The sequence below is a fragment of the Falco cherrug genome, chromosome 4 (genome assembly GCF_023634085.1).
Source record: "Falco cherrug isolate bFalChe1 chromosome 4, bFalChe1.pri, whole genome shotgun sequence".
In the NCBI taxonomy this organism is placed as follows: Eukaryota; Metazoa; Chordata; class Aves; order Falconiformes; family Falconidae; genus Falco; species Falco cherrug.
This window is the reverse complement of record NC_073700.1, coordinates 42,033,994-42,178,172: the sequence shown is the minus strand read 5'-3', so window position 1 is coordinate 42,178,172 and position 144,179 is coordinate 42,033,994. Positions and strand designations below refer to the sequence as shown.

The following is a 144,179-nucleotide window of genomic DNA, read 5'->3' as shown; positions in this document are numbered from 1 at the left end:
TAATACTGAACAGAAAAGCCTATTTTCCAATTACAGGACATCTTTCTCTAATTTAGGTCAGCACTGGTGCAGTCTGCACTGTGTATGTTTACCACGAGGATAATACCAATAAGTACATATATTTTCTCAAACTGATTTAAAAGCCTATGAAGTTAATTGGGGAAAACTTTAATATTGCTACTTCAGAGCACTAAAACACACAAAGTGAATCCAATAAAGATCCTTGTATTGATTCAATATTAAGTATTAATTGCATGACCATCATAGCACCTCTTTACATTATCACACAATCACCAGAATTATCAACTGCTTTTAAAACTAAAAAGGGTACAGTCCAATATTTATAACTTGCACACTGTTACTATATAGAAACTAGGTGCATGGTACAGTGCTGCAAAAATGGAAGCCTGCAGTTTTGACAAAGATGCCAAGTCATGTTGTAGACAATTTCAGTCAAACTGGCAATACTGTTTAAGCAAATACTCAACACAGCAGGAAATAAAGGACAAAAAAAAGCATTCTATAACCAAATAAACATCTGAAATTTCCTTTCCCTTTAAGAATACAAGTAAGGTCACTTTTAGCCTTGGAACGGATACATGTTTGCTTATGATGATCTTGCTAACTACTACACAATATCTGATGTCCTCTGCTAAGAATATAGTTTAAGAAAGCCGCAGTTACAAGAGGCATCTAATGTAATACCTAAAATTTCCTTTATGGCATTTACTGAACTCATTTGTCTTAAACAGTGAATATGGAAAGATGGCCTCATGTTTCCTTTTCAATAGTACTCTGAGGATCAAGTGGCTTTCAAGCAGCATGGTGGGTTTGAAATTTTTGCAGTTTAGATCATTCTGTTGCGTTTATGAGTTGGTGAGTCTGTAATGACATCGCCACACTGGGCTGAGGTACGCTTTCTAGTTCCACCATTGTCCAAGTGGAGTGCCATTTCTTCTGATATGAAAGTGTTCAAATCAACATCATGGAGTCCATTTCTCCTTCGACTAGCATTGGAGCCACTGCTCACGTGAGTGGGCGAGCCTGGGGTACTTGAGCGAACACTTATACTAGCCATTGCACCACTAAGACCTAGGGGGGGAAAAAAAAAGAAAAAGTATTTAGGTCAAACAGTAAAGAAAGTTAGTTTCCCTATGTGTGGCAGAAGGGATTACGCTTATCTGACCTCTAGCAAGATAAAGACACTTCATCCTACTATTTGTACCACACGTATTTGAAGCCCGGACCACACCTTCCCAGCTTTTAGTCCGTGTAAGAATCCAGCTATTACTAGAACTGCTTTTTATGGCATTAAAATGAGTTTGTGAGGTTTGAACAGCACACTACAGCAAATGCTAGCCTCACAAGCATGACACGCTGTTCAGAAGTATGTGTGCATATGCAATTCAGTATGAAGGCTTCACATTAGACCAATAGTTACACAGATGGAAAGTCCCCTACCCAAGGGCTTTCCAGGTTGACCTGACACTGTCTTGCTTCAAATGCCATTGCCACCCTGCTCCCTTTCACCCCCTCAGTCACTGCTGTTCTAAAAAACTGCAGTACAACAGTAGATTTCAGACAGGTGTATACCAAAGCTTTTCCTTTAAAAACTAGCTGTATTTCACAGCTGATGCTCTTAGGCAATGCATTAGTACCAGCAGAATTCAGAACAGCACTTAAAACAACAAGTGAAGCAAGACAACATGTCAATCCCCCCAAAATGTGCTACTGACAGATCTGATCCAAAACACTGTCCCAGCTTACACCAGGTTTGTGTTCAGATTTTTTTATGTGTTCAGATTATTAAGAAAATGTTTAAATAAAACAAGCTTTTCTTGTAGAAATAAGGCCACAAACAAGAAAACCATGAACTTCGTAATAAATTGAACTTTTTGTCTTCAGTAATGTTACTATTACAACTTTGCAAAAGCAGAACATTCCAAAACATAAGTTTAGTAAAGGGTGGTTGGTACATCAAAGCCTAACAATTCTTCTCAATTTGGAATTCAGGTATATTTGTAGATAAACAGGAGCTCAGAGAAAAGACAAACATCTTTGAATTTTCTTAATAATAGTCAGATTTGAAGCAGTTATGATAGCAAAAACATCTGTTGGCCCTAGAAATAAGCTACCCAAGCAAGAGTCATGCAGGAAGATGAGCAGCATAACAAGGTCTACATCTGTGTATTTTTCTAGTAATAAGAACAAGGCAAGGAAGCTGTCCACAAAGATTTCTCAGTAACCTTCAAAATCTTGAATTCTCAGAGGTTCTCCAGCCTCAAGTACTCTGTGCCTCTGTCAAGCCATTGTACATCTTGTATATTAAATGGCTTTACACACAGACATCTTCATATATGGTCAAGTAGGTAGCCAGATGCCACATGCTGACAAGTAAAGCCCAACAGAACCCCAGCTATTAGCTGCTGACAGGCCAAATAAGCAACTTCGGAGGCTCTGTGAGCCGACTGCTAGAGCTACTAGGTCAGTTGACAAACCTCAACTAGAAGATAAATTCTAAAGCCATGTGCAGCAATGACAGGTTGGCACACAAGTCAGGATAGAACAGGCTAACCAATTTCACACTAATGTGCATCACTGTTGAGTGAACCACTTAATGCTTCGATCTTATAACAGCAGAGGATACACTTTCGCACAGTTAGAGCATTACACAGCAACCAGTAGAAGTAGCCACTAATCCTGATGCTTTCTTCGAGCTTTTGCTTACAGCTCATTCAACCATGACTCAGAAGCATGGTCTGAAGTCTGACAGAGACCATGCAGGTTTCATTAATGTTAAAGTAATTTTTCATTCATAATGGCAGAAAGGATTTAAACATCAGAACCTGGCTTAGCGAAGAGATAATTCAGAAACCAGGTTTGTTCCAGTACTCCCAACCATTATAAAGGAGAGGTTCTGATACATCTACCAAAGAAAGTAAAGCAGCTCACTGGCAACAGACAAACGAGCAGAAAGCCAATTCAGACATCATTAACTTGGATTAACCACCAATGTGCAAAATTTGGGCAGGTAACAAATCACTTCACAATTCAAAGACAACAGCAACTGGCATGACATACATTAGAAAGTATTAATTGATCCTGTACATTTGAACCGGAAAAAATCTGACAGTGCACAGAAGGTGATGTTGTTTCAAATCCAAATTGGCATTGCAGACATTGCCCCCACACCACTATTCCTGGCAAAATTGCTCTGAACATAAGTTCAGTGTTATTACTTCCACCAAGCATCAACAATTTACACCACTTGTCATTTACATTATACAACCCATAACCAAATGGCTAGTATACTATTTCAGTTTTATCATGACATCTTCTCATTATGTCTAGTGCCCAACTAAGGAGAGAAAATTTAGTCTAAATAAACCCCAAAACTGGCCTGTGATGAGTGATGCCAAAAAATGTGTCCTCACAAGAACTGTGTTTTTAAGCAGAGCCTTTTCAAGTAACAAGCATTTTTTTAAATTAGCAGATACATAAGTCAGAATTAAAAGATGCATCTGTAATACGCTGCAGCATATTCTAAAACAGACTGCCAAGGTTTGCAAGCAGTGCCTCAAGCAGGCATTGACTTTCCAATATTTAGGTAACACTGAATCACTGCACATTTAAATACACAGACAACCTTCAGTAGATGATTAAGAAGTTAAAATCTTCACTCGATCCCAGTGTCAGAGGCAGGAGACTAGTTCTGAATTAATTTCTACAAATACAGAGGTACAAGGATATTGCATCACAACACGAACTTCTAGTTGCAGTTTCATCTTGCATCTCATACAGGTATTTAGTACTGAACTAGTCAGTAACAGTCATTACTGAGTATGCTAACAGACTGAGCAAGAGTGACAATTTGCTATCAGTTACTGACAGTTAACCGTATTACACAGCACTACACATCAATCCGAGAGAGCAGAACTGGCAAATGAAACATTGAGATCACAGTCTCGGATCAGGTAAGCAAGCTAACGTGGAAGAGTCAGAAAATGTAAGGCATGCACTGAAATATCAAGTTGCCATTTCATGACAGCAACATCTTTGAAGACAATCAGCAATGCAACTGAAAAGATCTATTTTTTTTGTTGTCACAGAAAGCATGTTTCAGAAGCCATGATGCAGTTTATTTTTTCTTGAAAGGTTGTTGTAATGTAAAGAGGAAATCTCAGAAAAGGCATTTTTGAGAGTTATTCTGACTAAGTAAGTGTTCAGTGGGCCCCGACACCTCTTCCCAAAGCATTTAACTATTTAAATCAATAAAGCAAGCAGTAATAGACACTAGGAAGTAGTAAAATGACATTGTTACCAATGCCATTTCACAACCTCAAATTTCAATACTGTGATTAACATGACCTAGTCACAGGTACATCAGCTATGTATAGACAAGACAGATGCCAACACACTACGGTGTCTTTACTTCTTTAATGATCCAATGACCACTTCTGAAGTCTCCTACAGCCTTCTACAGGAGACATTTCCTTTTTTACTACAGGCCTTTAAAAAAAAGAACACAGCTCCCTCCTCCTTTTTTAAAGGTGAAAAGATTAAAGTGGAGGGCATATCTGAAATATTTCACAGTACTTATTACATTCTCATTCCTGCCATATCTTTCAGTCATCAGCAACATAGCTTCAAATGGCATTTCATACCAGTAACCTCACCAGAAAAGCTATATGCTAAAGCATTTATTATAGTACTACTAAAAGATGCTGCAGTATAGAAGAAACTGACTGGTACTAGCTAGTTTATAAGTAAATACTCTCCAAAACTATCAGGTGATTAGAATGCCCAGCTTATAGTATGTTTTATAGAGTATGAAATACTTAAGGTAAATGAACTTGCTAATTGAGTTGACAGTTCTATCAATACTGGCCTAAAACTGTAGATGCCATTTTATCAGCACTGTACTCATTATAGACATGGATACAAGTTATGCCGTGGTAATGACCTGAAAAAGATACTGGGTAACTACTGTTCAGTTTAGTAACAGTATTAACTATTGTTTTTCAAAAGTTTTTATCAGGAAGTACGAAAAAGAACATTCATGCTTAAGTGTGACTAGAGCAGGAATTAATTAATAACCCCAGATAAATACAAAATGGCATGCAGACAGATCCTTGTCGTCACTCCTGTCATACTCACCCTTTCACAGCACTGCTCAAAGAGCAAATTTTAATAGTACATACTAATATACAACTCTTTATAGCTGTATCTACACAACCTTTAAATTAAACTTTCAAACTGTATCTGAACTATGCTCTCCTACCCTCCGCTTCTACCAACTGCTGCTTCTCCACTCCACCAACAACTGCTGATGTTTTATACAGCAGTTTAGCATTTGGAGAAGAGAATAAGGAAGCCTAATGGGAATCCAGGCTCTTTTTTTAAAAGGGGCCAAGCCCCACACTTCTACATGCTAGAGCAAGGGTTCCCTCACTCTGCCCCAAAGAGACCAAATCACATTAGTGATACACATCAACATCAAAGCAAAGGAAAAGAAAAACCAACAGTCCCTCACTGTGCTGTTGCCTGTTCACATCTCTTTTAGTTACGAAATCTCAAGTCTAACACATTTCAGCATTGCCTTCCTAAGCTTGCTTCTTCCACCTCCTCAAGTCATAGCATTTTCTCCCATTATGCTGGCAGAATAGCTTATAAAGCATGGAGCACATCCCACAGTAAGAGACCAAAGCATCATTTCAAACACGGACTGTGCACCAGCACAAGCACTGCAAGATTTGGTATGCCAACTACAGCCAGGCAGAAAATGACCTCACACATGTCAGCTTTTGGGAATCTTATGACTATTTAGCTCAGTTTGATGTAATTCTGTCATTTGAAACTCTTGTCTTCCAGAGCTGGATGTGGCAATATGTGTCCAGAAAGTAGCATAGGTATGGATGCATCTTCACTTATCAGCAATGACATTTTAGGGACTGCTAGAAGTTAAAAATTCAATGCTATCTTCAAAATGCTGAACAATAAAAGTATTATCACCTACTATCACATCTTAAAATGTTAAGCACCAATAAGACACACAGTTCTTGAAGTTTCAGAAAAAGCCACCTGAACTTCAGAGTAAAACAGTATTAACTTGAGCTAGCTAATCAGCTTTTCTTGAAGGCTTAACTTCTCAGGTATTCACAGTTCAAGTTACCAGCCATGTTGTATTTCAAAGGTTACCCATCAGCACACAAATAATTGAGAGCTCATGTTATGGAAAAGGATTTTTATTATTATTTACCAGTTTACTCCCTTAAGACCTTACTTGATTTCCAGAACTCCTTCTCAAGTACCCTTAAATCACATACAGATTTCAGTAACAGTTGCACAGCATACAAGCCACAGAGTTAAAAGAGGTAGATCACATACACCTTGATCATTGTGTCACTGTACTTTTTGTCATGACCCTTCTGTCACGATCATTTACTTTTAGCTACTGTAACAAGTCTTGGAAGAACAACAGTAGAGAAGTTCCCTTATAGCACAAGGACTATTGACAACTAAATCCACAAGACTGAATTTTGGGTTCAGAATCCCTAGCTTTTGTCAAGAAAACTGTCAACTACCTTGCGGAGCTATCACATAGGTAAGGTATTAGCAAGGTTTGAGACTGAAGAAGTAAGGCTAGAATGCCAGTTTTAACAGATTTCGGATACAACATACAGTTTTAAAATTGTACTGATACCTAAAGATGCTCTTCTCTAATGTTGTAGTCAAGGGCATACACCCAGAATTGTGTTTGATGTTTCAGGAAATAATTAGCTGTTTTGTTACCACATCTTCTGTTGAAGTTTTCAGATGTGATTATGAAGCTTTTAAGAGCTTACATGATCAAAATGCAGCTATTTCCCTCATCACAGAGCCAGATCAGCAAGTTTAGCACCATGGTCTTTAGACATATATTACTACCTATTTCTGAGAAGTCAATAAACCAACACTGCCTCCACAGAGCTTTATTTGGTGTTGCAGATTCATATCTATCCCTGCTTCACTAAGAGCAGAAAATTCTAGCATTGTCCCTCAAATCTAATTCAGCCTATCCATATTTCCAATACATAAATACTCTTATTTCCACAGAAAGCCTAACAGCACAAAGCCAGATTCCTTTACAAGCCAGTCAAAAGCTCCTCTCAAAGCCCTAGTCCTCTACACTTGCTGAGACCACTACTCACTATTGTCAGGCTTTCTCACATTTCCTCACAATACCTAGAGGCAAAGCACTTAAAACAGCCTGCCAAAAATAAAGACAAGCATAAAACTACAGAGGACATTAATTTGCACATACCTGAAGACCCTACAAAGTTTCAAAATCAAAACAGATCCGAGAAGCCCTATAATAAACAGGAGAACAGTTTGGAAGATTGTTTAATCACAGCTTCCTTAAAGAAAATGAGGGGAGAAGCTGGAGGAATGCAGGCATATGCAGGCAATAGCCTAAAAACAGTTATGAGGCTGAATACAAGCCTAGTCACTAAAGGATTAGCACAAAAGCATTTGTGTCAAAGACCAGACTGAAACTGATATCAGGAGAACCTAATCCAGAAGGTGACTGACATGCAACCTTGTCAACCAGCTGATGAAGAGTGCATTTCTAGCCCCTGCAGTGCCAGTACAGAGCAGGAAACTTCCTAGTCTTCATGACCTTATATTAGATTATGAAATATTAAAGAATACCTCATGGTTCAGACTCCCATGCTATAGAGAAGCAACTTCCATAAGTCATGTCTATACAAAGCTGATTTTAAGAAATACAAGGAGCTGAAAGTGCCCACGTTTACTCCGCTTGAGAGCTCACTGTGCTGAAGTGAGTCCAGCAAGCTTACTCTCAGCTGAGAGTAAGCCTTTGTAGTTAGAGCTAACTGCACACTGGATTCAACTACAGTTTCAGAAAAAAAAATTTAAAGAGTTTTATCACATCCTATCAGGTGAAAGTCAGCTTCTGCAGTTGCTCTACTCATGAAATTAGCTTTACCTACTGAATAAGCCATACTGATCCACAGAATTCTCTAGCCAGCTTCCAATATGAGACAGACAACTGCCAAAAACTACAACTCAGTAGAAGCTTGATTTAAATGGCAACAGAGCAGCAAACAATACCAGAATCAGGCTGTCACCTAGACAGTAACAGCATCTGGCTATGTACCTTGAAAAACCACTACAGCACTGCAGAAGCAAGGCTGCATTTTCACAAATACACTCATCTCGTTAACTCATGAATTCCACCCCACACTGGGAATACTGTGACAATAAGAATTTCATTTAAGTTTCACAGGCTGTACTTCTAGGTAGCTTGATTTTTATTTTTAGAATGGTCAACTATTCATAACTCAAGGTATCTGCTACACTTCAGGATTTTACAAGGTATAAAACCCACAGATGAACCGATTTATTTCACCTCAGGAGCTTTTAAAACACATTTTTATCACTTGCTAGGTAACAGTCCAATACAGAATAAGCTAGAGAATACAGATATCTGGGAAGATAAAGACACACCACCAACGGGGGCAGGGGGGGGGCAGGCAGGGAGGAAGGAAATTCAGTATGACATTGGAAGACAATTTAAGTCTGAAAGCAAACTAAGTTCCAAACTGGACAAATACACAATGATGAGCAACTAAAGTACACTTTGCAGAGTATTTTAGAGTAGAATGCTAAACCATATTAACCAGTGCACAGTAACAAGGGTACTACAGTGAGATGAGGTACCCCAGACAGAACCTTCAGGCATTACATTTCCTCCTTAACCCCACAAGTATTTGCTATTAGCCAAATCTTAGTATTTAACTAGTTGCTAACATAGTATTATCATTTTCCAAGATTTCTGTTTACTTCAGCATTGGTATGAATGCCAAGTCTCTTCATGCTTCAAAGACACTACCAAGAGTTGATACTTAACTGTTGAGTTCACAGCTGCGGAGTATTACACACCCAAACATCATTTTTATACAGTACCTTTTCCTCATTCAAAATATTTGACTATGCAGCTTTCTACTAGCTAACATGCCTTACACATGCAAAAACTCCCTTAGAGATCAGATACGCCTTCATCTGAAACAGCAGCTACATGACATAATATGACACGAGCAAGAACAAGACATGCCTTACAACCCCCCACCCAATTTTAACCAAGTAGGATTGAAAAAGTTACTGTTACCATGCAGAGCTATGGCTTCACGGAAGGGTTGCAAATCAGTCTCTACAGATGAGCTAGTTTCTGTTGAAGTAGCTCGGTTAGGGGATACTACAGTCAGTCTTGGGGGAGCTCTAGAATTTCTTGGAGGAGGAACTTTCCCACATAGGAAGCTGATCAAGTCTTCTCTACGAATAGTTCTTCTGCGTTTTTTAACCCAAGCTAACACATCCTTATTCCGACGCTGATAGCCAATCTGAATTCCTACATCAAAGCTTCGCTGATGGGCATCCACACTTTCTGTAAGAAGACAGAAAAAAGTTTTAGTGTTACAGATAGAGCAATGTATAGTATTGGCACATCACTGATGCAGCTTTCTGTCAACCACGAAGCCAACCACGGGAAAGAAGTCCATCTTCTACAGGTTACTGTAATGCAGTACCAAGTTAGCTGTAACAAATGAGCTAGCATTGAAGATTAGTTCAATTAAACCTAAAAAGAGTATTAACTAAAAATTCCACACACTCTTTAGAAATCAGAAAGTCAACTCAAGCACCACCTGAACAGCATTTACTGTTATTTCAGGTCACCAGTGCAGCACTGCTTATGAAACCATATTGTATTAACATTAAAATCATACTTTGAGCTTGTCAGTCTCAGGAAGGTACTTAAAATCAACAGACAATGCACTTTAAGAGACACACTCTGCATCAGTACAGTCAGGAAACCCCACACAAAGAGTAACTGCTTTTCTTGACTCTAACAAGTAAGGAATTTTCAGAACTCAGATGTGTTTAGAGTTGCCCTAGTTTCATCAAATTTCAATTGCAGAGGCAATTTGCAGGAGGCCATAGTTTTGAAAACTAGTTAAGGCAAGTGTCCCCAATGCCTTTCAAGTCTAAGAAAATTTCCTTCCCCATTTAAGATCTCATTGCAACTTTAATATACAAGACCTTTGAACATGTATTATTTGCAATTAATCCTACCACAAAATGCAATTTCTTCCTCCATTGAAATAACTGGTCACCTGTGCACATCAGTTACAACTGCACTTCCAAGCAGCACTTAAGCACCTTGTATTACATTGCTTTCCAGCTTTGGTAAGTACATTTCTGGTTACTAGTTTAAGTACAAGTAAGTTTCAGACAGCAGTAACAGGTGGGACAAACTCTATTCTCTACACAACCGCACTCATCTTGTCATAGATTTGTTATCAGAGCTTTGCCAATAAGTACTTCGGTTTTATGAGAATCACTGCAATGTTAATCTTGCTCCATTAAAATGGACAAGAAAAGACATCAACATATCAGTCCGATTTCATTTACTTGATTTCTATAGACTTCTTTAAATCTGGTAGAGCCAATTAAAACAGCTTTTTATATTGCTTTACTAATGAAGTCCAGATAAGAGCTATTTGCTCAGAACACTATTAAGAGACTTAAGAACAGCTGTCCAAGATGTCGGTTTACAGGTAAACCAAGTGGCATATACATCTAATCTAGTTTTCTCACACTCAAAAAAATTTATCCCTATTAAATGCTATTCTTAGGCTTACATTCTAAGGCAGCACTGCATGGTCCACAAGACAGCACTAAAAATCTACACTATCAAAGAGCAGCACCAGAAACTTAACACAACCCACCAAAAGCAAAAACACCTTAAACTGATCATAGTTAAATCTTGGGGCTTTCAGAATATAAGCTACACTGGCATTTACACCAAGTATACTTAACATGGGAGTTACTTTTATGCACTCTAGGAGTATTTTGCTTATGCTGCTTTCTAATCAAAAGGCTAGATTTGCAAATGTGAATTCCTGTGAAAGCAATGGCAACTTGACAGATTATTCCTCCAGCCATTTTATACTCCACCGCAGCTTAGACTCCAATGCACTCACAGTAAGAGCTACTCAAACACTTCAGAGCCAATTTGAAAACTGACAATATTCCTTTAATCACTTCCTGCAATACCATGAGAAAGTCCTTCTGAGAGATGAAAAGGCTACCTTTATGTCAATAAACCATTTTCCTCACCTACAAAAATGCTTTACAAAAGGACAAACACGAACTAGTTATGAGGTCAAATGCAATGACTGCTGATGTAACCTGGACAAGTTTTAGGCATCATTACACCCTGGGAAAGATTAGATTTATGGAAAAGCTACAACTACTTTAAGAAGTTGAACTGGCCAAATACAAGCAGTCATATTTCACATATTCTGAAATTACCAATTCAAAACTAACATCAGTACGCTCTGCTCATTAGGCTCAGAAGTCTTATTCTAACGTATGCCTAAGACTTTCTACAGTGCCCTTAAGTTTTCAATCCTACATTGCAAGCCACGCCTACACCTCTTCAGCACAATCTGGAAGATAATCAAATGTCTTTAAATGCAGCTGCTATCACCAGCACCAATTCCTGATCTAAGACATTCAGTGTGGTATAGTACTAAACTTCCATTTTCAGAAAAAATGCTGACATTCAAGGCATCACGGCATTCTCCCTACACACTCTTCCTCATGTAGCTCTTGTTAAAAAGAATTGTGATGCTTCAAAAATCCAAACATTTAGCAGATCAGAAACCAGCTGACAGGGCAAGAGGCAGTTTGTCATGTTCAGTTTATCACACGAAATACTTCTCCAGTGTTTTGACAGGGTCCTCCAAAATACAGACATTAATGAGTACGTGAGAAATGGATTTTTGAAGAGCCATGTTCATCACAAGGGAAGGCAAATTCATATTAAGAGATTGCAACTTGCCTAGTGTGCCAGTGTCTAGCTGGTTCTACCCATGTTCTCAACAAAGTTCTACCCAGTTGGAAGTTAGTTTAGAATTGAAAGATGGCAGTTCTGAAAAACTGAAGTACTTCAACACTTGAAGATCCATTTGAAGGAAAGACTTGTTTTGGGTGCTGTTTTTTCAACTATTACAGTACACCTAACTGAAGACAGCTTCCTACTTAAATTCTAGTTTCCCTGATCACCACATATATACTCTCCTGTTAACCACGGTATTACACAAAAATAGTGCTCATTTTGCCTATATCACAAGTAATCAAGTGATTTACTTAAAAATAAAACAGCCTAAGTCTTTGTAGCAAATACATTAAGGGAGAGCAATACGATTTATAAAAAAGGTCTGTAATTATTTATTAACATCACCTGCTGCTACTCCTGCACCATGATCAAGTGACTAGTGTCCCAGACCACGTTCTAGTGACCCACTCCCTCAGGCCAACACCTACATGATGTTCTGCCCCTTTAGATGACCCATGACATAAACAACATTTAAATGCATTTTCTGCAAGAGTCAAGTCTCTGGCAGTGAGGCTTATGCATCTACATTTCCTCCTTGCTCCATCCACATCTGTCAAACCTGATCAGCCATCACAAACATGTTCCTAAGTTCAACTGCTTAAAGCAAATTAAAACAGGAAAACCGGAGACAATTGAAAGAATATGCAGGTAGAACTACCAATAATGCTGTACAGACCAAGAAAAAATATACCCCTCCCAACTAAAAAAAAAAAATATCAAACTACAAGCCAGAAAAACAACTCTGAACTTCAGGTTTTTCCTTCTGAGGAATGGAAGACAGTTAACAATGGGAATCACATTGTGCCAGTTTAAGCCTCCACTGATAGGGATACCATTTTTGTACAACCTTTTAAACAAACCAGAAACCTCTGAATGGTATGAATAATTCTTCTACAGACAAGAATTCTTGTGACAATCCAAAGAACAGCAGAGTGCAGAAACAAATCCTGACAGGTGTAGACACACACTAAAACAGCACAAGAGCCTAGCCACATGCAGAGTGGATTCTTATCGAAGTTCTGGCTAACACCACTTTCTTTACAGCCACCCTGGACACAGTCGCAATGACATTCAGTGGTTAAAATAAACTGGGAGGCTTACTTCAGACGCCTCACTCAGATGAAAATATAGCTCTGTCACGTAACATCTATGCAGAATTTTACAAACACTAAACCCAACCTATACTCCACTGCAAATGACATGTATTATACTGATATCCCAACATTTAACATGCCATGAAATATACAAAACACAGGAAATGTAAGCACTGCTTAATAAGCTACTGCACTCTTCCCTTGAATGCATGAGAGTGAGCCACACAAAAAAAAAATCCCTTTTTCAAGGGTCTCCAAGTGAAACAGCTTTTAAGCTATTAGTCACTGACATGAGGCAACAGAAAAAATTCAGCTACCGTCAGCTAAAGTGGCCCAGAGAAAACTTGCAAGATTCAGGAAGCAGTCTCGGGTTAGATTTTATCAGGGTGAATAAGAGACATTAACAGGCCCTGCTTATGAGTAAGCGGGGCAGGAGGCAGAGCGGCCCGGCTCGGCGGGGAGGGCCGCGGGGGCAGCGGGGGCAGCCCCTTACCTTTGTAGAGGTTGGTGACCGCAGTGGCGGCGTTCTGGAAGGGGACCCAGAGGGAGAGCCCCGGCTGCTGGCACACCCGGTCTGCAGGGAGGGAAGGACACACGCTGTTTATTTTGGAGTCACCAACTCCGAACGGCCATGTTAGGTTTCGCCATTTTGTTCCACCTTCTGAAGGCAACTCGGGATCAGGGCCGAGAAGGGCGGGCGGGCAGCGGCCCGGCCCCGGGCAGCGGGCACGGCGGTGCCCCCAGCCCGCCGGGAAGGCGCCCGGCGCGGCCCCCGCCCGCAGCCCCCGCCGCACAATGGGGCCGGCCCCTCACTTCGCCATTTTGTCGGAACCTCTTCCCCGGGCCGAGCGTCGGGAGCCGCCGCCGGCAGGGCCGGGCCTCCCGGGCAGCCCCCACCCTCCCCGCCCCCGCCGCTCCCGGGCACCCGAAGGGCTCGCCCCCCGCCGGAGCGCCCTGCCTCCCCGGGGCCGCCCGGGCCCCGCCGGCCGCCCGCCCGGGCCGAGCTCGCCGCCAGCCGCCAGCCCCGGGGCGGGGGCGGCCGGGCCGGGCCGACGCCAGAGCCGGCCCAGGCCGCCGCGCCGGAGCCCGCGGAGGGCGACGTCCGGGCCGCGGCCGCGGTTCGCCCTCACGCCATTTTGTTTTCCCGTCTGCCTCTATGGACGGGCGCGGAGCCCCCGGGCCGGAAGCCCGCTCCTCCCCCTGCCCAGGCCGCTCTCGCCGCCACATCCCCTTTGTGAAGCCGCGGCCCTGTTGCCACCCCACCGCCGGCGCCCCGCGGCCACATCCGCGGGCCCGGCCCCGGGCCCCCCCGCCCAGCCCCAGCGGAGCCCCCCGGCCCGGCCCGCCCCAGGCCCCGCCGGCCCCCGCCCCGCTCACCCTTGTAGAGCTGCGCCACGGCGGTGGCCGAGTTCTGGAAGAGGTGCCAAAGCTTCTGCTGCTTGTGCTCAGGCTGCGCCGCCGCCTCGTCCTGCAGCTCCGGGGCCAGCGCCTCCTCCTGCTCGGCCTCGGCCAGGCACTGCCGCTCCCACTTGCTGAACCAGTGCTCGGGCCCGTGCTCCTGGATCTCCGCCTCGCCCTCCTCCTTCTTGTCCTCCATCCTCCGGCCGGCTCCGCGTTCCGCCTCGCAGGCCCGGCCCCGCCAGACAGCTGCGCTCGCCTCCCCTCCGCAGCCAGGCCGGCCCTACCTCACCCCCATGCTCCCAGGCCCGGCCCGTCAGCCCACCCGCCCGCCGGCTCCAAACACACTGAGCACCGGCGCCGCCCCAAGCACAGTAAAAGCTCGTCGGAGACGCCTTGAAACGTGCTGCCGCCTAGAGCCCGCCCCCTCCCGCCATTGGCCTCTGCTGCCCCGGCACCGACGGTTTGAACGGCACCTCAGGCTCTCACTGGTCTGTCCGCACATCCATCATGACGTCCTCTCGGGGGCGGGCCCTCTCGCAAGATTGGTTACCCCGCCACACACCCGTGCGCAGTGTCGTTGGCCGCGGGGCGCAAGCGCAGTGGCCTCCCCCGGCGCGGCCGGGCCCTCCCCCTGGCGTGATGCGCTGGGTCCTGAGGCGGCTCCGCCCGCCCGCGCCCCTCGCCCCCCGCCGGGCCCGGATGCAGGCGGCGGGCCCGGGTGGCCGCTCGGGGGCTGGGGCCCCGCCGCCACGGGCAGGTGGGGCTCTGCAGTCGGGGTGCCCGCGGGGGCAGGGCAGGGCAGGGCGGCTGTGCCATCTTGGCGCCGGGGCCTTCCCCAAGCGGCGTGAGGCGTTGCCCCGCCTCGGGCCTCCCACCAGCCGCTGCCGGCGGGGCCGAAGGCCGGGGGGTGACAGGCGGCCGCGGCGCCGCCAACCTGGGGGCAGGGCCTCGCCCGGGGGCGGTTTCCTCCGCCCGGCCTGCGGCCAGCGCCGCGCCCGGGCCCGGGGGAAAATGGCCGCCGCGCAGGGCCCGAGGGCCGGTGCTGAGCCCGGGTGCTGGGCCGGGCAAGGCTGCAGCGCCGGAGAGGGCTGGGTGCCGGCCGGGAGCTTTGCGCTGGGCGTTCGAAACCCTCGCAATCCCTTTTCTACCGGTTTTGTGCTTCTGTTAAGCACCTTTTTTGGTAGCGTATTTGCGCTGTACCAGGCAGAATTCCAATACGGTGAGATGGAAATCCCAGCTGCTTCGCACGAGTTTAAAGCACTCGTTTACCTCATTGTATCTCTTCAGAACGCTGCCGTGAGAGTCACCTTCCAAACTACTCCAGCCACACTACTTTCAATCAAAGCAAATGTCCCCAAGCCAGCACGTGAGCTGAGCCACGAGCTGGTGGAGAAATAATGGATCAGCCAGCAAGCGCCTTGAATTTCGTTCCTCTGTAAAACGCTCCCGGTCTCTTTGTTCCTCTGCTGCAAAGGCTGGAGGTGCCAGCAGCTGGTTTGACATCCGTCCCAAGGCTGCATCGCCGCTGCTGCATGAGTGCGGCTGGGTGCCAGATCAGCTCTTCAGTATTATTATACTGGTATTACACACAAACTGGTAGTCTGGTGTACCCATCCCACTCAGACCCACTGGTGTGTTAGAACCACGCACAAGCTTTATGGACCGTTTCCTCCTCTGATAGCCTATTTTATTCTTGTTCCCATTTTGAACCTGGATCTCCATACAGCTTCCTAAAATGTACAGGAATTCAAGCCTAAGTCATATGTAGAGAGGAAAGAGATGGTTATGAGGAAGTCATGAGAACTGTTGGGATTGTTTTTTTTCTCTAAGCACAACTGCAAACTAAATCTGCAAGGCTACTGCATTTCCTAGACCACCAAGACTAACTACTAGGGACCTCTTCCTTGTGGGTTACGCTATGGTACTCCATGCAAGTAGGAAGGATGAAGGTATCCATCCGTACCACTGTGCACGTGTTCTAAACTGCAGTTGTGGAATTGACTTTGGCTTTTTAAAATATATTTCATAACGCTAATGCATGTATACAGAGGCATGGATATTGTGTTCCTTTCTAGGTAAATCTCTGTCCAATCCTTGTTTAAGGCTTAGGAACTTAAGCAGGTTTAGGAGTAGTCCTAAGTATAAGCTCTTGGACTTTCATGAATGTACAAAGATAGCATAGAAAAGAAAGGAATAAATAAAAAAAAATGTTAAATGTTGACAATAAATGGAAATTCGTTTTGTAAGTCAGTTATATGTTGGTTAGTAGACCAGTAAGTACATATTGTGGTGGAACATGGATTTTCTCCTGTGCAACTGTTTTAAGGCAAACAAAGCACAGAAGAGGAAACTCTTCTCTATTGAATAGGATTTCTTATAAACTACCCACAACTTGGAAATGTTCATTCCATATACTTTTTAAATTGTTTAACCATTGAAAGGCATCAAACAGGAATGTGTGGCAGGACTGTGCTCAACTACTTCTGCAATAAATAGGGTACTTAAATCCATCTCCCTCATCAAAAGGTGAGCAGAAATTCTCCTGTCAACTTCAATTGGCTTTGCTGATGCCCCCTGTAAGATCTGAGACCAGAAGTTACTGCATGGAGCTCGATGTAGGAGGGGACACAGCTAGCCTGGGGTTTGTGTACCACACATCTGTTTTTCTGAATATTTCCAAAGAGTTGCATAATGCGGGCAACTGTGAAATAAACATTTGGTTACCGCAATACAATGTAGTGTTATTTATCAAGCTACAGTCCTGAAATTTGGCAATGACTGATGACCATTCAGTATAAATCAAGCATGGAGTTGTAACGCATCACTAGGTGATGCTGGGTAAAAGCGTAGCACCCAAATTTCCTGGTTTAATTTAGAGAAACCTGGCTACACACAGTTCTCAGAAATGCCTACAGCTGATAGAAACTGCTAAGATTTTAAGAGGGCTGTTTTCCTTTCTACACGCATTACACCAAGTGGGGTGGGTAATGCTGGAGTAGTTGTATCAATTCTTTTTCAGTTTTCTGAAGTGGCCATTGGTGATTTCTGGGATAGTAGTGTGGAGAGGCTTAGCACAGCTGAGAACTGGGATACTGAATTTTAAAGTTAGAAAACCTACACCATTTTTTAATAGACTGGATTGAAGAACTTTAACTTGGTCTACAGACTTCTTTATGCCACCTGAAGATAAAAAGGGTGTTAGTGTCCCATTTAAACCACAACAGTTAGGGACCTGGGAAAGGAGTCAAGCATTTTCTGGGTCTAGAAGAATAATACACCAAAAGAGTCCTGCAGGTAAAGAAGTACCATTAAATGGAGAATGAAGACAATATTGGTGGACTTTTCCTGGGTAAAATGTGGAGGAGGCAGCAAAAAGGAGAAGAAAAAGAAACAAAAGCACCACACGCAAAAGACCCTCAGCACCCCCAAACACTCTTCTCCCTGATGCCTCCTAAGAAGCTTAGTGCCTGTATCCTGTAAGCAATAATGATTCACCGAAGAATTTTTCCTCCCTATAAAAAAGAGTAAGTTTCATGCTAATCCATTTTGACCTGCTGTTGGTGGCCTGGAACAAACACAGCTGTGCTGGTTTTGGTTGCTGGTAAGCCATTTGTTGGCTAGAGCCAAATGCAAAAAGACCAGGAAATCAATGGTGTATGCACGGAGAATATGGCATCTGAGTAATCTTGGTATTTTGCCTCTTAATTTCCCCCATGGGAATGCTGTAGTGATGAGAGCAGTGTGGCATCCCAACTGAAGTCTCAGGGGATATAATTACTGGAGCATGATGCGGGTATGCTAATTGTAGAAGGCTCTGAAGACTTGTTTTTATTCCCTTATGCAGACTCTTACTGTGAGTTGAATTTAATGATAAATAAAGGAAAACATTTTTTAAATATGAAAATATGAAATTGAGGGAAGATAAGGGTTTGTTGATAATACAATGTATTCAAAGTGAACACTAACATTTTAAAACATCTGAATGTGTAGGTGGCTGAATATAGGCATGGAAATGTTTTCGCAGTGCTGTGGCCAAATGTGTGGATACTTGTCCGAGAGAACTTTCTTGACAGTTTAAGATATTTGAGGAACAGAAAGGAGCAGGTACTCATTTCACCAAAGGGGAAAAAACAGGTCTGAGTGACAACATCTTCATTTCTCTTCACCGTTTTGTCCTTTGGGATCAGACTCTGGGTATGCTGTCCTCCAAAAAAACAGGTCAGCGGAGAAGGAAATTGCTCAGCTGGAAATTGTAATGCTTCTCAGGCAAAAGTTTTCAGACCAAGCAAATCTGAAGTAGTATGCCTGAGCTAGCAAGCAGCAGGTATCTATAAGAAGTCTGATTTACAGAGAACAGCAGTGCACTGACTGTTGCATATGACGTAATCAAGACAGTTTAACCTGTTGTTGATGCGGTCAGTTGGCCTTTTATGTATATTGGCTTGTTACTGCCACTCACTGAAAAACCTGGGGATAGAGCAGCCTTCTGGAAACACTTACCAGTTCGAACAGAAACTGCCTGACAGAGGTCAATAGCATCAGTTTCTGAGGGTTCGTTAAGGTTGCAAGAGCCTCATATTCTCCTGTTTGGAGTCATGGGAAGTAGAAAAGAAAGGAAACGGGGAAAAAAGGATTTCTTTTCCAGTATGTGCTTCCAGGTAATGGTATGTTCCGAAAACCAAAACTAGATAAGCACTGCAAAAAGGCTATCTGAATGGTGTTTTGAATCTTAAAATGCTGATGACCTTAAATAAAAAATGAATATTGTGACAGTGTCTGCATCCTTCCTGCAATTTCCTGGGAGCACTTTAGTAGCAGCACTTCCAAGACCATGACCAAAAGGCTGTCACATAAAAGCAACTTGAAACTACGTGATTAAAGCTTGGTCAATTTATTTTTGCCTAAAATAGGGATCCAGCAACTTTTTGCCCCAAAATCCATGCTCAATATGAGAAGAAAAGCAATTTGACTCTGTGGGAACAAGATTCTCAAAACCTAATGTCAGGGCTCTGATATCAAAATCATTAAAGAAGCCAGACAAGGAGCAAGACTCCCCTTCTGATAGAAAGAAAGCATGACTCTACTGAGATGCAGATCATTTACATGTGAATTCAAACTACCGAAAAAAGTAGCAGACACAGTTTTACGTTTTACTGGGTAGTTCCTTACTACATATTTGATACCACTCAAATAAATGGTATTTCTTGCGTAACAGGATAAAGCACATGGCGAATATGCAGTTGTCCTCCTGCTCAGTACTTCAGAGCAGCCTAATCTTTCCTCATGCCTTAAGAACCGCTCTGAAAGGAGAACTCTGCTTATCTATACTACTTCTTTAAACAGCTTTTTTTTTTTCCCTCTAGACTCAAATCTCCAGTGCATCATCAAAAATAAAAAACATCTCTACATAGCACGTTAATTGAGATTCACAAACAAGATCCTATTGCCGTGGGCTGTATACAAATGAAAGAGAAGGTCTTTGCTCTGAAGGACTAGCAATTAAAACACAAAGGCAGAAAAAAGCGCGCATCATATTTTCATGATCTATGATGAATGAGCAGATGACTATTCCTTCTAATAACACAGCTAATGTTTGTGCATATGCTGGTATTTCTGTTGCCGGTCGTAAGATGGACGGATATCAAAGCTGAATTCAGTTTGGGAGCTTGTGCTGTGGTTACTACAACTGTTGGCCCAATATGGAAGTTTTTACCCAAAATTCAATCCCAAAGCCATGTCTAAGGCTGCAGGAGAAACAATATCCAATAATCTCCAACCACTGCAGGTCAAAGTCTAACTGTAAATCATCTTAACCACTTACTGCAGATACATGGCTGGCCTATAAAACAAAAAAGGCTACAGAGTAGATGAAAGACCAGGAAAAAAATCATTGTGGGGGTAATCTAAGTGGAGTTTCCTTTGTTTGCAGAGGAGATTACTTGACCCAGTGCCTTCATAAGACAGGAAGCCAAGGCTTTTGAAAATCCTTAACAGGGTATAAATGAAAGTAGAAGTTCTCCGTGTGTGTGTGGTGTTGGGATATTTGGCACTATGCAAATTGCTCTTAGGTGCTTCACCACTTACTGTCATTTATAAGTTGAAGGAGCAGCAGGATGCCAAAGGTCTGCAGGAGATTGCCTGCATGCTCCCCGAGGCAGTTATGAATCACTTCGAATCACTTCAGCATTTAGCTCCCCTCTTTTTTCAGACCATCACAGTCTATAAAAGAGAAAGTAGCTTGCTGCATCACTCTTTGCAGATTATTTTGAATCCCAGATTGCAAGAGTGTTTCGTAAGTTAGCCCTGTGCTCAGAGATTGGGGGTGGTGGTGGTGTGTGCTTCTAGGCAGAAAGACCCGTTCCAATTGTTTTATTTTTGAGTTGTCAGCTTACCTCCGTACAGCTGGTCACATCACATAACCTATCGCTTCCGAAGTCAAGTCACAGGGTCACAGGTAGGACGTTAGTTTACACCATACCCTTGTTGGGTACAGTCATGAGAATGCTCATTTTACGCTGCTGGAGTTAGCTTTGAGGAGCAGGGAACCCATAATCTTTTTATACCTGATACCATTGCAAATGAGAATATATGTCCTCCATTTACCTAGCAGCACACGTCAGTCCTACAGCTGAGCCTACCTCAGCCTCACAGGCAGTGCCCACGGCTGGGCTGGGTGCAGTGAACAGGGGTGCAGGAGGCGCTGAGGCGGTTGTGCTGACAGAGCTCTGTAGGAAACATTTCTGGCAGGATTAGCTGGCTGAAGAAGCCATGAAAAGCAAGCTCCCCGACCAAACCTTCGAGGCTCAGCAGAACCCCCGCTGAAGCTACTGAATGTTTTTGCTTGCTCAAGGACAGCCGAATTTCAACTTTTTCTTTAAAAGAACAAGTGGGCATATTGTGCACCGCTGTTGTACAGGTAAGCAGTAATATGAACAGAGGATAGACAACGGATCTCAGATTCCAGCTGCAATACCAATGTCCTTTCAGTTCTTGACCAAATTATTTATTTCAAAAAGTACATCTCTTCCCACACTCTTCTGATCAGTTGAGTGGAGGAAAAAAAAACACCAGGCCACCTACTCCCGTGTTTTAACAACTGACTGTTCAAGTTTAAAGCATTTCAAGTGCTAAATATAATATTTGCAGTTCTGCAGCTCAGCTATTGGAGGGTTCAGTGGCGGTTTGAAGCCCAGTAATCTCATGGGACCCTGGCCAGGGAAGACTTCATTTAGCTTGTGTGGGAGTAGGATGCACAGCACTCCCCAAAATGGGTCTTCTAGCTTCTCTGCTTAATTCTCCATGTATATGAAGGAGATAATACACTGCTATTCCATTAGAAGTATAGAATTAATACCTGTCCTTCAGGGATGCCCGTAGCGTCAGTTCTTTAAAATCTTATTTGTCCTGAGCAAACAGGACATGCAGCAAACTGGGGATGGTAACAGAGTCATTCGGTCTCAGTGGATAATGTATGCAGTTGCTCTTCTGGAATGCCTGGGTTTCTAGTTCAAGGAAGATAAGGGTGATGTCCTATTGACTCCAAAAGTGCTTAATGAAATACCTTCTTTCACCAGGAGGATTGCACAAGAATTTTTGCCACGCATAAGATTTTTGTCATAAAGTGTTAATGAAATATTTAAAATGAAACATGATGAAAATACTAGAGAAGACGAGGTTTAACGGACAAGTTCTGGATTAGCAGGTGTAACCCGACATTACCACCCCTAGCTGCCTGGTGGGCACAGGCCAGGACCCCCAGCCATGGCAGAGGGGGCAGCAGGGCTGCGTGTGAGCCCCAGCGGCAGCGCCCACGGCGCAGCCCCTGGCTGGGTCTGCAAGCCCTTTCGGCAGGGCACAGGCTGTGCTCCAAGCCCCCGTCCTCACGGTCGGGCTAGTCGTACAGTGGGGGAGAACACTAGGTCTCAGATCACTGGATCTCTCCGGTACATGCCATAAAGAGCAAGCGCTGATGCGCATTGACGGAATTGGGAAGGCTTTCCCAGCTCTGCCCAATTTCTCAATAACTGCAGCAGAAGAGAGATGCTGCTGGTGGGTCGTGTTGCTGCTCTTCGATGGAGTGCAGGAGACTAAGTGGCACTGGAGCCGGGACTCAGGCCTTGAGTGCTACTTCAGGACCTGAATAAATTGATTCCCTTTGAGCAGCAAGGACGGGGAGCGAGTGCTGTTGCAAAGCAGAGACTACTCTGATGGGGAAGTTTTCTGGGTTGCTGTGGCGAGAGTATGTCCTGCTGGGCTCTGCTGTAACAGCCCCAGAAATACAATGGCTAGAGCCTGTTCCAGTGCAGATTTATGAGGATGCTGGAGCACTTAAGTACTCCAGAACATATTTTTCTCCCCACATCACTATAGTCAGTCATTGTCAATAAATGTTCTGTAACTCTTCCTGTATTTTACTCCTGGGAATAGAACAGAAAAAGACCCTTAAGTCCAATAAACATGGAAATGGGATAAGCTTCCCTTGCTTTACAAAATATTTTTTTCTGTATTTTCTTTGCCTTTTACTCTGGATCTGAAGTTCTGGTCCTGACCTTGCAGCTCGAGGCAGTTTGGGACGTCTCTGCCTGCTTCTGCTGCTCCAGCTCAGCCCATTCCGTTTGCTGGGCAATGAGGGCAGTGCCACCCACACCCAGGGTCAGGCGAAGTGCGGGCACTCACCAACAGTTCCTCCCAGCCAGATTTCCCCCTCCATGTCTTTTATGTCAGCCTTCACAATTGTGTACCACATACCAAACACCAGATCAGATCGAAAACAAATTGTTTTACCTTACTGCCTTTGGAAAAGTGCTAGTTTTCAGTCAAATCCCTTCCCAGAGCGGGCTCATTGGCCTCACGTGATGTGGAGATGGTGAGACACATTCTGGGGACAGAGCAGGCTTGAATCAATATAAAGTCTTCAAGCAACAACAGCTAAATATTGTGTTTTAAGTAATTCTCTTCTGTAGGTGAAATATTAGCTAACTTCTTCACCTTTAAATTGTCTTTTTGGGAGGAAACAGAAGGGAAAAAGAAAAGGGAAGGAGGGATTTTTAGACATCAGCCTTCCCTAAGGAGAAACTATCTACCCCAGATGATGAGGAAAAGTCATAAATAATTCCAGTACAACCTGTAGAACAAGCAAGGCATGCTAAAAACTCAGTTCAAATTTATTTTTATATTCCCTGTGCTCCCGCTAAGTGCACAGCTTTAGCAGGCTGTGTCAGCACGCGGGCTGCGAGCCCCGTGGGTGATTGCCGTTGCCAGCCAGGCAGTTACTTATCTTTATTACTATACCCCTGTGCAAAGCAGAAAGTGGGGTGCCTGCTCCGCAGGTGGGTGCTGGACACCTGCCGGGCCCGGAGGGCTGCTCGTCCGGGGGCTGCTGGGCTTTACCACAGCTCGGGCAGCTGGCTGGGCTTCCTTGCTGGCTTAGCTCTGTCGGAGGTTTGAAGAGACCGTACGTGATGACTCCTAGCAGGACAAGTTTGGTAGCTTAGTGTTACAATGAGTAAAACCTGGCTAGAACGTACCTGTGATGTCTTCTCAGGGGCACCAGTTTGGTCTTGTTAGATATTTTGCAAACTACTTTTAGATTTTGGCTTTTCCTATACCCTTTATCCCTATTGTCACGGGCAGGCAGCGATGTGATCTGCTATTCGATACGTTTCCCTGCTTCTTATGAATTCTTAATATTCTTTTTCTGAAGTAATTTTTACTGCTGCCACCTCTTTTTTTTGCAAAAAAAACCCTCAATTGCTGTTGTCCATGTGGCACGTCATGTTTTCTACATAATGTTTTCTTCATTTTGGTGAGAATTATCATCATATATCTCTTTAAAAAGGTTTGTTTGTGTTTATTTCTATCATGTAAAGATCATTGTGCCAGGTCTTTACCTGTGAATCAGTGGACACAGGTTGTAAAAATACACATAGGCTAAGAAATGCCTGAATTTTCTTGTATGGAGCAGGCTTAGTGTCTTGGCTCATGATGTGCCATGGCTGGCAGCTCTGGGGATGTCAGGAGTGAGGATGGTGGGGGAGAAGATATGTCTCACTATACAGATATTGAAATATTTGGGGAAAAAAGATAGCTAATCTGTCCTAAATAGCAATACATTTCTCTAAATAGCCTAGAAGCATCACATTGAGTTAGAGTCAGGAAGGAAGAGATATACTGCTGGTTTTCATTTTGAGAGCTTAATATGGTTTTTTATAGCTAATTTTGTCTGAATTTTGAGGGCTTAATATGTTTTTTATAGCTAATTTTGTCTGAATTCATGACAGTTAGGTTATCCCTTGGCTTTATATTAGTGTATAATATTTTTAATATTTAGAGATCCAGAGCTCAGCAACTGTAATCAAATAGTTACAGATGCCTTTAGCTGAGTTATTGCACAGATCTGGGTGTATTTCAGTGGACAGTAATTTAATAAAACTAGCCCTTAACTTCTAGAGTCCTCTTCTCTGTACAGAAATGAAAACGAAATTAAAAGTGCTACTCTTCCTTCCATAAGAAACTCTGGCCTTGCTTAACAGGATCTGAAGATCCAAACACTTAGAACTGGTTTTCCTAAATTTCTACCGCCAGTGGCACTAATGGGAGGACACCAAACTGGAAAACAGAACAGAAACTCTATGTTTACACAGACTATGCAGAAGGGGAGATGGGAGCAGCGATGCCTCCTCTGGCTGCGCTCCTGGAGCAGAGAACATGCTGAGCAGCTACCTTCACCAGACCTTTGGATGCCGGCACGGCTGTGCAAGGGGAAAGGTCTCGGTCTGCCAGCAGTTCCTTTCCACCCTGAAAGCTTGTCTGCGAGAGAGGTTGTTCGTCAGAAGGGTCAGGAAGGTGGTAGATCAAAACCGCTGGGAAACAGCAACAAAGGGAAAGAGGGAAATGGGTGCCAGGGTGCCTGTCAGTGTTCGCCTCCGGTGCCTTGGACACGGGCTCAGGCTCGAGGCTAGACATGACGATGGCTACCCCTCGCCGCGACCTTTGGGCTTTAAAATTCAGTGTCTTCGTTTTACAAGGCATAAGTCATACGGTTTACAGTAAATGACTCCTTAACGTGTAGCCACTGGGGGCAGGGATTTGTGCTGCACTGCATTTGAACCAGCTTTCATCTCATATAATATTTCTCAAATAGGTTTGGGAACAGCGGTATAAACCCGATGCAAGCCGCGCAGCTGCAGAGCCGTTGGATCCCTTCAGGTGTTCCCGCCAGCAGCGGCTGAGGCAGCCCAAGATGCTGTCACTCACTCACCCCATCCCCCCATTCTCTGAGCATCTATATCCCCCACCCATATACACCATAAAAAGGCAGGGTGATCAATTTATGTGGCGTCTACGGGGGACAGGAGCTGGGACAGTGAACCCGGTGCTGGAGCAGGTCAGGAGCATCCACTCCATCCGTTCCTGCGACGCCGCTGTGAGGCTGCCGTCCTCTGCTGGAGCCTGCTGCAGCCTTTGGGCAGTGAGGGTCTGCCCATGCAGAAAAACCCGCCGGAGCGTTCAGAGGAGCCTGAAACAGCAAGGAATCTCATTGATGGTATGAGAGAACCTAAATAAAAGGACTGAAGAAACTAATGGATTCATTACTAGCGTTACAGTGGTCTGGATGCTTCTGCCTCAGGAGCTCCCTGCGTTCCCCCCGAAGGCCCGAGGAGCAGGGCGAGGAGGCTGGCAGCCCGACAAGCCGCGAGGCGAGCACGGAGCAGCTCTCCCCTGGCTCACCGACTTTCGGAGTCCAAGGTCTCCTCCATTTCCAATAATAACTGCCTGCTAATTAATACTGCTGATCTGTCCCTTTATAAATCAAAACAAAGCTGTAGGGAAATTGCATACTATGGGATGTCTTTCAGCAAACTAGGGCGTAAGTAGCTGGTTTCCTCCTGTGCGGCCCAGGAGCGAGCGACACTTGTACTGAGGTGTGAGCGTGGGGACTCTGCCCTTCGGGGCAGGGGCCAGTCCCTGCTATAAAACTTTGCAGCTAAATTTCTCTGCTCTGTGATAAGCAGAAAATCAGGTGGATTTTCATAATAGTGTTTCAGGTAAGCAGGGAAAAATAAATTGGCATTCTAGATCAAGCTTTTTGTTGAAGCACCACCCTATTTCTGGTTTAAATCCCTTCTCATCCGTGGCCCCATCCTTGGGTGTTGTTCCTCACTTGCTATGCTGTGCATTGCTGTGGGCTACTGAGGGAATGTTATGTTCCACTTCAGAGACAGTGAAGTGAAAATCATATAAATACTCAGGGAAGAGCTCTTTGAGATGCTTCAGAACTTCAAGGGCTATGAATCTGCAAGCTTTACTAGCATGATCTCCTTTTATGGCATATATTTGTGTCGAAATACGGTATTTTCACACTCAGGTTTGACGCATGGATTCCTTCCAACAGGAATGGAAACATGGCATCAGTCATCTGTATTTAAAATCCGAACAGAGGATGTTGCATACAGGAACCGGCACTAGGTAATGAGAGGGAAGATGCTGATGATTCCTATTGATCCTCAAAGTGTGACCCTGAGTGAGTCCCTGAATCTTTCGGTGCCTCAGCCTGTGATGCTGAGACATTATTAGCATGTGTACTTTATCAGCAAGGATGTTGTGCAAGTTATTTAATGAATGCTTGCAAAATTATTTGCGGCATCTGAATGAAAGAGGCTGTGTAACTGCAAAGCACTGCTGTACTGTATAATTGCATACGTTGCAGGAAAGCGTATGGCAAGCCACTTGCTTGCTCCCTGCTGAATAGCCCATGAACAAATGATCTTTTTAGTGCTGGAAGGACAATCCCATTACACTGAAGCCTAAGCGTGGATCTTCTGCATTTCTGGGCACTCACTTTATGCTTCCTTGTGTGGAACTCGGGGGTAGAAGTTTGCTGCTGTGGGCTAAGCAGATTTTCATAATGGTGTCTTCTGACTTGAAATTATTCTTTAAGCAGAGAAAAACCTGTCAAAGTCAGTAACTTGTATCTCAACAGCATGGAGAAAATATCATACCTCAAGTGTGTTTCCACCAGGGTTGAGACCTTGCCACTGGAGGCATCTGTCCCAGAGGAGCAGTGCAGTCCTTGCATGTGTATCTTTAGTTGTCTGTGCTCCTCACATGTCCGGCTGGAAGGTCAGGTCCGCAGATGTCTCTTATCTATCACACAGCACTGAGCTCTTCTGAACAAACACGTATGACAGCGAGGGACCTGGTGGCTGGATCTCACTGGAGAGCCAGCACCCTGTATTGCTTGTCTCCCTCTGCCACCTCTGACTTCAGTGCTCATGTCATCCCCGATTTCCTGATGCCCGAAGCCCACCCTACACAGCTCCAGCCAGGGCTTTGTCCTTCAGCCTGCATAGATAAAACAGCAGGTTTGTGGATGTTTGCTCTAGAATTCACAAATGGCCGCAGTGCAGAGGAACCAGATCAGCTGTCACTTTTGCCACCACTTTTTCTCCTGAGCAGGTGCCTTTATGCAGAGGGCTTCTGGTTTAAAACTTGACTGCATCATCAGGCAGCTTCAACGTGTAATTAAAAGCACAGAAGTATTTACAGTTGAAGAAAGTCTGTAGGACCTTGGCCTTTTCCCCAGTAACGTACCAGTTTTATTAAAACTTTGTGCTTGTCTTTTGAACCTTGCTTTTACACTGGCAGAGAAGGGGCTGTGTGTGCCTCGCCCCATGCGCGCTTGGCAGGCGCAGGAGTGCCGGCCACAGCGGTGTCCCCTGTGGTGGCAGTGCTGGGAGCCCACATCAGGTTCACTGCCAAACTTTGCTCCTCCGGTGAGTTGGAAATCCTCCATGGGGTCTTTATGAAGCTGCTTTTCCCTTGAAAAAGTGCTGCGGGATCCATGCGTGTGTGTCATCTGTTTATATTGGACGACTACAGCGGTCATTTCACATGTGTGCCAGTCAGGCTGGAAGAAGGGGTTGGGGCTGGCAGGGACAGAAAGGAGCTGGAGCATGTGCAGAATAGGTGCAGGTGCTCCTGCGTGATGGGATCCTGCACAGGCTACATTTGTGGGTGCACTCTGGGTGAATATGGGGAGAGGGCAAGCACTTAAAAACCCTAGAGCATGATTACATTTTCTATGGATATACAAGTTAATCTGCTCTAAAACGCATTTTGAACTGTCTTTTAATTACTAGAAAAAAATATTTCATAAGAACGGCCCCTGGTTCCGGCAGCAGCTCCTGCCCTGGGCTCAGTGCAGCAGGCAGGAGGTGGTGGCAGGGCAGGGGGTACAGGGGGACAAGCGTGCCGGTACCCCCAGCCCGCAGGGCAGCGCTGGCAGGAGCCACCGCTCCATGGCACCGGAGCACTTGTACCCTGGATGCTGGGTCAGCGCCCATGGCCAGAGCCCTGACACGCCACATAGCGCTTACGTATTTCAGCTGTGCTTCTCTTTAGAAACCGCAGAGAAGGTTCCTGGCAGTGCCCGGCCCAGAGCTGCTTGCGGTGCTGGAATACCCCCCACCACCCGACAGGCTCGTCATAGGAAAATACAGATTTAAGGAGCTGGATCCCAAGGCATTTCTGTGTTCATACTGATGCGCTGGAGTGTGGGTGCCTGTTTCTTTAGTTTCTTGATATTTTACCTCCCTCTCATGCTGTAGTGGTGCTGAATTCTGCCCTTTCAGGACAGTGACCACCATACAAACACCCCTCAACCTGCAGTTTAAAAACACTTTTTAAAAACTAACGTGCCATTCATTTTGTTCCACATGAACATATATGCCCATTAATTTTGAATGTGAATATAAAGTCCATGGATGCAACATAACCTGCCCCATTCCACAGTGGGGATTTCACTAGGGTGGAAGGAATAAAACTGCTGCCCACCCCTGGACAGAAGCTGATTTTGGAGAGAATTTGCTAACGTTTAAGCTTTAAGACAGCACAAATACAAGAAGTTTGAATTGCTGTAGCCATCTCAAATTTAATTTCAGTCTGTTTTCTTTAAGGAAGTACTCATGAGCTTAATTTTATAAACAGTCTTTGATAATAAGCCCAGATGTGCTTATGATTGTAGGTGATCTGTTTCTGTAATGTATGTTGAATTATTCTACATGATTTGGGAAAAAGATCCTGAAAGAGATTTTTAAACAATTAAGCCAGCTCCTTAGGACATGCCAATGTAGGTGATAATCTTTAAAGAACTATTCTTTGTGCCACCGCAGTTTAAAACAGCCATGGCTGCAGCGTGACAGGTTGAGCTATGCTTTAGACAGTGTGTTGGCAAAAATCAAGTCTTTGATTTCTTCGGTGAGTAAACATGCGCCTCGGGCAGCTTGCAATCCGCCTGGTAGGCTCAGTGACAGCCCAGCAAAAGCCCGATGTTCTAATCCTCGGGTGAATTTGATGGGCTTTGCAGCTGACAGAGCTGAGACTTGGAGGAAAACCTGGCAGACACGAAGACTCTGGACTACACAAGGCCGTGGGCTGACCTGAGCCCTGACTCTTCCAGGAGTGAGAGTGGTGGTTCCCTGCTTGTGCTAGATCCAGCACCAGGGTTCAAACACATCCTCTGAAACGGCCCAGCTGGAAGCTGCTCTGGTGCCACAAGGCATGGCCAGGGCTCTGTGGGACCAGGCTCCCGGGCAGTTTGTGCACATGTGTTTGTGATCAAGAAGCCCTGGACTGAGGTACGGCAGCCCCAGGGATGGGGCTCACTGAGCATCCCCAGTTGCAGGTCCTCCATGTCACCATGTGGTACCATGTGAGGCAAAGCCACAGCTGCTGAAGGCCAGAAAGCTTATTACCTGGGGGAAATCATGCACTGAGATGAGCAAAGCTCTTCATATTTTCCAAGAAGGAAGAAACCTGGGAAAGCATTGCAGATTTCTTCTTTATGAATGCAGATCTAATTTTTTAGGCCAACAGAACAAAACGTCTGTCTAGAAAGCTCCAGAAAGAAGAACAAAGTAAACTATAAATATTCAGCTCTTGATTTCAGGTTTTAATAAATGATGAGCTCTGGGAAAAGCAGAGCATTTTTTTCTTTCAAATATCAAATGACTTGATTCATTGTATGATTTGGTTATATAGTGCTTGTCACCTTCTGTCTGGATACAGTACAGCAGTCTCTAGAAATGCTTTAAGATGACACATCCCAAATGAAATTGTGTCCAAGGGGTCTAATGAGGAAAAACCACTCCCCCACAAAAGCTGAAGTCTGTATCCCTGTATCTGTGCCTATATCTATAAATAAAATCTTCTGCACAGGAAGGTCTGATGTGAGACACTATGTTCAAAGATTACTTGACCTATATAAAAGTCACTGAGCCCCCCCCCCCCCCCCCAGTGACAGCCCCAGGGCGGGGTGATGGGTAGAGGCTCACTGCTGCTGTTTGCCTGCAGACTGGCACACAGGCTCTGCTGGCAGCGCTTGGGACTTGCCGCACAGCTCTGCCAGCCACCCTTGCACTGGTAGAAATCGGCCGGCCACGCTTCACAAGCACAGCTGGCACACCTGGATGCTTGTACAAAGCCAGGCTTCTTGAAGATGAACATTCCCAGCGGGCCACCGGGAATCACTAGCTTGAATTAAAAAAAATCTCGAGATACAGACACCTTCTGCTCTACAGGAGGTTGTTGTGAAGCCAGAGCAGGCTTAGCCCCAGGTACATCGTTAATGTCATGTTTGACTGATGCTTACCAAGAAACACATGTGGCTACAGGGTGTAGTGTATTGGCACCACCTGAGCATGCCCAATTGGATTAGCAACAGTATAGCTATGACATGTTGCTGGCTCAGACCATGCTCCTGAGCACACTGATAGAATAAACAGTAAAGAATTATTCCAACAACTTAAAAATTGCCGATTGCTCTTCAGTCTTCAGAGGCAGTTTTCTGGATGGATAAAAGCATGCAAGAGCTGAGCTCTCTCCAGGTCCCGGAGCACTCCGGCTGCTTCATGGGAACAGAGGTGTGGAAACGATGCAAATAGTGTTGCACACACAACTGATGTAAAGAAAACAATTCTGCTGATCACATGCATGCTTGTGCTGTAAAGCTGAATTACAGGGGACTGTGAGCAGGCAATGCAATGTATATTCCCTGTGGCTGTTACTGAGCTGGGTGTTACCTGCTGCAAGGAGCAGGAGGCCCCAGCTCTTACAGCAGCAGTGCGTTTGGATTGCTGGGCTCGCAGTGTGCCGGCTCACAGCCCTGGTGGCTCTGGACTGCTCTGTGGGGTGTTAAGTCCAGTATAAACTCTGCCTTTCCTGGTATGGCCATAAAAAGTGTGATTTGCCAGGCTAGGTGTGAAACATGCTGTGCTTGGGCAAAACCCCTGGATACCAGCACACAGTTGTTATTTTAAGTGTTCTGAAACAGAAGAGCTGTGCTCAGTGATTTGCACCCAGAGAAAAACACCGTTCAGCAAAGTGACTATTCAAATGACTGCTGAAGTGCCTGAATTAAAATAGATGTGCAATATAAGGTACCAAAATGTCCCTCCAGCTCGCTAGCTGGGATCTGCAGGAGCAGGGCAGCTGGGGCTGCTCTGGCTCAATGAACTGTGGTTTGCCTGTGCGTGCTCGGTGGGTGCTGTCTCCTTGCCAGGTCCCCAAAGTATGGAGCAAGTGGTTCCCCTGGGAAGGAGCATCAGGAATCACACAGTTTAGGTTGTGGTTTGGAGTGGTTTTTTGCTAAAATAGATCATTGATACATTCTTCCCTTTGGATTAAGATCTTACCTGGTGTTTGATAGGAACATCGCAAGCTTGTTGGTCATGTGAAGAGAGGGCTGCCTGCCAGGTCCGCCTTGCAGATGCTCCCTTTCAGTGGATGGGGCACCCCAGCCGCTTCCATGGGAGGAATAGCCCACCCAGCCAGCCTCACCAACCCGGGCTTAGGCACCAGCAGGGCTGGTTTGCTTTGGGCTGCAAGTTGTGACAGCTACTCTGCTAAAACCAGTGTTGCCTCAGAGATCTAATAACAGATAAATCATTGCTGCCTCAAATTGGTTTTGGCACAAGTAATTTGAATTAAATTGCCCATTTGTAGAATTTAAGAAGTCAAAGATTTTCTTAAGTAACTATACTGTCACAGCACTATCAAAACTATCAAACTGCAACAAGGCTTTTACCATCCCAGGTTAACTTCAGTTAAGTAGCTCCTGTGCCTTGCCCCGGCACAGCCACCAATCCCCCACAAGGTTTCAACAGTTCACCTACTGTTCATGCTGTTTCTTCATACTCCTCAGGCCAGCCCACCCTGCTTCTTGCCTCCACTGCATCCTTCTCCTTGTCTCTCCTACCTCCAGGGCACTCTCTCACCTCCCTCTACTACCTCCAGGCCTCTCTTCCTTACCCCTTACAGCTATGTAACTGCTTTGCAGGAACCAGCCACAGCTGCACCTTATCCACATCAGCCAGCCCACTGCCGCTGCAGCTAAAGCCAGCCCAGAGCTGTATATTACCAATTTAATTAACTTGCCTTCATTCCACTATAATTACTCTACAGTATACCTTAAATCCCTTTTCAGACTTTCAGATACAATACCAGGACAATACCATTGTCTTCTATTGGAAGATCTCAAAGCATATTTCCAGTCCATTTCAGAGATATTGAGAGCAGCACGGACAGTTCACACGAGCTTCCCCCACTCACACAGCCAGTGTGGTCCTAGAAAGAGGCACAGTGTTCAGCCTCCTCTACACCAGCACCACGCTGGGTACCACTTCTGAAGTGGCGGTGTTACACTATGAAGCAATGTTTTCACACAATAACCTTGGTTTAATAATGGAGAACTGAGTCCAGCCTTAAACCAAACTGTCTCCCAAGTAATTTCCTGGGAAGAGCAGATCCTTTGGGGAAAAAATCCACATATTAAAATAAGCAGATAGCATGTCACAACACGAGAGATGTTTCATGGGGGAGATGAAATACCGGTGGGGTGACAGATGGAGCCATAGCTGCTACGCTTCCTCCAGCGCCACATTCACAGCTGACAGTCCCACAGCCTCCACCAAGCCTCTTCTTTGCAAAAACTGTTTCAATTCACTCTTTTCCAGAACATTCACAATCCCAAGCTGGGAATATTTACCAGCACCAGGCACAAAGCTTTATAACCAAGTTATTTTTCCGGTTTGCTCTGAAGGCGGGCGGTGGGCACATGTGTAAGCAATCAGGCTGCGTGCCCACCATTCTTCACCAGCCTGCCAGTAGGAGAGGGCAGCAGCTGAACTGGTCCTGCACCGCTCACACGCAGCTCTCATTGCCTTTTCTCCTCCAGACAGCCATGCTAGCAGAAGACTTGACCGAGCCAATACAGGAGATGAACTTTATCTTGTACTTTTGTCAGCAAATCTTCATCACCAGAGCAGAGACACTTTCTGCTCACACAGGCACAGATGTGCTGCTGCCTTGAGGACTCGATGTTTCACCAGCTGCTGTAGCTGTGACACAGGAGTTTGCTCGGTGTATCCCAAAGCAATGCAATCTCTACCTATGCTCTGAGGAATTTTGTTTGGTAGCTGTGGAAAAGTCATCCCCAAGTATAATGACCTGGCCTGAGCAGGTTCTGTGCTGCTGGTTCCTGATTTCAAGAAATTGGCTTAATCTGTGCTCTGACATTCTTCATGGACAGGGGAAATCTTGCTTCCAAGGCTGCTGTTTTCTTTGCATGTAATGCACAAAGCACCTTCCTAATTCATGCACTTCATAATGCATACATTTTCCTATTTTCCCCAAGAATTGTCTTTAGAAAAGAGTTGAAATGTTGCATCTCTTGAAAGTGTTGTATGTTATTAAGATTTTTAACTGCAAGACTTGAAATTTGATACTGAAAAAAAACCCCAGGTTGATAAACAGCATTTTCATAGCTTGCACATCTGTAACGCTTTTGTTAAACCCCCTGGACATGGGATTGAATATAAAATCTATGTTGCAATAGTTTACAGGGCTTTCCCTTTGCGGCTGAATCAAAATCACACTGGAAACTTCATGAAGACCTGGAGAGACATGTGGCCACAGCCATGGGTAAGAAGGTGATTCCTAGAACCCAGACTTAGCTTAAGCTCAGGTATTGCAGACCTACAGATGGGCTCTATTTGCTGGTGGTGGTGGTGGCAGCTGCAGTCTCTGAACTGCATCTGGGGTTTAAGAAGCCTTTGGATGAGCCCCTTGGGGTCTGCAGGAGACCTAGAACTAACAATACTCCAAGGAAAAAAATCTGGAGTATCTAAGCTTCAGAAGAAAGTTTAGATCTGCTTGTTGTGCTTGTGGTTACTAGCAGAGCTAGACTCTAGGAAGAGATGCATGTAGGCTTTAGGCCAGCCACGTATGTCCCATAACACAGCCGGTATTCAGCTCTCGGGGTCCCATGGTGCAAGTGTTTTTAAGCACATGTACATGGTGAAGAGTTCTGCAAGGCTGCCTTTAATGCTTTTTCATCCAGCCAGTGCTGCTTTGCGAAGTCAAGGGAAACAGCGTCTCGTCAGGGCACCGGGGAGCAGGCAGCGGCACCGGCCCATGCTGCCGGGACACAGCGGAGGGGCACCGCGGGCTCCCCCCTGCCCTGCCCTGCCCTGGCCCTGCCTGCAGCAGCCAAGCCAGCGGCTTTCAGAGAGTATTTTGTTTATCCTTTACAAATGTAGATGCCTACCCTTCCTTGACTTTTCTCTCTTTATGTCACTTGCAATTTAGTGGGAAAATTCCCAGCTGGGATTCCTTACGCCCGCACTGGGGATGCTCAGTGCCACCACTGGTCCTTGCCCTCATGCGTTGCACCAGCCCCCACATGCTCCCTGCTGCCATGGAATCCTCTGGAAGCATTTCCAGAGCACCTCTGTTCCGCCTGGCCCAGGAGAAGCTGCACCCAGATTGCACCCAGGCCTGCAGGCTGGGGGCAGGTGGGCAGCACCCACAGGGGCCTGAGCTCCCCCACACAGGCTGGAGCCCGCAGCTGCCTGCGGCTGCCCCGGTGCACTCCCCTACCCCTGCTGCACTCCCCTGCCCCTGCTGCCCTCCCCTGCTGCCCTCCCCTGCTGCCCTCTCCTGCCCTCCCCTGCCCCTCCTGCCCCTCCTGCTCTCCCCTGCCACCCTCCCCTGCCCCTCCTGCCCTCCCCTGCCCCTGCCGCCCTCCCCTGCTACCCTCCCCTGCCGCTCTCTCCTGCCCCTCCTGCCCTCCCCTGCTGCCCTCTCCTGCCCCTCCTGCCCTCCCCTGCTGCCCTCCCCTGCCCCTCCTGCCCTCCCCTGCCGCCCTCCCCTGCCCCTCCTGCCCTCACCTCCTGCCCTCCCCTGCCCCTGCCACCCTCCCCTGCTGCCCTCCCCTGCCCCTCCTGCCCCTCCTGCCCTCCCCTGCCCCTGCCGCCCTCCCCTGCTGCCCTCCCCTGCCGCTCTCTCCTGCCCCTCCTGCCCTCCCCTGCTGCCCTCTCCTGCCCCTCCTGCCCTCCCCTGCTGCCCTCCCCTGCCCCTCCTGCCCTCCCCTGCCGCCCTCCCCTGCCCCTCCTGCCCTCACCTCCTGCCCTCCCCTGCCCCTGCCACCCTCCCCTGCTGCCCTCCCCTGCCCCTCCTGCCCCTCCTGCCCTCCCCTGCCGCCCTCCCCTGCCCCTCCTGCCCTCCCCTGCCGCTCTCTCCTGCCCCTCCTGCCCTCCCCTGCCGCTCTCTCCTGCCCCTCCTGCCCTCCCCTCCTGCCCTCCCCTGCCCCTGCCGCCCTCCCCTGCTGCCCTCCCCTGCCGCTCTCTCCTGCCCCTCCTGCCCTCCCCTGCCGCCCTCCCCTGCCCCGGCTGCCCTCCCCTGCTGCCCTCCCCTGCTGCCCTCCCCTGCCCCTCCTGCCCTCCCCTACCCCTCCTGCCCTCCCCTGCCCCTCCTGCCCTCCCCTGCCGCTCTCTCCTGCCCCTCCTGCCCTCCCCTGCCGCCCTCCCCTGCCCCGGCTGCCCTCCCCTGCTGCCCACGGCTGCTGCCTGCTCCCGCTCGCTGCTGCCCTCCCCCGTCCCCGCTGCTGCCCACGGCTGCCCGCCACCGCACCCCGCTGCCGCCACCTGCTGCCCGCTCTGCCCGCTGCTGCTGTCCCCGGCTGCCCTCCCCTGCCCTCCCCTGCCCCTGCTGCCCTCCCCTGCCCCTGCTGCCTTCCCCTGCCCCTGCTGCCCTCCCCTGCCCTGCCCTGCCCTCCCCTGCCCCTGCTGCCCTGCCCTGCCCGCTGTGGGGCTCCCCGGGTACCAGGCCGGCGCACAGGTGGCTGCATCCCTGGAGCCAAGCGCCACGTGTGCAAAGAGTATTTCTCTGGTGATTTTGAAATGATTTCTTGTAACTTGAGGCTAAGGCAGGCTTCCTCATTTCTTTAGCTTAATACTCACCATAGGGAAGGAGAAGAGTGGTCGTGCTTCCCTTCAGGCTTCCATGTACTGACCTGCTGGTTTTTTATTATTTTTAAGTTGTCTCAAAATGTATTTAGAAATTCCAACAAATAACTCTTCCTCAAAAACAAATTCTGCCTAGTGCTGTGTGGGTTATTACACCATCGCCCCAGGCACTTCAAAGTAAGAAAATTAATAATTAACCATAAATGTGACTTGAGCACTAACTACACTGTACACACCGGCAAAATTTCATAAGGGACACTTTCCTCTAGCAGAAATCATCAATTTAAATTCTACCTGCTGTTTTAAGTGGGAAATTTCAATTTACCCTAAGAGATTTTAAAACACTAACGTAACCCTAACTTCGGCAATCTGTTTAAGAGTGTTTGAGTGTTTGTTTCCATGACAGAAAAGGCTTTTGGAGCTAAAAATCACACGAGTTCTGTAAGGAGTGAATTAGAGGAATACCAAAGAGAGAAATCCTGAAATATCGATCAGTTTGTGCACTGCTGCTCCAGGTCACTTGAAGGGCCATCCCGCCCCTACTTATCGCTGTTAATGAGGGGTCAAGGGCTTTTGTGTGGGACACGGGATGCGATGGGCTGCATGCTAGTGCCGGATTAGCATCACTAGGGCTTGTGTCCGGTGAGGCAGAGGGAAATGTCCCTTCCTGATGTGGCAGTTACCACAGAGGGACAAAGCTCGCCTACTGCCTGGCACTTGCAGCTGCCAACAAATCCTTAGCACAGGTTGTAGCCCGCATTTATTTTGCATCTTGTTTCAAACTGCAGCTTCTGCTTCTCGATTTCTAACACTCCACTCATCGGGACACTGGCTCATTCAGATGTGATGGCAGTGCCCTTTCTGTGAGATGGTGCCAAAGGACAACAGTTTTCCCAAATACCCAAATACCTCTTACCATCACACTCATTCTCAACGTGATGAAATGGACTGGCCTCCCACTGCCAACCTTTCGGGAGAGGTTTGCTTGGGAGGGCTCTGCCTGGCCCAGGAGCCCCGGGCAGGTCCCTGCAGGCAGGTCCCTGCAGAGGAGTTTGCCCAGACCCTGGCACACAGCACCAGATTCCCAACCTCCTTCCAGCCGAGCCGTGGCAGCGGTGGGGCTGCTGAGGGCCACAGTGTGCGGGGTGGCGAGCCCACGCCACTGGCACCAGGGGTGGCAGGCCCACATCTGCCCAGGAACGCCTCCAGGGAGAGGGAATACAAAACCCCAAAGAAACAGTGAGAGGTTTGTTGCTGGACCAGACTCTATGGTTGGCTGCTGTTGTGCGAAGTGGCTGCTGCGTTTGAAACGAGAGGTGTGCAGTGTACGGAAGCTTCTGGATGGGCAGATCTATCCCTGAAGTTCCCCTGGGATGCCTGTGCACATGGATGCTGGCTCCGCGCAGCTGGAGCGGTCCTTCCCCAGCTCAGCCTCCCCAGCACACCGCTTTGCAAGGGGAGCAGCAGATTCATTTTCCTGCTTTCAAACATGGTGCTGTGCTGTGTATGTCCGCTTCATCTATCCCTCAGCTTCCCTGGGCTGGTGGGCTCACCCCGAGAGCAGCTCCCCAGCTGAGCCCACCATGAGCAGGGCTTTGGCTGCAGTGCTGCCTCAAGTCACCTTCCCCTCCTCTGGGAGAGCAAGCTGCGGGTGAGAAAAACAACGATGCGAAATCTGGCCTGAAATTCTCACATATTGACAAAATTTCAGCATGTGGTGCTTAAAATAAGTAATAAAAAAATCAACACATGCACACACACACACCCCCAAGCACACAAAATATCGTGACAGGCCTCCCAGGGTAATTAAGGATTGGCTGCACTGCGGGAGCTTGTGCACCTGAAGGGCGCCAGCCCCCTCAGGTACAAATGGCTGGTTGTTACTGCCATTGAGATGGGGAGATAAGGGGGAGCTGGCTGAGCCCAGGAATGCGGGCTGTTAAACAGACATCTCCTGCCCATCCCTGCTCCCGGGCTGCCCACTCCCCCCGGCTACCTCCCCCATCAGGGGCACCACAGAGTCACCTTTTCATTACAGGAGCTCCCCTTCCGACATAAGGCTTATTTACTGCTTCAGCTCTGCAGATCCCAACATGCACTACTTTTAGCTTCTGCAAAGACGGACCATGGTTCACTTTGCCCCTGAGGTTGATGTCCTTGTGCCTGGCCGCAGAGTGCAGCGTCCTGCCACCTCCTGCTCCCACTGGCAACATTCACTCACTTGACATAAAGCGACCTTTTTTTGGCTGGAATTCTTGTGTAGCAAAAGGGACTCGCTGGTACGGGCTTCTTGCCCTGCTATATAATATACAATACCTGGTACAGGCTCCTTGCAGGCTGACTTTTTTAATTGCCAGCAATTCTTGTTAAGACAAGACTGCAAAGGTTTCAACACAATCTTCTGTCCTTCTCAGTTCCTGCTGAGCACTCAGATGTGTTTAAATTGCTCTTGGTGATTCTTGAAGTATGAGTGTGCTAAGATGCACAGTATTTGTCATTGTGCACACTAGACGTTTGTATTGGTGCCATCGCCTGTGGCCAAAACAATGAAACTTTCTTCTCTCCAGAAGTGGGAGCAGAGATGGCCCTTACAAAGCCTGGCTCTGTTTAACATCAAAGCGGGTTTGGCAAATTTAAGATGAATTCAGCAGCTCTGAGGATGTCCCCCTTCCTGCATCACTGGTCTCACCTTGGGAAAACCTTGTGCAGAGTTAAAGGCTTTCAGATAGCAATTCAGCTAGGGGGGATCTGAGGAGCGTGGCCATGGCAGCCAGCACTAGCATCACTTTGGAGGGCAGGAGGGAGCTGGTCCTCTCCCAGACCTGTCAAATGAAGGGGAAGAGAGCAGCAGACTGGCATTGGGGACCAAACCATGTTAAGGTGGCTGTATCCCGTATGCCGTGTGCTTTGTGGGAGCAGGGGAGTGCAGAGGCTATCCATCATCATACCACTATGCTGTTGCCCAGCATTAATTAAGAGCAGGTTTAAGGTAACAGAGTTATTGTGATGTTTTGATGAAAACTGTTTCCTCATGGTCACAGCACCCCAGAAAATCCCTTTGCACCAGTGATGTTGGGTGTCAACGAGGTACATGAGTGGCAGACCATGGCGGGCAGTGGAGAACCAGGTCTGTCCCAGGGACAGCTGCTGCAGTGGGCTGCACGGCTCCTCCGCCAGCTGCACCGGGAGCTGCAGCAGGAGCTGCAGCAGGAGCTGCACAGGCAGCCTGGGCGAGGCCAAGCACAGGGCTGGGTGGTTACAACAGACAATATCCCTTGTCCTTTAAAGAAATCTGAAAGGTCTCCACAATGGGCACTTCCTCACCAGAAATGTTTCTCTCCAGTTTGTGAGCCTTTAGGTGATGTGCAATCCTTGGCTCAGGATCTTAGTGCCTCATCCTGACACAGCGTATCTAGAGCTATAGTCAAAAGCCAAGTGAAGCAGCTTATGTTCTTAAATTGGGATCGATCGTTTTTAATTAATTTATTTTACTTCGTTTACAACTATATCTTTCTAATGAAATAAGAAAACCAAGCTGTGATCCGGAATGACTAATGCCACCGAAAAGGCTTCTGAAGCAGATGTTCCTGGGATAACCAGTGGATGAGTTATGCTTTCTGGGAAGAAATAATTTTCACAGACCTTAATGCTGATCTTTCGTATAAAACCGTACTCTACTTGGAGGGAGCAGAATCTCTTTCAATTACACGCAATTTTTTCCCATTACATCCATTTCAATTACACTTAACCCGCTGATCTCCCGTACCCTTAGGCTGAAACGAATTACAGAGTCTTGTCACACGGTAAAACTCCGCGTTTCATCCGTGAACAGCGGTTCCGGCACCGCGCGGCGCCGCTGCGGGCAGAGACCACCCCCAGCCCCCCGAGGCGGGGGCTGCCCTCCGCTGCGCCCCTCCACCGGGCACCGGGCACCGGGCACCGGGGCTGAGCCGGGCTGTCTGCTGCTCCTTGCAGTGCCCCAGCCCGGCCTCCCCCCCGAACACAGCCTGCCCTCCCGCACCGCTGCAGGGACCGTGCCATCAGTAGCCGGGGGAACGAATGTAAAGCGCAGCGTGTGTGGTTAAGGCAGAAAAGAGGCTGAAAAGGTATGCACAGAACGCTGAGTGCCGGGGCGATCAGGGCCATTAAGTCAGATTATCATTGAACTGCCGCCGGGAGCACAGCGCGGGGGTCACAGATGGACTCGGAAGACACCCGAGCCGCGCCGGGCTCCCCTCCCCCGAACGGTCCGACCCCCGCCCGAGGCCGGGCTGCCGAGCTCCCCCTGCCCAGCAGAGGCTCCCCCCGGCCAGGACCGCGCTCCCCGGGCTCCCCCGGGGCCGCAGCACACCCACCCAGCGCCCCGCTCAGCTGCCCGTTCAGGTGCTGAGCCTTCACCAACGGAGTAAGGGAACACCCCTGGGTCACCGGGAGCGGAGACACGAGACGTGACGTGGAGCAGCTCGCAATGGACATGGATCTTTTGTTGGCATTTATAGAAAATTACAGCCGCCACGGGAGAGTAGCATCTCTCATCAATTTCCTAATTCGTGGAAGTCAGCGCCGCGCTGAACGGCCGGGCTGGCCAGGTGAGAAGCCAACTTACACGGAACGGCACCGCCGTCCTGCGCGTCACCCCGTCACAAGGCTTAAAATACAACACAAAAATACCACTAAACCAACACGAGTCACTTATACCCACTACATCTCAGGGACCTCCAGGGGTCCTGTACCCTTCCTTTTCAGGTATTTCACATGCTGCATCAGATGCCCCTAACCTTTTGCAGAAGCCCACCACCTAGGTGGGGTGGGGGCACGAGGGCATTGGGTGCCTCCCCTCGGGTAGCTGGGGGGGGTGAGCACCCCATCTGTAAGCTTCCCCCTGGGATGAACTCCTAAGCTGTTGCAGAAGACTACCACCCAGGTGGGGTGGGGGCACGGGGGCGTGGGGTGCCTCCCCTTGGGTGGCTGAGGGGGGGTGAGCACCCCATCTGTAAGCTTCCCCCTTGGATGAATACTTGGGAAGAGCAGAGGGGGCTCCCCCGGGAGCACTGTGGCAGACCCCAGAGGGGGCGGGGGGCTGCTGGGGAGGCAACAGAAGTCCCTGGGTGGTGGGCTGTGGGCAGGCAGCAGCAGGGGCCCAGCTGGGCACTTAGGGGCACAGTTGGCCATCCCGGAGCGCGTGCCTTGCCCAGTACCAGCCACGGACGGCCTTCCGGAGATGTGGGGTGAGGTGACCCGGCCGGGCACCCTGGCGAACCTCAGGAGTTACCCAGTGCCCAAGCACTGCCTGGGAGCTGCAGCGCGTGGACTGTCTCATTCTGGCTTTTGAGAAGTCAGTTCTCCAGAGTCCAGAATGACTACCCTCCATGGGAAGGGAAACAGCGAAAGAAATTAATCATCCCAGAGGCAAGCAAATGTTCCAATCATATTCGTCATTTAGTCAAATAACTGCCATGGAAGCGATACTTGCTGAACCTCGGGAGGTGTTTTGCTTGAAGCACAGACCTGACTGACAATTAGGAGACCTGTGACTGATGTAATGGAGACCCCAAGGGGTAACAGAGTCCCCAAGGAATTCAGGTTCATGACAGAAATAACAGTGATACCACCAGGACCAGGATCCCCATGAAACCGAGATGATTTTATCAGGCATCAGTAGTTTTCTGCAGTAATTCCATTGCGGTCCTGCTACATTAACACTATCAGTTTTGGAAGTGAGAATGACTCAGTAGCTCCAGCCAAAGTGCATGAGAATTTTTTTCTGTTGGATAAGATATCAGAAATTGTCAGTGTTCCCTTGTTGATTCTTAATATCGAGATGTTTTTGCACTGAATCTTGAGTGTTGACCACTGGGGACCAGCGGGTCTTTGCACTTCCCAGTTCACATCTGATTTATACAGGAAAGGCGACTGAGGGCAAGGATGGCGTGTGCCTCCTACCTTGTGTCAAAGCTCTATATGCTGGTACAGGCAGCAGAAAAACATTTAACTTCATGCTATAGCTATCGGAGACACAAGTAGCTTCACTTAAGAAAATTGGAAAAGTGCCTCCTTGGGAACAGGGTTGTGTTAGCAGGGTATTTTGGCTGACTAAGTGAATTTGCATGCAGATTTTCCTGCCTCAACCAAGCAAAAGAAAAGATTTTTCATCCTTTCTGGCTGTTAATTTTTCCAGAATTTGCCTGCCAGGGTAATTGTCTCGGATGGCGAGCGATAGAGATCTGTTTTGCAAACAGAAGTATAATGAGGTTTTAATATCTGGCATTTCCACAGCAATACCCTAGAATCCCCATAAGATAAAATACACAGTCAGGAAGAACAACAGACATCTCCTGGGTTGTCACCAAGGAGTCTCTGGCTTCAGTGCCTTTGTGTGGTTTTTTAAAAAAATATGCATTGAGATGTAAGATTATAATTATCCATGATGGCAACACAATGCTCATAATGAGAAAACAATGCTCTTTGGACTTCAACCCAGGGCAGCACCCGCCTCTTCCTCTCTCCGTCCTTCTGACTAGCTAAATTAAAAATAAAATATGACCTGGTGGAGCCGGCAGGATGCCCATCGGCAGAGGGAGTGCTCCCAGCCCCCTGTGCCGCCCCCCGGCCTGGCTCTGGCCAGAGCCCCCCACGCTGTCACAAAGTGCGTTTTGGGGCCATGCCAGCCCCTGTGCGGGAGGAGGTTGGATTATTTTTTGACAACAGGAAGCCTGAGACAAGACGTTTCCCATTCTTGTTCCAGCATTATATGAATGGCCTTTAAAAGTGTTGTGGAGAAGTAAACACAAAGGAATGTCCCGCGAAGGAATGGTTTCTAACAATGGCCTGGTTTTCTCTGCGATCAGCTGCACAGCTGAGCACACTCCCTTGCAAATTAGTGCGGTTCTGCTCACATCACGGCGTGATGAACCTCTTCCTCGGTCCCCTCTTCTTGATGTCACTAGCCATGAGGCCACTTGCACTCTGAAAACGGCTCTTCATCCGGGGCTCTAAGACTAATGATTCCACTCGGGGGCACATTTCCAACAGTATGTGGGGGTGTAGTCCCAGCCCTGTTTTTCCAGGTGCTGCCCAGCTCAAATGTTTAACACTTGCTTCAGTCATGGAGGGAGCATCCCAGCCATGCTCAGGTCTCACTGCTGGGGTCCCACCACCTCTTAGGCATGGCTGAACAGGTTTCCACCATCCTTGATGTCTAGGGAGAGCCTCTCCCAACTCTGATCCTGCTGTCTGACCCTTCCTGGCACCTTTCCCCATCCACAATCCCTCTTTGCCTCACCTTACCCTCTTTTGCAAACCCCTTTTCTTCCCATATCTCTCTCCCCACCTTAACCCCTTCCACTGTGCCTCTAAAATAAGATCGTGTTCAGTACCACAATTTACAGCATAGCTTAGACTCATCCCAATTGTGTCAATTGCTGGACCTGCAAGAGTATAATTGATGCCTTCACCATGGCCCATTCCCTCCTCTTCCTCACCCATCAGCTACTGAGCAGGAGAGATGTTGCCTCTGCATCTCAAGAAAGGACAATGTGTTCAGAGACCGACCCAAGGAGGGAGGACAGGGTTTGCATGGGCAAGCCCTGGACGGGCTTATGGATAGAAGTCTGCCCTTGAAGCAGCTGCTGAGGCTGTTTTCAGCTGGAGTCCTCTCATGAGCAGGTCTGAGGTCTCCCAAGTCCTGTCCTGAGCAGACAGGTTGAAAGTCCCATCTTTCCAAATATTCTTAAAATAAGAACAAAATCCCTGCCAAAAACAGTAAGTGGTAACTTCTTTGGGGTTTTGTTTGTTGTTTTGTTTGTGATTTCTTTTTTTATTTAATGATGTCTAATGATAAATCTCAAAGTTTTCAGCTAATTCTTGATTACAGTCCTGATTATGGCTTGTGGTGTATGTTAGACACCCCTGTTCACACTTGTCACTACAAATCTGTTGCTGACCATGTGTTAGAGAGAATTCAAAGTGGTGGATTTTGAGGTGGAAAACAAGCTCCCTTTCCTACAGATACTAAGCCTCCAAGTTGCACTGCTCTCAGCTCAGCAGCCATTGCCACTGTCTGGGAGGTGTATCTCCAAAATGTCATGTTGAAGGCTGGTGCAGGGAAATGGCAAGCACTGGGATGACTGGTGGACCTGCTGGATGGCCTGCTGATAGTTTGCTTCTTTTTATTATTTTGATTATTGTTCATGATGTTTCTGCACTTTTACAGTGTAAAAATAGTAGACATGCCTCCTGGATGCCTCTGTACATGGTCCATTAATCAATGCTTAGCTAATTCATAAATGAGCCCTTTAAACTCTTACTGTAAGTCTTCCAACCTTTGGGCTACTCTGTAAACTTTGTTACAGTCCATTTTGGAAAAAGCCTTTAAATGACTCAAATATTGCCCTAATTTTTCATGGGCAGAGAGGTGCAGAGAGGTGAGATTCATCTGAACAATTATCTTTAGTTTGCACCACATGGGAAACAGGACAAAGCAAAGTTAAACTCTCCTGAGGGTGATGCAGCTGTCTAGCTAGCAAAGTAGGTTCTTGACCCTAGTCCCAGATCCAGCCTCAAACCATGTGGCAGGTAGATATCTATCTCTTTAGAAGGATTGTCATACTGATCTCATCACTGGCATCTCACTCGGCCTCTTTTTTATCTCTAATTATGTACTGGCATAATTATCCTTCATTACATGGAGAGCATGCTGTGCACATAGAGACGGGAAAATAAACTCTGGTGCAGCTGGGGCATGCTGTATTCTGGCCAGAGGTAAAATTTACCCACCATCATCAGTATTTAACTAGAGTGTAACAGAAACCAGTTAGGGGGGTGGCTTTTCTTCTTCAGGACAGAACTGCCCTGGTGTCATGGTTTACAGTTCATCCATAAAGATACAAATTGTTTTCATTTCTTCTCGTTTCTGTTCTACCATTTTCTCCAATATGAAAGCATCTTCTGGGATAGATATGATAAAACCACTATCGCTAAAGCTTTCTGCTTGGTTCAGGGTGCTTTCTCGTGTCATCTACCTGTATTTATTTCTCCTTTGCAAGGATATAAATAGACAAAATATACTGCCTGAGGCAAACTGAGTGTAGTAACTAAACTGCAATGTCCAATGCCAGTGGTCTTTCATTGCCACATGGCACCTTCAGATAACGAAACTGTTGATGACAGGGGTTTATTTGTCCAAATCAGTCATAGGTCAGTGCTATAAATATTAACTTCTTTAATATCTTGGTTCCTCCTTAATGTTTTGCCCTTTCGTCTTCCCTATTGGAGTCACTCTAAGAAAGCTGTAGTATAATTTTCCATTTTAACAGCTGAGGATGTGAACCTGTATGCCTGATACCACCTAGGAAAGGGACTTCTCTGCTGTCAAGAGCTGGCTTTCCCATTTAATTCAGTCCTCCGTACTGCTGCCAAGGGAATGAGTGTCAAATTCCGCTGAATTTTCCTGGACGAATGGTTAGACCACGCTGGTTTTCAAACTTACTAAAAAAAGGAGGCAGGGCTGTGTTTTCATTTGCTTGTATTGTTTTAGGCAAGTTAATACGTTCCACAAATAAAAATGTTCTTTGTTTTATGCATAACAGTAAAAGAGGTTGGGAGGCTGAGACTCTTCAGAAAATCCGTCAGGAGTTCCCCAGTCTGGTTTTTAACCTGTGTCACCTCACCAGGAGTGAGGTGCTTTGTGACTCATTCAAATTTTGATAGTGCTGTATTTTATGTGCTATATATCAGGTTTTGGCACTATCAGAAAAGTTCTAATGAAATATTTTTGTGAGAGGCAGAATGGGAGGCAGACAGGAAGATGGCTTTCCCCTGTCTTGGTGAAAGGAATGAAAAATATCTCCTGTAAAAAAAGAGTAACTGCTAGTTCACAGGAATGTAATGCAGTCTGCTTCTGGCTCTGCCATGTACTGTGCCCAGAAACTCTAAAACCTTTTCTTTTAGAATTGAGACAAGCTGTATAATGTTTATGTCCTTTTTTAACAAACTGAAGGAGTGAGTCATCATGCTTATCTCACACCATGGTCCCTGACAGCATCATCTGAGGCACTGTGCAGCATCATGTTATTCAGAGGAGGACGGGAGAGTCAGCACAAGGGCTGGCACTGGAGGACCAGATCCATGTGTGGCTGCTGAGCAGCAATGATAGACACACAAAAAATCCTGCCATAGAAAAGCCTGCATCTCTGGGCTGTACTCTTTCTTACATTGGACCATATTATTAAAGATTTGGGGACTCTTGGAGCAGTTTTTGTTTTTCAAGAAAGTTTTGGGCAAAAAGCAATCAGCTTCAACTTGATGAGTCAATGTTTCTTTCAAGCTTTTTATCCCACTTGTAATCTGATTAGTAGCAAATTGAAGGACTACTTTCTTGTCATCCTTTATACTATTGCACCACCCAGAGCAGGACAAGCTGAAATATGGCACTGAAACTGTGCATGGCTCTTGTCTGGAGTACTCCTCAGACAGCTCAGCATCCAGTGCTGTCAATGCACTTTAAATTGATCTTTTTTTCCTAATCCTGCCTTCTCTGGAGATAATATCCAGTGAGATTACTGTAACTTTATTTGGAGAGGTCTAATGTTGACCAAAGAACAGGTTATTTTCGCATACAGAACATTATGTGGTAAATGCCAGTCTTAGAGAGGATGCAGAGCCATGTCCTTTCATAACGAGCTGTGACAGGGAAATAAAATTACTTATCTAATACTTCTGAATTTGGGAGGACTGAAGAGAGGTTTCCAGTAGGTCCTTGTGTTACTTTGCTCAACAACAATTCCATTATTTTATCACGGTTTTATACTAACAGATTTTTTATATGCTTTTGTATACTAATAGCGACATTTCTACTTCAGCATTCGCAACCTTTTATCTTTCCTACCACTGTGCTCCAAATATCCATCTCTCCACTGACAGCCTGCCAAGGCTGAGCCACATTATCACTGCCAACCAACCACCTTAACATTTGAGTATTGTATTATAGCTGCCTGTAACATGAACGGTGAGCTTCTTGGGACAAAGACTGCAACCACGTTTAGAGAGTGATAGGGCTAAAACTGCAGAGAGGAGGTGAAAGTCGGGCTCCTTGCTATAGAGACTTCCTACAGCCTCCTGCAAGCCCTTTAACCCCCCGCTGCGGAGCTTTGCCTCTTACTTTTTCACTAGACCACTGTAGATCCTGAAAGTCCTTTAATAAAGCAGGGCAGTGCATTTTGCTCTTTCCCCTGAAAGCTGTCTTAGGCTTTGTGATTTAGGAGTTGAGGCAGGAGGCAAGCCAGTTGTTCTTGAAGGCCTCACACTCTGATACTATGCCACAGCTAATGGAGGTTTCAACCAAAATGAAAACCCTAACAACATTAAGCAAACTGGAGGTGATGATAGGAGGGGAAATGAGCACTTTTGGAACTGCCAAATGTTTTTTGAGCCACTGTCAACCTACAGGTTTTGCTTTCCATTGACTTACCACTTTATTATTCTTAGTATCAGAATGACACAGATTTTCTCAGGCACCTGATAACCAGGGAGAATCCTTCTCTTATGTGGCCTCGCATGCACGGCATACCTCACATTGGTGGCCTTGCAAGCTGTGATAATGTCCTTCCTGCAATATATCTCAAGATAGAAATAACAACTGAATGTTGCACAGAAACTTTGGCTACATTTATGTGCATTGCTTAGAAGTTTGTGACAGTTAGCATGTTAGGCACTTGCCACCACGATACTCTGGGCTTTACACTGGGCTCCAATTCTGGATCTATGACAAGTTTTTTTGCCCTGGACAGCACATCTCTGAGCTTGACTTTACATTCCCCACCTTGCTCCTGACTTGTAGTGTGGTGCGCTTAACGATGGAGACCACATGGGAGAACCTACCTTGCAGACAATCATTAAGACCAACTTATATCTTCAAAGGCAAGTTAAAATCTGACACATGAGAATCCCTCAGTACAGGTTCACCCTTGCTGCTCTTTCTGGCCTCTGCAAGCCAATACTAATGGTAGTCTAGTATGACTCCTGCTGGGAAACATTCACCAACATCTCCCCACTTTGATATGCATCTTAAAAAAAAGCACAAATTTAATATTGGAAGCAGGACAGAAGCCTTTTTCTCAAGGAACAAGGTAATGCATTGGAGACTCTGGTTCTCAGGTTTGGCCTTTACCTGGCATCCACATTTGCTCTGGTGTACCAGAGTTTCTGAGTGTATTCCTCTGATGCGAAGGGTCATATGTTAAGAAATACGCACCCAGAATCCTTTAATTAATCAAATTCAAGCTGTAGAATTGAGTGGCTTTTCCACGAGGCATCGTTAACGTCTACCCAAGAGCAGAACCGCAGATGCCTGGAAGCTGGCTGTCAAGAAGGTTCTCACCTTCACTCTGGCAGGAGTTCGGCTAAGTAGTTAATACTAAAGTTCCTTTTATCTTACATTTGCTTCCAGCCTATCTCTTTGCAGCCCATTAGGAAATAAGGTCAGAATCACCGCAGCGCGTACCTTCCATGCTGTTTTGCTGTCTCCTGTTTCTTTGTGTTCACCAAAAGCAACCCTAATGTAGTCTCAACTTTGATTCAGCCCTCATGACTGGAGGGTCAATGTAGCGAGGAGCCAAGAAGACTGAATAAACAAAAAGCCACATTCACAAAACAGGAAAGGTTATTCTCCTTAAAATTCTTACTGTTACTTTATTTTCAGTAAAGACTTGAAAATTCTCCCTACAAGAAAGACCCAGAGCTTTCCCTGGCTGTGAGGCAATGAAGTATTTTCACATCTCATAAGGATGCCAAGCTCTCATAGGACGTAGAGTGCTTGAGTCCTTCTCCTGTGATGGCTCCATCTTCAGGGATGCTATCAGTGAGCTTTCCAGGTACGATATCAGTTTGATGCCTCCTAATTCTCACCTGTCCCTAAGCCGTACAAGCTTGGTAAGAAATGTCCAGTGAAAAGTCTTCTAACCTACTGAGCCTGCTCTCCGGTGGAAACTTATCAGTCTTGCTGCCTCTCTAGTATCAAGTCCAGACTTGTCAGCAAATGATTCTTCTTTCAGGAGTCCTACCTGCTGGAAAGCAGGTTTAGTTTCATTATCGCCTCATACGGAAGCAGGATGACTCTTAGTCCTGGGAAGAAGTATGCCATATTGGGGAGGCTATCAGGACTATGACCTGCTCGGTAGGACACTCAGAAGGCCACAGATGTCTCCCGTGCTGCAGCTGACAAGCACCATGCAGCACATCTGAGAGTGCTGAACCTCCTTGACAACGGAAAGACTTAAATTCTTGTACCTTGTGTACACATCTACTTCTACTTTGAATAAAGAAATAATGGACAGTCTCATAACAGGATCCAGGGAGCCATTGGAAAGGCGATGTAAAATGATTCCCATTTTACTCTTGATACATCTCTGTTCTTTAATCTTTGAGATTCACACCATCAGAGCGGGAGCTGTGAGTATGTGCAGGATGCCGGGCTGGGCACAGACTGTAGTCCCTGCTCTAAATTTCCATCAGCTGTCATAACAACAGCAATTATATCCTCTCCACTGCCTCTAGAGGGTAGAGCAATCATGAGTCTCTAACAGGGTGGGCAGGTTGAACAGTGCCATTTCAGTCTCCGAAAAGCTTTCAAATTTCCTTTGCAACCCTGCACCAAAAGTGCCGGTCAGTGCAGCCAGCCGGCAGACCTGAGACTGGTGATACAGCAGTTTCACAGCGCTCTGCCAGATTCATCCCGCTCCAAACATATTCATAGCAGTCTCATGGAAGTCCCAGGACTGCTTTGGCAGCAATTGTGCAGGATAAATAAAGCTCCCATTGTTGCAGATGACTGCTTTCAATTGCACGGGAATCCAGGACAGCAGGGACTTCTGGCTGATAAAGGTTAGCACATTTGTACTACTTTTCTAGCAATGCAGGGCTTGAACTGCTGTCCTAAGTTGCATCTTTTGGAGTTTATTTCTGGGCAGCTGTTTCCTACTTGCTTGCAGCATTTTTCTAAGCAGCTAAGCCTCCGCTAGGATGTTTCGTTCTTGTGTCCCCAGCCTTGTTGCACTGCCATTTGAACAGGCACGAGGTAATATATTCTCAGCCATAGGTATGGCTGGCTCTGCACATGAATATGGAGGGAGTCTTTGCCTCAAAAATCTTTGTGGAAGGAGGAGTTTATATCATGGGGGCAGAACATGAGTCTATAATCAAGGGCTTGTGTGATTTCTGAATTGTTGAGTAGAAGAAATAGTGCTCTTTTTATGATATGCTTTGATAGAAAGTCTTTTTATAGTGAAGTATGAGCCGTGCAGGTTCACTTAAAGTAGCCCTGATCATGATCTTTGAACATATTCCTGAAAACTCTTTGGATTTTACTAGCCATAAATATTCCTTCCACAGAATAAATTAAAAAGACCCAATGCAGCTGCTTGCACGCTACCTTAACATTACATTTATTTTTCCCTCCAGCAATTTACTGAACTGAAGTTACTGCTCCTGAATATACAGCATGTATAGAATAGAGATACCTCTTCAAAGATAAAAAGCAGTCCGTCTTCATTTGCTTAACTACCTTCCTGTGAACCACTTAAGAAACTGCATGCAACTTCCCTGAGACAGAAATCTCCCACTAGTAGGCACCTGAATAATTAGAAGTGGTTTTGAAAAGTTTATTCCAGCAATCTGGTCTGCCTATACAGCATATGTTTTTTGAGTCTAATCAGAGCTCAGAAGGCAGTTTATATAAATCAGCCTCAGGATGGTAACATGATAGCAGCCGTGCTTGTTTGTAAGGCAGCCTTCTACATGGTGCAAAGTCTGAGTTTGATTGTTTATAGCAGGCAATGAAAAGGCATGCCTCTGCCTTGCCCTTTGATTGCTCGCCTGATCTGAAGCATTGAAATCTGCAAAAAATGTTGGCAGCCTTTTTTTCTGGATGTTTAATTCACTGTGTTGCAGCCTGTAGAATAGGGGGAAATTACATATGATAAAGTTACAGCAGACATTTTTTCAGCAGTCTAACCTCTCTCACATGGGCCAGAGGGAGAGTGCAAAGGCACATGTCTCTCCAAACCAGCCCAGGGACAAAATTCACTGTGGCACGCTGAAGTGATGGCCCTGCATATCCCAGCCCAGCAGTGCAACAGCTCGCTGCCTATGTACTGGCAGCCAGCACACTCAGCCAAGCTGGTCTCAGAGGAGGCAAAAAGTGGATTTGGGGCTGTGAGAGAGTTGTTTGTTTTCCCACTTCTCTGGATGCCAGACGTCTCAATCTGCCTGCAATTTGGGGAGGGAGCAATCCCCAGGGGAGAAGGAGGGAAGGGAATGGAGGAAGCTGCTTCCTTTGCTCTCTCAGCATGGCAATCCATTGAGAAATAAGGGAAGACAGAGAAGAATCTTGTTAAAATATAGTCAATTAGGGCTAAGGACCCTACAAAAGGGAGAAATGTTGCTTATAAACAATGGTCTACAAATAGCAGAAATAATGAGGCAATTTCTGCACGTTGTCCCATACAGATTCTTTGATGTCTGATAGCAGTTGTGCTCTCCTTGCAGCTTTTATACCTGATGGGTTTCTCCCCTGTGCAACACATTATTAGAGTGACACAGGGAGCACTCTAGATTCATTCATTTGGGAGACAATCTCCTTGTTTCTCTTGTGAAAAATGTGTAGGGCACAGCCTGACCCCAACACAGACATGCCAGGGACCAGCGCAGAGGGCACTTCCTCGCTGTTAAAAGCAAGTTGGCATGCCTGGGCTTTGTCCCAGGCTATCACAAGCAACACCATGTGCCTGACTCGGGGATCATCTTTGCTTTTATAAGGTAAATGATGATCTTTTTTCCTAATGCTATGGCCTTTGTGCAGCCATGCAGAGCATGTGTGGCTAGCTGGAGAAGGTGGAGAGCCCTCCCTGGCACTCCTGGCTCGTCCCAAGCACTGCACACACTGGCAGCCCCTGTTCTCAAATCACCAAAATAATATCACCAATGGTTGGGTCTCCATCAGCCCTAGCATAACTTGTCCTTTTAAAGCTCTCAATGAACAGATCATTTGTGAGTATATGAAATGTAATGAAAATACGGGTGGCCAGGGCTTCCTGTGCAGTAAAGACGTCTGTGTTCCTTCTGAGCGCACGGCATGGGCGGGCGATGCGGGCCTGGTTTATGGCTGTCGTAAAGACTATGTGGAAAGTCACGGGATGCTGGTGGCTTAACACAACCGTGGTTTATGGCACATTGTTTTCCCCTTTATTATGCTTCTCCAGGAACACGGTGCCACCTGAGATTTGCAAGATGCATACTGCACAGTGCGTACAGCCCCACTCCTCCCGTGGACTGAACTGCCACACATGTATTGACTGCATTGAACTGTTCAGTTTTACAGCAGTTAAGGAATTAGCTTGCAAAGCCCACAGCATGTTAACTACATTATCTTTGCAGTGTTGTTATCGGACTATCCTGTAGCTGCCTGGGAGGGGGTGCGTGTTCACCCATTGCTGTCCTGTGCTCTCCCTGCAGGATGAGCTGCTGTTGGCAATGAGCTGATGTGTGCTTCTTTTTGGGGAGCTGTTCCAGGCTACACTCTCCGTGAAAGACCAGTACATTCAGAGGACACCCTCAAGTAATTTCTTCCGTTCCCTTTATCAGTTTTCAGTTTCTTCACTGAACTTTAACTTTATATTTATACTTTTGGTGACTATAACGACTGCCTTTCCTTCTCTCTCTTAAGATTGCTGACAGTAACAGTGTAGCTATACAGGTGTATTGTCCTAGTTGGTATAAAACAATGACTTTAAATCCATAAACAAAAATTAGACTTAGAATTGTTACTTTGGTGCTGACCTTCTTCATTAGAGTGGGATACAAATCACAAACTGTTAATTTTCTTTACCTTGCTGCCCAGTCCCCTCTGTTGTTGAATTTGCTGACATTTCTTCCAGCTTATTATCAATGTGCCAAGATGGCGATAAACCTTACCGCAAATTATTTTGGGAGTGGGAGTAGGTAGCCTGAATTTGTGAATTTTTAATGCCAGATATATTGCAGAACCATTTTGCCTTTCTGTTACAAAATTCCTCTGGGACAAACTGAGGTTGCCTGCAGGTTACTTTTATCGTCTTGTGCTTCTTTCACTTAACCTATTTTTCTGCTTCCTGAATTCAATCAGTAAGGCTATCCAGTCCTTCAAGGAAAGATTCAATTTTCCTGACAGGGAAGCCATTGATATTTGAAGCCTCTTGTTTCTTGGGAGAAGTTCCTACAGGACCTCTGCAGTAGCTAAACATTTATTATTTTTTTTCCAGTGCTAAGGGTTAAGGAACTGTCCCAAGCAGCAGAGGCAACACCAGGCTGCTGGCTGCCAAACACCACACAATCCCCTTCCATATGTAACATTCACGTGTCTTTTGCATAGCAAAAACATTTAGCAACAAATACAGGCCACAAGGAGTTTGTTCATGCCCTTGTCTGATACAATGAATGCCATACCTGAGCATCTAGTAAACTGGGAATTTTTTTAAAATGTCACAAAAAGTGTTTGTTGGAAAAGAATCTCTGTCTGCTAATGCAGATCTATACGGGCAGACATGGTCTACCCTCTTCCTGCTCTAATAGCCGGTCTTCCTCTGTCTTCCTCTGTTTCACTGAGATGAGCCCATTTCATATAATTTCTATGGTAATTTTTCTGTACACAAACTCCCAATTACTACAATACGCATGTAATTGGTTGTTGTGTTAGTTAATCATGCGGCCAAATAATCTCTCCATAAATAAAGCAGGAAGAATCACACACCATCAGCCTAGGAAAACAAACAAAATTACAATTTTCTACATAAAGATTTGTAAAAAGACTTAGTTCCCTTAGTCATAAGAAACAAGAGGCCGTGGCCCACCGGCCTTGCTGCTGCTGGGCCTGGCTGCCTCCTGCTGCCCCCAGCCACCCGCTGCCCTGGGGGCGGCCAGGGCTCGGGGAGCCTTTGCTAGCGTTAGGAAACACAGGATTTGGTATTTCGTTGATTGATCCGCTTTACATTCTGCTCTGTCTTCTGGAAATGGAAGGGGTGGATTCAGAAGTAGCAGGGGAAGAAGGAGGAAGCTGCTGAGGGCAGGAGCCAGCAGGGAGCTGAGGGAGCCAGAAGAACAGGAAGAACAACCCCATGAGGGACCACAGGCCTTTCTCCTTCACCCAGCTTGCTGCTGTTTTGACTTCCTCAAAGTCTTCTGTCCCAAGAAATGTCTCCTGAACCAGCCCTGGCTCCCTCCAGTTTCCTCATATGATGTTTTCTGGTGGGAATTTTCAAAGTGCTCTACTCCCTGACAATTATAAAATGACTTTATTTTTTTCCCCAAATACCAGTTATTTTTTTCCCAAATAACGGGGAAGGAAAAGTAATGAACCTGAGCTGTATGTGACAAAGAAAGAAGAGAGGGTGAGTGTGGGAGCATAAGCGTTGCAGAGGGAGTGTGTGCCTGCACAGGTCTCCCTCAGGAACAGCAGTGTCCTTGCAGTGCTTCCGCCCGCAGCGGCTCTCGGGCACAAACCCACGAGCAGGTATGCACTGTCGTACTGCAGAATGGCGTGTGTGGCAAATGACCGTGTCCCTCTTCAGCTGCATGCTGTCATGGGATCTGGGTGCATGCCTCAGCTTCCCCGCTCTCAGGAGCCCCCACCTGTGGTATTTCACCCCTCCTGGCCAGGACTTCTGCCCATTCTTGGAAATTCCCTTCCCTTCAGGCAGCAGGTAAGCCTGGGCTTCCACTGCCGCTTCCTCCCACCAGCACACTCAGCTGTAGCTCCCTCCGCTCAGCCATCAATTCCCAAAATCAGTGGCTGTCCTTAAAAGTCAACTAGGGTCCTTCCAGCTGGGAGCCCCCCATGTTTCCCTGCTGTCCTGCTGCCGTATGTGTAGGATAACTGCTTCACTTTTCTGTCTCCTCCATTGGGGCAGAAAACGACTGAGGATGTCCCATGAATTTCTAGTAGCCAGTCCTCAAGCTGGCAGAATTCAAAAATAGCTTATCAGTACGTCCAAGCTCTCCACAGCCAGCAAAATCAGACCAACAATATTCCTGGCCTCTAGTACCTGTCACGTAGCCCAGAACCTCTCCATCACTGCTGCTATCTGATGCTTAACCAAGCTCCAGCACAGCTGGGACAGCAGATTAAAATCAGCAGTCTGAGGTTATGCTGCCTTCAGCCTTACTCCCCTCTTAGGCAGAGACATCTCATCCTCTGGGGAATCAGGTCCTAGGTTGCCACTCTCAGGCCAATGCGCTGAAGGGAAATAGCTCTGGCCTGGGTCGGCCCGAATACAGAACTGCAGTGGTCCCTGCACTAATTCACAGAAAGTTGTCCCTGCTTTTGAGGGCAGTGACACCCAGCAAGAAGATGGGAGAGGTGACTAACAGTAGTGACAGCTTTAAGCATGCTGACCTTTGCAACATCATATTTCTGGGACGGTGTGACATTGCTATACATTATTATTCAAGAACATAGGAAATGAGGACATTGGACTGGATTGGAAAAAGTTTCTTACTTCCTTGTAGGTAGTGTTGTACCTGGCTGTTGTATTGAGAAAATCAGTAACAAGTTGGAAGTATCCTTCAAAAACAACCTATTTGAACATCAGGTTTTTCTCATGTTTAAACAACACTCCCTCTACTATAAATTTTTTTCAGCTCTCAAATTATAGGATACAGAGAGGAAGAAATCAATTGCATTAGATTTGCAGGTCTGCAAATGTGTTTGTGTCAAGTTATGCATAGGAGTATCCCCATTGAAAAGCTGTGTGTGAGCCTGCAGGTGTCATGACTCATCCTCTTCCAGCTGTAGCTGCGCTGGCTAAGGCAATTATTGCCTTCCTCCAGTCCTAAGTGCCTGTGTAACCAGTACTTCAGTCCATCCTACCTGCTAATGTAGGATTGTTTCCTACTCCTTTAAACCCCTTAAGGGACAGGCTTCCACCTATTTCCTTGAAAGGTATGCCCACAAAGTAGCACTAATAAGACATTTTTCACATACTCAGCCTAAAGTTATTGAAAAATATTCTCTCTTCTCTCTTACCTTTACTCAAATTCCCAGAACAAATAATGGCTCTTTTTCTTTGTACCTGTGTAAATCTGAAATACCGCATAAAATAATTTCTGCATGAATGTATGCATGGTTTTGCCTAGTTGTTGGTTTGTTCTCTAGTTTTGGTTAAGCTTTAATGCTGTGAATGCTTAATGAGATCTTATGCTATACTAGTAACACCCCAAACAGTATAGATTGTGAAATATCAACTGCCTAAAAAAAAATTACTGACCTATAATTTTTGTGTTTGATGAGAACATTCAAATTCTCATTTCAGTGAAGATTCTATCTTACATCTTGACTACTCAGAATGAGATAAATGCAAGCCTTTATAACCCTGAGAGGTTTGGGTCCATACAGCAGTGGCTTGGTACTAGTGCCAAGCACAAACTGGTGGTCTCCACAGCTGGATCAGCTGCTCTGTGCAGCTCCCAGTTTGAGCAGGAGTTAATGTTTTACCAGAGAAATAAATCAGTCAAGAAGGGCAAAAAATAAAAGAGGATGGGAATGGGAAGAAAATCTGACAGAGCAATACAGAAGTTACAAAATCAGTATATTATCAGAGACTCTCCAACAATAGGACAGAGAACAGTCTCTTCAGCAAAGTCAGTTCTAGTGAGTGGCTGGCCCTCTTCAGAGGTCTGTCTGGATTCTTACCCCCTGGAGTGTCAAAAGGTAACAAAAAAGAAGCTACAACAATGAGAAAAGCCATGTAGATGGACTTGGTAGGAGAAAGAGGTGGATACAGAAGCCAAGCCATATTTTAAACAAAAGGTAAGGCAACTTGGAGCAATCTCCAGCACAGCATTGCATACTCTGAAAGATGCATGTGAGACAACAGCAAAAGAATGTAATGTTATCCTGCAACAGATGAAGTTTCTACTGGGTTGAACAGCTTGATCCCTATAATATCGGAAACAATTTCCACAGCACAGGATGACTAAAATAGGTTTTCTTGCTGTAGACCAAATCTAAATCACCGGTTTTGTAAATGCATGGAGAAGGTCCACATAGCTAGCTTGCAGTTGCCTTTGATTACCTCTGATAGAAATATCCCTGAGACAAACAGCAGATACTGCAAATGCAGTCTGACATAATTTAAAGCTTCAGGCCAGGTAGGTTATGAAACCAAAATGTGCTTGAGTAGCTTAACCGTTAGACAAGGTATTGGTAACAGAGTTGCCAGTTGTGTTGATACCAAGTGAGACAATAAATTAGATGGGCCTTCCAAGGGAATTAGTTTGCTGAAGTAGCACTTTACAACTGGTTTCTATCAAAAATTTAGAACAGGGCTTCACTATAAGATGCAGAGTAGAAACAGCAAAGTAGCTGAAGTCTCCTCTTTGCAGCAACTCTCAGATGAGCTCTCTGTAGCATTCTACCATATGAAATCTAAGAGAAGATGAATGATTGATGCATGAAACTCACTCGATGTCACCAAGAAGGTGTTTAAGAATCCAGACAATGAGTGGTTCCAAGGAAGTCAGCAATGGCAGACCCCAAAAAGACCTACAAAAAAAGCTTTTGTAGGAGGTTTCAAAAATACCCTTTGCTGTATGAACTCGTAACGAAGTCTTAAGGGTCTACCTTGGAGTAATTCAGTTTAGGTAAAACTTGTTGGCGTTTTTACATCAAGGAGCCTGACTACTTGGATGTACTGCTTCCCATGTGTATTGGGGAAGGTCAGTGCTTTAAGCTTTGGGTTCTGACTGACTAAATCACCGAAGAATTATGAAATAAAAGTGTCAGTTCTTCTTCACTTACAGATACAGTTCTTCCCAAATTTGAAACCCAGCTGAACATCATTCAAAATCTTCTGCTTGTTCTGATCTAAGGCCAGAGGTAAAAGATTTACCTTTGTTAGAAAGCTCCTGACAATATCTTTAAATATTCCAACCTCCTGGGGCTGGAGCTGTGTTGAAAGATGGCTTTTGCTCCTTCAGCTTCTGTTATGGAGGACCTCTGGGACGGATTTCCTTAAAGCTACTCAGAAGCATGAAATACTATTAATAAAGAAGAATCCCTCTCCCTTGCCGTGACCGAAGCATTCAGATGAGTCCAAGAGCTAACTTGTGGCAGAGTCCTCCATTTTGATGGCGATAGTTTATTGGGCCTATGGATAGAAATATGAAAAAGCCATCCCCTTGAGTGTGTGGAAGCACCAAATTAATGCTTTTGTAGAAGATACTGCATGTCAAGCTATTAAAGAAAAACTTCTTGAAAGTATCAATGGACCTTGAACACTGAGGCAAGAAGTATAATGGGTACCAGCAGCAGCAGTCTGCCAAAACGCTGAAGTAGCCTCCAGAGAAGCCAGGGAAACCAAGTGTCAGAGTGGGTTCCTACATGCATCAGTTCACTCCAGGCAACAGCCTTCAACACTGGCAAGGCAGTGATGATTCTGCAAGGACTTCCTTTGTCAGGTACAGTCAGGAAGAAATGATGGAGGATATTAACTATACATAGACATGTACTTTGTGGAAAGGGTAAATGATGACCATAGGAATCCTGCTTTTTGCTTAATGCAGCAACTGCAGACATCAAGGATCAAAGCAAAAAGTTATTGAAAATTACCATATCCTAAGGTTTGCGGACTAAGAAGTGAATTCTGACCAGAGGTTATCTTTATGACTGAGCAGTTCAAGGGTTTTCCATGCATAGCATGTCTGAAAAATCAAACTGATAATTCTCTTTAATCCCCATGCCCTACTACTACTGAACACACCATGCATCAGAAGTATTTAAAATACAATATACCTAAAACTGCCCAAAATATCTCCCCCCCCCCCCCCCCCCCAGTTTTCTCAAAGGAATTAAATGGTTTATTCTTGCTAAAAACCAAGCTCAGCCAAAATGTACCCTGGGTGAAAGGCCACTTCCACTACAGTGGACATAGGAAGGCTTGCCTAGAAAGCAAAGCATGCTGAAATAATGACAGCCTGCTTTAAGCTGTAATGTTAGCACCAACTGAGTGTTTAAGTAAGTTTCATATTCAAATAACAGAACAGCTTGTATTAAATATAATTCATATTCATTGCTAAATATTGAGAACAAATAAAGGTGGTCAGATGCCTCATTTGGCTTTGGCTCCACCCCTGTGGAAATGTTAATTCATGCTCTCATCTGGCCTCCCACACTTTATTGTCAGTTCTCCTTCTATGTTCTTTAAAAGTCCAGCTTCCTAAACTCCTCTGAATGTAAACTACCGCTGCTAATAGGAAGAAGTGCAATTATGTGATTCCACCGGCAAACAACTCCACCAGTTTCAGTTCCATTTCAGGATCCCAGTTAAAGTCATCCTTCCTATTTTAAAGTCTGCAAATGCAATGGCCCCAGGGAGCCTTCCAGATGTTTATCTCTGCCTCCCAGCCCTGCTCCTTCCATTAGTCTAATTGGTATCTTCCTCCCCTCTGCAACATTCTGCACAATTCTGGCATGCTGTGGTGACAAACTCCTCCTCCTCAGACCCCACATATAGGAGCAGTTTTCTAGCAATTAATTCTGTCTGCTCAAGTATCTGTAGCAATCATTCCTGCTCACATATGCCTCTGAAAATTATGTTAAAAAGGAGAAGAAAAAAAAAGCATCTTATTTTCTTCTTATGGCTTTTAGGAGAAAAGGCTGAAGATGTATTTTTTTATTCTGTCTTGGGGTTTTGGCTTTCTTGTACTTGGACCTGTCCAGCTTTGCTAGCAGGCAGATAGCACAGGTGAACCAGGAGGATGACAATGACCACAGGGCTGACATCTGAACAACCAGAGGGCAGGCATTTCCCGTTAAACTACTTCTTCCTCCTACTGAGCTTAAATTCCTAATAATGCTTAGGAGACAACTTACTCTGGGAAAGATTCAGCAGTCACATCTTTATTAAAAGCCAAAGGGGTTTCACTTCAGCAGTTTCTCATAGGAAAAATGAAGCTTCACAATTCTGATATTCCTTTCACACACACAAAAGGGGAAAAATACTTTTGTTCATTTTACGGGGTATTTCTGACCTGAAATCAAAACTCAAGACACTGCATTGGTTCTTGGATCTGCCTGCACAGAGCTCCCTGCAGGATCAGGGCTCTCATTTGAAAGTGCTAGAGTCAGGTCTTCTAGGACCTATTTTTATTCACTTCAAAGCAAAAGGTGTATCTTCCAAAGCTTATCTTTCAAAAGTTTCTTTATTAGTTTCACTTCTTTTAATTTATTCCCTCTCCAGGATATTTTCTCTGCCACTTAAAACAAATGGATTAATTCAGCCAATGCTGTAAAATTCATTTTAAGTAAAAATACCAACTGCAGGTCTCAGTTGCCTTGTTTTATTTGGTCACTTTATGACTACAGAATTTGTGAGGTTTGCATGTTGGACAGTTTACAAGAATAATCTCCAATACTGGAATCCGATCCATCTGTGCAGACTCCACTGACTTCATTGGGTTTACCTGAGCTGATCAAATTGCAGGATCAGTTCCTACATTTGTACTGAACTCTGCCAGATTGTAAATAACACATTGAAAAGAAATCAAATCTACCCCTTAATATAAGACAGGTCATTCTAATATGATAGATGAAGATTCAGTGTAGCCGTAGCATCACTATGCTTATGCTGCCTCTGCCCCATTTGCATGGCTTGTTAAATTGTCAGGATAAAGTGAAGACCAGGGCGGAGAAGAATCAGTGGCAGAGAAGAGGTAATCTTGTATGAACTCTTGAAAGAGGGAAAGGATTTGTGGAGGCAGGTTTGTCTCCTGAGGAAGAAGGTAGAGGAGGGAGATAAGGAAATTGCAGTGGATGGATGCCACTGCAGGTCTCAGGCTGATGCCTGGGCTGCCACCAGCTTCATGGTACACAAAAGCTGAACTCGGTGTCGAGGGATGGGGATTTGATTTGCAGCCAGGCAAAAGGAGGTGACCTTAGGGAGGAGAAACATCTCAAATGTTGAAGTACTCAAATTTTTCATGTTACATTCTATATTTATGTTGACTTGAACACAATAATTTGCATAGCAGTTTGTTTGCTTAGCTGCACTAGCACCTGGCAGACCTAGTCAACATCAGGAAACATGTTATTTAGCAGAGACAGCACCTGCCCATCTCTGTGACCCTTTCCTGTGAACAGACAAGCAGGGAACTACATTTGTGGCTACACAACTAACTCCTCTAGTTAGCAAGACCCAACTTAGATGTGTGTTGCAGTCTTCTGGATCAGCCATCTGGCGCTTTGCAGAGGAGGTGTCACAGAGGAGGACTGTAACAAAGCCAAGAAGTCCACCCCCTAATCTCAGTCCCACCTACCCATCTCAGCCTGGTACCTTAACTGGAAGGTTTCTGTCCTTGTTGTCCTCAAGAACTCTCGGGGCAAAGGGCACAGAAATTCTCTGGTATCCTCCACAGTTGGATAGACAAGTGGCCAAATGCCATTACAGGTGATACTTGCTTTTGATGTCAAAAGTCAAGAAACTTAAAACAATAGAAAATTTGCAGCAGGGTGATCCATAGCTATGCCACATCTGATGAATGCACCTAATTTTCATCCCACTACTCTGTGCCACCTTTCCTTGGATGTGTGATACAGGGATGGCCAGAACACACAAACCATCATCTTTTTTAAAAAAGACCACATAACTCACTTCTTTAATATATACACAGCTCACATGCTGGTGCTGACAGTGAGTTAGCTGCTGTATGACCTGTGGTGCATGACAAGTCACTCCATCTTTTGTTGCCTGTTTGTAAATATGGTGATCTCAAACACCTCACCTCCCCTACAAAGGAGGAGATGTACAGATTATTCAAACACCACATTACAGATATTTTGAGAACCTCTGCAGGTCAAAGCACTTTGGCAGAACAGCGCATGCTGCACGGGAGGCATCGGTTTTCTTACTGGCAATCCTTATATTCCACTAAAAAGACATTTTCTTTAAAAAGGGCTGTTGCAAGTATACATAATTGCACAGATACTTTTCAGCTTCACCTCCTGCTTTCTACTCAGAGTGAGACACCACTTTTACAGCTTCCCTTAGTTGATTGGTTACAGTTGTATAGCAAAAGATGGGCCAGTAAAGCACCTTCCATTCCCTTTTTACTTTACATGTATATCACTGTAACACTTGACTTCGTAGTTTACTGTGTCCAACAAAACTTGATGAGAAAAAGGAATCATTGGACTTTTCAAAGATGGTAAACAGAGACTGAGCCACCACCTAGCAGCTCAGATGTAAACGTAAAACCTTTTAGCAAAACAGGCTTGGTTTTATCATGAAAATTAATCAATTCTTTTTAATAGCTATGACATTAGATGACTTGACTCTCTGTGAAAGTCATATGAAAGATGTGGCTTTGGAAAATTGCTCAAAAATATCCTTTAAATCATGTAAAGCCTGGAACTATGGGGTGCATTCTGTTGTAATGTGTTTACCACCTTGTATTATTAAGGAATGATGATTTGTAGCTCTCCTTAAAAGAAAACGTTTGTTCAATTAAAGACAAACCATCAAACCAAAGATCTCTGAACTGAAAATACCCCTGAACATTTTATAATTTTGTATTATACCCTACTTTCCTGAGGAAACAGACCTTAGGTTGCTGCACTGTCTGCTTGTCTGTCACTCTTAACAAAAAAAACAATAAAGGAGTAGAAGACTGAACTAATAAATACCTGCAAACGTTGTGGTGATTGCTGGCTGATTAAAGAACCATAGAATTACTTCAATTGGGAGGGGCTTTCAGAGGTGACTGGGTCCAGCCCCTGCTCAGAGAAAGATTGGGGTTATTCGGAACTATTTGTCACCTTGTGGCAAGAAAAGCCATGAAAGTCTGTTTTTTGCAGGATGTTGAGGGTTAGAAAATGTGGAAAATACATTTACAGGACATGAAACTCCATCCAAACCACTACTTGTGCAACAAGTTGTTACAGCTAAATACATACATTGCAGCCAAACAAATTATCTATTTTTTTCCATCTAATTTTGTGCCTTTAACAACATTTTCTGTCTTTTGCCTGTTGCCTGCTTGTCTCACGGGCTGCAGGAGGCTCACAATTATTTTCTTCCCCACACTCAGCTTAAAGGTGTTCACAGTAGCTACTGATCACCTGGTTCAGCTGGGAGGTCTCTGATTTGTGATCGCATGAATCTAGAGTGCTTGGGACAACAGATCCAATTCTTTGGCTCCCTAGATAGGTCTCCTGGGATTCACCTTTCACTCCTTTAGGTACAAAGCAAGCCAGGCAGCACTAGCAATGGGGTGAAGCATCAGGTGGATCGTGAACAAGGGAACAGAGAGCTTCTGGCAACAATGAGAACATTTTAACTACTTTTATCACTGTGGTAACAAGCATCTCTCATCATGGGTATGAGGACAAAGCAGAAAAACTGAGAGAGACCAGAAGAGGCTGCCTGAGTGGGGAAAGCAGCCTGGTATAACTGTGGGTATGATCCCACGAGTGCAAACACGACGTCTTGAGAAAGCATGGTGCTGGCACTGAAGCACGTTTGCATTAATGTATATTCATCCAGAAGCACAGCAGATTAAGCTGCACAAGCAGCAACCCCAGTTTTGCTGGTTTAGCGCATCTACATCAAGGGTGTGTGCTGGTGTAATTGCTCTTCTGTCATTAAATGGCTATAAATTTTCTTAATTATAGACACGGCCACTTGCACGTGTTATGGAGCACCATAAGTGGTGCTGGAAGTGTAGAGACTGGCCAGGAGAGGACATCTTGGAAGCTGAATCCAGGGCAGCGAATAGAGCCAAGCGAGAAGCAAGATTTCCTGAAGCAGCTGAGGGGCAGGGAGGGAACAAGCAGAGGCAGAGGCAGCCCTGGTCTAGCTGATTCGGCCATGGGGCAGAGGAAGGGCTAAGCGTCCTCCTCCGCTCCTTCCGCCCAGTTTTCTGCGGTTCCCTCCTACAGTTTTCCCTGCAGTGTCCATCAGGCACTGCTGGAGCTGGGGGGTCCCAGTGAGGGGCAGCAGCAGGGTGAGCCTCCCCAGCTCTACCAAGGTCAGGACCTCACCTGGAGGGCAGAAACACAGCCGAGAGGCAGGGCTCGTCCCGGTGCCTAAAGGCTCGGCCTGGCACACAGGCAGATGAACACTGGCTTGCGAGTGTTTTAAAAATAAACAGCCTGAGTTGGATTTATTTTTAAATTTCAGGGAGGGTCGGGAGCAGGTCAGCCTCACAAAACGAAGCCCATTTCTTCAATGGCATTTTTAAAGATGATAGCACCTCTTTAACTTCATCTCTCGTTACGATGACTAATGTGGAGAGAATGCCGGGAGGCTGCAGCAAGTCCGACAACCCTGTTGACCCTGAGGAGCACACAGTAAGGGATCTCCTTTGCCTACTAATCTAGACCTGGAGGATGAAATCCTTTGCTCAGGTGCAGCTTCCCAGATTCCCCAGTGCTTGTGTGGGCACAAGGGCCAAGAGGGACTGGATTAGTTGACAGGATAGAAACCTAAATTTAGACGAGATTCAGTTAAGTGGGTGTAGGAAATGAAAGGAATGAGTGGAAAAGGAAGGGCAAGAATAAAAGCAATAGGAACAGATACATAGCCTGTATTCATCATGTCCCTGCTCATGTTCTTTTTTCTTTGTTATTTGTTTTAAGTATCAGTAACCCTTGCCAGGGATTTACCCAACTCTTCTGCATGAGGAAATTGCTGTCAGAACTGCAGTAGATGGGAATCACTTGTAGAGGGATATGGCTGTTGAGGATGGGGTGTGCAGCACAGGAACAGATTTATTAAGAAAATAATAAATTTATGGAACAGCTGCATAGGTAAGTGATGGGGTATCAGTGTTGGAGTAGAGGCTGAGTGAAATGCCAGCAGCAATGATGTGGCCAGGTGGTTGTACAAAAGGTGGCCGTCCTTTCTGTCAAAGGACAGAGCTTTTGTGCCTTGTACTAGAGAAAGGTGAACTGCAGAAAGTTTTAGGAGGGAGTGGCAATGGGCCAGAAATATTCAGCAGAAGTATTCTTTATGTAGTTGAAATAAAATGTTAGTACATGTTGAGGTCTGGACTTCACCTTAGGCTTGGCAATTAATAAGATTTCTGTTTCCTGTCTAGAAACAATCATATCACAATGCTACAACCACTGGCTGATAGTATAAAATACCTACTATTTAATTATTTCAGAAATGCATTTGAGATTTTTATATACACATACTTAAAATTTATTCCCTCTTAAATATAAGTACCTGAATCAATTCTCAGTGGATTTTTTTCTTTACTCACAGCTATTTTCACACAATATAAACGACACATTTTCACGTCTTTTCAAAACATTATAAGGTACTTTAGTCCACATTGTAGCTGGACTCTGAAAAGATAAAGTTCACTTAAATTAGCAATATACAATCAAGCACCTGATTGTGATATGCCCTCTTCACAAACTAATGATACATTGTTCCTGTGTTCAGTTACAGACAGGAAAACTGCCTCTCTCTTCCATACCACCCTTTCTACAGCAAAGGATGCATCATACTGATGCATTTTGCATGTCTTCTGCTCCTCTAGAACAGTAGGTGCACACTTTTGGAAAATTAGCTACCTTAACATTAACTGAAGCTCAGAGAAGTTTCTGTAGATAAAAGAACGTTTTTAACCCGTACAATAACATTGGCTTATGGTTAACTTTAGGACTTGTTCTCTGCAGTAGTGAAATTGTTTTCCTTAGCCATTCCTTGCACACAAACCCAGTGTCCGTGGCTGAAGACTCGCATAATAACCCGTAGCCACCTTCTTGAGACACACTGGTTCGTCCTGTATTGGGGATCACTTGTGGAGAGAGGATGGAGGGATGAGTTTAAACCTGTGTATGATTTAGGAGGTTGGAATGGAAGCTGTTAGGAAAGAGCAATTGTTCTGGGAGGTAATTATAGGGAAAGATTGGCGGTGGGGAATTCAACGTTTAATTCATTAAGAAACTGAAGATACGTGCATCAGTCTCTGTCTGAAGCTCTCTCCTAGCCTCCCTCTTTTGCCCAGGGATATTGTAAACCCAGATTTAGCAGATTTGTCATGTTTTTGCCTGGGTCAAGAGCAACAAACCATGTCCAGGTTTGTAAATAATTTTTCTTCAAACAGCTTTTGAAAACTCAGAGGAACAACGGGGAAAGTCAAAATGTATTTTTGGAAAGGAAACCATCAGACTAAGTGTTTTAAAAACCAACCTTCCCACTAATATCCTCAACTTTCCTTATTTTCCTTCTTTCTAGCCCTGCAGAATTATTTTCCTCTCCCGCTGACTCCCGTGTTGCTAAGAAGGGGCCAGCTGGAGCCCAGACAGGCTGGTCTTGTCCCCCAGATCTGTTTCGACTTGCTCATTTTATAAACGAGAAAAATAAATAAACCTTTAAGTCACTTATCCACTTGCAGCCAGGCCAGCACTGTCTGCTCGGGTACATTTTCAGTCCCCTCGAGAGGCCCAGGTCTGGGCGCCCGGAGCCTTTCCCGCCAGAGACCATCCCACTGCCCATCGCCCAGGACCGGGACGTAAATACGGGATGGTTTAACGTGCCCCTGCACAGCCTTCCAACCGTGCTCTCATCCCTAAGCAAAGTCGTTTCCTTCCTCGCTCCAAGCCCAGACCGGACCAGCCGGGCGCTATGTATGCCCCCGCAGCCCTGCCTTCTCCTTCCACCGCGGGGAACCGGGAAGCCTTTCCCCAGGAGGGGCTGCGTCCCCATGCCGGGCTCCTCAGCAGCGGCGGCGGCACCCAGGCGAGGGGCAGCCTGGTTCGCAGCAGGTTTCTCTCGCCTCTTTCCACACGCCCGACCAGCTGGCCCTTTATCTGCCTGCCGGTGCCCGGGCAGAGGCCGGGGCGAGCCACGGGCAGGGCCCACCTCGGGCGGGCCGGGCGTGTGTCCGGGCGCCGGGAAGGCCCCGCCATGAGCCCCGTGCCCGGGCGCACACGCGCTGGCCTCGCCGCCCGGCCAGGATCGTGCCCGCAGCGGGTGCGGAGGCCCCCGGGGCCCAGCCGGAGCCCGGCCGGTGCCCTGTGGGGCCCGGGGACCCGGGGCCAGGCCCCGCTGTGGGGCACGACGAGGGGCCTGCGCGGCGCGGCGCTCCCCGCTGAGGCGCGGCCGGGCGCGGGGCTCCCGTCAGGCGGCGGCCGGGGCCTCGGCGCTGGGCCGACAGCAGGAGCGGGCAACTGCGGCCGGGCGCGGACCGGCGGCGGCGGCGCTCCCCGGGCTGCGCGCAGGTGGCGGCGGCCTGCGGGGAGGCCGCGGCGGCAGCGCCCGGGCCCGGCCCCTGTGGCCCCGCCCCTTCGGCCTCCTGTGGCGGCGGCGGCGGCGGCTGCTGTTCCCGGGGCGGCCGCGGCGCTGCCTCCCCCTCCCCGGCTCGCTGGGCTGCCCCTCATGCGGATGTGACATTTCACGGCGTTTACCGCAGCCGCCATTTTGAGACAGAGAGCGCTGGCGGCAGCGGAGCGGCACCAGCGCGCCGGGGCACAGGCAACGGGGGCGGCCCTCGGGCCGGGAGCAGCGAGCCGGGCGTCGGCCAGCGGCTCTGCCGGGGCGCTGGGGGGGGCGGGAGGGCAGAGGAGGGGCCCCGCGGCGCCTCCCCGACTTCGCAGCGCCGGGGACACCTCGCCGGGGGAGCGGGAAGCGCCAGGCGCCGCCGCCGGGCCCTGACTCCTGGTCTCCCGTCCCCCCCTCCCCTCCTCCCGGTCCCCTCCCCTCCGGCCCCCGGGGAAGCCGCCACCCCCGGCCGGTTCCTACTCCCCACCCCCTTCCCCCGACCGGGTGCCGCCGCCGAGATTGGGCGAATAGCGAGCAAATACGTGCGCGTCTCGCTGCCTCCGCCGGCTACCCGCTCCCTGCCCGCCGGAGCCCAGCCGCAGCCCCCCGAGGCGGGCGCCCAGTCCCGGCCGCTGCCAAGGCCCCGGCGCTCCTCCGCCCCTTCCCCTCCCGACACAGGCCTGCAGCCCCCAGCGGGAAAGGCCCAGGCCGCCGCCGCCGCCGAGACCCAGCCCCAGCCCGACATGAACCACCATCAGCAGCAGCAGCAGCACCAGAAGCCCGGGGAGCAGCAGCTGAGCGAGCCCGAGGACATGGAGATGGAAGGTAAGGCCAGGGCCGGGGCAGGCCCCCGCGCCCTCAACTCTGAGGAGTTTCCCCCACCACCCTCCATCGCCCCTCAGCCGTGCTGCCGGCTCCCGGGGATCCACCGGCGCCGCGTCCCCCTCGGGGAGCGCCTGTCCTCCCGCCGCGGTGAACGCGCCCGGCCCTCCCTCCCGGCGGGCAGGGCCAGGGCCGGCCGCCGCTCCCCGTCCCGTGCCCGGCCGCCGCAGCCACCGTCCCCCCTCCCAGGGCGCGGGGAGCAGCGCCGGGCGGCAGCGGGGGGGACACCGGGGAAAGTTGGGGCGGTGTGGGGTCGGGGGAGGCGGCCCCGGGGGGGGGCTCTGCGGGGATTTATGTCGCGGGAGGGGGAGGGTGCGGGGGACGCGCTGCTACAAAAGCAGCCCCGCTCCCCGGGGCGCGGCGTGCGGCCGAGCGCCCCGCACCCTCGGCCTGGTGGGGGCCGCCGGGAGAGGAGCCGGGGGGGGCGTCGGGGCCGCGCCCCGAGGGGGGCCGCTCGGCCTGGGGGGATGGGGTCCGCCCGAAAGTAGTTGTGGTTCGGGGGGGAGGGCTTCAGCTCTGCCGCGGGGAGGGGGGGACGCGGTCGGCGCGGGGGCTGCCCGGGGGCGGTGGGGCCGGGCCCGGCCCGGTGTGCCCCGCTGCTGCGGCGGGGTGGGCGGTGGGCTGCAGCCCTGCCCTGCCCGGGGCCGTGCGGGGCGGCGCGGCGGCTCGGCCCGGCCGCGCATTGTATGCAGGCAGCCACGCTGCTCGCCATTTTTAATTAACCCTCCTCCGAGGGTTATTTACAGAACCCGCTGCCGGCCGGGCCTAGCGCGGGGTCGGCGGGCAGCGCTGGCCATGTGTAGCGCCTGCACAGCCCGCGGCCCGGATCCTGCACCGTCATGCAGTTGCGCTGCTTTCGTAAAGGAGGCACTACATTTCAGGCTTGTTCCCCGCTCCCGTCCGGTGCAGTCTCTGGCGGTGCCTTTAGCTTTTTTTTGGTGGTTTGTTGTTTTTTTTTTTTTTTTGGCATTGTGTTGTTATTTTTACGCATCCTCCCCCCCACCCCCTGTGAACAACGCCTCCCGCCCGATTTCAGCGATGGAAAATTATTTTGGGCGAGTGTACGGCGGGATTTTGTTCCCTGAGGAAGGGCAGCCACACTCTGCTGCTCGTACCGATGGTATTTGACTTGGAGGTCAAAACCAACAACTACCCGAATATCATTGAAAATGCCTGGCCGTGAGGATGCCGATTTTGTTACTGCCGTTTTAATCAGCAGTGACATAAATATTCACCACCACGAGAGATTTTGCTCGGAAACGTGGCAATCGACTTAGCAAATGCACCTTTCAGCTAAATAATGGCCATTGGAATCGGGAGGAGCAAAGGTGTTTTAGTGGAAGTTTGTCACAGCGGCTGTGAGATTACACTTCAAGATTAGAAGGTCATTACATAAAGCCTTGCTTTCTTAAACGTAAATCTCCATTTCGTCAGATAATAGCTAAAACTTGTTTACTATTGGAGTGACTCGTTTTAGTTTTTAGAAAAATCTCCAATGTGGTGTTAATATACACTGTGGGACAAATACATAAAAGGAGCCGATTTAAAATATACCTCTTAACTTGTATGTGTACAAATACTAACATCTTGTGGATTATATTTTCCAGCAGTTTGTTTGATAGCCTGTAGAAATCTGCTTTTTTGCAATATCCTTTTCAAGTCCTTTAGAATATTGATTGTATTTAACGTTCTTGTTTTGATTTTTATGAGCTTGATGCTCTACCATGCTGGGAACGCTGTGAAATGCTGAACATTTTTATGCAGTTTAAAGTTGTTCTGAACTTCTCTGGACTGCATCCCCTCTGTCAGTGGGGATACAGGCATTCAGAAATCCATGTAGAAGTCCCTTTGATGGTTGTGGAAATCTTGCACTGGTGGGCTACCTCCATTGGAGGGGTGAGGAAAAAGTCTGTGTATATCAACATGGTGACACAGAGAATAGAGCGCTATCTCAGAAACCTCTCTCAGATCTGTTAGGCTGCATGCAGCTGATTCTGGGTCATACTACAAACTTGCTAATTTGTGAGAGTTTATAGAACTGTCCACTTATGCAAAAACAACCCCAAAAAAGTTCAGCTTTTGCAGGTTTTTTTGCAATACTTGATTTTTCTTGAGAAATGTTTCAAGTTTACAAGATCGCAGAGATCAGATTATTGCTAACTTTTAATAAAAGTTGACGTGTATATATTCACTTAGTGTATAAAACAGTGTTCACCCTCTTAATGTATGGGTGTTTGAGCTTTCTTGAGATGCTTTCATGCAGTATTGAAAATACTTAATAACATGTACTTAGCTTAATTTTAACATGTACAGAACATTGTCGGGTGCCATTCTTCTGTGAGTGATCATGTTAGATTTAGGAGGTATGTGAAGAATGCAGTGGAAAATTGCACATCTTGATTTCGAATCATGTGAAGGTTTGCTTATTCTGTGTACAGCTGTACTAGATGAACAATGTTTGAGTGAAATAACCATTTCAGATGTAGTAATGAAAGTGTGGAATTACACTAGGATTAAATCAGATGTGGTATTTTGAGTGTCTGCTCTCATGTCCCTGGTTTTTTCCCTTCTCTTATGACTAATTTACTCTTCCTTGATGACCTTATGGAGACTGTGTAAACGAAAGTAGTGCTAGACAAGGCTCTCAGACTTCAGGCGGGAGGAAGACATTCCCTTTGAAAAGAAAAATTAATCTCTGCATCACGAAGAAACAACGACAGCCTCGATAAGGGGTAGGTACCCACTTAGTGGGACCAGGTGTGATGCAGGCTCACCTACTTGCAGTACTTAGCTAGAATGCTGTGGTGTTACAAATCACCTCTTTGTGTACTTAGTCTTCTGTTACCTGTGGATGTTGTTTGTAGTCAGCTTTAGCCTTACTGAGGCTTTGCAGTAGTGATATGTGGACAGGGAAACTTAAATTTATGAGAACTGTTGCAGAGGTTGCATCCCCTGGACTGAAGGCAGCCTCTTCCCTAGCTGAGGGTGCACTTGGACAAACATGGTGTTGGCTGCTGCTCATGTTCATCTCGTGCGCCATGCCAGAGGTTGGGCTAGTGCACTCCCTGTGACTATGAAGTACTTGAAATTAAAAACAAAAAGTGGGGTTTTAAAATGTAGTTTAGGTTTTTAATTTGGTTCACCATGCAGCCTGATTTAGTGTTGTATGAATGTGGTGGAGGTTTGGCATTGGGGTGGGAAGGAACAAGAAGGGCTGCCTGAGGTGGCACAGATGCTGGCGGTTATCTGGCCAAATTCTGTCACTAGCTGTGGATTTTGTGTGCACCCCTCATCCATTGCCACATAAAAGCATGTGATTCTGGCTGCTGCCGTGGCTGCCTTTGGGCCAAAACAGAGTGGGAGTGTGCGGATAAGCTGTTGGTGCCCGAGTTTTAGATAAATTAACAGTTCGGGGTGATGATTAGTAAATTATCCTGTAGAAATTCTGAAGAGTTTATTTGTATGCTAAATAAATTTAGTGGAAGGAATAAATAGTAGTTTTTCCGTACTGTGTGAGTAGGGTATGTAGGTTGCTTTATCAGGCAAAGAATTACTGCTGTTTAGTTGCTAGTGAGTTGCTCTAAAAAGTGTAATTGAATCCAATTCCTGATACTTTATGTACGTTTCCTCTGTAACGTCTTTCCACAAAGGTGTTTGCACTTCAAAGAACTTGGCTTAATACAAATCTAGGTATTTCATAAAGCTCTTTCATGGAAAGCCTCATTTGCAGCTTAGTAACTGTAAGTTTCTCTTGTTTATAGTTTGAATCTGCTTTTTTGTAGGTTCAGCCTCTGCCCATAGTTACACACATATGTGTGCTTTGCATTATGGAAGTTTCTTTTCTGAAGTAGCCAGCACAAGCTTACTAAGACAGTGTCACAGTCTGTGAAGAGTGGTGACTGGTAGTTCAGAACTTGAGTTCTCCTTGTGTCAGCTCTGCAGCCTCTCAGGCAATGCTGTCTTTTAAGTTTTTCCCTTATTGTTGCAGTTTAAAGTTGAGATTTGAATTGCAGGTGAAATGATGCAAGATATTTACGAAGAACAGGAAGAAAAAACAATAACCTGCCTGTGTATGTATGTATGTGAGAAGTTTACAATTGCACTTTCCTGTAGTTTCCATGCAATTGAAAGTTTGTGGCTTGCTGTTCTTTCCTGTTTTGCTGACTGCTGATGGAATTTACTAGATTTCTGACCCACTGTGTGATGCTGGTGTCAAGTACATAACATTTTTTTGCTTGTCTTCTGAGTGCTTACTTCCCACTTCTGTTTTGTCCTCGTTATTAATTTGCCAGGACTTAAGAATACTATAATTTGCATACATAACACGGCATTAATTTTTTTTTGCCTGCTTCCATACCTTTCTTCTGAAGGCCCATATCCCTCTTTTTCCCTGAGCACCTTCACTGTCTTTTATATTACTTCTAGGCAGGTGGTGATAAGGTGAGGCTGTGTGTTTGAGAGGAGAATATGCAGACTAAATTCATCACACGACTCTGCCCCTTCCTCTCTCCAGCCTTGACATTTTTCTATGAAATAGATGATGCTCAAGTGAGGGGAGAGAAAAACGCTGATGCAGCAGACAACAAGCAAAATTAAGTTAATGCTGTGAGGTTATACCTAGAGTGAAGAACCAGGCCTGGTCTCTTATCCCAGTAATGATAACATTTAGTACCTCTGGAAACAGCATGCTTGGCCTTGGGAAAAGGTGTGGGTTGCATCTTTCTGAGATTGTTGCTTCATGGCAACTGAGCATCGGTGACTTTTGAAGAGTGCTGACTATGTCTGGCGTTTCTTCTGCGCATTCTTCATGAAGTGGGTGCTCAATAGGTTGTCAGTTCTAGTAAATTTTCTGTGAAGGAGAAGTGGAAATAGTGGAAAATGTGTGTAAAATTAAGAGGGAAGTGTACATAGTACGCTCTTCAGGTTGAACTATGTATATATCAGACTTCATTACTCCACTTCAGTTGTTCTGTGCTATTGACTGAATTTAGAGGTAAAATCTGCTACCTGTCATTACTAGGTACCTATGCTAAGTAAAGTATTGTTTTATGTGTTAAAGTAACATAATCCCAAACTTTAAAAAAGCAGATGGAGATAGTTGTTTGAGACTAATTGAATTGGTTTCATTGCTGCAGAATAATTTATCACAAGAAAATCTGAACAGTGCATCCAGTTTGTAGCAGTTAAACCAGTTTAGCCAGTACATCTTGCATGACATCATTTGATATTTGGGGTAAGGGTGAAAATGAACTGGTTTAGAGCTTCTGAAGCATCGAATTTTTCTTAAATGAGAATAAATTTAATTGTTTGCATTAGTTTGTGCTTTGAGGTGTTTCAGATCATTTGCTTTAGTTTAGCTTCCTATCTTGTGGCTGTAGAACGTTGATTGTGAAGGAGTAAAGTATTGGGTGGCCTGCAATACAAGGCACTAGTGTCCTTTTGCCCCTCAGATACGTATGTATATTAATATATATAAAATCTCTTCTGTGCTACTTTGACATTGGTAATCAGTGTAAAGTGTCTTGGCAAGTAGAATGGAGGCTGGAGACTGGCTATCTTACTTGTCAAGTTGTTATAGATGCAGTGTTATTTTCTTAAACATTTTTTTTATTGGTCACTTAAGATAATGTATTGTGCTCCCATGGTTTTAGCATTTTAATTTGATACACTAACAAAAAGAGTAAAAGTGCACCTAATCAGTGGCAACAGCTGTAGCGTAATGTATCTCTGCATATTGTTGCAGGTGTAGACTTTTAACACATTTTAATATTTCTGCTAAACTTTTTTTTTTGTCCCCGGCTTGGCTTCCTGATTGTAGTAAAATAAGCTCTGTAGGCTCAGAAACACTGAATGGAGTTCGACTTTTCAGCAAAATGAAGAATGGTCAGCTTGGAAATAATATTCTGACTTGTATTTGCATAGTTTCCTTAGAAGATTGAGATTTTGTTAACTAGAAATAATAAAGTTTCTGGAAATTAGTAGACAGATTTTTGAAAATACTGAAACTACTGAATATTTGCAGTTTGCGGAAGACAGTGTTAGTCTTTTACTGTGGTGTCTAGGAATCTTAGAGATTCTCTTCAGAATAGAAAAACATGTTTGAAGACTGTTTTATATTGGACTTAATATGCATCTAGAATAACACAGCTTGATTGTTCAGTGTAACAGCACGGGTATTTGTAAAGCAAAATCTCTTAAAAATATGGAGATTGAGACTAAAAGGTAAATTTGGATAAAACTAAAATTCTGTGATGTAATCAGTATAGTGTGTCTCGGTTTGTGTTTTTAATTGCTGTTTGGCAGCTGGTTTAAACATCACCAAAATAAGTCATTCCTGACCCATTTAATAGCGAGGATTTGAACAAAACCATCATGCTTTGTACCATGAAACATCTTAGGAGAACAGGACATTCAGCGTCTGCAAACCTGGAGTTCTCCCTAGCTGCAGCTGTAAAGCGAGCTCCAGAGTGATGCCACTCAGAGATGATGTGCCAAGAACATCCTGTTTAAATTGGGGAAGAGAAAACACTAGTACCTTATTCTTGTGTGTATGCTGGTACGTGGAGATAGATGGTCTTTGAGGCATCCTGAACATCTTGGGGTTTCCTGCATCGAAACTAGAGCCTCGACTAGAGCACTCCAAATCATATTACAAGCCAGAGGAAGATGTTGTTGGATAGTGAGCTGGAATGTCCTATGAGAGAAAGTTCAAAATAGATTTGTTTTGTTAGCAGTACCACACTGTTTTGCAGCCCAGGAGAGGAGGTGAGTTTTAATACAGTCACACCTCTTTGACATTAAACATTGTAGAAGTGCTGGAAAACAGGACTTGGGGGAGCTTTCTATTTTGTATGTTAAGGGATTGAATGCACTGCAATAAACTTGATTTAAATGCAGAAATCTGTGAAAATTCTTCAGGTAATGTTTCATAACTTCCCTTTTCCTAGCGTAAATAGGAAAGGATGTGTAGGAGTATTATGGGTGTTCACCATAGCTCTAAGCTTGATCATCTGGTGATTTCACAAGGTGCTACTGTATGGATGTTCTTAAAAATTGGCATCTCCAGTTGTGCATGTGTGTTTTTGTAAAGATTTAAGGAAAATTTTGGTTTATGGCTCTGAATGTGATGTTACACAACAATTGGGTGAATTCCTGTTGAGCTGTGTTTACAAAAAGGAATAGTTATGTGTTTCCACAACAGGAGAGTTTCCTTCCCATATGTTTCAGTGAGTTATTTTCTAACATCACTGATACATTTCAGCAGAACTTTGATGGTGATTTCGATAAAAGTATGAGGGTGCAAACACCTATTTGAACTTGGTGAAGGTTTTACATTCCAAATCCATTTCAGTAGATTAATATTCTTACTGTTACATAGATGAGGGATTAGTTGTGTAAATTTGTTTCATAAAATGGTTAATTTGTGAATGAAAAACATTGAGACTTTACATCTGTTGTAATTAAGTTAATAAATGAGTTGATATATATAAACATTATTTAAGCGAAGGAAAATTAAAGAAACAGACTTCCCAGCATAAGATCAGCACATTATTCTGTGACTAGGTAGGAAATTTTCAGTGTAAAACTTGCTTCTGAGCTGTGAAAGTACTGGATAAATTGTGGACTACAGTTTGAAGCCCAGGCCATGTGATGGGCTGCACTCTGGAGCACCTTGCATGTGGCTGCCCATGCCCACGGTCCCTCGGGCTCCGGCAGTGGCTTGGGGTGCTCTGCAGGCTGGGGGGCAATCTGCACCCCAGCTGAGGAAGAAGCTGCCCCTCCAGCGCTGGGGCAGGAGGGCCACCCCCTGCTGTTGCTCACCTGTGTGATTTGGCCCTCATGGTGAAATGGGTCATCCAGAGTAGGAGAAGGTAGGTGTGGGAGGGTAGGTAGGGGATGGCTTTCAGGTAGGCATTTTTAACTTGCAGTTGTTCCGCAGTTTTTCTGCTGTGCTCGACGTGGTGGTGGCAGCAGCGGGGGGTTGTGGCTTGTAGTGATACAAACATTCTGGTTTGCAGGTCTTAAGATCAGAAAGGTTGGCCACCCTGCGTCTGGGATCCTGTTCTCATATTTTACTGCTTTATTCATCAGCTGTGATGGGGACCGATACTGATGTGGTCTCCCTAGGCTGCCCCGGCCCCTGTGTGACTTGAGGAGTGTCTCTGTTGAATTGCACTTACTTAGCAATACAGTTTTTGGACAGTAACTTGTTGCATTTTTATGTCTTGATAGTCTCTGATTACTGGAAAAGAATCAAGAGATTAAAAAGTGTTTGAAAAGTGTTTGGGGAGTGGTCAGTTTCTTTTTTCTTGTTTTTTTTTCTTCTTTTTTTTTCCTTCCCCCTCCATCTAAAATTACATTTTGTTTTAGACAGTCAAGGAGGAGTTGGCAATCCTAGTGGTGGGGTATGGTGGCTTCTGCATCATCTTTGGTGTTTTTTCAAGAACAGAGGTCACTTCACTTGGTGGTGGGGAAGACCTTAGCATTCCCCTTTCTGCTTGTAAAGCTGGGCAGCTCTTGTGATGCAGCTGACACTCTGCTGTTGCTGTTCAGTAGTCATGAAATATGCCTCAGTTACCTATGACCAGAATATTTCTGGTAACCATAATCAGGTAACAATGTTTAGGCACAAGTTTGCGTTCACAGCCTGTCTTAATTATTCTGTTTAGATAAATGCTTGGTTTACTTCTGTTATAGATGTTAGAGCTGACTAGACTAGCAACCCGGATGCTGTTGCATGGGTTTACGGGCTTCAAGTGCTAAGACAGGATGAGATATACTTTTCTTTAAAGGAAATCTGCTTAAGCAGAGGCTGCATTGAACCCTTTTTTTATTGTTCATTAAATCAGACTAAAGGCAGTTAGATTTCCTTCTTCATTGGGAGCAGTGAGGAAGTGACCTGTTCTAAAGAATTTTTCACCTGGTTAAATGTTAGTCGCTTAATAGTATTGAGGGGTGAACCTAATTTTTGAAGAACAGTAGATACTAGTAGAAGTTTGAACACAGAGATTACTGAAACGTGTCTATAAATTATGTAAATTATATGAATTAAATAGTGGGTCAGAAGCCATGCACAAAACCTTCCTTGCTAGTAGCAATTTATAGTAGAGATGTTTCACAATTTTCTTCTGCTTTCCTTTCCCTCTTCTCATTCTTCCTGTGTGGTTTTTGTCTCCGCTGTTTCAGTCTGTTTCAGATACTTCTTGGACTTCAACCCTGCACCAAAAAACCAGTCCCCTTGAAAAGTAGTATAATGCTTTGCAATATTTCTGCCATGCCACAAAGGTAGTAGCCGTAAGTTTGGAGGGTTTTTTTTTTTTTTTTGGGGGGGGGGGGGGGGGTTCCCCTTTCTCAAAGTATCCTTACAATTGAGGAATTAAAATTAAGCAGCAGTAAAATCAAATTAAACTGTGCTAGAAATGGAAACTTATTAATAATTTTAAATAGTTTATTCTAAAAGTATAACAATTATTACCTAATCCTGGTTTCTTCAAATGTATGGCTTCAGTTACATATTGATTTTAAGATATTTTCTTGTTCTCAGCAGATTTGTCTTATTTTTTTAACCTGTTTTGTTCAGGAGACTCGTGCTTTGGTTTGCAACCTGTGCCCTGAAGTGTGTGCTTCAAAGTAGGAGAGGGTTGGTGTGGGAGGGATAAGGGGTCCTTACTGGAAAGGATTCTTGGTGTTTCCTCCTGAAGGAGGGAAAGCTATGCCGCTCCTTTGCTTACCCCAGCGGAGCTCTGCTGGGGAAGCCCTATCTTCATCTTGATAATAGCACAGATTAAGGGGAAAAATAATTAGAAAGTTGCACAAAAATGAATCTCGTTTCACTTGTGTCAGTTGTCTTTCACAAGCAGCCCCATTCACCGTGACTTTGTTCTGTCCCCTCTGCTTTGCTGGAGATACGTAGTGAAACCGGTGGGTTCTGCAGCCCCTGCAGCTGCAGGAAGAGCTGAGCTGGCTCTGGCGAAGGACGGGGTGTAGGGCTGGGAGTGAGCCTGGGGACTGGGCATGTTGGTGTTGCCACTGAAGGAGTGTGTGTGGAACCGCAACATCTGTCTTCAGACTGTTAAACTTGGGATAAAACCACTTCAGCTTTATTGGTCAGTGACCTCTCTTGCTGGATTAAGAAAACATTCTAACTAATTATTTAAGACCTTTCAGTAGCCTTCAGTATAATGAACTGAGAGGTGTTAACATTAATGCAGTGAGAGACCATGGCTCAAGCGGTTCTTTTCAGTACGTTTATCTGTTGGTTGCCTTAAAAATTATGCATGCCCCACAAGTGTTTGTGTAAATCCATATTGCAAACTAATAAGGAAGATTAATCAAAATTTAGGTACTTTGTGGCACCTTTGAAGAGCAAAACTGAAGTCAGATCCAAGAAAAGTAATCGGTTGCTTCAAGTGCAGCATAGTCAAGGTCTGAACGTGAGCCATGGGAGCCTTCTTAGTGCCTCATGTGTCCAAGTGTGTAAACATACACTTTTGCTAGTAAAGTTATTCTGGTAGCACTGAATCAACACGGAACACATCTTCAAGGCTCCTTTTATTCAAGAATATTATTGTTGTTACCTAGCTTTTCTTAAATTAGTACAGTGAAAGCCCACTCGCAGTTAGCAGGTGTGTGTGCTAGACCTCTCTGGCATCAGAGGCATCAAACATTGCCCACATCCAAGAAGTGTCTCTGAACTGGTACAGTGTGAGGGGGGGGCTGTGCTGTGCAGCCGTGCAGCTGAGGGTAGTGCCCGCAAGAAAGAGGAGTCTAACCAAAAACTGAGCACACGCTGCACGGAAGGTCCTGGATTTTGGTCTGGGTACCGTACTTCATTATAGCGGATCACTTCTATATGCTGCTGGGAACCAGAAGAGTTTGTGTCTAGTTCACTCTTAACAACACTGCTACAGAGAAGAGAAGAGTTATCTTCTAGAGCTGGCTGTTTGGGGTTTTTAGACCTCTGTGCCTCCCTTTTGCCTCCTCACTTGCACTGACATAACTGTGTGAGAGCACATGGTATATAAGATGAATGAAGGGATCTGAATTTAAAATAACTTCCTTATTTTGGGTTTATTTTTAACCTAGCTTAGTTCACATTCTCCTTTACTGTTTGACCCCTCAAACAGGTGGGTCAGCTAGACTGAGGAGGCAGGAGGGAGAGAGAACTCTTAAGCTGTTAATAACTTCTATAACTTTTGGGATTTTTAAACTTTCCCAAGACCCTTTGTTTGAAACCTGGGCCTGTCTCCCCCAGGACATGCATTAGGGGACAGGGCTGTAGCAAAGTTCCAAGAGTGAGTGTCAGATCCAGCCTTATGGAGCTCTTAGTACCAGACACATGGTTTTATAATTACAGAAATTGAATGTTGCTCAAATGCAAACCATTTGTGGGGGTGAAACTGTTCCCATTGCAGGTCTGCTTCTGAATGTTTTCACTTGGTTGGGTGTTTGTGTTTTTGGTTTTTTTTTCTTTTTTTTTTTCCACAAGGGTATTCCTTGTAGCTAAAAATAGTCCTGCATTTTTGAACTTGAAGATACATCTGAAGGATCTTCAGCTTTCTCACCTATACTAGTAGTGGGTTACTATTTTCTGATTTAAGTACCTATTAAAATCTCCCAACAGTTACCTTGAATCATAATCTAAATGTATTTGGGGGGGGGGGGGTGTTTAACCTCCTGTCCAAACTAGCTTTTCTTCTGATATTTTCAGTACAGTGATGAATATTTCCAGTGCACATTCAGACCTGGAGCTGGTGCTTACTGCAGCTGTTCGATCAGCCGAGCTCTCTGGCGAGTGTAATGGTCCTAATTTAAACAGGAGCCACTGGTTTCTGGAATGTAGTTGGATTGTACAAGTTTTTAGCAGGTCTGTAAAAGAAATTTCAGAGTTAATCTGCTTCCTAATCTGGGAAGTTTACAGAAGATACCTGAAATTTCAGTCATTTTAAATTCAGCTTGAAGTATACCCATTGCTATTAGCATCATGTCCACAGGTTAGACTTAAGAATACAAAACTTAGTACCGACTGGCTTAATGCTAGACAGGGTCTAGTTAGTGTAGCTGGAGCGAAATACTGGCAGAGATTAACTGGGCTAATGTTAATTTATGATCTTTCATTTTTAATATACCCTGAAATGCACATTAACCACCTCAAATGCATGCTTTGTTAAATCAAAGGATAGGTGTACAGACAAAGTATTTGAATTTTTGGCAGGATGCAGCTTTGTAAATAGATACTTGTGTTTGTAAAGTAAGAATTTTTTTAAGTGAGTGAAATTGTTGAGTAATTTATAGGTCATTTCTACCCTAAGTACAGACAGTTGCATACTACAAAAGGCCAGTTAAACTCTCAGTGTTACAAACCCATTCTTGGTCTTAGTGTTGCACTTTTGTTTCCACATAATGCTCAGAAATTTGGGGAGGCGTTGTTAATTTGGTAACTTGCTTCTCCAGCGGGGATGCATCGCACCCCCATAGCCGTGTGGTGTGCCAGGCCAGTTAATCTGGCCACTGGCCTGTTACTGGCAGCACGATTTTCTTGGGAGCAATCTCCCAGCTGGGTGACCTGTTGCAGGGATGGCAGAAGCCTACTTTATGCCCCTGTGTTTCCTAGGTGAGGGTGCACCAAAGGCAGAGGAAAAGGTGCCTTGGGAGAACAAACTTTGAAAATAGGTCAGTATTTACAAAAGAATAATATTGCCATAGCTACTGTTCCAGTTCAGAAGAGCACCTGGAGAAGCGGGCAGCTGAGTGCCTTGTTCTTGGTTGCAGCCTTGTCTAGATGGACCTGAGTAGAGGAGAGACTGGAGTGGTATCTGCTCCTTTTCCCCTGCTGCCACTGAGAAGATGGTATGTTAACTGCCTGCCAGGCAAGGAGCAGTGCCAGTGCTCAGAATTTCTAGTGGTACACATTAACTTCAGAAGTTCAGCTTACATTCAAAACATAGCTTGTATACTTGATTACGTTGAGGTGGGCGTGCATTTTCTGGGAGCTAGAACACTTTCCTCACCCTACTATATTTCTCTCCTGTGTAAATTCACTCAGATGTGTAACCATAGGTCATGTGTCTTGGTTGAATGTATGCAGCTGCCTCCTGGATTTACAGAGAAATTTGGGATTGTCCCTGTGATACTCATCAGCAGCAAAAGCTATTTTAAGATGCTATTTTAACGGTAGCTCAGTACCTGGACATACCTGAATAATGTGGTTTATTGCCTACCCAGATTGTTTAACGACTTGCTGTATTGTAAGATTTAGGAGAAAATACAATTTGCTGTAACTATGCCACTTGTAGTGGTGAGAAGTACCTTCTCCTTTTAAGCAACGATAATCAAATATAAGGACTAGAGTCAAGTTGTTGAAGCTGTACTGAAATGCATGTTACTGTTGTAAAAAGTTAAAGAAGCACTAGTGCAGACAGCAGTACCCAGCCTGGCAGTAACTGCTCTTCTGTGTACATCGTGTGTGTGCCGTGGTTTCCACGGATCCTTTGCATTTCTAAACAAAACTGAAAAATGCAGTTTAGTCTTGAAAATCCTTAATGACCTGGAACTCATGCTTTTGCCTGCTGTTTTCTGTTTCTACCTTAAGATAAAGCATCTTGAGGGTTATGAACCTGCATAAGCAGAGATTCTGACTGTTGGGTGTTGAGAAACTGTATGGCTGGCACTTGGATTGTTGCTGGATAGATCTTGGTCTGAGATCTGGCCAAACCAAGTACACTAGTGTATGAATTAAAGTGTAGGGGTCATTTCTTTGATCCAAGATAAAATATTCATGTAAACTATTACAATAATATCAGTAATAATAAAATAATATTAAATACTGCAAATAATACCAATACTGTAATTTCTGATTTTATTCCTTGTAGAATGGAAAGTGAGAAAGCTCTATCTTGTTTGATCCTGTCTTTTGCCTGTTTGCATGCTTGTTAAAATTGACAACAGAAATCGCATGGATATTGTGCCTGTCCAGCAGGCTTTTTTATGTTCAAAACGCCATTCCTCTAAAATACTTCATATTTGTACATTAAAAAAAAAAATAAATGGGAAAATAAGGTATAAAACTACCCCTAGAACAGCAGTTGTTACACAGAGTTAATGCAGCACAGGCCATGCTGTCCTGTAGCAGGAGTTTGTCACTTAGTGCAGCTTCTTAACTTAACTGTAGAGGGATGCCAAATTCTGCTGGAGGACTTTGGACACCAGTGTCTTGAGGTTTAGTTTGCATGTTGTGCAGATAGATGTGGGGTGCATTTATCCTTTCCTTTTCCCCAGTAGCTGGAGCTCAACATTCAAGTGGGTGTTCCCTGGACAGCTCAGCAGGGTGAGTTCAGAATCCATGTGCCTGGGAAGGAAGGTTGCAGGAATTTGAAGCGTGCTTGGACTTCAAGAATGCTGTTTTGTATTAAGTGATAGGGAATAAGCACTGTTGGCATTGTTGAAGTCCAGCCTTTGCTTGTGAAATTCATGGAGTTGGTTGCTAATATAATTCGCAGAAATGAATGAAAAAATTAAAAATCCCTCTCCACCTTGGTCCTGCGACTTTAAAAACAAATTTGGCTGTGTACACTACATCTGTTAGGCAGGTATGATGGCAGAAGCAATAGTAAGAGGTAAACCCAGGTGCCTGTAAGATATGTTGAAAGGCATTTCTTTGTTCTGGGGTCATTTATTCCGTGTCAACATTTTGAAGCAAATATTTTATTTTCAAGGAACAGAGGGTTGCATTTGCAGTGGTTTGTACAAAGAAGGAACGTGTTTTGTTTTGTTTTTTTTTAAATCTGTGATTGTGCAACCCAACAGTAGTGGGTGTGATATTTCTCCTGTGTGTGCAATCTGGTCCTTGTGATGGATTTTCTCTCTCCTGCCATACAGCTGCATGTGGGTTAAGTCCCAGGGCCTTGCTTTGAGAAGGGAAGTATGGGGGGATCCTACACCTTGGTAGAAATTCTCTAATAAAATCCTGGAGATCTCTAGTATCCCACAGATTATAATCTGGATGTTCAGTGAAGTCTCTTGCTTACCCAGACTGTCCAAGCCAGTGAGACAGACATCTACTCACCCTATCCCTTGTCTGTGTGTGTGTCTCTTTTCTGGTCTTGTAGGGTTTCTTTGCTCTTAAAAAGTGGGCTGAAAGTGCATCAGTAGTAACACATCCACAGGGACATTGAAATACCTGAATGTGACCATATGAATGTGAGCAAATCAAAACGTGTGTGAATGTCTTTTTCTTTCTTTTAGCATTTTTATGGTCAAATGATCGGCTAGGTAAAAATCTAGACAATGTATTGTGTCTGATGGGGTTTGTGAACAAGCTTCAACAGATAAAAGACGCTCCTGTTAGATGTGCGCAGCTAAATTTCCTGTTGTGTAGCTTAACTGTTAGAAGTATGCCAGTGTTGTGTTACCACCCTGATAAACACAACATATTGCCACTTACTTGTAGGCACCTGCTCTTTGTAGGTGAAATAACTGAATATTGTATCAAAGGGTTGGTTTTGTTCTTTTGCTGGTCTGAGTGCTGTGTCCCCGAGTGCAGCTTCTCTTCCTTGATAACCTCCAGCAAAATAACCATTCTCTTTTCAGTCCCAGTCTATTTTGCCTTTGTTTTTCTTGGTTTTTATATCTCTTCTTACTCTTTATTGCAAAGGCACGGCTTGACATGTCACTCTTGTGTTTGTTTTTTTTTTTCTTCTTTTTTTTTTTTTTTCCTTCCAGGTTTCCTCTTTCGGAAAGGGAAAGGTATTCCTGCATGGATAACAGTTGCAGTTAAATTATTACTGTCTTTAATAGTTCTTAAATCCTGGTCTTATTCTGACTTTGACCAGTAACATGTGGAGCTTGTTTCAGGTTTGGGTCAGACCTGACTAATGAAGTTTACATTGGAGTGCTCTGTGTTAATTCTGTCAGTATGAGGTATTAAAAAAATAGTGACTTTTAGATGAGAAACCTTCAAATACTGCACACTAGTTGCAGACACGTTTTTTTATGTGTACTTCTGTTTAAGAAACAAGCAAGATCTCATGGCCTGTCTGCTTTTGAAAGAGGAAACACGGGTTCTTAATTGATTTTTTTTTGTGTGTGTGTGTGTGGTGTATGAAAGGTCCTGAGCTGAGAAAGTGCCAGAAGTTACATATTAGACCTCTATGTTTGGATTTATTTCTCCTCCCGTGTACTGTCCCATGCTCCCTCTCGCCCCAGGGAAAACTGCTAGCAGTCCTACAGTCACGGAACAGTAGTCCAGGAAAAAGAGAGGAATTAAGATGAGGATCACAGTATTGGGGAGGACTGACAAAAAAAGTATCTGCCTTTGCAGGCTCCAGGGGTACACTCAAAACACTGAGAACATTTGAGAGATAAAAGTTGTGGCAGGAAATGTAAATGGACTAGCTAGAGCAAAAGCAGTGTGTGTAGTAAGGGTTTCTGTCACAGCTGTGTGTGTGTTTGTAGTGGCTGATGATGACACAGGCCACAAATACTACATTATTGGAGAGAAAATTAAAGGGTGTGGAGAAAATTTAAGGGACTTACGGTTTTTCTGAAACAAAGGAAGAATCATTCATCATCAATAGAATAAGGGATTTGAGATACAGCGTAATTCCTTGGTGATGTTTATACCAGCTTCTAGCCAGAGGCAAAGCACGATAGCAGTCATTAATTTTGGAAGTCCTCAAAATTTGCTTCAGATGAGTGGCACTAGCAATGGAGCAAAAATAGAAGTAGTTGGGAAGATTTGCCAGAAAGAATAGAGTATTGAGATTGGGAGTGTATTTGTGGAATTAGGGCGTTTTGCAGAGTATAAGAAAGATGTAATTCATGGGGTGACACGCAGTAGTCAGCTGTTCTAAAACACATTTTGAAGTCTGTTTTGTTGCCTTTATGCTCTAAAAATAGTTGACCAGAGAGCTATTGAAATACTGTCTGAGGATTTGGTGTATGAAGCAAAAAAAAAAAAAAAAAGTAATATGTAATAAATACAAAAGTAAACACAAAACGAACATGTGAGCAGTGAAGTACAACTTCCTCTTCAGAATGTATTTTTGCTCAAATCTGTGTGGCTGACACATGTGAGGCAACTGGTTTTCCAAAGAAGAAGGAAAATAATTTTGACCAACTTGTTTCATCTCCCTTTTCAGGGAAAAACTAATTGGGGTGGTAATTTGGGATTGGTGACACATCAGGGCGTTAATGAGAGTGCTGAAATACACAAGAGCTGCAGCATATAAAATAATCTCCATCCGAAGCATCATCCCTCCACCCTTCATCTACTTGGTTACACTGCAAGATGAAATCTACATTACAGAGGTGCAAGGTCTCATTTCTTGAATGTGTCTCTTAAATTTCTGTTTCTAAAATAGTTGTTTGCACGATTTGCATAAACCACGTAGTTTTGAAGTTTGCAGCTGCAAATGTTACTGTGTGATGTACATGGTTGAAGAAGCTCTGCCTGTGATATAGTTTTAAAAATGATGGCAGGTTTACAGGTGCTCCAGTGTTTATCAGTAGATATTTGTTTTTGTTTTTGTTTTTTTTTTTTAAATTCTTGTTTGTATTTCAGGTAGCTTGATTTTGGAGAGCTGAATTTAGCTAGTCTTGGTGAATGTGGGTGTGGAGTACACAGTAGTTTCTTTGCCTCATTGATCTTGGGGCATTTGTATTAGGATTTGAAAAAGGAAGCAATCCTCAAAATGTGTGTATGGTTGTGCCTTTTTTTAATATGTATATTGTTTTCTATAGAACGCTAAGTATAACTTCATTTGTGTTTGTGTTTGCTTAACTAGTACACGGACTTGGCTATGTGGTCCCATGGCAGCCTTTTTGGCACCAGAACAGCTGGTTGGCTATTTAACACTGAAGAGTTAAACAGGAGAAGCTTTTCTTTGTCACTTTTTAAAAGTTTACTTTTGTTTTCATGAAAAAAAAAACCCCAACAAAAAACCCCAAACAAAACAAACCCAAAACCTACAACAAAATTGCTGACAAAAAAGTGATAAAATTGTCAGTGGAGTGCTTAACTGAGGATTATAGAATTCCTGTTCTGCATTCTTTTAAGAATTCCTTGGTAAAAAATGGAAGCTAATACCCAAGATTCCATGTGTTTTCCATATAAAACAGTTTTTCAACTGTGGTATTTGTTTGAAGAAAGCTGTTCTTCATGTAGACAGTATTAAATAATTAGCAGGGTTTAGTGTTAATTTTGGCATCTGCTAACATTTGGATGTTTTCAGTACAGTAGCTTACCTCTCCAAAGCAGTTAAGAGGAGCTGATCTTTAGAACATTTAACAACAATAATCAGCTCTTTCTTGAAGCCCAAATAATTATCTCCCTGCATTAACACTTGAGGGTAGAAAGGTTGCTGCCAGAATGGAAAGAGAAAATAAAAGTCAATGCTGAAGGAAGCCCAAACTGCTTTGGGACCTCATGGTTGTGTGTAAAGGCTGAGGAAGACTCTTGGTTCAGTTCTCTGGTAGGTGTTCATGCTACAAAGCAGGAGAAGGCACCCGGCAGATGATCAGTAAATTAAGGCTGGCCAGAAATTTAATGGCTGTGATCTCTTGGGAGGAGTGTCCAGACCCCAAAATCTTTGTGGAGACTCCAGTCAAAATGGGGACACTTCTGATGTCCAGAAGGGGACTTCTGTACTAAAGGGGAGCAGGATGGGGTGACCCCCGCCAGCCCCTGCCCCCTGGGGCACCAGCCCTGAGCTTTTTGCCTGTCTGAAGCCAGGGACATCACCAAGTCCACTGTCCCAGCTGCGCACTCCCCTGCCTACAGCCGTTCTCTGCCTGGCCTCTGGTTCAGTGAAGATTTTTGTAGAACATGGAACAGTGCTAACAAATGAGGTTGGAAAGTTGAGCTTATTAAGTAACAACCTCAAAAACTCCTGGGAACTGTCTTTCAGGAATTTGGGCAACTGGTGGAGAATAGAAAATGCTGAAATCTGTGTCATGGAGAACAAAAAAGCAGCTTGTCCAGCTCATTGTAAAGCATCCTATTTGAAAAAGGAATGTGTTTTGTTTTGCTCGCTCTGCAGTTGTTAATTTTAGATTTAGAATAAACTTCATGTCAATTGCAGTGAAAACAAATGATAAAATTAACCCAAAGTATAGAATTTTTTTTTTTTGTAGTAGGAATCTCTTAAAATCGTAGTTTACCATTGTGCTTGAAGTGTGTGTGTTGTTAAACACAGCAAAATCTGAATTTCAATAGAAACTGATGGTTTTGCCAGTGGTGTTTCTTATATCGTTGGGAGGAAACGGTAAATATCCCTTGGTTACCAGGCCATGCACGTGTGTCTATCAGTTCACATAAAGGGCTTAACAAAAAAAAAACAAACCCAACAACAAACCTTGAATGGTTTAATTGTTGTTGTCATTTTCCCCATGGTTAATCTAGACTTGTAAAAGCAACCCTGATATGAGGTTAGGATTTATCAGTATTGGGCAGACCCATGCCAGCCGGTTCAGCTCCGTGCTTGACTGCGGCAGTGGCTAATCTGCGGTGCAGTTCCTGGTGCGGCACACTCAAACAGGAGGAAACCCTCAGAAGCACCGGCGCTGGGCTGGGAGGCAAAGCCATCACCCGTGGGTGCAGGGCTGGGTGGGGAGCCCGGGGCTGATCCTGCTCCCTGCCCTGCGCCATGTGGATGCTTCTCGGCAACTGGGATTGTTTTTCTTGAAGTGGAAGAGAAGCGTGACTTGGGTGCGCTCTTATTTGAATGCAAAGTGCTAAACACTTCTGCAATAGATTCCCCTCCTCCCCCACCCCAGTAAAGTTTATAGACGGTGCAAAACTGTGTTCTCAGTCAGGAGTCTTGTGTGTATATATATATTTTTTTTAAAAAAAACCTGTAGGCTGGTAACATGTTTTTTAGTATGAATGTTCAAAAGCTTCTTATGGAACCCTGCATATTTGCATAAGATTAGCCTCCCTGGATTGAGTAAAAATTGTTTAACCTGATGTCTTGAGGTCTGTCAGTAGCAGATGCTTGTGTTAGATGTTAGGGCAGGGGAGGTATGGCAAGTTACCTGCTGTGCTCACCCCAAGGGTGTCTGAGCCTGGCCAGGCTGCCTCTGTGCCTTTTCACGGCTCCTGATGGATTCTTCTTCCGTTCATTGCTTTGCCTTCGGAAGTGAGTGGGAAATAATATATGCTTCGTATAAGTTCACTGTGCTGCTGCATCTTGAACACTGAGTGCAACCTGGTTAACGGCCTTGCTTACTTCCTCCATCTTAAAAAGGTATAGGAGAAGTTAAGAAGCTACAACAAGGAGAATAAAGATCATAAAAGGTATCAAATGGCTGCTGTAGCAGTAATGGCTAAGTAGACTAGGAAGTGTCCCTCTGCCCCCAGTGTGGTGGGTAACTGAGGAAAGGTGTGCTAGAAGTCTGGAAAGCAGAGTGGCAGGACAAGGTGAAACAGAAGCAATGTAAGACCCCCAGAACACAGAATGTAACATCAAAGGAGGGACTGAAAACAAAAAGAATGAGTTACTTTGTACAACACCTAAACTGTGACACTGATTGCTGGAGTGTTGTAAATACGGCTAATGTCTGCTGGTTTGGAAAGTGGGGGCACATGATCGTAGGGCATTTTGAAATGCAGAGGCACCATCCTCAGGTCAGGAAGTCCCAGAGCCATGAGATGGAGCCCTGGGAAGGTGCTCTACAGCAGTGTCCCTCCCCATGCCTGTTCCCTGCAGCCTACCCTGGCTCCCTTTTTTGACCAGTCGAACCTGCGTGCTGTGCTTTGTGACACTGCCTTGGAGCCAGAGGGAGCTGGGGGTGCGACTTGGCCTCCGCAGCATCTTTTACAGAATGTTTCAGAGCCTTCAGAAGTTTCACATACAGCGTGAAAAAGGGTTTTGTTTCCTTTAAACTCTCATTCTGGTAATTTAATGTAAAGCCCCTTGTGTTGTAACTAGTAGAAAATAATTGTTCTCCGGTGGTGGTTTTTTGTTTGGGGGTTGTTCAACCCCCTGCTATTCAGGATACTTGTCTGACATGCCCTATAGCCCCCTTTAGTCACTTTTTCTCTGAAGAGAATATATCCAGTTAGTATTCTTTGTCCTCATTCTTAACCTGTTGACGTGTTATATGAAGAAGTTAAACCAGCACACAGATCAAGCTTTATTTATGGTTCCCCTTATAAACAGTATCTTTCTGCTTCTGTATTATCATTCAGATGGTTGTAGTATTCAGTGCACTGTGCTAATTAGAGCCTGTAGTAGTTCTTCTTTATAGATATACTGCTTCAAGAACAATATATGGTCAGATACTCTGCTTAGGAATTCCCTAGGTCTTCCAGTTGTGCATGCCAGCTGAGCAGTATGTGCATCATGGGGCAAATCACCACTGTCTGTGTACCCAAGAATATTTTTGCATTTTTCTATATTCACCATTGGACTACCAGATCAAGTTTGTAGGTGATTTGGTGTGTGATTTCATGCTGCTTTGCTATAATAGCCACCTTTAACGCAGGTTTAGTAGTTGCATTGTTAGCCTAAAAGGAGTAATTTCTTGTGAGCATGTTTGATTTAGACTCCTGTACTATTTGGCAAAGAAGCCCAGATTTAAGCATGTGTTGTCCAATGAGCAGGAAATGTCATTAACTCTGCTTGCTCTCTTCTTCACAATTGTATCTCAGTTTTTAAAGTTACTATCCTGATGCCGATTTGTTTGCCTTTCCCTCTTCTCACAAAAGCCTGGTCTTGGAATTACTAGCTACCTGTAACCACTAAGTCGGATTCCTGTGAACCTGCTTTACATGTCTGTCCATTTCTCTGCACAGCAGAAAACATAAGACAGAAGAGGTGAAACAAGATCAACATTAGCAAATCTCCAGTGATAGAGGAAAACCTTTAAAAGCAATGCTGAAAATAACAGGAAGAAATGCTGAAGGCATCAGGTCCTAGGTGTGAGGTCTCTGATGTGCACTTTGCACAGCTTCTCTAGCTTGGAGTGATCTGTCCTGTTTAAAGGTAAATTAAGGTACGAGCCTAAAAGTAATTTTTTTCTCCTCCTAGTGTCTGTAAAATCAATTGCAGTGCAAAATCTGTATTATTATCCACTTTGGTTATTTGCTAGGAAATGATTTTGCACTTAAACTCCAATACGGACAGATCCAACAGTGTTTCAACAGTTAAAAGAAATCGTGTCAGTAATAGGAAAAAAAGATTTAATATATTCATGCTACCTTTCCATGCTACTGCTAGTCTGAGCAAAGTTCAGCACGCTTCAGGACTGAGCAGTACAGTTAGCATTTGCTGTACCTGTGAATCCATTCTCAAACAGAATTTCAGAATCTGAAATAATGGCAAATAATATTTTGACTTTGTAACAAAGTGCCTACACCGAATCAGTCTACCTTCAGTGGTATATGTCATCACACTAACCCGTGTAAGGCAATGTTTTATATTACTGTTAAACGTGCAAACCCTTTTTGCTGCTTAAGTATATATCAAGTGTTCGGTTGTAGTATTGACTTCAGTAGGTGCACCCCAAAACTTTGAGACTGTGGACTGTACTCATCCAAAATGATACAGAAGTGTGTTTGAAAACTTATCTAGTTGACTACTAAGATTTGTGCTGGTCCGGATGGTGAAGGTGTGTGCTTTCCTATACTTTGACAGGAAAAGAGGGAGGTGCCAATGGGAGCATAATCACCAATCCTTTAACATGCTCATATTATTATCCAAATAAACTAATTTTAATTGCTATTTAATTGTCTTTTTTAAAATGCCAAGATTGTGATCACATCGTTTATAGCATGCTGAGTCTAGTGTCATGTGTACACATAAATGCTCTGTGATGCTTGGACTGCCCTGGCTCCACCTGAGTTTGTATCCTTTTCTTCTCTGTGTCAGAAGTTCATTTTTCTTTGAGTGGTTTTTCAGCCTTTCTAGTCATGAGTGCCAGAGAGCTTAGCGTTTGTTGCTGCAGTAAGTCCATTACTCAGTAAAGCAGTAAAACATAAAGAGGGGTGTGATACTTGAAAAACACATTGTTTAGGGTGTGTTCAGTAGGTTGGGACCGAGTGCCTTGTCTTCAGCGAAGATGTAATCATACTACCATCTCTGGAATGTGCAGGGGCAAGACGTGACGAGTTAAGGTAGTTGCTTCTATGGCCTTGCTGCTCTAGATACAGCAAAGAGAAGGTAGTGCAAGTCCAGTAATTGTTGTAATAGCTCATGACACTTCTGATGTTTCAGCCTTTCCTTAATGTGGAAGAAAATAATTTGTCAGCTGTTCTAGTCACTGATTTTTGAGTATTACATGGGAGCCAGAAGCAGTCTTGCTGCCTTCCTGATCTGATAGTTTTATAGAAGTGTAACCTATGCTAAGAAGGCTCATCAGACTAAGAGAAGGAGCTATGAAAGATTTTTCAGCAGACTTCTTGCCCTGATGACCGCCAAGGGGTTGTGACACTGTAGAATGAGTAAAGCCAGGTTAGTGACACAGGCAGGTCATATAATATCATAACATACAACATCAAATAACATCATTGTACTGAAGAAAAAACTTGTGCTGGTGTTGCTATCTACCCCAAGTTATTAAACACCTGGAGCTTAAAGTGTATGAAAAGTTTCTTCAAATGAGAAGGCTGTCTGTACAAACTCTTCAGCAAAAGTATGAAGTTGTAAATACGTTGGGTAATTATGGGTGTGTTGTTAGTGTCCAGACTGAACCCTGGTTCATGCAGCCTTTCATTTAATGCTAAATTATTCATAAAGCAGAGAGTTGAACAGCTGAAACCAGGCAGTAATGTAGTCACTGTTTGTTTTAGTAAATTTTTTGGGGTGACTTCTTAAATGGCAGCTTTTGGTCTGCTGAGTAATTGCATTGATAAAACCCTAAATGCTTTATACACATCTATAAGAAGTTAATCATATTTTTAAGACTTAAAATTTTGTTTTGTAAAGTGCCATCAGACAGCTTTCCTCTTCAAATATAAGTGGATAAATGAGTTGCTGCAGCAACTCAGTCTAGTTTATAGAGCGTGTTCTGTGTATGCTATTTGTTCTCGGCTATTTTTCTAGGCACAGTGTTACATTGTACCTCTTCTATTTTCACATTAAGATAACTTTCTCAGTAGGATGAAGTTTCAGGCACTATTTACCTTACAGACTGGTATCTTTCATGCATGTTGTTTAGTGTTCAGGAGCTTCTTAGTGTAATCAACTTCTTTGTTTTATCTCAGAATAGAATAGTCATGTAACCTATTAATCTGACTCTTCTCCCCCCCCCCCCCCCCCCCATTAGGTACATTGGCGCAATTTAAAACCAGTTTTGCTGTCCTGTGTTTTGTCAAGATGTTCTCTTTGGACAGGCAGACATAATGATAGGAATACAAGGCAACAGCAATATAATGATTGATCGGTGTAGTTAAGTGGTGGTTGCAGCCTGACTGTGTGTCTAATTGCTGCTAAATATTTTGTAGGCATGGCAGAGATGGTGAGTCTGCTTCCAGGAAGCTGTCCCATCCCAGTAATGTTTCCTTCTTCATTACTGTCTTGTGCAGCATCATATCCTTCTGTTGGTGATTTGCAGTTCACAGTCAATAATGCAATAATTATTTGTTTCAGATGGCAATTAGAGGGCAAGAGACTTCCATATAATACTATTTCTAGGTTTTTTTAAGATCTAATGTTGGCTACTTGCTCTTTAGTAAATAAATGTCCTTTCTACTTGCTTGCTTTCTTTCTGAATTTGCTAAGGCAAATTTTGGAAGCATCGAAGACCTTTAAACCTTGTCTCCCTAGCTACAAGTCATCTCACTTCCTACACTCCTGACACCTTTCTCCTTTTATCTGTAAGCTTGCCTCTTGTCTCCTGATACTTTTCTAGAAAGCCTTTTCTTCTTAAGACATTGTCTTTGATCATACCTTTCTTGTTTAGAGGTTTACATTGCTAGATATGCCTTTTGACAGTGGATCAAGTATTGAGAAAGTAATGAACTGTGAAGGAAGAAAAAATAGTAAATGAAACAAAAGCAAACTACCCACTATTTTGCTAATGTGAGAATTACCTTCTAGCTGTAAAGGTAAATGACATGATTTTTACAAGTCATGGAAACATCTGTGGCAGCAGTTATCTACACCTTGACATCAGTCTGTAGGGTCTTGGGGATTTATATACTTCCCTTTCCCCTCCTCCCATTCTACTGGCCAAGTTAATTTTTGTCTCCGTTATTGTTTCATCCTTTAAAAATGCTTTAGGTGGATTGCCTTTTTTTTTTTTTTTTTTTTTTTTAAATGCCTTTTGAAAGGCTGCCACACTACAGAAATTGGTTGATACCTTTTCGGATTTTCATTGCAGCAACCTAGGACTGTCTTGAAAAAACAGAACTCTGTAGAACACTTTTAATTTAATTCCTTTTCTCCTGAGTCCCTTTTGTGCAGTAAGTGGTGTTTGTATTCTACCTACAGGTAGGGATTAGAGGCCAAATAGTTTCTCTTCTGAAAGGCAGAGTTCTTCCAGAGCAAGCAAGGGGAAATTTTGCTTCTAGTTGTTTAAAGATTGATTATTGTAAATTAATCCCATGGAGATCGTAGAGTTGGGAACTTATTTGGCTAATCTTGTTGTGTGTTGTTAGTGTTTTGGGTTTTGTTTTGGTTTTTTGGGTTGTGTGGTGGGTTTTTTTGGTGTCCCTGTCCCCCGTCCCCCCGTGTCGTCCCCCTGTCCCCCCCCCCCACCCCCCCCCACCCCTCCTGGGAGTAATGCCTATTAATCTGGCTTCTGCTGGCTTTTGTAGCAGTGGCTTCCAGACTTCTGGAGGGGCAAGTGGTTGGAGCCCACAGGTTTTCTTGTGAGCTGCTAGTATAGTCACATAAAAACCAGTTCCACTCATGCAGTACACTACCTGCAGCCTGCTTACAGGCATGGTTTGGAGGCTTTGCCTACAGAGAGTTGTGAAGTAATGCGTTTGCATGGTTTTTTTCTAGTTAAAGGCAGGTATACTTTACCTTCCTCACATGCATCTAAGTTTCGTATTTGCTTTCAGGAAGTAATGCTCTTGCTTTAAGGTTTTCTGAATGTGTTTTGTCAGTGTCTTCTTTGCACCACCATAGTTCAGTAACTGCTTCAGAAGCACTGCATTTACTGCTTGCTTGATGAATTTTTCAAATATGTATTTTGATATGCTGCCCAGTAGTTATAATATCAAAGGTCAGTTTGGTGGTAAAAGAGGTATTTAATATAGCACTTGAAATCACTGAATGTTTTTTTCATTATAATTTTTAGCAATGGTGATTTTAATTTTTTTTTTCCTTGTGTGCTATTATCCATGTGAGACTGGCATTCTGAATTATGCACTGAAGAAGTAAACTTTTATAAGTTTGACATATTTAAAATATTTTTGTATTTTAAAATAATACTTTTTAAAAAACTCTTTGAAAGGATTATAGTATCTTCCACAGTTGAAGGGGAGTTAGGCAGTGAGTGCTGAAGGATCAGTAGCTCAGCAGGGCTGCCCCAGGGGGTCGTTACAGGTTCCTCTGCTTTCAGGTGGTCCAGTGGGTTCTGACACTGAGGTACAAAGCTGGACCTGGACTGCATGTTCAGCATGCAACTGATATCATTTGATGCTGATGTAATTTGACTGCTTCAAGACTGACTTTGTTCATTTTTCAGTGAGGTTTAAGTTGTCTGACTTTATTCTTACCTCCTACCACCTTATATTTTGTGCTCAGTAAGTCAGTTTTCTTAGTGTTGACTGCAGCTTCACTCATCCACTGGGATTCACACCCACACGTACCCCCACTTTAATCAGTACATACTGTTAGGAAGGCTTTGATTCTGGAATGTCTGTCTAGTCCGGCAGCAGAGGAGAAAGTCATGTGTTTTCAGCTTTCCCCCTGTAAAGGCAGAACCCTGGATATGAAGTATGGTTCATCAAAGTCTTCAAGACTGCTGCCAGCAGTGAATGACTGTCTGACTACTTCTCAGCCTGCTAATGCTACAGTTAGTGCAACTTCCTTGTTGTTTCTGGGATAGCTGTGGCAGTTCTGCATGGAGGTCTACACGAACAGTCTCTAGTGACACGCTAACATCCCCAATACTAGTCATTTCCATGGTGAGGCGGTCGTACATGATAATCGTAAGCAGTTTTTCATGTCACTTACTCCTCCATTGTGGTCTCTTTTAACCTCAAAAGGAAACATAAATGTTTCATAACCTGCCAGGGAGACTGCTTCGGTTTCTCCTCTGTGGCTGCCAGATCCAAAAGCTAATGACAAGCATTATCGATAATCTTTCAAAAGTTGAATATTTGGTGTGGTATGAGTCATGACTGAAACCTATGAAGTTAGTAGCCTGTTGACAGTATCGTAGAAGTAGTAGCAATGTTCTGCTGTAATTTAATTGCTGTGATAGTGGAGTCATTCTGTAGCTTTTGTCCACATGTGACTGCAAGCATGTTTACTGCTGAGCAACATATCTTGCATCTTGGAGAGAGATGAAATTCTACAGTGGTCTGGTCTTGTAACAGAGCTTATGTTGTGCCACCAGCCATGTGATCTTGACAAAATCTTTTCTGCTGTCTCATTGATAGGAGAAAAATACAGCAAACTTTGGAGGTTCCTTCCCTGTAGATTTAAGTTATTGTGAACAGTAGAACAATAGAGCAATATATCTTTCAGTGACAGAGTTCATCTTACTAAACCAGCTGAATCCACCTGAACAGCTTTTTTTGAGTAGTGTCTTTTAATCATTGATGCTATTTTTGTTCTGATTACTTAACAGTGTGAGTATTTGAGTATGATAATGCTGAGGTTATAGTCAGTAAGAAGGAGATTTTTTTTTTTCTCCTTTTTTTTTAATACTTTCTGTAAAGTCTGGCATCCCGTGGCAAGATTGTAGTTTCTCCCCCCTGCCATTAGTATCACTTGCAATAACCATTTTGCTTTCAGGCTTTCATCTCAACACTTCAGTGACAGTTAGTTAATGAGCAATGAAAGTGTGCACCTGCAGTCATTTATATATGATCCAGTGATTTGTCTAAGGTGACTGATGCTTCTTACTAACTTCCCAAACTATTTTGTCATGGTCCAGTTTTGTTCCAGTTGTATATATCAGATTTTAGACCTGATTTCTTTTCAGCATTCATGATCAGACTCAGTAATGTCTGAAATACCTCTTCTTGGAAGGTGCCTTAACCTCCAAACTGCAGAGACCCCCTTTTAACACTTCGGGCTGTATTGTTTGTAGCGCAGTGGCATGAGTAGATAGAAAACTGTATATAACCTTGAATGTTTCAGAAGAAATTGTCACTATGCTTCATGTTGCCTTGCATTCCTTTTTGTAATGAAAGAATATCTACAAAGTTGTAGGTTTTGCGTTTTGGGTAGGTAGGAAACAACTTAAGTGCCCTTCATCAGTCTAATAGTGTCTAAAATGTTTGTATTGAAAGTTGTGTTTGTTTAATATTTTGCAGTACTGCAAAAAATTATTGCAGTTTAATATTTGCAGCAAGTTAGTATTTAAAGAGTTAAACCTATTCCTTATTCATAAGGTCACTTAATGCTCTGTTGTAGTACTTCCTTAATTTATGTGGTTTGTGTTAACTTTTGGTTGATTAATGGACTGCATCTTTAATTTATTCCAGGGATACGATTAAACCGGGTATTCTGGTCTAGAAACTGACAGATGATGTGACTGGGGTGATGTTGACACACTGTGGTTTAAGCTGCATTAAAGACAGCAATGTATTAAGCAGTATGTTTAATAGGAAAGTTCTCCTGGCCAGTGTGGACAGGTACTTTTTCTTAGTCCTGTATTGTATAATTTGAATAATTCTTTGGCATCGTTCTGCTTGAAGTGAAGGAAAAAACATTTCTTAATTAAATCTTGGTGTGATTTGACAGTTCTTTCCTATGAGCTCTTAAGGACAACAGAGGAAAACATAAATTACTGGTTTTCAGTGCTATAGTTGAAAATAGATTTTTGTCATACTTCTTGCTAGTAAATCTGTTGAAAAAGGACTGTGTTTTGTTTGTGCAAAGTATTTACTGCAAAGTTTAATTTTTAGTAGTTAAAATTTTCCTTTATTCACAGAAGCCAAAAACATTTGCTAGTGTTATCTGGGTTCCATATCAGAGAGCTGTATTACAAAATGTGTGTCAATATGTCAGAAAAAGCAGCAGTGTTATATATCGTCATTGACTTTATCTTATCACTAAATACTGTCTCTCAGAAGCTGCCTCTGTTTATCTTGATTGCTTTTGCTATGATCTATTCTGCATTTTCTCCCTTCTCTCTGCTAACCATTCATACTTTTGGGGAATGTAGAGCGGTGTCTCACAGAAAGCTCTTTTTCCTAGTTAAGGACAGTTCTTTCCCCATAAAACACAGTATCAACGCTTAAATACTCTGTTAAAAGAATATTAAATACTCTGTTAAAAGAATATTTTGGATGAGCTTTTAGTGAAGATCTTCACTACCCCTCAGCTGTTTACTTCCGTTTGTTTCTAGATACTAAGTTGCCTTGATGATAACTTCAAAAACATAAATATTTTGTAATAAATAAAAGTTTATAACATATATTAAATAAGCATTTATTTAAGAATAGTAAACCCCTGGTATTAATTTAGTGTAAGCAATTGTTGCGTTGCTGTGGGGATGCTGTAGGCTTCCAGATAGAAGTGAACCAGAAGACAGCTTCCTTGTTAGATTATAACCATGCTGTTAAAAGATTAAAAAGAAAGAAAGGAGGGGGGGGAAAAAAAAAAGGCAAGCAAGCTGTGGAAATAAACTTAGGGTGTTTTTTTCTTACTTTTCCTGTTCTTGAATTGCAGCAGTTCAGACCTGTCCCCCCTACCTTTAATTTTGTTGTATTTTGAGTTATGTTCATTTTAACTTGCTGTTCTACTGCACTGCAGTGTTGCCAATGCAGAGAGCTGTTAGTGGGGACTTCTGCAGCTGTACTGCTCAGGTGCCAGTCTTCTGCAAACCTTTTTCTAATAAAATCAAAACTTTAAGTCATATTTGATTTTGCTTTCTTATTAATGAGAAGGGTGCACACTTTATTGTGGATGCCACATACTGTATGTTGCAGTGTATGTGTTTCACTCCTGCCTCAGTGAGATCTGCTGTGTCCTAGTAAGCTTCCGAAAGCTGTGTTTGAGCGCAAAGTTTATGATATTTTGTAGCTCTAATCCAGAAGTAAGTCTCTAACCTGATCTGTTTCTGTTCATGCTTGGGGCAGAGGTTATTAGCTCGGTGGATTTACTAGGAGAGTAAATAGTCTGAATAGGAGTGTCGGTTGTGAAAGTATCTTTTCTTGTGTACTGTGAATTGGAATGAGGCTGCAAGAGCGTGAGGTGCACACCTCTGCGTGGCGGAGGAGAGGAAGGACTGTGAAGCAACTGGTGATCGAGTGCAGTGGGTTGACCCAGGCTGGGTGCCAGGTGCACACCAAAGCCGCTCTCCCTGCCCTCCTCAACTGGGCAAGGGAGAGAACATACAGCAAAAGGCTCCTGGGTTGAGAGAAGGACAGGGAGATCACTTAGCGATTACAGTCACGGGCAAAACAGACTCAACATGGGGAAATTAGTTCAACTTATTGCCATTCAAATCGGAAAAACACCTTTTTCCCAGCCCTCCCTTTTTCTCGGGCTCAGCTTCACTCCTGATTTCTCTAGTTCCTGCCCCTGAGCAGTGCAGGGGACTGGGGAACTGGGGTTACGGTCACTTCATCACCCATTGTCTCTGCTGCTCCCTGCTCCACCGTGGGGGCCCTCCCGCAGGTGACAGTTCTCCGTGCACTTCCCCAGCGTGGGGCCGCCCCATGGGCTGCAGTTCTTCATGCACGGCTCCAGCGTGTGTGCGCCACAGGGTGCAGCCCCTCAGGAACAGCCGGCTCCAGCCGGAGTCCCCCGTGGGGTCACAGGCCCTGCCAGGAGCTGCCCCAGCGCCGCTGCCCGCGGGTCACGGCTCCTGCGGGCACCCCCTGCCCCGGCGTGGGGTCCTGCCCGGGCTGGGGGGGGTGTCTGCTCCCTCATGGGCCTCCATGGGCAGAGGGGGACACATCCTGCCTCACCGTGGGCCTCTCTGGGCTGCTGGGGAACCTCTGCTGTGGCGCCTGGAGCCCCCCGGCCCCCTCCTGCCCTGCCCTGGGGGGCTGCAGGGCTGCTGCTCTCACAGCCCCCCGCCTCTCTCCAGCTGCAGCTGCTGTTGCGCAGGTTTCCCCCACCCTGCTGCCCCCCTTCTGAAATATTTGATCCCGGAGGTCTCGGGCCTGGAGGTCTCGGCCTTGTGAGTCGGCTGGCCTGGGCTCTGTTGGACAGAGCTTCTAGCAGCTTCTGGCCGAGGCCGCCCCTGCAGCCCCTGGAGCACGCCCTTGCCACGCGAACCCACAGCTTCCCTGCTCGCGTGGCTTACCGAGCTGTCCCCTCCCCCCCCCCGCTTGCGGGGACCGCGGTGACTGTCCCCACGGCGGCCCCTGTCCCTGTTGTACCGCGGGTGCGTGCAGCCCCCCCGCCCGGCCCCGGGAGCGGGGCGCTGTCCAGGGTGCTGAGAGGGGCCGCCTACCCGCGCCCTGCCCGCCCGCGCTGCCGGGGTGGGGGGGGTGAGGGCTGCTCTCGGTGACCTCGGGGGTTTGGGGTGTCGTGGGAATGAACACACAACAGCAGGACAGGTATAGCAAAGAGGAACTTACCAGAGCCTTCAGTGTTAAATGGTGCTTGCCTTCAACTGGTTGCAAGGGGTTTTACAGTTTGGTGAGAAAACAGTTTATTCAAGAATGTATCTGCTTCCTATAATCATGCTCAAATGATCGATCGGCTTCTGATGTGCAAGCAATGGAGGAAGGTTGGTGGTGGTTGGATAGATCAGGAAGATGCTTGTGCAGTCAAAGCAACGCATCTTTAAAATAGTGGGGCTTTAGTTCATGGTATTGTTTCATTTCTATTTTTCTAGTGGTTTTTACATGTCTCTCAAACGGTTACTGTAGCAAAACATAAGAGCAGTGATGGCCAGAACCTGGAAATTGTTGCATGAGGTAGTAAAGGATTTCCTCTCCAATTTTTCCCACAAAAGATTTACATCTTACTGTTACACTGGTTAGATGTTTAGTTTTGGTTGTTTTTTTTTTTTTTTTTTTTTTTTTAAAAGCAGTGACACTGAAGAAGTCAACTTGTTAATTTAGAAAGTCTTCTATTAGAAACTTATATCTGTATAAAAATGTGGAACACCAGAAAAAGTAACTTTAAAGTTTTTGTTTAAGGAGACTTGATTATGAGTTGCTGACTGTAAGGCCATTTGGAAACTTAAGAATCAGCTTATGTTCTTTGTATTTCTATTCTGCATCAATGTGGACTTTTTGCTTCATCCATAAGTATTCATCTGTTTGAGGAATTACAGTTTATATACCATACAAGTAGATTTGTTGTGCTATAGTTTAAGGAGAAACTGTTTTGCCCAAAAGTGTGCCCTTTGTGTGTCTTGTAAGCACTACCTGAGACAGAAATGTTAATACAGCTGATTTATTTTTTTTTTTCCCTGTTAGCTGGAGATACAGACGATCCTCCAAGAATTACTCAAAATCCTGTCATTAATGGTAATGTAGCAATGGCTGACGGGCATAACAACACTGAAGAAGACATGGAAGATGGTAAGTAAATATTTAATAAAAGCGTGGTTTGTTGGCTTCATTATTTTTAGTATTTTTGAGGACAAAATAGGCCATGTCTTACCTGTGTCCTCTGAACTGCAGCTCATTTAAAAAATGAAACCCTCTGTAGTTATGGCTGCTGGTTTTCTGTATAGGCATCCTTTTAACATAGCTGTACAATAGGATTAGGCATCTGAGGGCCTGGATTTTTTTTATCTTACTCTTTCTAGGTATTCATTAAAAATTGCTGAAAGTGATACTGCCCATTGTTATATTTTGTGATACATCCCTTTAAATGTGCTGTAACTGGTGCTTTGCTGAATAGTAATTTTGTCAGTTATGCAATTCCTTCAGGACTTTTAGAATCCTTATCTGTCCTGCTCTCTTGTCAGGTGGCAGCTGTGATCAGATTTTGTCTTTGTATGGTAAGTCAGTGGCAACTGTTCTGTTGAGGAATGTTTTTTTGCCCCAACTCTGCCCTTTTACTTGCAAATGCAAAGGAAGAAGTATGTATTGATGTCCTGTTAATAAAAGGGGACATGGGTTTTTGTAATCCTTCTGTTGGCCTATTAAATGAAAATAAGGTTGCACAGTTTTTTCTGTTACAGAAGATCAAATAATTTTTAAATAGATGTTCCTGGGCTTATTTAAAGAAAGATAATGAGTCTGTAATTCACATAAGTCTGTTATTATGCTTAGTGAGGAAAATATACAATGATACTTCTTTTCTTAGGAGAGGATATGGGAGGGGAACTGTTCTTATTTTGAAGCATTAAATAAAATTGAATTGGGAGAAGGAAGAAAAAATATGGTTGGGATTCATTCCTCTCTGATTCCTTATTTCATGCTATTTTGTGAGAGTACATTCGGGACTAGGCTTAAACATTTTTTTTTTTTTTCAGACTTGTCCAAAATATTGAGCGATTCCACTCCCCCCACCCCACCCCCCACCCCCACCCCCCCGTTTTGTTTGAGAGAAGGCAGAGTTTGAGGTTAAAGGTCAAAAAAGTGCTTACCTTCATGTATTGAAATAAAATAGAATACTGATAGAGTGATAATGTTACACAAAGAGAATATGGTTTAAGTTCAGGTCAGAAGCATTTCATGGTTGGATTTCCTCTGTATCATTGGCAAAGATAAAGTTTCCCATGGTCAGATTCTTGCAATAAAGTAAAAATGAGGTCTGGTTAGCCTATGGGGGTTTTTTTTGTCTGATTGCCTGCTCTTACTCGGAGGGCTTCAATTCCTTGCTCAGAGTAACTAGCTGAGACTGAAATAGGGAACACTGGTTTTATCCAAATCAAGTCACCTGTTATAAAAGATGTTAAATATCTTTGTCAGGCCATGGTATTTGCAGGGTGGCAAGAGAAGATCATGTGGGTTGACACTGACCGGCAAGGACAGCTCTGTTGAACTTCTCGGCGGTAATGAGGTTTATAGGTAGAAAGCCTGGTAGGGTTTGCTGTCAATACAGCCAGTAGAAAACACATTGGTCAGTTAGTACAAAAAATTGTCCAGATGTTGTACGAGCAAAAGGGACTTAAGCTGCAGAAGCAACTGATGAAACACAGCCAGTATCAAGGAAGGCAATAATCGGGTGTACATCTCTTCATTCAGAAAAAGATGGATTTTTTTAACTCAAAAGCTATTGTCAGACACTTTCTTTCATTTACTAAATATTCAGTTCCTCTCAGAGAACTGGATATGAAAGTGTCGCGGTAGGGAGAAGTAGTCCCTGAAGGTATTTGGCAAAGGGCTTGTGAAAGCTACTGCATTTGTGGTGGCACTCATGTCTTTGTGGACTTTCAGGATAGTCAAGAGCTCTGCTGTTGGGGGTTAAGTTTGATTATTAAGCAATACTCTTAATAGTTCCTTATTATCATATTTGAATAAGGAGTGTCTGGCTGCATTTTGGTGCTGTTATAGCTCTGCATTGCCATGGATAGAAAATAGTGTTATTGCAAAATGTTGTAATTGCAAAAACATTCCTGAAGACTTGCATCATGTAAGCGGATGATGCCTCTTTTCCAAGTCTTGTAAATCAGATTAGCTGCTTGCTGTTGCATTATTTACATACCAGTGCAATTGCTGTCTTGCTGTTTATTCTCTTGCTATCCTGGTTTGCAGCTTGATGTACATGTATAATGGACAGCTTGGAGATTCACAAGATAGGAAAAGATGGAAGGAGGCATTGGTCTCTTTGATACACATGCTCTGTTTTCCCTTGCTGTTATTCATAGAGAGTGGAATCAATCTGAACTGATAAAGAATGCATGAAGAGAATTTAGGTATCTCTTCAGTGAAGATCTTAATGAGTTTAGTGTTCCTGCAGAAGAGGTGAAGAGTAGGATAAAAGGTTGATGCATCCAGCTGGATCATAGAAACCAGCTTTCTGGTGAATTTTTGAGTTGGGGAAACCTTTGAGGTGATTTTGTTCCTCTTGTTTAGCAGAAAAAGCAATGACTGATAAGATTGGAAAAAAGTGCAGGTCTCATCGCCTTTGCTAGGCAACTAACCACAGGCATTTTGAAGAACACATTATGGGGGCAGCAGTGGACCACCAACAGGACTTTAAGATAAGGCTGTGTTCTCTCAAGTGGTTTGACTAGAACCTGTTATTGCTTTGTATGATGCCTTAGCAATTAAAAAGAACCAGCTGAAGGAATAGGCTATGACTTAATATTCAGAGAATGACTTAATGAATTAGGCTTTGTGAGCTGGAGTAGCAGCTTCTGCAAATAAAAAATAATAAAACCAAGGTTCTGATCAAATTTTATTTGCAAGTTCATCAGTATTTGAAGCGGCACGTAGAACAAATTCTCCTAGAAGTTAAATTTCAAACAGAAGATCCCTAGCTAAAGATAAACTCACAGCTTTGCAATTACCTACTGAAGTCTCATTTCTGTGAAGAACTGCAGAGGCTAGGAGGCTTTCAGAAGCACCAGTCTTAGCCATATACTAGTATTGCATGCTGTATTTGGATCATTATTAAAATATTCATGGACTATTCAGCCAGTTTCTCCATTAATAATTCAGGTTCAGAATATTTTAATAACATCAGGGTACTTTAAAGGTAGCAACATTTACTAAGAAAATAAAGAAATCTGCTTTTCCCAAAGGTATAAACACTTAAATATGTATTTCAGTTCTTAAAATGGATCATGTTCTGTATTTGGATCTCTGATTTGAAGGATCTTTGCTGTATCAAGGTGCTAGATGTGACATTCAACTTACCAGTGAAAAAATCTTTGCCGTGTAGCAAGCATAAGTCATTGTATGTAATTTCACCAGGCATTGTCAGCTGGGTCTGGGGTCTTTCTATCTTCTGTTCAGGATCGTGCTCAGGATCATGTATCTGTAGTTCAGGGATTTGTAGAAGTCTTACCTGCAAGTCACTACTAAATCACTGGGCTGCCAACTGCAGTCTTTTATTGGAAAATAGTGGACATGTTGGTGATGGTGAAAAAAGATATTATTTCTTTGTGCTCTGGAAGAATACTCATCGCACTTGCTATTTAAACTTCGTTGTTTAATATAATTCATGTTTTGATCAATTACACTTACTAAAAATATGGGCTTTCTGGAGTGAAAGGAAGGTTGTTATTTTGAGGGGTTGTGTTTTGCATTTTTAAAGAAAATTCTATTTTAGGGTTGACCTCTGTTATGAGGTTGCATTTTTATGGAATAGTTACTAGTGATTGCTCAAATATTTTACTGAGAAGAGTACCCTTCCCTGGTGAGCTCTCATGCACAGGCTTTCCTGAAAAGAAATCAAGAAATACAGGGAAACTTTCTCTGAAGCATCTGCAGATGCTGCGTGGGCTGCCTTTTTTAGCTGACATGGTAGCAGCGCTGCTGCATCCTTTCACTGAAGTGCTCTGAAACTGCATCAAAGGAAGCAGAAAGCAAACGTGGTCGGCTCATTTTTTGTAGGCTTAGACTAAGCCCACGGGCTCGGTTTGTGATGGTGAGTAGGGAGGCGCTCTGGAGCTGCTTTGAGATACGCGTGATGCAAGGCTGATATTAAATTGTTACCGGTGTTATGGATTTATTTTGATTCTGGCTGCAAATCAATTTTGAGAGCGTACAGCTCCTTTGGCTGCAACCTGTCTGACTCTTAGTCATAGAAGACCAGCTCTCTACTTTGTCAACAGGCAGTGAGTAACTAAAATGAATAGGGAACAGTTTTTACCTACATTATAGACTACTGGTTAGCTATACTTACCTGTAGGGAAAAAGAGGAGAAAAAAATCCTTTGAACTCTTCCATTACCGTGGAAGCTGACAGCACAGGGTAACACGAAGGTCATTGCAGTTGTAGAGGAGAGGGGAAGCTGGTAACTGCTGTAGGACTATTACTTTCAAGAGATAATTGGGAATGCTTAGGCCTGTCAGGCCATACACAAATAAGATCAACTGTGTTGCCAAAATCAAGATCAGAAGTAGGACGACTGCTTGAAAAGAAAGCTGTTTTGCAAGGGAGAATGAAATCTGTCAAAGCTCCCTGGCAGTTGTGGACAAGACTTGTTAATTTTCTGTATCTTTACACTGTTGCGTGTTGTAGACCAGAGAGTTTCATTTTTTTAAGTAAGGTAGCAATCAGGGCTCACCTGTTTCTAAAACAAATAAAAACATTCAACACTGTCTCTGCCGTTAAAAGCTTTCTGAGTGAATGACTGCTTTGCATGTATACATGCAAATAATACATTTGTTGTATACTGTGCACCTTGTCACATAATTTCATGATCCAGTTTCTGGCTTGGTGGTGGTGTACCCCAGTGCTTTTGGTTTCAGCTGTCGCTGCACATGTGACATACCTGCTTTGGTTCTGCATCGCCCCTGAGCGCTATGAGAACAGCGGTCTGACCGTGGGTGCTGCCCTGTGTGCTCCTCGAACCTCCTTACACCCAGTAGCAAATCTGTCCATGTTAGACAGGTGTTAAGCTGGAACCATGGAAAAGGAGAGGAGTGTCTTGCTCGCGCTCTGTACTTCATCCCCACCCTGTAAAATTATTGGGATAAGTTGCAGGTTTTTCCTCCCTGTATGCAACATGAGGCATGTCACAATAGAGAGAGCCCAGCCTTGTGCCTTCCTGAGGCTGTCAGTCTTCGGCACCCTGATATAGCTTTGTGCAACAGAAGCAGAACAGATTGTGGTATATGAAGAACTGGGTATGTGGGAAGAAGGCAAAATTAGTTTAATTGTGTGTATCAAAATAAGTTATTATAAAAAAACCCCAAGAAGTATCTCATTTAACTTTGTTTTAGATCACTAAAAATCTTTAAAATTGTCACATACCACAAAAAATGCAAGACCCTTCTCATGAGCTATTATTCAGCAAACTGGTATGAGATTTTAAAAAAAACGCACTATCTGACCAGTGGGGTTCGTCTGTTTTGAAAAGATATTGTTGCAAGCAGAAAACAACTGAACGGTGACTTGGTATCAATAGGACAGTTGAAAAGATTGTTGAAATCTTTGCACGTCTTGGTTCATGCAAGGAGCTGACTTAAACTGGGCTGTGAAGACACTACACAACAAGAGGAGTTAGAGTGGGTTGTGTTTTATGCTGTAAATTGATGTCTCTGTCTTGCTGTACCTGCTGCTTTAGAGGAAACTTGAGTGGTAGCAAATTCTATTGCTAAAAAGAAAATAATGTACAAAAGGAATGCATCTTTCAGTGCTCTGTTTTCCTGGATGGTGTTGCAGTGTTTTTGAAAGTTGAAAAAATTGAAACTTCAGTTGCTAAGGAGTTCAGTGCCTCTCAGGGTTTGGGGTTCTTTTTGTTGCTTCCAGTATCCCACTACATAAAACATGCTCACGTTGCATGATTTTTGAAGATGATGTTTTGGAGTTAGGGACATGAGGTTTTTCAAATAATTTTGTGTGTATGTGTTACAGATACAAGTTGGCGGTCAGAAGCAACATTTCAGTTTACAGTTGAACGCTTCAACAGATTGAGCGAGTCAGTTCTCAGTCCTCCCTGCTTTGTACGGAATTTGCCATGGAAGATCATGGTTATGCCACGACTCTACCCAGACAGACCACACCAAAAAAGCGTAGGATTCTTCCTTCAGTGCAATGCTGAATCTGATTCCACGTAAGACCCTTCTAATTATTGTACAAGTCCTTATTTGATACTAGTTATTCTGTATCGCACAAAGTACAAACATCTAAAAAAATTATTTTACCTAGCTTTTTCTGCAAGAGGAAAAAAATCTTGCAAGAGTTTGAGTCCCCCTTTCCCCACCACTTCTCTAAATCCCAAAGCATAAGAATAATCCTCTCCTTAGGACAAGCTAAAAGTAGCTTATGTAGCTACAAGTTTGTAGTAGAATTTAGATATCTATATTTCTGTTTGATTGCTGGGGGGAGGTCTTCGACTGATGTTTTTCTTGGCATGGGAAAGGTTTTGGATTTATTTCAAATGGAAGCAGTGCTGGATCTTCTCTAACTCTGCCCTCTAAAATCCTGCCCTGTAAAGCATGTGAGCAGGTATCTGCTACCAGCTGGGGCAAAGCGGTGTACAAGGCAGTCGTCTGCTTAAGTGGAATTCATCATTCATCAAGCGAGATACCAACATGTACATGCTCTTGGAGTCCTGCGTGCAAATGGAAATTGGCTGTCTTTGACCATTTCTGTAAACAATACAGAAATTAAAAAAGATAAATACAAATTTCTGGGGCATTACTGCACCTTATCCAACTAGAGTGCAGACCCATCATAGGTATCCTTTCCAGTAGGGTAACTCCACACTTGCACCACATGTCACACAACTTCTAGTTGTAGGAAGTTGCTCTTCTCCATTATTTTTGTAACCTAAAAGGCAAGTGATTAGTGCAAAGGTAAAGAAGAAAGTTGCAAGCTTGTTAACTAGTCACAGGAGAAGTGATTCACATGCAGGTAGTCTCAGAAAAAGGGTAACATGATCTTCAAAAGCATCAACCAAGGTGCAGCTGGTGGAGCTAAGCAAGCAGCAATGACCCTGCATGAGGAATGACAAGACCTTGTCTGAACTGATACTCAGTTTGATAGTCTTGCACAAGTGGGATGAATCTGAACATGAATGGTCATAAAGAAGTGCTGCTGAGAAAACCAGGGTTGGAGAGTTTATCTTGTGGGAGGGAGGGTAGAACTGCTGCCTCCTTTCTCTAGCCGAAGGCTGAGGTGCCACTCCAGCCACCAAGGCTACCTTTTGAGTTTGCCTGTCCATCTGCATTGAAGTAGATAGAAACAGTTTGCCTCGGAGAGCAGTGGTTAGCTTCTTAAATAAGTTAGCTGTAATTGCTTGACAGTACTTTCTTCACAACACTGTTGCCCTAAGAAAATCTCCATTCCAGCTTCACAGTCATAATGTGGCTTCAGAAGGCCCTGAGGATTCATGCCCTCAATAGCAATTAACCAAATATTAACACCTAATAAGGGGGGAAAAAAAAAAAAAAGATCCTTTACATGAAAGTAATGTACCAAAAATCCCTAACAAAAAATTTATTTTAATGAGTATAAAAACCTTCATTTTGAATGAATTTTGAATGTTTCTTCTATATTTATAGATCATGGTCTTGTCACGCACAAGCAGTTCTCAAGATAATAAACTACAAGGATGATGAAAAATCATTCAGTCGTCGTATTAGTCACTTATTCTTTCATAAGGAAAATGACTGGGGCTTTTCCAACTTCATGGCCTGGAGTGTAAGTAATTGGACATTTATTAATCTGTTACTAAAGAGGAGCGGGTTTGAACTGGCACTCTGGAATAGCGAGATACCTATAGAAAAGGGTTATTTTCCAAGCTGTTTTTTCTGTCATTGCTGTAGATTCTTCTTCAATTTCTTATAAAGTCCTGTACTTAATTATTGTAGATTGCATTTACTTGCATTGTGATCCAAATATTCACATATTATTTTCTGCATATCTGAATGTTTGCTTATTGTTTTCACTGCGTGATAGTCAATGTAATTCTGAAGGAAATAGATTTTCTTGCATTTCTATGTGTTCTTTGTATATGTGTAGAGATATTTAATGTACTAATAATACTACTAAGGCTTCTTTTGAATTGAGACAGCTTTTGAAGTATTTTCAAAAGTTGGGCCCTTAATTTTTCATCTGTCTGAAATATTGTCTAGAAGAAGCAGAGCCTTTCATTACCGACTCTTACTATCCACCAAAAATTGAATTAGTACTGCAAAATCTTAAAAGCCAAGAACAAGTTTCCTGTATTGAGACATGAGGAAAAAAAATAAAGTGTATTAGGCTGAAAAACAGCTTTGTTGGTGTTCTTCAGTTTAATTATTACTGATAGCTCAGCTGGAGCTCTCTCTAACTTGGAAATAAGAAAGTGATGCCTAACTGGATGCTTCTTGTTGCAAGCTCCAGTTTTCATGTTCATGTCATTCCTGTTGTACAGGAAGTTACTGATCCTGAAAAAGGCTTTATAGAAGAGGACAAAGTTACTTTTGAAGTCTATGTTCAAGCAGATGCTCCACATGGAGTGGCGTAAGTATCTGTTTTAAAAAAAAAAATAATTCGAATTAATAATTTTAATGTTGACTGAGATTGTCAAAGTATTTTGTGTTAACATTTGTAGCTCTCATTAGACATTCTCACTTTGTCACTTTTAATTGATGGATTCTGAGGTGGCGGTATTTTTCATTAGTCAGATTTTTGTATAGGTTAAATTTCCATTTGCATTAGTCAGCATAATGTTGTGGAACTTTTAATTTCTATATGAATTGATTAGTGATTTAACACCTCTGCAAATCTAACCTCGTTTCTGATCTTACAGCTGATAGCAGAGCCGCCTGACTGTGTCTGAAACCTATGTAGCTTGCCTTGGTTTACAGTTGTTTTAAAACTGCCTTATCAGAGTCATTCTACTTCATGTCACTTGTAAACAAAGCAGTTGTATGAAGTGCAGACTTGTCCTTAGAAGTGCAGACCTGGCTTCCAGTGCACTTTCATAATACATAATTTTTCTGCCATATAGAACATCTTCAAAATGAAAACATAACAGAATCACAAAGCATTTAATTGCGAAGACTGTTCTTACAGGCAGGCAGTAGTGAAGTGTAGTTTATTTAAACCTTAAGTAACACTGAAGAGTAGCTGATATCTACCAGCAGCGCTGCCTTAAAATAAATACTCTTTATTATACTTAATACAGAACTATCTTGGTTTTAACAACTAACTGTTTTCTAGGTGGGATTCAAAGAAGCACACAGGATATGTTGGCTTAAAGAACCAGGGAGCAACTTGTTACATGAACAGTTTGTTACAGACTTTATTTTTCACAAATCAGCTACGAAAGGTAATTAATATAGGAAATAAAATCAGATTGCTATTTGAAATATCCAACGTGTTGTATTTATAAATGCTTCAAAACAGAGCTGTGTGTTTGTTTTGCTTCCTTCATCCTTTCAGAGAAGTTGTAAGTTACGTGGTGATGTGCATCCTTCTTTAGGCTATGTGCAGGAGGCTTCCTTTTAGGGCTTGTTGAACATAAGCTTTCGGGTTTTTGTGAAAGCAGAGTACCTGCTGAAGACCTAAGCGTAAAGGGTGTTTCTTAGACTGTAAAAGGATAAACTTGTATGACCTTTGTAATTCATTTGTTCCATCTTTTAACTTTTATTACACAGGTGAATTGCTGCTGTTATTATGATTAGCATCTTTGTAGTGATGGAAAGCATTATAATTTCAGTAGTTTAAACAATCTTATATTTGCTTCATTCATGTTTTTTATTTACTGTAGATGTTATTTCTTTGATGGAAGGAAGAACTGCTTTAAGTATCAGCTTAATAAATACCTCATCTAAACCCAGGATGAAAAACGCTAGATCCATTTAGATACCATTTTAAAAGAGTGCAGTCGCCTTAATGATAGGATTAAACAGAAACGATGACTTGATATTGGAGGTGGCTATCTGGAAGGGGGGGATATACTTGGGAAAAATTGTAACTTAGCACTGTTTAGTTTATTGGCGTGTCCTTTGATTCTAATTCATCCTTTCATGCATTCCTGTCCTTATTGTGTGTCTCCTAGTGAAAATGTACTGTTCTGACTTATGCTTTTGCATGCTAGTTGTTACATTTCCATTAAGCTTTCTTTTCTACAAAACATCTCTTTTTAATGTAGCTGCTTTCCACTGTCTTAGTTTTTCCACCATCTTACCAGTATTTCTATCTCTGTGGCCTCTTAAGTGTCCCAGTTGGGATTTCTTTTTTTTTCTCTTTTGCAACATGCTGCTTACTCTGAAGCACTGCAGAAAGTAACACATCAAACTCCAGCAGACTGTAGCAGTGCCACATACAAGAAATAAATACTTGACTTGTTTTCCATGATGCACCTGTTTCTTTTTTGCAAGAGGTATAAATTACTTATTCAGTTTATGATTTGTTATAATGCCGTTTTGCTCAGCACTCATAATGTTGCTGCACTTTATCTTTCTGGACAAACTTCACTTTGCTCTTGAAAGAAAAATGCGTTTTTATAATAGCTCCATCTAATCCAATTGAGTAGTTCCTTTCAAGACTGTCTTGTAGTCAGTAAATCAATATGTACCATGAAGTAATCTTCTTCTGTGAAGAAGAAATTCTTTTTGTGATACAGATTTGTTTCAACTGAACGAATCTTTTCAGGCATTCCCCTGCATTTCTCCCCCAGCCCCCAAATAAATATTGGCTTTTAGGGAGTGTTATTATCTGGATAGTGACCATATGGGGAAGCTTGATTTACAAGCTGGTAACTGCAGCTTCCTTTATAGAAATGTTACTGGACGTCAGCTGAAATGCCTAATTCTTTGCTCATTCTTCAGGTTTTCAGAGCCCTACAAACACAACTGACTACAGCAGTAGTTTTAAACAGTTTTAATACTCGTTTGCCATTATTACGGATAGGGATGAATTGGTAGTTTTCTGGTCTGAAAGTATGAATTTCAACAACGTTTTTGTTTTCACTTTCAGCAAACATGTTCCTCTTAAAACCTACGAAAATGAAATATGTAGTATTCTCAATTTGCTCATCACCATTCTTTCTGTTAGTCCTCCTTCCTTAGAAGAAAGAATGATTTCTTTTGTTGTTCAGAGCTTTGTTAACAGGGAAGTTGCTGTTGGGAGTAGAGCTGGGAAAGCCAGGAACAACAGCAAAGGCAAGCACATAGCTATGGAAAGTCAGACTCTGGTGAGCGTGAGGACTGATGGAGAGGTCCATCATTCTCAGCTCTGTTTCCAGATGACAGATGGGAGGTTCTTGGGTATTTGAAATGAGACCTCCGTTTATTAGCAGCCCAGGTGGCTTCAGCGGTAGGGAATAAAGCAAAGGAACTTTCTCTTCAGAGCATGTCTTTATTTGTCTGTGACTGCTAAATGCATGCTTAAATATAGTCCGCCCAGGCAAGGGACAGTAGTAGCTTCCCAAATGGGGTCCAGGTTTGACCTTGGACCATGTTACATGGTCATTAGCGCTGCCAGCCAGGCAGTACTTGTGTCTGCACGCAGCCCATCTTGAAACTTTCGTCACCTCCCTTGAAAAATTCCTCACAATTCATGACAACATTGCAGAATGTGTATAGAACTATACTAAAACCAGAAATACTGGTCCAGTACATTTCGATCTGGCTCTTCTCGTGTTATCCAATGTATTTTACCTTACCTTGGAATTTCATACACAGTATTTTCTTTCCTTCTTACTTTCAGCAGTGTGTTCAGGCTTATCTGTAGCATTCTTTTATGATGTAAATATCTTGATTTTTTTTCTCATATCTCTTTGTCTTTTGCTTATAGCCATTGCCTATACATGTCCCTATCACTCTTCTGTGTTTGTTTCCTGAGGGAATTTCTCAAGTGTTAAATTAGAGATTCTGCTTTTTCCAAATGGATCAAAAAAAAATATATCCTCACTCCTTGATCCTGAGGTCCAGCTTTCAGAGTTTGGAATGGTAGGGCATAAAGATACAGGTTTGTAGAGGATTGTATTTGAAAAGTGATTTGTTTTAGCTTAGAGAAACACGTAAGCTTTGAGAAACGGGTTTTGATAATACTTGGATACGTAAAAAGAATGAAGAACCAAAGAATGACTATGTGTGAAATGTTTAGTTTGTAGGAACACATTTAGAATTCCAGAAGAAACAAAACTGGTGTTTTTATTCAATGGCAGCTGGAATGTAGTAATTATAAATAAATTGTAAATGATTATTTTAATATTACTTGAGAGATACAGGAAAAGAATTAATTGTTCAGATGGTATATGAGGAAACCAAATAGGAACTAAATGCAAAGGATCTGATTGTGATTATTTCAGTATTTTGAGCTCAATTTATACTTTTTTGATGGAAGAGTCAACCACTAGGTTGACTAGGTTGACCTGCTATAGTATCATCTTGGTTTGTTACGAAGAACATTTAGCATTTCAGTATTTATTTTGTGAAAGTGTCAGCACTGTGTATATTTGTATTTTTTAATTATCTTTGTATCTTATTTGTTTAAACAAATAGCAAGTACTTTACTATATATTTGGTTTTTAAAAAGCATAAGATGTCAAAAACAATTAATAGTGGCTGAGAGATTTGGAGGATCTGAGGCATGGTCATTCAATCGTTGCCTGTTTCTACCTTTAGCCAGTGAAGACCAGCTTTTAAAAGGGTTCATAAACCAGGGAGAGGTTAAGTTTACTCTGCGAGATGCTGGCTTGTTTTGATATTTTGAGCATCGTGCTCTAGTGGGAGGTCTCCCTGTCCATGGCAGGGGATTTGGGACTAGGGGATCTTTAAGGTCTCTTCCAACCCAAACCATTCTGTGATCCTATACTGTTCATATCTTAAAGCAAAAAATAACTTTGGCTTGTACAACCAAAGATATATTTTTAGCTATTCATATTTGATTTGGAGTTTGCCCAGATCAGCATGGTTAACTGTAACTCTGCATTTGGATAATAAAAATAGAGAAGCAATTGAAAATAGATTTGTCAGCTTATTAGAATTGTTTTGAAATTGTATGTTCCGATCTTGGGAAATGAATTCTCATAATCAGGGTGGTCCAGCTTTACAATAGGATGTGTGGGGAAGTTGTGGGCTCCATTCCTGAACATGCTCAGAAGCCAGCTGGACATGACCCTGAGCAACTGGACCCAGCATGGAACTTGGTACCTTTGTGAGCAGGAGCAGAGCTCAGAACCTACAGAGTTCTCTTCAGGCTAAATCACTATAAATGCTAAACTCCTAAAGCAATGCTTAGCTCATTAGAAAAGCTGCTGATGCAACTACAGGAGAAAATGCTATATTTTGTTTTCTTAATTTTTCCAGGCTAGCCAGGTAGTTACCCTGCTGGATTGGCAAAAACAATGGCATGAACAATTATTGAGTTTCAAAAGTTAAAACTTGTTGCTGATGATAAAATTGAAGATGCCATTTTCTTCTATTTATGAAATTGAAAAAAAGCAGTTTAAGCAAATTTTGAAATTAAACCCAAGTTTTTGTTACCGTTAGGGTGAGGCTGGGCTGTTGTTTTTAAAATTACCCCAATGAAATAAGAGTTCTGTGGCTGTTGTTCAACAAAAAGTTGATGATAAATTCCAGCTAATTTGTGGCCGCGTTTTCCTTTTTATATGCAAAAGTACTACTGTATAACGATGTAGCTTGGAACTAAGTAGCAACATAACATTTGGAGGTTACTAGTGTTCAGTCACGATTCTGCTTTAGATTATCTCTTTTTATTGTTAAATTTGGGAAATTAAATTTAAAATCTAAAAGATAGTTATGTGAACTGTCATATTGCTTTACAGTTGCATACGTAACTAGTATTTTTCTGTCTGAATGTAAGGGATTTGCTTCCTTTATGAAACCGATTGATATTTCAGTAACAAATTTTCTTTTATTTCATCTTATTACTGTAGCTATTCTGCAGATAGTTGCTTATTGTATTATTCTTCAAAGTATTTATGTTGCTGTACATTTGAAAAATATTGTGGCTATTCAGAATTGGAATAGGAAACTGGCCTGCCAACTTAACAACTTTTTTTTTTGCCTTTTTTCCCCCCCTTCCTTTCTTTTTTGTCATTCCCTTGTGTTCTTTTTCTATCAGCTGTGTCTTTATCTAATGTCTGTCTCAACTGGTTCCCATCATATCTGGACTGAGCTTTCAGGTAGCAATAAATATGTTTCCCCAAGAATTCAGCTAAGTACTGGAAGTACTAACCTTGTCCTGTATGGAGGGAACTGTAGTACAGGCTAAGTTAGAGGTGCTGGACACCTCTGAGGTCTAGGCTGATGCAGAAACTGAGTGAGAACTACTGAGATCCAGTTCAGTGCTTCACTTGCAGAAATGTATCATCCCCTGTTGTTTTACAGGCAAAAATTCAGGTGGCAATTTTTCTGTTTCTTAACAGGTTTTTTCATATGCTACTTAATATTGGAGTCTTCAGTTTTTCACGTGTTGTTACCTAATCTCCTTCTGGAGTTGTCTTTTTCCTTTTTATGTTTATGCTTTCTAAATGAGCATCTCCCTGTAAATACCTTTACTTGGCTGTTGCTTTTCCCTAGATATATTGGTGTACACTTTTAAAGAAGTGAATCTCATTTCAGTGCCTATTGCACTCTCCTAATCCCTGTTTGGTCTATTTGTGTAATTTCTTTGTTCTCAATCCTTCCCAGATGAGTATAATCGGTGAATTGAATTGTAAGCTGTTTATTTGCTGGAGAGCAATGATGTTAGGTAGGAATGAATGTATTGGGGAATCTCGGCTTCCTCTGACATCCTTGTCCTCCGTGTGGACAGTTTCTGTTTTCTTGCACTTGTTGCCCTTTATGGCTTCATGTGGTGGTGGTTTGGTTTTTTCCTCCACTGTAGGTGGCAATATTCACAGATAGCCAAGCTACAGCACAAACCTGAAGTTATTTTCAAAAGCCTATGGTATTGATCAGTGTATCAGGTCCTACTGTGACGATTGTCTAGACATGCCAGGTGTGATATGTTGTTCGAAGGTGTTGAGTGCTTTAATAATGTGTTTACTTTTCTAAGGTGGAATAAGGGAACTGTTTAGATAAAATAACCATGAACTGAATCTGTTCACATCTTTCTAACCACTGTGCTAAAGAGTCGTTCCAGACAATTAATGTTTTTACAGTACAGTATGAGATCTTTTTTTTTCTTCAGACTCTTTTGGAATGATGATTAAATGGAATTATATGAAGGAAGTCACTGAAGAGGAAAGAATGCATTAAACAATATGAGCAATAAACTTTTCCTTAGATACTAATTGAACTAAATGCCTTTCTAGGCTGTTTACATGATGCCCACAGAAGGAGATGATTCATCCAAAAGTGTTCCTTTAGCATTGCAAAGAGTGTTTTATGAGCTGCAACATAGTGACAAACCAGTTGGAACTAAGAAGTTAACAAAATCTTTTGGGTAAGTTTCAGAAATTTGGACTATTTATCAGGCTGTTACAAGTTCCGTAAAGCTTTTAAAAAAGTTTTATTTAAGTCAGGCTTTCTTTAGAGAGGTGCAGAGAAGTGTTAATACAGCATTATGTTAATTGCTAAATTTTCTTAGTTTACTTGGACAGATTTTTATTTGTTGTCAGTACTAAAGATGGCTGATCCTTAAGTCAGATTTTTTGGGGGGTGGGGGTTGGGTGGGAAGTGGTATGCAGTCAAGCACAGCTGTTAGTAGCTGTATATAATTTACTTGTTACCTGAAAGTTGTGTGATGTATTTCACTTAAGTAAAATTCAGGACAAAATATGTTGTTGAAACATTGCAGTTCATGTATTGTTAATGTATTTTTAAAAATTTAAATCTGTTTTAAATGTAGAGGAATAGCAGTAATTGGCATTTCCATATTGTTAGTTCTGCATTGATGACTTAACAACATTTTCTCATGGCATATCAAAGATGCATGTATTTTTGCCTATGCAGAATTTAGAAGCATTTAATGCTGTATGCTGTTTCATGATTTAAAGCTTAAGAGGAGTTATCTGTTGCATGCGTTAAAGGTGTTGGAGCACATACGTAAAGTAATAATTTGCATCTTTCTCATTCTAGCACCATCTTTTCCTCCATAAAACATCTACAAAAAGGCTTGCTTTTTATTTTCATTTTTGCCCGGTATCCAGTTCACTGCTTGGGTTTTTTTCCAGTCTGGTGGTACTTCTTGTGAGATGGTGTTTCAAGGTGTAACTTTAAATTGGGAATATCTAGACATGGAATTATACAATATAGCTCAATTTAGGGTGTTGATGTTTTTTGGGGGGATTGTTTGTTTGGTTTGGGTTTTTTGTTTCTTTGGGTTTTTTTACTAGCTTGATATTTCGGTTGCGCACAAGTTAGGACAGAAGATTAAGGTTAGCTTCACCTTTACAAGCCTCCTTTTTGCATGTCCTGAAAGCATGGAGAAAGATTTTAGCAAAAACTGTCCTAAAACATTTTGTTTTGCATTACAGTGTGACAAAGTATTTATAAACTAGTCTTATGTAGTAATATTGGCAAGGCATTTTTTAATTTAAAAACAGATTAAGAAGTTTGTATCATCTTTTTCACATAGCTGTCCTAGTGTCCATCCCACATCTTCTGCTAAAGCCTCTAGTAGTGCTCTGTCCTGATAAGACTCTTTGTAAACTTGGTCTTTGTAACCTTTTGGGGAATTTTAAAATGAAATCGGTAACCTCAGTGTTGTATGTTTATCTGGTCATACCCTCTTTCTACTAGCACACTGTATATTTAGTTTATCAGTGCTCCTGCTATCCTGTCACACTGGAAAGACTTGCTGATACCATAAATATTTCATCCTGAGTTAAGATCCCAGCTGTGTCATCTTTCGTAGCATGGAGAGACCTTTCCCGAGGGTGTTGCAGATGCTTAATTTTGTGTCCGAGAGCAAGGTTTTAAGAATGTGTTCATGCCTGCCTTCGTTCTTGGGAAGGAATTTTTGAATGTGTTTGAAGATTCCTCGCCCCCCCTTCCAAAATTAGAGGGGGGTTTCTGACCCTGTGAGACCTGCTTAGATGCTGTGTAGAGTGTAGCTTTTTACTGGGTATTGTGAGTTTCGAAGTTTGGCTTCTTTCAGTGTAAAGTGATGCTACTGTTAGGGAGCCCTTTTTTATCTTAATATTAGTATGTAACCTTTTTCCTTGATTTTGTCCTTTAAGCTGGCTAGTGTTTAAAGCCTAGGGAGTCAGGAGGTTACTTTGCATTCTTAATTATCCAACAGGTCACTTCGTGCAGCTTGTTTAAGTGTGGACCCCCCCCCCCCCCAGTTGTTTTGGCACACTGTTGGGAGTAGTATGCTGCCCGTGTGACAGTGGCAGTGAGTCCCTGAGAGGAGTGGGAGGAGAAGATAAGGTTGTCATTGCTTCTGATCACCCCTTGTGGCTTCAAGGGCCAGGGTTGAACCTCATGCTGAAGCTACAGCCTACAGTAAATGCAGCTTATTTCATACAGCTGCGAGAGATGGCTGTTAGAAAAAGAGTTGTCAGAGACTTAAAAAGCATTCTTGAGTTTAAGGTAGAGTTCATAGAAGGAAGTAGTTCATGCCAAAACTAAAAGCACTTTATGCTGCTTTTTTTATTGAAGGCAGTAGTGCTGAACACCCTTGTTGCAGTGTGCCACATTGGCACGAGGCATTTAGAGACTTGCTCTCACCCCTCCTTCACATGAGTGTGTTTATACATGGGCAGTTCAGGAAGCTGGATGGATCCTTGGAGTTTCTGTGTGTCCAGGATTAACTATTTAGATGAGCACAAAGGAGCCAGTATTTCCTATAAATCCATTTACTTCCTTTCATGTGCTGAAATCCCCGATCGCTACTTGACTGCACCTGAAGGGCCCTCAGAAGAGGCAGCTAGAAGCATACTGCGGAAACGATTCTGACAGCACTGAATTGCTCCCAGGGCTTTTTTCTTAAGAGCTTTTTATAGGGGGATGGGGTTTGGTGGTTTTGTGTTTTTGTTTTTGTTGGGTTTTTTTTGTGGTTTTTTTTTTTTTTTGACATGAACTGAGACTAGGTTGTAGACTGGAAGATTTCGTCTGCTAGCCACAGCCTGGCCCTGGCCTCTCCGGCTGCCTTCCCAGTCCCCACACCCAGATCCACAAAGAGAGAAGGCAGGTGGGCACAGAACGGCTGCCAAGATGTCCCACAAGTTCACTGTCCCTTCTTCCTGCTAAGTAAATGCTACAGAACTGAAAAAACCTGTGCATCAGCCAGTACTAAATCTCAAGTCTTTACATCTTGTTAGGTATTAAATTCTTGATCTGCAAAGAAATCACAAAAATGTCTTTTAAGCTGTAAGTTTTCTTCATACGACAGTGATTTTTATATTAATTTGCATTTAAAGGTGGGAAACTTTAGACAGCTTCATGCAACATGATGTCCAGGAATTGTGTCGAGTGGTATGTATTTACTATTTTTTACTGATCTCTGATGCATAATGTCGTCTCTTGATGTGGTGTAAATATAATAAAATTCAGTAACAGTCGTAGTAATATTGGTGTACTAATTAATTTGAATTAGGTCTCTAAGACAGTTTTTGGCTTGGTGTATTTCTCTTTTTTTAAGAATGGCATTGTTTGTGCCCTTTTGCGGGTGAGGAATTTCTAAAGGATAGAGGAGGTTGAAAATAGATGGAATGTATGCTAGTGGTCCTTATATAGCCATGGAGAGAAATGCAGTTTTGAAGATGCAAATGCATTGTTACATTTATGAGGTTTTGCAGACTCGGAGGAATGTAGCTGGAGTAGTCCTCAGTGCAGTTTTTAGGGGGAAGAGGAGGGTTTAAAGGACTAGAAAGAAGATGCCAATATCAATAGACTAACAGTTTGTTTTTATGCAAGTGATTTAGGATTTAGTCAGTGAAGTAGTCATCTGTGTGATGAATAAATTAAAAACCTGCAAGTTTACCCTGTGTAAAAACTATATTTTCTTTCAGCTGCTTGATAATGTGGAAAATAAAATGAAAGGCACATGTGTAGAAGGCACTATTCCTAAACTGTTCAGAGGGAAAATGGTGGTATGTATTTCATCTGTTTGTTTGTTTGTTGGTTGGCTTTTTTTTTTAATAATTTAATTAAACTGTTACTTTTATACATTGAAATTCTGTGTTTTGGTTTCTGTTGACAGTCTTATATCCAATGCAAACACGTAGATTATCGATCTGAACGAATAGAAGACTATTATGACATCCAGCTAAGCATAAAGGGAAAGAAAAACAGTAAGTGATACATTGTGATATACACCAGTCAAATACATCAGTGTGTAGGGCAACTTCAGTGCCTGTTGATTGCACATGGGTTTGTTGCTGCACAGCGCTTTGAAATATCCTTGCTTTAAGACACCTGATTGAAAACATTTTCTGCAGAAAATGTTTTCGGTTACATTATCTGTTTTCCCTTCCCTACTCCTTCGTCCCTAATTCTCTCACTGCTATCTTTTTGTAAAGTTCTATGAATTTTAGGAACTTTTCTGGTGTTGTAATAGTGCATGCTGTGCCTTGGTGATAACAATAGTGTTGTGACAGTAGGTTATATTTATATCTGCAGATGAACTTGGAGGAAACAGATTCTTAGTTAGACTTGACCCCAGTAATAAGCAACTAAAAAGAATGATCTAAATACAGCAGCGCAACAGTGGTCCCTTGTCATCAGTTTACCAAGTACTTGGCATACAAGACACAAAAGAGGGATTGTAACAGTCGGGCAAACAGAATCATCTAGCTTGATACTTAAAAGTTGCAAAGTGAGAATAGGAGGTTTGGCAGACAGTTGTTAACTATGGGATTTTAAAATCTGTTGATATTTCTATGTGTGCCTCAATTTGGTGGATTTCTTGACGTTCTTAAGCAATATAAAACTTTAAAATAAAGGCAGAGATATTTAAACGCAAACTCTCCTACTCTCATGTCTTAATATGCTATTTGATTAATACATTTTTAAGCCCCCAGGCCTAGAGTAAACTTACATTTTTTTTCTTCCTCCTTCCCTACAAATCCCAAATCTTTTTTTAATTTAGTTTTTGAGTCCTTCATTGACTACGTTGCAGTGGAACAGTTGGATGGTGATAACAAGTACGATGCAGGAGAACATGGCTTGCAGGTATTTTTCTTTTTATAATTGGCTTTTAAATTTTATTTCTGTGTCCTCGATAAAAAACCTTTAAGCCGTAGTAGTCAGAAAATGTTGCAAACCCCATTCCAGGTTATATCAGCTGATTTTGGTGATTTTTCTCCTCAGACAAGCTTTTTACATAGCTCCTCTTAATTGCTGCTAGGTCTCTTTTAAGATGGAGCTTGGATTTTAAAACAATCTAAGGGGCACTGAGTTTTACTTTTATACCTGTAAGTGTTTTAGTGACTGGAATGGTTAACTTGTCCACTTCTCAAGACTGAGAAGTTCTTCCTCCAGGAGTAGTCTGTTCTTCTATATGTCTAGTAAAAAAGTGGCATAGCTCTAAAAGTAACTTTAGGTCATTTTTGTATCATCAACAAGAACACCAAGTGAACCCATGGAATTTTAAACATTTATGTGTGTGTACATTTTTTCTGAGCTTCTCAGCTGCACTTTGCTGCACCCACCGTAGGAAGCTGGAGTAGTTTATAAAAAAATGTTGGTTTACTACAGCTTGCTTCTGCAGCTTCCATATACCAGGTTCTGTTAGTAATGTTCTGTATATTCTTTAGCTGTTTTTAGGAATATAGGGCATAGAAGCCAAATACTTGTTGGCAGGATACAATGAACATGAAATTCTTACTTGATCTGAAACAAGTTTTTGCCTCTGTATTTTCTTTTGATTTTACTTATACAGGTAACTTGCTCTTAAAGCAGTGAGGTGTTCACTTGGGCTTGTATGAATGGCCTAAATTTAAATGAAGTGTGTTATTGGAGTAGCTTATGGGAAGGTTGGTGCAGCATGAAGATTAAGTTCCACCCAAGTTTTGAACCATTCTTTGATGCCCATTGTATTGTCAAGCCTATAAAATGAAAGTCCATAGGAAGAGTATTTTGAGCTGTTAAAAATCTTGCAATTTCAACCCTTTATTTCCTTTAAAATGTCTAGGAGGCAGAGAAAGGTGTGAAGTTCCTAACATTGCCACCAGTATTACACCTACAGCTCATGAGATTTATGTATGATCCTCAGACTGACCAAAACATCAAGATAAATGATAGGTAAGTTTTTTGGTGATGGTTGGCTTTTGGGGGTTTGTTCTGTTTGTGGTTTGGTTTTTTTTTTTGAATTGTAGAATGTGGATCTATGGACATATTTTACAAAAAAATTTTTTTATTATTATTTTTGACTCAATTCCAAGAGGAAGATGTGTGCACATCCACATACGGTGGAGGTCCCCAAAAGGTGCACTAATTGAGTGTTAGGCTTCTGAATGACAAATCAAATACGTAAATAGGCATTTGTAGCTGTTGTTCTGAATACGAAACAAGTGAATGTGTCTTTCAAGACTTTGTGGAACATTTTGTGCCATGGGTGGAAAGTTGGTATATTCCCATAGGCTGTCACAAGAGTAAGCAGCATGAGTAAGTAGTCCTCTGCTTTCCCTCCATCTATTTCCATGCCCACTCACTGTAAGTAGAGGCTGATAATTTCTCTAGGTGATACTTTGTTGGTTGAAAATGAAATCTGTATTGAAACAATTTTAGTCTTACCCAGAAGGTGAGACTGCATCAGTGAAAGACGTTTCAAAATGATGTTCCAGTGCAGTGATACCTGTGCTAGAAAAGCTGTATTTATGTACTAGAAAATAACAGGTTTTGAGCATTCCCCCTGACAGTGAATCCAGAATAGCACTATTTCAGTTAAAGTGCCCTTCCCCTTGTTACTGAGGGCATACTTTTTCAGAGGTGCTTATGTATATTATCTTTATTCTGTATTAAAACAGTATAAAACCTGCCACTGTATGCAGTATATCCTGGCTAGAAAAGGCGTTGTAACAGTCTCGTGTTCAATTTTTGTAACATGCTTTAGGAGTAAGTACTGATGACCTGCATAATACCCTGTGTCTGTCTTAACTACAAATACAACTGTCTTAACTCTTTTCAAAACTAGGTTTGAGTTTCCTGAACAGTTGCCACTAGATGAATTTTTGCAAAAAACAGATCCTAAAGATCCTGCGAATTACATTCTTCATGCAGTTCTAGTACACAGTGGAGATAACCATGGTGGACATTATGTTGTTTACTTAAATCCAAAGGGGGATGGCAAAGTGAGTATTGAAAAGCAGCTAAACATATTTCTGTTTTGCAAATATATACTTGCAGTTTTCATAATGGGCAAATCTTTGCAATTTTTGTTCTCTAACAGAAGAGCTTGCTGGCACACTTAATTCATCACACAGGGATTTGACATCTCCATGTAGTTTTTAGCTTGATAGGCTTTCATTTTGTGCCTATTCTGATGTATTTGGGAAACTTACTGTGTATTTACAGAAAGAAAAACCTGCACCCATTGTGTTAGGTTTTGTTCTGCAGGGAGGAGCATGCCTTTGGAAGCATTAGTCACTTTAAGAGGAGCAGCTTCATCTTTGCTATTGGCTTTCGGCAAAAGACTTTTTAACTAAGGGAATCCTTTCAGTTGTGTGTATGTATGTGTTGAAGTTTGACTACAATCAGATTTTATTCAGCATTTTTTTTAGGCTGACTTTATGCTGAAACAAATAAGAACATTTCAAATGTTTCTGTAACTCAGAAGTTCAGTATCTTTGCACTCGTCCCACTGTTAGAGGTTTAGGTGACTTGATCAGATCAGACGTTTGTAGGTCAGGTGCCTCTTCCCTGGAGTCGATCAGTTTTGTGTATACATGACTCTCCACAGTAAAAGTAGAAGTCAGATTTTGCTGTGAATGTGTTGCTATTTGGCTTTATTGTTTTAATTAAAAATTTGCTGTAAATTAAATGTACAAATAATGACTAGATATCTTGTGCATCACTGCTTTTTCTTTTATTTTACAACAAATAAAGTAAATTTTCTGACTCAAATGTTAGCTATTGGAACAACAGTCTTAAGAAAGTTCTCTGAATAATTATTGAGTTTTTGAAATGCAGTGTGAAATGTTCAAATATTTCAGTAAAGGTTTGGTATTTGTGGCCTTCCTTATGCTGAGTGCAAGCAGCAGGCAGCAGAAATTATACTGAACTAAATTATTTGTTTTAAACTTGTGCTGCTGAAAGAGCAATTTTAGTTACTTGAAAGAACTGAAAGACGTACCAGAAATAGGATTAATTTATAATTCAAGAACATGTTTTTATGTGTAAAATTATATTTATATAAAATTTTCTCTCTAGTGGTGTAAATTTGATGACGACGTTGTATCAAGATGTACAAAGGAGGAAGCGATTGAACACAACTATGGAGGTCATGATGACGACTTATCTGTGCGGCACTGTACGAATGCGTACATGTTGGTTTACATCAGGGAATCGAAATTAAGTATGTATACTGTGCGTGCGTTCTGAAGTAGATTACATACAGGGATTTAGGGCTATAGTTTATATCCGACCTTTGGCATTGGCAGTCTTCCTATACAAAGGGGCTTTGTTAGTAGTAGTTGGAATTTATAGATTATGTGTGATCAGCCAGCCTTTCTCTCACTTTTGGAAAGTACGTGCTGGTCTAGCGTTGTCTTAGCACAGTAAAGCAAGACTGTATCTGCAAAGAGCTTCAACCTCGATTGTTTTATAGCATGGAGAAATCGGTGAACTAATTTCAGTGGTGGAAACTAAATCCCATTGATTATGAGTGTGTAGATATATGTATACTAAAAAAATGTTCAGTGGTGGTAAATATTATTTTTTTTAATCTTGAAAGGAATATTTAATTCAGAAGTCTATGATACATATTTCATGGAAGTAGTGCATTTTGGCTTGGGATAGAAAATGCCTCTTTTGCCAGAATGTGATGATATCAAACCGTGTTTTTAATTAAAAGATAAAAAAGGCTGGGTTTGACTTCAAATCAGAGGAAATTAAAGTGTGTATGAAGAAAACCCTGTTTGATGTAAATCTTGAAGTGGCATCACAAAATCTGCTTTGCAGGTGAAGTTTTGCAGCCTGTCACGGACCACGATATCCCTCAACAACTTGTAGAAAGGCTACAAGAAGAGAAAAGGATAGAAGCTCAGAAGAGGAAGGAGAGGCAGGAAGCTCACCTCTATATGCAAGTGCAGGTCAGCATTTGAAACTGATCAAGTTGCAACTACCTTATTAAAAATTCAGAATGTTGAGCCACCCAAGACAAACCTTGATTTAATTTATTATTTTTAAAAAAATTTGTGTTCAGAAGTAGTGTTTGAAGTGAAATTACTATTTTAGTGCTTGGAAGTATCTTTACGCATGCAATGCATCCTAATGAAACAAGCAGTACTGTATGTTGTAGACACTTCTGTTTTCTCTAGAAGTTATATGCTTGCAAGTAAAAATAGTTCAGGTGGAAGGAAAAGGACCAGGTTATTTTAAATGGCTGCCCTGTCACCACACTTTTACCTCCTTCAGGAATTATTTTCTAGAATTAGGATATATCTAGACATAGGCTGCAAGCCTGGACTACTGCCAAACTGAGCTCGTCAAGTAGAAGCAGAAGGAGAGAGTGCTTATATTTGCAATTATCTTTTTGGAAAAGCCAGATGGACTAGATTGTTATGAATTGCCTTAAGGAACCCTGTTTATGGCTCTTTCCAGAGCCCATCTGGCACAAGAAGATGGAACCCATTTTCCACTTTCCTTCACGTTTCCTTGCATCTTCTTTCTGGTGCTCATAAGTAGAGATGTCGGTGAGGTTTAGCTTGTTCTCCATTGCATTTACAGTAGAGCTGTTCTCAGTGGAGAGACGGCAGAGTTGCACCATTTGTCGTTCTGTCACCAAAGAATGCATGGGAGCAGTGGGAGGTACAGGAGACATTTTAGGCCAGCCTCCTTGCATTACACCGGTAAAATAATTATTAGCCTGTTTTCTAAGTGCCAAGATTGTTAGGGGACATGTTACCAAGATTGGGATCTAAGCACAACTGGTTTGTAATTGTGCGGGATTTGTAAGAATTAGTGTGTTTTAATTACTCACACTGATTTGCCTATCAATCACAATTTAAAAATTTCATTATAATCTGTACACTTGCAAATTTTCTTCATGAGAACACGAATAGTTAGCAGTGTGCCACTATCCAGAGAGCCAGTATGTCGCATCGTAAAGCATCGTGAGAAGGTATTACATTGTGCAGCTGAGTTAATATGAATAGTAACATTTAAATGTAATTTTTCAGATAGTGGCAGAGGATCAGTTCTGTGGACACCAAGGCAATGATATGTATGATGAAGAAAAAGTGAAGTATACTGTTTTCAAAGTATTAAAAAACTCCACGCTTACAGAATTTGTTCAAAATCTCTCTCAAACGATGGTAAGTTTTCTGTAGCTGAGAGTATCTGTATGTGTTTATTTGATGACATATGGTTGCTTCATAGTTTTATTTTCTCCAGGTGTCAGCAACAGTCATAATTTAGACCTTTTAAAATAGAAGATCTGTTTGGGTTTAATAGAAGTATCTAGCCATCCTTTTGTTTGTTTCGTCTCATGAATTTTATTTATTTTAGGGATTTCCCCAGGATCAAATCAGATTATGGCCAATGCAAGCTAGAAGTAATGGAACAAAAAGACCTGCAATGCTAGATAATGAAGCAGATGGCAATAAAACGGTAAATATTAATTGATAGATGACATTATTTCTGTATGTCACCCATAATTTTTAGTTCTTTCTTAAGATTCTATAAGTTTTGGACATCAGATCTTTCAGGGTTTTAGTTTAACCTCTATCTGGTAAAGTTTGATACTTGAGAACTTGAAATTGAGTGGATTGATTTGGATAGGAGGTAGGAGTGTGGTACATGTTTTTTCTTCCATGAAAAAAAGCATGATCATGATTTTTATGTTAGATTTCAAACAGAAATGTCTCTCTGAGTCCTCCAATATTTGGATAGAAACTCTGGATTCAATTGTGTAAAATGCAAAACATTGTGTCTTAAATACCACAGAGAACTGATTGGTTTCACTGTCGTGTTACTTCTAAAGTGATTTTCTTGCCATAATAAAGGTAGGTGTATTTTTTGAAATGAAAAATAAATAGGTCTTTTTTAAAATAAAAACTGTAATTTGTGCTTCATTAAAACCTTTTTGATGTTTTTATATCTGTCATTTTTCTCTTAATAAATTTTATTAAATTTCTTGTTAATGCAATTAAAAAATTAATTCTCCCACTCATAGAATGTCATGAAGTTCTTATATCCGATGAAAATGCAGATATCAAGTTATATTATATTCTCCAGAGACTTTTTTTTCTTCTTCCACATCTTTCTACATAGATGATTGAGCTCAGTGACAATGAAAATCCATGGACAATATTTTTGGAAACAGTAGATCCAGAGATGGCTGCTACTGGAGCAACATTACCCAAGTTCGATAAAGATCGTAAGCATATTTGCTAAAACTTGAGGGAACACAAAATACTTTTACTTTGGATATATCTCAGAAAATATTGTGCAGTCCTTTTTTCAATGATGACATTGATGTACCCATCAAACTGCAGTGCTGAAATTAGGTTTTCTAATGCATTCCCCCCCTCATTTCTCCTCTTCAAGTGTAAGAGGTTTCATGTGTTTTTAGAATCACTGAACATTTTTTTTTTATAGAAAGATTTACAAAAATTCAGCATTTAAGAATTTTAAAGGCAGTAATGAAAATAATAAATCAGACACGTCATTGTTACTGTTTAAAGAAAAATGGCTAGGTGACCCCCCCTACCCCCAACATACTCAAATAAACCTTAATTAAAAATAAATCTTGTTTCTTGATTCATAGATGATGTAATGTTGTTTCTGAAGATGTATGATCCGAAGACTCGGAGTTTGAATTATTGTGGACATATCTATACACCTATATCCTGTAAAATACGTGAGTTCTAAAATTAGATTTCATTGTTATAATTATTTTTTTTTAAAAGACAATAGATTGCTTTTTTTTTGTATTAGTTTTATCAGTGAAATCAAAGGTGTAGGCCACAGGAGGAAATTCTCATTTCTTCCAACACTTGTTAGCTTTCTTCCCCATGTTGTGTCAGTAAAACTCTGCAAGGCTGAGAGTATTGTCTTAATACACTGTTGGCTGTCAGGGTTTTTTTTCTGCTACAGGTTTGCTGTATTCACCAGGTGTTGCTGCACATAAACAGCTGTTTTAGACTTGCTGTAAAGCTTTGTGATTTGATATTGCTCTCCAGTTTGGTTTTTTCCTTCTATTTCAAGTTGTTTTTCGTGGAGTGTGCTTTTGCTATAGCTTTTAAAATAACTTCTCTACACCTTTTCACTATGGTAGCCTGAGAGCATCTGCTCGGACTGAATTGGGCGTGAGCTTTGGTTTTCATATGGGTCCATTTAAAGAATTCATCAAATGTCCACTGAGTAAAAATACCTAGATTTCTCATTTTGTTGACTCGTACATGCTTTCTAATTTTGTATTTTAGCTGTGTTTGTGTGTGTGTTTGTTTGTTTGTTTTTTAAAGAGGTGAATTTTTTTCTCTGGGGAAGGAACAGTGTTATTTCATCAATCACTCTGATCTTGGATGGCCTGGCACTTACTTTTGTTGGTTTTGTTCAGATGAAGTGGAAGGAAATCTTAAAAGTCTGTCTCTCTGTGTCAATAAGGGAAGCTTAAACCTGAAAGGCTGTCTTTCTTAGGCATTTAAAAACTCTTTATCCAAGATAGAAAAATAGGTTCTCTCCTTCTTGCAGGAGGTCTCACGAGCAGTTAAATTGCAACATGTTTCATGTTCCTTTTCTTTTCCAATAGGTGACTTGCTTCCAGTTATGTGTGAGAGAGCAGGATTTCCACAAGAAACTAACCTTATCCTCTATGAGGTTTGCATTGATAGACTTTTTGTAACATTTTTTTCTTTTATGTGTTACAACTAAAGAAAAATAAGCTTTATTGGTTAAAAAAAGGTTGCTCATAACAATGGTAACTGATGAATTTTAAATTTATAAATCATAAGCGCTCTGTAACCTGTAGTTCTGAAGTCTGCAGTGCCACAAGAGAGTAGCAGCAGATAGTTTTAAATCATACAGCTAGAAGTGTGAGGCTTTAAATACAAAATATCTCTACATGAAGTCCTACATGGGCAGCTCTACTCTGCTAGATCTGTGCATGTCCTCTGAGCCCACAGCATTAAAGGAACTAATGATGCTGATATTATTGGCCATTGTATTTTCAGTGTCCTTCTTGAACAGCAGAGTTGAGAAAATGTTGCATCTTCTCCTTCCTTCCATAAGTTAGAAGTCAGCAAATAAAATACTTTTTCTGCTAACCTGTTTCTGCCCAAATACAGCAACTGTGAATCTTTATAACTGCTGTGTTTATTGAGTGCTGAAGATGCAGATCTTGCCAAGGCAAAGTCTTTGCTATAGTAAGAGCAAGGAATTGCGTTTTTTATTATGATTTTTGTTAGCAGTCATGCTGCTCTCTCTGGTGCTTGCAGGGGAGCGCGCACACTTGCATCCTAAAGAGCAGAACCACCAGGTACTGTACTCTGCAGGTCAGGGTTGCAGTTTGATTCCAGTTTGTTTAGACAGGTGCTTTTATCCCAAGAGGTCAACCTTCAACTATGAATACGTAACATGCATATAGATATTTTACAATATATGCATTTTGAATAGGGTTTTGGTGTTTGTTTAGTGGGGTTTTTTTATTAAAAAAGACAAGTAAATTGCTGTACAAAAGTTCTGCACTATTAAAATAAGCGAGTGAATCGGTGTTCTCCAACCTTCCTTGGAAGCTCTATCAGTAGAACATTAATCTCTGAATTTTGAAAAACTTTATATGCTAACAAGATAATGCTGAATGCTGAAATACTTTTGAAAATGAAGATAACTTGAGTGAGATTTCAATGGTAAAAATGAGCAGCCAGCTTTATCAATAGCAATTAGATGTATCTGGGCCTTAGCTAACAATACATTTAATTTGCCTATCTACCATTTGTTTCAGTTGAAGATAGAAGTTACCTTACCTGATGATTTCTTCACTATCATGACCTTTATTTTTGTCTTTTGTTATTCTGTGATCAACAATTTTTTGTTCTTTATTGCAGGAAGTTAAACCCAATTTAACAGAAAGGATTCAAGACTATGATGTATCTCTTGATAAAGCTCTTGATGAACTCATGGATGGCGACATCATAGTGTTTCAGAAGTATGTATTTTAAAGGGCACAGCTTATCTTTGCAATTAAATCACCTGATTCACTTTGAATGCAGAACTTCCTTTAATTAAGCATTTTAACAAGAGCAAAGTATAATTTTCCAACAGTAGGCATGTTCCTCAGCAGTTCTCATTTGTTTATTCAAAGGGGAAATGAAAAAATTCTGTTAGCGTTTTAATTATCACATGCCACATTATTTAAGGACAAGAAGGTTTCACCCTAGTTGAGAAAACTAATAACCTAAAATAGGTCTTAATATTATCAAAGGGTGTGGTTCAGCAATGCATCTGAGTTCTGCAGCTTTTTACCTGGAGCCACTGTAACTCACTCTGAAGAGCCTACCAACATTTCACATCTTGAGCTCTGTACCATTACCACTGTACAAGGCTCTTGGCGTGGAGCTCCTTTCAGCCTAGAATTAAACTGCCTTCCCTTTTTTTCTCTTTTTTTTTTTCCCTTTTACTCATGCTCACAGTATGTTTCTTATTTGGTCTGTGGTGATGAGATGCTCTCGGTTTGCCTGAGCATACGCAACTCATAGGTGTACTGGTGCTTCAACTGGAGTTTTCTCCAAGGCAAAAGGAGAACTCCTGCATCTTGTATCCATTAAAGGGATCTTTCATAAGCTTGTCAGGGCTATAAATCAGCATTTCTATGCTCTCACTCCTGATGGTCACACCCAACTGTGTTGCTCTGTTTCTCTCCATGGGCTGACAGTGGGTGGAAGCCAGCTAGTCTATCTTCAGCACTCTTACCCCAGATTATGTGAGATGAATGTATTTCTCATGTCATGCCTTGGAACTCGCATTCCCTGTTGACCCAGTTGGTGTTATGCACCTTTGGCTGGCTGCTGACTCCTGGGTAAGTGCACAGCTTGTACCCTGGTGCTATTTCTCTGCTGAGAAGTTAGGGGTACCAGGCAGTAGTGACCCAGACCAGCGTCTGTGCCAACTGTTTTGCTTCTGTGGTTCAAGGAGTGCTGTTGTACATCTGGCCTCTCTGCAAAGCAATTGATACAGGAGTATATGGAAAGCTGTGGCAGCGTTAATACAGTCGTGCAGTAATGGGGTGGGAGGGAGGGATGACTACTGCTGGAATGCTGCTGTGAAACAGCTGGATTCAGAATATTGCCAGATTACCGAGTGAGCGAGCGCAGGGGGTGAGCGCATTTGCCCTTGCGCTGCACAGAAATACTCGGGGGTGTGGGTCACTACTGACTCTGTAGTTCTACTGTGTACAAGTGATGGCTCTTTAAAAAGGTTTCTGAACTTTATTTCTGTTTCTCTCAACTGTTGCTGACTTACTGTAGAACATTTTAAAAAGCCCTGACTGCTTGTATGTGTAACAACGTGGTATGTAATGGTATTATCGTTTGTTTGCTTTTGTAGGGATGACCCAGAAAATGATAACAGTGAGCTACCAACAGCTAAAGAATACTTCCGAGACCTCTATCATCGTGTGGATGTCATTTTCTGTGATAAAACCATCCCCAATGACCCAGGCTTTGTTGTTACTTTATCCAATAGGATGAATTACTTTCAGGTATGTGTCCCATGTGTTTCTCTGCTTTTGTTTCCTTGTACTGAAAGTAATTTTTGCACTAGTTCACAAGTGCATTATACGTACTTTTAGAAAAGAGTAGATATATTCTTGTGCACTTTTTGCATTGTGATAATGACAAATTTAAGGAAGCACTACTGCTTGTGAGAAAAAATTGCTCTGAGAACTCCCAGTCTTATTAATGATGAGTTAATCTGACAATAGGATTCTTTCTTGATATGCCATTCTGCTCTTGTCAGGGAAATTTATATTCTAATCAAATTATGCATTTGCTTTCTAAGTGACATGTAAAACTTACTCAACTTAGCTGTTAAAAGGAAAATACCTTGGGGATCTAGTGATGCCTATTTTCTGCTTGTAGTATCACCAATAATATTTATTTTGTAGACCAAACTGTATTGCTTTATTCACACAATGCTGTTTAATGCTCAGTGGCACAAACAGATCAAACCTGTTATTCATGAAGGGTGACTGGGGGTGTTTAGAAGAGGAAAACTGGACAACGAAAACTAAAGTTGATCTGATCTGTTCAGAGCCTGAGTAGATTTGGCTCCCTACAGTTCTCCGGCAGTTGCTGTTGTCAGCATCAAAAAGATCACTTAAACCCAGGCAGTTGTATTTTCTGTCACCAAAGGCAGGAACTTTGAGCACCTGCATACACAGTGGAAGTCAGGCATGATGGCTATCCTGTTCTCATCATCTGCTTTTTGGCAACTCTCTTTCTCTTATTTCATTTTCACTTGAAGCGTAAATTCTTTATAGTTTTTTTGTGGTAAGGGAAAAACTGAGAGAATCTCCATGCTTTTTGTGAGGCAGTGACATGAAATATACTGATGGCAATGATGTGGTGATATTGCCCAGCAAGCTAACTTCCTTAGAGTGAATTAAAGAACAGTAGGAATTTTCAAACAGCAAGTCTTAACTGATTTCCCCGATAATACTATAATTAAAAAAAACAACCAAACAAAATCCAACAAAAAACACACAACAAATACAAACAAAAAAAGCCCAAAAGAGGAGTAGAGCTATTGTGGATTTTGTGGCCTTATAGTGACAGTGATTTATTGTAATAAAACAGTTACCTTTCCCCCCCCTTTTTAATTTTTTTTTATCTTTTTCTAGTAGATTTTGCTTTGTGTCAACTGTTCAGAAGCTAAATAGACTAGTTTAGTTTGCCTTGGGGAAGTAGGTAGACGTAGTGGGTCTCTCAGAATTACAGTAACATAATGTTCTTGACATGTAGTGAACGACTGTATCATTGTAAAGCGATGTCATAACTGTCTGAAATAATTCAGAACTTACAAAAAAATTATTTGCAGGTTGCAAAGACAGTTGCGCAAAGACTTAATACGGATCCAATGCTATTACAGTTTTTCAAATCACAAGGGTAAGATGAATTTCCTTAATGTTCTGTATCTAAACTATTCTTTAAAATACTTAGCCCAAATACAGATCGGTAGCAGTTACTTTGTAGCTTGTTTTCAGGTTGTTAACTTTTTACCAGTAAAATGTTAGGATTCTGGCATGCACAGCAAGTTGCGTAGACAGTTTTTAAGTATTGCGGTGGCTAGCTCTATAGCCTCAAAGAATTGCACATTTTAGAAGAGTTCCAGAAAGTGTCATTGAAAAAAGATGCATTTCAAAGGACTGTTGTTTAAATTTCTAAAATCATTACTTACTTCAAAGCCTTACTTGTATGGGACAAATTACTGAGCTAGTGCAAGTGCTGTTTCAGTTAATGTAGATTTGTAGAATGGAGGAGAGCAGAAACAAGTGCACATAAAAGCAGGATTTCTGCCAATTTTACATGTTTAAATGCAGGAATTAGTTAACTGATTGCCCCGCATGCCCCCCTCCCCAGGCTGTAAATGAGTTTTCATGAAGATGACGATGATCTAACAAGTTCACAGCTGCTAAAAGGGACATTTCTGGTTAAAATGGTGCTCTCAGGCACAGTTGTATAAAACTGGGTTTGAGTCTGTATAGAACTATAGCAGAAAACAGCATATTAGTAGTTATATGTATCTGCTGCAGGATTAATGTGCGTGCAAAAATTATATCATCTTTTTGTATTCGTGTAAGCATAGATTGCTCTTTATTAACTTATAGGTATCTCCCGTCATCATCAGTGAGACTGTCATAATGTGAATAGCTCTTTATAGTTTACAGTGCTGTGGTCACTCTGGAATCTGCTGTGTCATATGGCTCCACAAATTAACTTTTCACAATCTATAAAGCATGTGCTGCTGTACTAGTAGTTTCAGAGGAATGTAGGTCTGCCACCCCGCAGTGTTAAAGGTGAGCTTGTAAACAGCCCCTAGAGTCACCACGCACAGGAATGGTATTTCTTTCCCATAGGCTCACCTGTATTTAACATCACTTAAGCACTGAATATGCTGCTGCTTAGGCTGTGCTAGCAGTTTTGTGAAACTGGAAACCAGGAATAAAAATATTTGTACTTGATAGTTTGATTTATTGAGCAGTGATGGATTGTAAAGAGATACTAGTGTTTTTCTTTTTTCCTGTGTAGTTATAGGGATGGCCCTGGTAATCCTCTTAGACATAATTATGAAGGTACTTTAAGAGATCTTCTGCAGTTCTTCAAGCCTAGGCAGCCTAAAAAACTTTACTATCAACAGGTAGGAGTCTTTTGTTTGTATTGGTGCAAATTAAAAAAAAATATAATTCTGCCCTTTACAAAGTATGCCTAAAGTATTTTTCTTTTCTTCCTTAAGCTCAAAATGAAAATAACTGATTTTGAAAACAGAAGAAGTTTTAAATGCATATGGCTAAATAGCCAGTTTAGGGAAGAGGTGAGTGATTGAGTCTGGCTGTCACACTCCTGCTGCTGTTTCTGTGTCAAAGCTGGCACGGCTGTGACTATGGTTCGTACACTCTGTTGTCCCCGAGTAACCCAAAATTAGAACAAAGCTGTACCTTATGTAAAAAAACCAACCAAATAAGAAAAAAACCCAAAACCCAGGCCACCAAAGTCCCATAAAAAATAAATCTAAAAAAAGTTGTGTCAGTTCTTAACAAAAAAAAAATTGAAGAAAACATGGTTCTTCACTTTAGTAATTGTTGTCTTTTAAAGATGGGTTTTTGATGAAGAATCCAGTGTATACTGTGCTTTAATATGATAGTTCCCGTTTTCAGGTTTTCTAACGATTTCTCTGTTTCAAATTTTATAGGAAATAACAGTATATCCAGATAAGCATGGGTGTGTGCGGGACCTGTTAGAAGAATGTAAAAAAGTTGTAGAACTCTCTGAGAAAGGTTCAGGGAAATTAAGGTAAAGCTGGAAGATTTGGGTTTCTTTTATGTGATCACATGGATTTTACGCAGAAAAGTATCCATAGAATTTTAAATTCTCTGGAAACTGTAATTAACAACTGCAGTTTGATACTCTTTTAAAGCTAATCTGGAAGCTTTTGATTTTTAAGAGTGTTCTTATTAACTATGACTATGCATTTTGTATAAATATTTATTTTGTATTTCATAGTTACATCCTTGAGATGCATAGGTTTCATCAATTGCATTTGTTACCTCCCAGTTTCATAACTGTTTCCAATGAAAGCATTTCATACTGTTAACTTCTCAAGAGCTAAAAGTGAAGTCATTTAAAGGGATTTTAAAAAATAATCTAAATTAAAAACCTTTGTCTTCTAATTGCATGTACAGGCTTTTTTGCCATAAGCTAGAATTAATTTAACTTTTTGTAACTTTACAACTTAATTTTAACTAAAGACTGACTTCAGAGTTCTACAAACACAGTAGTAGCATCTGTTTACGACCTGACTACAGTAATACCTCTCAAGGTCTGAAAAGGAAATGTTGCATTGATTTTTTTATTATTATTTTTTTTGATTCAATGTTTCAAATGCTTTTCCTGTTTGTTTATTTTTAAGGCTGCTAGAAATTGTAAGTTACAAAATAATCGGTGTCCATCAGGAAGATGAGCTGTTAGAGTGTTTGTCACCTGCAACAAGTCGAACGTTTCGAATAGAGGTAAATATTACTGCCTTGAAGAAACTCTAAAACTTGACTTTGAGAGAAGAAACTCTCTCAGGTGTTGAGTCTTCTTTGTGTCTTCTGATTTTTCAGTACTGTGATACTTGCAGCAAGCTAGATTACTTGATAATATAAATGTATTTTTAAACATAATACTTCTAAAATTTTTCCTTTGTTCCATCTGCTTCCCTGTAATGATTTCATTCTTTAATTTTTTTATGTATGTTTATTATAACAATACATGAAGGCAAGGGCTTGTCCATAGGACATTTGCTGCCTTAGCAACAATTTCAAGGTTTGTTTGAGGTCTCATGATATAAATGCTTAGAACCCACTTTCTTACTCTAAACTTATGTTTTCTAGAAGACTCTGTTTTCTTTTCTGTTAAATTTGAGCTTCTTGAGCCAAGTTGTAGTACTTGATAATGTGATTTTTTTTTACATATTCCATCATTCAAATCTGTTAACTTGTCTCAAAGATCAGAAATTTAAAAATTAAAACTGTTTCCTGTGTAAACTCTAACGAGGAGACAAGAAGTAGTCTGTGAGATTGCTATCAGCTACTACTACAGCTGATAGATTTCATGCCAAAAAAACCCCAAACAAACATTTGGGAAAGCCAGGAGAGTATTTACTGAGTAGAGGAAGCTGAAATGCTGTCATGCCAGGGATGAGTGACTCCTGTAAAAAGATTCTGTCAAACAGCATGGTTGTTTTAATTGTTTTTAAATAGACTTGTTTGATATCAGTAACAGCATATCAATTATGCTTTTAGTTACTTAATAAGTAACTTTTCGGGGATGTTTTAGCTGATTGCTAAATAATTTTTTGTCTGGATCTAGGAAATTCCTCTGGACCAGGTAGATATAGATAAAGAAAACGAGATGCTAATCACAGTGGCACATTTCCACAAAGAGGTTTTTGGGACATTTGGAATTCCATTCTTGCTGAGGATACACCAGGTACAGTATGTCTCCTTTTTTCTCCCCATGGGATTATATTGATGATGTTTTCATAAAGTACTGTCAAAGGAATTGATTAGTTTAACGAGTATACAGAAAAATACTGCTCTTGTATAAAAGGTTCTGCCCCAATATGCATTTTTACAGTTACATCATTTACCATCTTGGTTCTCTTTTGCATATAAAGGTGGTTAGTGTTTCAGTGAGCCTGTGCAGTATCTAGAAAGTAGGCATTCAGCCTCAGCCAAGGAGTTGAAATGCTATCAAAGCAATACTACCCCTCCCCCCAAACCCCTGCAGAACACCCACCCCACCCCCACCCCCACCAAAGCTAGAGTCCTACTTTTAATAACACTTTAGCAATCGCGATGCAAACTTGTTGGCGAAAGTGGCTAGGCCGTGGTTGGTTGGCTTCTTACTGAGACAGGCGATCATGAAAAATGAGTTTGCTTTCTTCAATGTTTTCTAAGGTGACTTCTCATTTCATACCTTCTGTAATTTAATGTGCTTTTTCTTCTAGGGCTGGACTACAAAAGTGAAAGCTAATTTTGAAAGCTTAATTTAAATTCTTAAGTTTTTATGTTATACGGCTCCAGCTGAATGTCACACTGATTCTTTTAATATCAAACTGTATTTCTGGGGGCGGTTAGCACTTAGCTTCTAAACTTTGTCTGGTTCGTGTATGTTAGTCTGTATGAAAATTACCTGCCTGAAACACTTGGAATGAGAAATAATGTCCACATCTCTGCATCCCATAAAATTTTACTCTTTATTTCCATATTTTTGATCATCATAGAGTAAAACCTATGTGTTGATTTCTGGTGGAAACCATTTGCACTGCATTTCCCTGTCTGTGACAACCGATGTGTGTTGCTGATCTTTAAGTTGATGGCATCCATCACTTTTGGGGCAGTTTACATAGCATGCAGAAACGTACCACTAAAAGTTAGTGACTGATGGGGAGCGTTACAGGTGTAGAGGTTTTAAAAAGTAATATGCTTAGAAAGGATATGTAATTTTTTTTTCCAAATTCCTATTTTGCTGCTAAATTTCTAACTATTATTTCTTAACTTTAACCTGACTTGCATGTATCACTAGCAGTACTTGTTCAGTTTGTGGGACAGTTTGCCTAATGATGAATCAATAGTACTTAAAGTTGCTGAATTTATAGAAAGGTTTATGTTGTTATTCCATATTGTAGCAGATGATGTTGACACTTGTGTAATTTTGTAAATAACAGACATTTAAGGCATTGTATTTTGATAAAGCTTGAAGCAGGAAATATTAATAGTATCCATCTTTTTCCTAGACTTTTTTTTTTTGACTAAAAATCTTGTTATAATTATTAGGGTGAACACTTCAGAGAGGTTATGAAGCGGATTCAGACAATGCTGGACATACAAGAAAAAGAATTTGAAAAGGTAATGGCAAGTTGGAAGAGTATTGCTGAGTGTAGGCCCTAAATGAGTTTACTTTAAGATGTCTGAACACCAAAGGTTTGGGATCAGTGTAGATTTTGATCAACAGAACAAATGCTGGACTTAATGCTTTTTCTGAGAATAATTAGGTAGGATGTGTAGGAGTAGTATTTCTGTCCTGCGTCAAGAGATACCCAGCAAAACATTAAGTAACCTAGAAAAGTTTAGATGGCGCAGGACCTCTAGAGGCCACCCACTTCATGTTCCTGCTTGGAACTAGCTTAAAGTTAAGTCAGGTTGCTCAGGGTTTTACCTAGTTGCAATTTGAACTCCCAAGGATGGGAATTCTGCCGTGTTCTGAGCACGGTATTTTGGAGTGTTGCCCCTATCTTTAGTGGCAGTTATTTCCCCTTACATGTAATGAGATTTTTTCATTTTGCAACTTGTTATGATTGCCTCTTGTGCTTCTACTGTGCAGCCCTTTGGGAAGAGTCTCTTTCTGTGTAACACCCTTCAGTTGGTGGAAGACTGGATGCCCCTGTTAACCTTTTCTTTGGGCTAAACAAACCCATTGTCCTTAGCTTCTTGTATGCCATGGGCTCCAGTCCCCTCGCTGTCTTACTGGACTGTTGCTGGACTTGCTGGAGTTTGTTGCCATCTCTGTTTCCCTGGAGGGCCTGAACCTGAACACAGTACTCCAGATGCAGGCTCACAATTTCCTGAGCATTCATTTATCCCATTATCCAGGTTGTTGATGAAGATTTGAAATAGGATTGGCCTTTATCAAACCCTGAAGAATACTACTTACAACCAGCTGCAAGTTTGACTATGAAATTAGACTTGAAGGCTTTATTTTAATGCAGTGTCTTACCAGGGTTTGTTTTGTTTGGGGTTTTTTTCCTTCCCTAGTTTAAATTTGCAATTGTAATGATGGGCCGACACCAGTATCTCAATGAAGATGAGTATGAAGTGAACTTGAAAGATTTTGAGCCCCAACCTGGTGAGTTTAGACAACTTGACTATTCTTTTGAACTGCTGAAGTTGCTCTGACAGTTGCTATAATGTGATCATCCTTAACTCAGGATGCAGGAGTTTCTTTGTACATGAAATACATTGTATGTAGTAACTAAGCGAGTACTTATATACACTTATGTGCACACTTAACAGTGTTAAGTGTGTATCTTAGTCTGAGAATATGTATAGGTATAGAAGTAACTAAAGAATCTGTTTCCTTTAGAGTTAAAAGCTTGTATTTGAGTAACCAAATGGGTCAAATATCAGTATAACATGGTTTACAGAAGAGGGTGATGACATCAGTTGCACCTTGCCTGTATTGTCTGTGTGCTCCCTTGTATGTGTGATTCTCATATTGTTATTGGAGTATGGGTTCATGTTATTCCTAAAAAATATTAAGGTGCATTCGCATAATTTGCAGTACACTTAAAATAAGAATCTTATCATATTAATTGAAGATACTTCTTGTTTGTTCTTGGTATCTTCAATGAATCTGAAGAATCTAACAAGACTATTACATTTCTGAATAGGATCCTGTTTGGATTTTCTTTTCCTAAGAGGTGATTCACCAAGCTACAAATGCAGCTCTGTTCTGCAATTGTCTGTGGATGGTCTGCCATCTTGGTTTTTACTTCACTGGTACTTAAAGCTCTATTCTTTGAGGAATTTACACAGAGGAGAAACCAGGTTAATCCTTCAGGACTTCCACCATAGTAATTTTTTGAGAGTTCCAGTTGGGAACGGCACCTTTGAATCTGCAGTCAGCGCTCTGTTGAAAGCCTTGAATTCGTTGAGGTTTTTCCCCTTAACTTAGCAGGCTGTTCCTTTTTGTGAGCTGCTCTGTTTGGTAGAAACAAGATTGAGGACAACTTGCTCTCTGCAGTTCTGTTTTTCTGACAATTATGGGCTCTGTTTTTTGTTGGCAGGTTGTGCTAGGGCCAGACTTTCTCTGATTTTTATTTTTTTTTTTTTCCCAAGCTGTGTTTTGGATTTGTGTAGCAGTTGTAAAGAAATCCTGTAACTGTCCATTTATTTCAAAACTCACAGAGGGTTAGACCTAGCAAAAAGTCCTGTCGTTGTGGTATGTTGCACAGACAGGTTTATGGCCCATGGCTGTGAATATGAGGGGACTTGCCAAAACTTTGGATGCCTGCATCTGCACAAGTCACCCATGAGTAGTGTGTCACTGGTGGGACCTCTTTCTGCACTAGTTGTGAGGGGTCTCTGGATAATGAACTCGGAGGCAGACGTTTCTCCATGGACAGATAAACTCTCTCTTGTGTGCTTAGAGCAGGCAGAGTCTGTGAGTCATCTTTCTGGGGGTGGGAAGGGGAAGGCAGGAGTCTGAAACAAACTGTCGGACTTTCTGAGCAAAGCAAATTGCCAAAACAGTGTGAAAGACTAACCAGGTAACTAGGTCAAAAATACAGAACATAGCAAACTTGGAAAAGGGGGAACTTGAACTGTTTGTAGGAGTTGTAGGAATGTGAGATTAAAGGGTTTTCATTTGAGACTTCACGGGAAGTTGCTCCCATGATATAATCCACTTTGATAGAATTCATTCCACCCCCTGAAATTCTCCTATGGGGTGTTAATATGATGCTCTAATGCCTTCTTATTTAAGTAGTATGTCAAGATATGGGGCTCACACGTTTCTACAAATACCACATTTTAAAACATGCTGGACTGATTGAACTAAAGCTTTGGGATGCTCTAACTTGATTGACATAGCTGGTGTCAATAGTTTCCCTCTGCTTTTACAGAGGTGTACTCTAGCAATGATTGTGCTGGCACTAACAGTGTAGGACTTCACTTCCTTCTTTAAAAGACATTCAAATGATCTCAGTGAGATTGGCAGTTCTCCTTTATGTTTGACATTGACCATTATGTCAAACAAAAAGACAAATAAATTTGATTGAAGAAAATATAGCCAAAAATGCAGATGCAGGCAACCAAAAAGGTCAAGTGTTTTATGCTTTAGTGGTTGCATGGTTGATGGCTTTGAATGGAGGAGTGTGCTTTTCTTGCTGGGGGGGTATTTTGTTTCTGCCTTTATCATTTCACTTCAAAGAACATTTGATGCTCTGCATTGAGGACATCTTAAAAGAGAATTTCTCCCATTTGCAAGAAGTACGCAGACTGTTTTTTCATGAAAACTAGTGTTAGATAAAACCATATTGGATTGAACAAATGAAAACAATCTGTATGTTTTGTTTACAATCTAAATACGAGTAATTTTTTTCTTTTCCTCAGAAAATAAAGAGGTCAGTTACATGATTTCTTAATAAAATGATTATTTGCATTTTACATGAATTTAACAAATATTCCCACTTGAACCAGGTGATAAGAATAAGTTAATACAGCAGAGATAACTTATAATATGGCAAGTACTATAGGTTGTCATATTTAGATGATGGATGCCTCCCTGTTTCAAACAGGCTCAGTGCTTTGGTGAACACTGGTACTTTGATGTGCCTGTGGCCGTGAATTATAACAGGAGTTTTCTTGCTTTAGCACACAGTGCTGTAAACCTCCTGTAAGTGACTGAAGAGGAGAAAAGCCAGCTACCTGATCCAGAAACAGCTGTAGAATGTATTACTGGAAGGAAAGCAAAGCAGCAGTCAGGAAAGCCGCCCTGTTGGCTGTGGCCTCTAGGACTGTTGTGGAGTCCTCTTCCGTCCCTTGCGATTCCTAACAAACTGTGAACAGGGCACACAGGAGTGCGTGTAAAGGAAACTTTCCAATTTAGTCTTAAAACTTCATTGTGTTTTTCTCTCTTTTCTTTTCCAGGCAACATGTCTCATCCAAGGCCATGGCTAGGGCTTGACCATTTCAATAAAGCCCCAAAGAGAAGTCGCTACACTTACCTTGAAAAAGCTATTAAAATCCATAACTGACTTAATTAACCAGATTGTCAAGGCAAGGGACAAAAATAAGTGTGTGTGTGCACCTTTTTAACAACTGTAGAACTTTGGTACACGTGCACTATATCTGAAGTCTTCAGCAAGAGGATTTGCTGCTGATGTTAATTTTATTTTGTTGAGGCTGTTCAGTTTGGCTTCTCTGTATCTATTGACTGCCCTTTTTGAGCAAAATGAAGGTGTTTTTATAAAGCTTGGATGCCAATGAGAGTTATTTTATGGTAAACGTAATGCAAGGCAATTGTCAGCATAATGAGGGAAGAGTTTAGTAGAACAGTTGACATTGGCAAAATATTTGTCTGTAGTACGTTTATAGATGGCATAAGCTGGCTGGCTGCCCTTCCTGGTATGGTGTTCACCATCACTGCAGCTAGTAAGTCTTATGTTTAGACTCACATCAGATTTATTTCCTTCAGTTATACTTTAAATGACATTTTTGTGCATTTGTAAATGCAAAAAACTCACATCATCAATAAATAGAAATCTCTACTTCATTGTGTACATTGTTGGCACTTATTCGGGATTTTTGTCTCCTCCAGCTGCATAGGAACTTTTTTAATAAACTAGTTTTCATTTAATTTAGTCACTATTTTGCATCCCGTTTTGCCAAGTGGATGCCCCGAGTCCTAAAAAGAGATATTTGGGTCTTTTTATTAAATTTTCAACCATTGATAAATACCGTTGCAATTTATCATGCCATCTTCTGGCAAATAGAATGACACTCAAAAGTTGGCAAAAGCAAGTGAAAAGATTATAAATATCATTAATTTAGTTAACATGTGAAGAGATGGGGAAAACACAAGAAATAGCCTTTTAGCACAGAGGGCATGCTCACTAGTGTTTAGTAAGCTGTTGACTTTGTATAAAAAGGAGGAAAAAAAAAAGAAAAAAAAGAAAAAAGAAAAAATTAAATTGTATATTTAATGAACATGTACAATTTAACACTTGGAGGTTAATTTTATTGGGTGAGTCTGCAAGTGAATTTCACTGATGTTGATATTCATTGTGTGTAGTTTTATTTCAGTCCCCAGACTGCTTCCTTTTATTTTGGAGCTAATGCCAGCTGCGTGTCTAGTTTTGAGTGCAGTAAAGATAGAATCAGCAATTCACACTTAATTTTACATTCTTTTCCAGTATTTTATTTTGTCTCTGTAGCCGCAGTGTACAACAACTCTTCCTGTATATTGCCTTTTTTTGCTGGAAAATGTTGTATGTTGAATAAAATTTTCTATAAAATTTTTTTCGGTGAGTGATGACATGGACATTGAAGAAGATTTCTCCTCCCCTTGGAAACAGAGTTTTGGGAAATGTTTTCATCTGTGAGGTTTTGCTAAAGGTATGGGGCTTTTTTCTGAAGTGTTGACAATTGTATAACCCTTATATTGGTTGTTTTGGGGAAGATTTTTAGTTTTTTTCTGTTTCAGTTGTTTTGGGTTTTAGAAGGGTTTTGTGGTTTTTGGTTTTTACCTCCTAACTAGTCATATTTGAGCTTAACAAATAAAAGGTTTTCCAGGAAGGAGCC

General features: G+C 42.7%; 2 protein-coding genes across 3 annotated transcripts in view; one reads left to right on the top strand and one right to left on the bottom strand.

Annotated features, from left to right (window-relative positions):
* HAPSTR1 (HUWE1 associated protein modifying stress responses) overlaps positions 1–14,826 on the bottom strand; it is a 17,079-nt gene extending 2,253 nt beyond the window's left edge. Inside the window, exons 1-4 of the mRNA XM_055708399.1 lie at positions 14,437–14,826; positions 13,553–13,633; positions 9,173–9,448; positions 1–1,092 (exon numbers count right to left, since the gene is read on the bottom strand). The exon at positions 1–1,092 is cut by the window's left edge and continues 2,253 nt beyond it. Of these exons, the coding sequence (XP_055564374.1) occupies positions 848–1,092; positions 9,173–9,448; positions 13,553–13,633; positions 14,437–14,656 (822 nt within the window). The 5' untranslated portion in view covers positions 14,657–14,826 and the 3' untranslated portion in view covers positions 1–847. The remainder of the gene's footprint in view (positions 1,093–9,172; positions 9,449–13,552; positions 13,634–14,436) is intronic.
* A 53,434-nt stretch (positions 14,827–68,260) lies between these two features.
* USP7 (ubiquitin specific peptidase 7) lies at positions 68,261–143,897 on the top strand. Of its 2 annotated transcripts, XM_055707030.1 has the most exons (32): positions 68,261–68,884; positions 101,448–101,552; positions 101,945–101,977; positions 107,454–107,652; positions 109,106–109,244; positions 109,960–110,048; positions 110,751–110,859; positions 116,821–116,951; positions 119,875–119,929; positions 120,466–120,546; positions 120,657–120,747; positions 121,545–121,627; positions 122,589–122,698; positions 123,591–123,747; positions 124,826–124,970; positions 125,576–125,706; positions 126,796–126,930; positions 127,124–127,225; positions 127,889–127,994; positions 128,385–128,477; positions 129,369–129,436; positions 130,663–130,763; positions 132,161–132,314; positions 133,652–133,719; positions 134,863–134,971; positions 135,068–135,145; positions 135,524–135,624; positions 136,241–136,340; positions 137,185–137,304; positions 138,654–138,725; positions 139,632–139,722; positions 142,527–143,897. In XM_055707030.1, exons 1-32 carry the CDS (start codon positions 68,803–68,805, stop codon positions 142,631–142,633), a joined length of 3,345 nt encoding a protein of 1,114 aa, XP_055563005.1. In that variant the 5' UTR covers positions 68,261–68,802; the 3' UTR covers positions 142,634–143,897. The 2 variants fall into 2 exon arrangements, with proteins under 2 accessions (XP_055563005.1, XP_055563006.1); XM_055707031.1 differs by lacking the exon at positions 101,945–101,977.
* Positions 143,898–144,179: the final 282 nt, after the last annotated feature.

Bases quoted from the DNA above. Each gene is read 5' to 3' on its own strand.
- USP7 (XM_055707030.1), top strand. From the start codon at position 68,803: ATGAACCACCATCAGCAGCAGCAGCAGCACCAGAAGCCCGGGGAGCAG. The intron at 120,547-120,656 runs GTATGTATTTCA...TTCTGTTGACAG, and splicing joins TGTTCAGAGGGAAAATGGTG to TCTTATATCCAATGCAAACA. The intron at 120,748-121,544 runs GTAAGTGATACA...TTTTTAATTTAG, and splicing joins CATAAAGGGAAAGAAAAACA to TTTTTGAGTCCTTCATTGAC.